Below are 133,231 nucleotides of genomic sequence, written 5' to 3'. Positions count from 1 at the left end.
TACTGTAGGGTCAGGGTGATTTAACCAAGGTTGCCCAGCCTGGCTTACCAGCCCTTGGCATCGCCCATCCTGGATCCTTAGGGAGCCCAGGTTGTTTTTATTTATTTATTTTTTTCTGAGGGCGCAGGACTGGGGTTTCTTATGTCTAGACCCAGGCTAGGGCCAGCCAGCAGAGCGTAAAAGTCAAGGGGTCTGTTAAGTAGAAGCTTCAGGCTCAGATGGGGACAAGACTTCGACTTGAGACCCCTTGTTAACAGTGTTTAAACCAAGTGAGACACAGGGGTAAGAGGAGGGTGTGTGTGTGTGTGTGTGTGTGTATGTGTGTGTGTGTGAAGAAGAGGTTATTCATGGAGTCAGTTGCTTTATATGTAGTATACAAACATGCTTCTGCTGGTGGTGGCAGTCTATATGTTTTTCAGACTTTGGAAAGGTAAACGTGGCATTTTAAGATGTCAGTTCTTTTTCAAAATGTATGCATTGTATTGTGCACACGCATGAATGTCCTCATATGTGTGCACAGGTGTGTAGAGGTCAGAACTGCTTACAGAGATTGATTCTTTCCTCCAAGTTATCATGTAGTCATGCGGGTACCTGGGATTGATCACATGTGGGTCAGACTTGGCAGCAGGTGCCTCTACCTGCTGAGCCATCTACAGGGTCCACGTCAGAGGTCTATCTTTCTATCCTCTCTCTCTCTCTCTCTCTCTCTCTCTCTCTCTCTCTCTCTCTCTCTCTCCCTTCCTCCCTCCCTCCTCATCTCCTTCCTTCCTTCCTTGCTTCCTTCCTCCCTCCCTCTCTTCCTCCCTTCCCTTGCTCCTTCCTCTCTCCCTCCCTCCTTTCTCTTTCTCCCTTCCTTTCTTTCCTTTCTTTCTCCTTCCCTCCCTCCCTCTTTTCTCTCATTCTCTCCTTTCTCTTCCTTCCTTCCTTCCTTGCTTCCTTCCTTCCTCCCTTCCTCCCTCCCTCCTTTCTCTCTCACTCTCTTCCTTCCTTCTTTTTTAATCAAAGCTAATTATTTTGAGTCGATGCGCAGGCGAGCAGTTACTTGATTCAGGCTAAATCAGCCCTTACCCTAAAAATGAAAGTTCTACTCTTGCGGGTCTGGCTTCATTTTCTGATCCTCATTCCCCAGCTCCCAGGACTTTGGCTCTGGCCTTTGGGAAGGGTGAAAACTGAAGGCTTTGAGGAAAGCATGGCCATGATAGATGGGGAGAGGGTTGGATTTGGGTGAGGCCACAGATAGCCGGAGCTAAGAGTAAGTGGGGAGCTGGGTTAGAATGCACTGCTTAATTAAAATTAAGAGCCACATGGTGGCGTTTGAGGGATGCCTGAATGAGAAGGTTCTTTGGTAGATTGCAAAACATCACAGCTTTTTAAAAGTAAGGTTGACATTTTTGAATGTCGTGGTAATGAATCTTCATTGTGAACTTGACGACATTTGGGACACCTGAATACCCAGACACACCTCTGGGTTTGTGGTGGTGTTTTCAGAGCTGGAAGGGGGACATGCTTTGAATGTGGCTGGCATCACCCCATGGGGAAAGGCCCCCGGGATGACAAAACAGGACAAAGGAGAGAGTGACAGAGCACCAGTGCCCACCCTTCTCTGCTTCCTGGCTGTGGGTGTCATGTGGCCACCCTTTCCTGCTGCCAGCACCACGATTGCCCTGCTGTAGTGGACTGTATCTAAACTCTTCACACGTTGGAAGATTCCAAAGGCAGAGGCGACGTTCTAGTTTTGCTCGGGATGTCTTTGTGCAGCTATGGCCTATCTCCCTCAGACTACCCAAGGGGACAGGATTTTCATAGGGAGCAAGGATAACCTGGCTATACTGTTTTCTTGATTTGGTATCTGGTCAGTGAGCCCACCCCATCCTTCCCCACCCTAAATGAACATCTCTTCTACATGGAAAAAATTAAACCTCATACTGTTCCAGCTGTGGCGCGTGAGAGGGACCGTGCCACCAACCATGTAAAAGCAGATATGTATGCCTAAGCTGTGGAGATAACTTAGGGGGGAAGTGCTGCCATGCAAGCGTGAGGACCTGAGAGGGAGCCCCATTTCACAGAAAAGCTGGACAGTGTGGAGTGTGTCTATAATTCCAGAGCTGAGGAGGCAGAGACTGATGATCCCTGGTATACTTGATGATTCTCAGCTACCTACCTATCTTAAAACAAACAAATAAACATCATCATCAACAACAAAAAACGTGGTCAATACCTGAAGAACAGCACTCAAAGTAATTTCTGACCTATGCATACACATGTGCGCGCACACACACATGTGCACACACATGTAAAAGAGGACATGATCACAGCCAATGACATCAAGTACTCTGCAGACGTAACATTACATGACAGCCACCCTCTAACTGCTCCTTTAGACTTTCCCAAATGTCTGTAGCACTGGTTAATCTATTTTTATTGGAAAACAGGGTTGGACCCTCACCCTCTTTAGGTTTAACACTAAACTAGCAATTAGTACCAGTACTTTCCATTTGGGAAAATGATGATTTCCCAGCTAATATTCTGTTACAAATTTTGTTTTCTATATTTTTGATAAGTAAAATTTGCATCCAGCAAAACCTTCTAGGTTGGTACGTGAGAAGAAAAAAAGAGAAAGTGTGGTACTGGCACCTGAAGTGTGAGAACTAAGGTGGGCTCCAGTCCCCTTCCAAACCTACCGTCTAGTCCTTGTGTCCTGTGCTAGGAACCCAAGACTCTGAGCGTTAACTTCCTGGACCAAGAAGATGATTCTTTTTAAAGAACTCACTTTTAGACCTTCCCCGGGCAGAAACTATGGCTTCCTAAAAAGGCAGCTGCTTTAAATTGCCCACAAGCTCAGCACTGACAAAGGTCTGTATTGTGCCCGCTTCTTTGCTGCTTCTTCCACTGCCGTAATGAAAAGGCTCTGTGAATGGCTGAACAGCCTGTCCAGACCTCAAAGGACAAGCTGCCCACTGTCAGAAGAGAACCATGGGAACCTGGGCTGGCTCAGGTCTACAGTGATGCAGACTCTGGGGACAGGATTAGACCTGCAAGGCTCTTCACAGGGCAGAAGCCTGTGGGAGAGTCAGGAGGGAACCAGGTTCAAGTGAGTGTGGTCAGACCCACGAGTGATCCACTGAAGGAGAAAGGGAGGGGATAGGCTGTTGGTTTGTCCCAGACTACGAGTCCCAGGAAGATCCCCCAAGGCCACAGGACAGTTCTGGGGCTTTCAACTGTCAGAGGAGTTTTTGGAATGTGCTCCGTCATTGGTGTGCACCTCGGGGAGCCCCGCCTCTGTGCAAACACAGAGGGCAAGGCCTTCAAGCCCCGGGGTGGTTCTACCCACTGTTAGCAGATCGCTAGGAGGCTTGTTCCAGAAAGACAGAAGATAAATAAAAATAACTTGGCTCAAAGCAGGGTTATATGCCATATTCAGAGCTGCCAAAACTACAACCAAAACTTTTACAAGGACTCCGAGAAGACCCTGTTTCCGACTCTTCTAGATAATGTCTTATACTGTAGCTTATGCAGGCCTGAAACTCAGGAGACCCCCTGCCTCAGCTTGTCTTGGGATGATAGGCCTGAGCTGCCACACCCAGCCCTTACACTGTCCCTCACTTCTTCTGCTCCTTCCAGCAGTGCAGGGGGGCAGTTTCTGCCCTTCTCCCCACTTTAGGAATGAGGGTACTGAGGCTTAGGTGTTCAGGTTTGTTCAAGATCACTTCATAACTTCACTGCAGAGATTTTACATCCCTGAGCATAGGTTCTGGCCTGAAGCACCTTTTGGATAGTAGGAAACCAGAGTTCTGTCTGCACCTCAGCTAACCCGTGTCCTCTGTTCCCCTGGGCTGCTCTGTGCTCTTGATTGGCCTTTTGACCTGCTTTGAATCTGTCCAGAAGCCCAGAGAAGTGGCCCAAAGTGGCCCCACATACAGGTCACATGGCTAGTAGAGAAGGACAACGTCACGTCAGAGCTGCGCTTTGCTCAGTGAGCAGAAGTTAGAACATTGTTAATCCATGTATCTAATACATGACTCTGACAGCCATCGCTCCTACTCAGACCCTGCTGTCTTAAACATTTAGAATGGCAACTGAGAGCCTGGGTTTTTCTAGACTACAGAATACCTTGCGGGCACACAGGTGGCTGCCTGAATCACCTTCTTTTAATTGGCTGTAGCTGTTAAACTCCAGTGCATCTGCTCGTCTTGGAGCAAGCCCACTTTCTGACATTTCCATTTCCTGTCATATTTGATTAGCTTGCTTGTACAGTAGCCGGGCTTGTTGGGCGTGGCTCAGTGGAAGTTCCCGAAAAGCTGGAGAGATATAAACCCTCAAATCATGGGTGGCTTTTTAACATGTCAGTACAAAATCTGGTGAGCTCAGAGAAACAGGGTTCCAGCATCCAATGATGCAAAATTGGGAAATGCTCTGGCTTTCTCGTTTTTCAGGACAACTTAGTTTGAAAAAGAGAAGGGTGGCCAAGTGCCAGGAAATGCTAAAGCATTACTGAGGTGTAAACTTGCCCTTTGGAACACGAAATAGTGTTCATTTTCTCCCAATAGTTTGCTTTTTCCGCTTCCCTTGAGGAGCTATGCTGGTAGGGTGGGGCTTGGCGGGGGCGGGGCAGGGGGGCGTGTTTACTGTCTGTGAGAAGGCGTGAGTGTCCCAGGTTGGAAATGCAAGCTAATCTGTGTGGCCGAGCACGGAGTGAGATGACATTGAGCTGTGGAGGGAGGAGCTGGGTCACCGTTTTGAAGTGAAGAGCCTGGAGCCTGCTTAATGCAAAATCACCAGGTAGCCTGAGCATATCGGAGACTCCAGGGACTGAACACGGCATCCTGGGAAGAGCCTGAGTAGAACCCCAGGCAGGAAATGGTTTCTTGGAGGGCTTCGGGAATCTGGTCTTAGATGTGTTTACAAGGTATGGGGCAGTCATCAGGTGAAAATTACTTCAGCGGGTCTCCACAGGGAGAGGTACAAGGCTCGAGGCTTCCCAGTCACTCCCAGCCTTCAGTACTTACTTGGCTCTAGGGAACCTTGCGGAAGGGTCTGCAGTTGAGTGGACTGATTATGTTTTTCTCTATTGGAGGGCGCGCACACGCACTCACAAACACACACGCACCCCTCATGGCTTATCATGCACAGCTGAATTACAGGCTTGGTTTGGCTTTATGGACTGCTTCCGTATGAATGCAACAAGATTTGGGCTTCAGAAAAACAAAACAAACACACAAAACGACCCCGCCCAAAAAACTCACTTAATCGTGTAAGGGGGGTGAATGGGAAGATTGATTCTGGAAAAATTTACCAAGAGACATGACCAAATCCTGGCTAGGGAAGGGGGTGAAAAATGTGGCAAGCACAGGGTTTCCACAGGCCCCTGTGATGCAACACGGTCAAGGGCTGACCTTCCTGTTCCGTTGTCTCAGGACCTTTGGGAAAGCAAAGTGCCGCTGGAAACCACATCTTGACTGGATCTTTGCTCTTGACTGATTGAGCACAGGAGACTCCCGGGGCCGGCAGTGGAGCACGTGCCTGGCTTGTGCAAGCCCTGCGATCTCCCCCAGCCCCCAAGGGAACAAATAAAACAACAGCAATTAAAACAAGAGGCAGAGAGACTCCTGTCTGACCCATGGAGGGAGCAAGTCTACTTTAAAAACTTCGGATTCATAAATGCCAAAATATTTTAATCCCTCTGATTTGCTTATCTTTAAAGCCTTAACAGTAAAATCCTTAGCTATGGAAGGGTAATCTTTCTTAGCTTAAAAAGCAAAAAAAAAAAAACCCAAAAAACAAAACAAAACAAAAAACCCGGACAGGAAATAGCTCCCTCTCGATCTCTATATTTTTAAGGATCAAGGCTAAGAATCTGAAGCCTCGTTCCCTGTACAAACCCAGGACTTCTGTGCCTTGTCTTATCTTAGATGGATTATTAGTTCTGGTACTTCTAGGTCTTCCTTATACTTCAGTGTAATGCATATACTAATGAAGACCACGCTCACTTTACAGTCTGATCTGGATCGGACTCCCCTGAGGTCATCTCCGGTCCGGATGAAGGAAGATCTGAAAGTATCCATCATATTGACAAAGCAGTCATTGAAGGAGCAAGCATTCACTGTCTCTGAGGTTCTGTGCTCACTGCTAGGCAACCAGAAAGGTCAGGTCCAGATCTCTATCAGGAGATTTAAAACTGTCTGAAGCTCCACATTCCCAAACAAATAGAAGCTAGGCCACCAGAAAATGCTGATGTAAACAAACAAAGAACAGACGAAAACAACGAGTAGTCCAGCCCTGAAGTCTGGTCCCAGGAAGGAAAGAGTACCTTGGATCTGCTTAGAAGGGAAATGATAACACATCTTTTATTTCCTCCTTCTTGAACGATACTCAGTACATTTCCAGCTTAAGATAAAAACATGAGGCTGCCCTCAATTCTGAATTTTCACCAGGTATTGTGTTTGGTGTTTGATGAAATGGTTGCCCAACCTTTTTGGGTGTGTGTGTGTGAGAGAGAGAGTTGCAGGGGTGGCCTGAGACCAGCAGGTGGAGGACTTTGTCCTTTGAACACACCACAAGCACGCTGGGCTTCAGCAGGATGTGGCTGTAATTTTAATCACTGCTTTCTTTCTTTGTTCCCCAAAAGACCCAGAGAAAATGACCCATAGCCAGAAAATGAGAAACAGACCTGTATTATTTTTACCACTCTACCCAGAGCATAAAGTGGATAGTTTCTCTCTTTCAAAATCTTAGATACAAATACATAGAAATCCAACGAAACAATTTATTCTAATGCAGAGCACCGGAGGCAAATTAAATAAATAAATAAAATAGGAATCCAGTCTTGTTGTGTTCGATTTAGGAAGTGCTCGCGTTTGTTGTCTTGGGCCCCCCCAGTCATCCATTTTGGCTGACAGGATTAGCTTAATGGAGCAAAGGGGGTTTCTGCTAGCTGTTAGCACAGGCGTCTAGCCTGTAGGGACGTATCTGGGAACTGGCCAGACGGGCCAGAGTGATGTCAGTGTGAACAGAGGAGTAGAATCCTGAGAACTCACCCCGAGGGCAGGAGTCTAATGATTAGCCAGTGCGGGAAGAAGTTTTAGTTGTCAGGGGACCCCTAATTCTGATTTTGGCGCTGCCTTGATTCTGTTCCCTGGCTCCACTGCCAAGAAGCCAGCGTGCCTCAGAGCTGTGGTTGGAAGCCAGCAAACACCGAGAGACCTTCCCACGGGGTTTTATAACAAATACTCGGATCCCACGAGCGTTGTTTTACCCTCTGTCGCGGGAACAGGGGAGTCGGCCTCTTATACCACCTTCCGCACAACTTAGAGTCCCCGGCATACTGGGGACGCCAAGATCTGGGCGTCGCGGCAGAGTGGGAGCTTATGGGGACACCTTCTGGAGACTCCTGGAAATGCAGAACATTGTACGCCAAGCTCGGAAGTTTGTCAGAAGCAGGAGCAAGAATTGGTAACATTTGTGCTGGACTGAACGGGGTGTCTTCAGCTTTACACTCATGGAGACTTAATATGTAATAACCATGTACCACACGTGTTAAATACCACATATGTTGACACTGCAGTTCTTGGTGTTTCGTTTACTAGCTGGGCTGAAGTAGTGATATTTCCCTTGATGTATGATTCTTTGAAGACCCTCCTTCGGGAGCTACCAGCAAAGCACCTCCCAGACAGATGCGAAGTCTTAAGATTGTGTCACAATAGGTGGATCACCCGCTAACCCCCAATTATTGTCCCCTTCTGGTCACGGTCTCTTTCACAGACAAATGCTACACTCATCTGTGCTGCAAATGACTTATTTCAGAAACAGGGTCTCCTACTCCAGGCTGGCCTCCAGCTCCCGGCAATCACGCTGCCTCTGCCCCTGAGCACTAGGACTGCAGGCGCAAGCCACCAAACCAAGCATAAATGATTTTTTTTAATGCTTGTTTTTATTTTTGTATAAATGGAATCCCACAGCATGTCTCTGTTCCTCTGACTTAGTTTATTCAGTTTTACGTGTTTTCCCGTCAAATTCAAATGCTTCATTTTATCGTGCAGTTTTCCAGTACATAAATGTGGTACGGTGTTACCGTTCGTTTTAGTGAGGGTTTCTATCGCTGTGACAAGACACCATGACCTCGGCATTTTTTATAAAGGAAAACATTGAATTGGGGCTGGCCCACAGTTCAGAGGTTTAGGCCATTATCGTCACGGTGGAAAGTGGGATGGCACACAGGCAGACGTGGTGCTGGAGGAGGGTCTGAGAGTTCTATATCTGGATCTGCAGGCAGCAGGAATTGAGCCACTGGGCCCAGCTTGAGCTTCTGAGATCTCAGAGCCCACCCACTAGTGACACACTTCCTCCAACAACAAGGCCACACCTCCGAATAGTGCCACTCCCTATGAGCCTATGGGAGCCACTTTTAGTCAAACCACCACACTATTGTTAGACATCTGAGTTGTGTGATGGTTAGTTAAAGCCGTAGTTAGTTAGTTAATGGCTAGTTAGTGAATTTTAATCGTTGGCTTGATGCCAAAGAGGCAGGCTTCTGGGCACACCTGTGAGAAGTCGTCTAGGGCAGTGGTTCTCAACCTGCCGGTTACAATTCCCTTGGGGTCACATATCAGATACCCTGCATATCAGATATTTGCATTACAATTCCTAACAGCAGCAAAATTACAGTGATGAAGGAGCCATGAGATAATTTTATGGTTGGGGGTCACCGCAGAATGAGGAACATTAAGAAGGTGGAGAATTACTGGTCTGGATTAAGGTTAGCATCTGAAAATGTCTGTAAGAGATTGTCTTGACCAAGTTAACTGATGTGAGAAGACCCATCTTTGCTGCGGGCAGGACCTTTCCCTGAGCAGGGGACCCCGGGCTGGATAAAATGGAGAGGGCTGGCTGAGCAGTAACAGGCACTAAAGCAACCAGCCTGGCTGAAATGAAGTTGTTCGAGAGGGATGCGTTTCTCAATAACAGATCCCACCCCTAACCCCTGCCCAAAGAAATGGGAATTTCCTCCAGGAATCTCATTCCGGGAGAAGGAAAAGGCTCCAGCCAGATGAGGAGCTTGTTTCCCAGAACAAGGTTTGGCACCTTGTCCCATGACCTGAGACGGAAACCCAGACAGTGATGGGTCGGTGGTGGGTGGGCCCACGCTTTGACTGGGACTGCTTGGATGAGCATATCCTTGGCTCTCTGCTTACACTTTGGTCTCATTTCCAGACCCCAATACTGGACTTGAGGGGTTCAGTGGATCTCTTTGCTCCTCTTCCCAGTGTGGTCGTGTTGGATGAATCTCCTTTATTCGGCTTTCCACTTTTTACTAGGCCCTTTTCATCGGCTTATTGAGGACCGGTGGCCAGATGTGAGTTGGGGCACAGGTTATGATCCCCAAATCTGATATCATTAACTCATTGCTTTTTTCTCTTGACTGTGGATGTCATGTGACCATTTATCTCAAGCTCCTACGGCTGTGATTTCCCTACCTTGGACTGTAACCTGGGACTGAGAGCAAAAATAAACCATTGCCCCTTAAATTGCCATTTATGAGCAGAAAGAAACTGAGACGAGTTACATCCTCAGTGGGTTGTTAGCAATGTGGCCAGAAGTGCGTAGGTGCATGGTTTTTATTGCACACATGTATTTATTTCTTTTGGGACTGTAGTAGCTAGATCTAATTTATTTTAATGAAATTTCTCTATTTTATTTTTTAAATCTCTTGTGGGGGAAAACGCAGTTTTGTGTTATAATCTGGGTGTGGTTTGAATGTGTCCCTCAGAGGCTCATGTGCTGGAAAGCTTGGTCCTCAGCGTGGTGGTGTCTTTAAGAGGTGGGGGCCAATGGGTGGCGGCTAGGTTCTTAGGGATACAGCCTTTGGGAAGGATCAGGTCTCTCGGGGTACAGGTTAGTTCCTGGAAGGGTGAGCTCTTGTATAAGAAGGCAAGCCTGGTCTCTGAACTTCTCTTGCTTCTTTTCTTGACACATGACAGCCTTCTTTCTGCACATTCCCTTACTATGACATGAGACAGCCAGGGGGCCTTTCACAAGGGCTGAACACACGGGACTGCCTAATTTGGTGCATTAAAGCCTCCTAACCTGAGCAAATTAACTTTTAAAAATTTATAAGTATGTGGTCTTAGGTATTTTGTTAAAACACCAGAAACTCACTAAGACGTTTTGATTCAGATATGCAGTCTTTTGAAGGGTAGGAATTCAATAACGAAAAGAAGAAAGGGAACTTGACTAAGGAACTAGGAAGAAAGAGTGGGCGTTCTTTAAAATAGCTGCATAATAACAATTTCTGTATTTACCTTTATTGAATCCTCATCAGTCATTCTAAGTTATTCTAAGTGATAACAATTCAAATGCCTAGCTGCACATTTAAATTAAAGAAGAAAATTGGTAGGTTGTTTCAAGATATTTTCCAGTATATGACTGCTTACCTGTTTTGGGTGTAAGCTCTGTGTCTTGTCTATTTTATGTCACATCAAGATGGGGTGTGCATGTGTGTGTGCGCGCGCGCGTGCGCGTGCTGATCTTAGCTGCGTGTGTCTTCCTGTGTTGCTCTCTAACGTGTGTTTTGAGACGGAGCCTCTCACTGAACTTGCCTGTCTCTGGCTCCCATCCCCGCTCCTGGGGTCACAGGTGCACGCCACACACCTCGCTTTTTCTATGGTGGTGGACATCCAGACTCATCTCTGCTTACACAACAAACACTTTATCAGCAAGCTTTCTTCCTAGCTTCGTGAGTAGTGTTAGGAGGTGAATTTCCGTCACTAGGTACCAGTACAGATGACACACAGAAGTGACAGACTGATGGAATGGTACTTGGCAGCTTTGCTATTTTTGTAAATGCGCAGCTGGTAACAGCTGCCTCCAGGTGCGCGTCCCTCGCTCAGTCCTCACCTAGGGGGCCTTTTAGCAGTTTGTGCTGCTAAGAGCCATCAAGGAACCTGCAGAACCACAGAGCCTCAGACCGCACTGCATCTCAGAACCATTAAACTGGTGGTGTGACAAGTGTGCGTGCACGCGCGTGTCTCTGTGTGTGTATGTGTGTATATGTATGTGTGTGTTTGTGTGAATCCAGTTGTTCCTGCATGTGTGTGGAGGTGAGAGAACCACCTAGGGCATTGGTCTTCAGGACCCTTCTTTTTTGAGACAGGGTGTGTGGTTGACTTGGCGCTTGCTGATTAGGCTGGACCACTGTGCAGTGAACCCCAGGGACCACCCTGTCTCTCTAGCCCCAGATCTAGGATGACAAGTGTGGTGTTCTGGAGCTTGAACTTGCATTCTCTTGCCTATGTAGCATACTTCCCTTTCCAAGTGAGTACTCCCCAGCCCCAGCTCTAATCTCACAGTGATTTCAGGGGAGAGTAGAGTTGGAGAACCAGAGTTTTTGTTTTTCCTTTTTTTTGGGGGGGTGTTGATTGTGTAGCCCAGATTGGCCTTGCTGTTATGATCTCTCTGCCTCAGCCTTTCAAGTGCTGGAATTATGGCCATGGACCACACAGTCCAGTGAATAAAATGTGTCTTCATTGGAAAGATGCTAAATACAAAAAAAGATTGAAAAAGCAGGTGTCCTTTGCATCTGGGAAATAATGAAGTACGGGTGTCTGGAGGAAGTTTCAGATCATAGCAGTTGTGACACCGGTGTTGACAAGTTTTGCAGGAGAACCAGGATTCCTCAGTTTGCTATTTTATGGTGTCTTTGAAGGAAGGTTTTTCCTTGTAATATGGCCCAGTGACTAAGTTTCCTGTTGGTACCGTTGGAGACTTCTAGAAGCTTAGGGGAAAACAATAAGAGAGAGCTGTGCGGAAGGTGTTTGGATTTGTCAGCAGCTGCACTGCCGTCTCCTGCGTCCCGCGGCTGCTTCCGTGGGACCCCTGGTTTGACATCTTGATGCCTCCAGGGCAGGTCCTCAGGGCTTCATCTGATTCACTGGGAGTCCGTCCTCCAAAAACACCGAGTCAGTGCTCTGAACATCAAGGGAAGTGTCCTCTGAGCTGGAATGATGGACAGCAAGCCTACCAGAAGCACGTGTCTAAGGGGAAAACTGCACTGCCTTTTTGTTCTCTGTTCGCCTGTTTAGGGTTTCTCTGGGTGACCATGGCCATCCTGGAACCCGCTCTGTAGACCAGGCTGACCTCACACTGAGAGGTTCACCTGCCTCGCCTCCCGAGTGCCGGGGTTAGGAGTGTGTGCCATCACCGACCCAGCTGCATTTTCATTCTTGGTCTGAGTTGAAATCTCGATGTAGAATTTGAACATGGCATGGAGTTCGGCTCTCCCTCAGACAGGCTGAGGACTGATTGAGTTTAGATGATGATGTTTTCACATCTTTCTGCTATGCCCAGGTTAAACCTGCGTATACTAAAAAACCCATCACATCTGCCAAATGCTAATGCTGAAGCCAACTTCTTGAGAAGTCGTAATTAACCTTGACCTGCCCTTCCTCCTCAACCCAGAAGGCTGGAGTCTTCCTTCACATCAACAGCTGTGCTGCTCAGAGACATCTAGGACAATGTGCTGAGAGCCCGTGGGAAGCCGCACCACAGTGGGGATGATCTAAGACATCTAGGACAATGTGCTGAGAGCCCTGCACCACAGTGAGGACGAGTCATCCTTGGCTGCTGCTGAGCCACTGGTTACAAACTCATTAGTTACTCAGTTCAGAGCGCAGTCTATAAAGAGAATGCACAGCAGCTCACAGCAAACACCGCATCCCGAATTCAGTCTGTTAACGCTGGCATAGCAAAGCAGCGAAGTCAGTGAATCTGCGGCTAATTAAAGAATTAAAGGAGACAGAAGACTATGATTTATGAGCAGGAATATCAAAAGAGGGTTTAACATGTAAATCAGAGAAAAACTGGAGAGAACTTTTAGAAAATCAAGACATCTACTGAATGAAATGTTTGACAGAAGTTTAAGCTTCCTTGAGAAGGATCATGTAGATATTTAGATTTGCTTCATCTTTGTTACAATTTTCTCTTCTTTCTTCCTTCTTTTTTTCTTTTGCTTTTCTTTTTTTAATTTTTTTTGAGACAGGGTCTTTCTATGTTGTCCTGCCTGTCCTGGAACTAGCTCTGTAGACCAGGCTTGCCTTGAACTCATAGAAATCCACCTCCCTCTGCCTCCCAAGTGCTGGGACTAAAGGTGTGCACCACCACTACTGACTGGCTAAAGTTTTCAATATTTTGTATTTGAAACCTTAATATCGTGAATGTTCTATGGTGGAAAATATGGTTTTGTTTTCTTTATTTTTGTTTTGTTTTTTGAGACAGGGTTTCTTTGTGTAACTTTGGTGCCTGTCCTGGAACTAGCTCTGTAGACCAGGCTTGCCTTGAACTCATAGAAATCCACCTCCCTCTGCCTCCCAAGTGCTGGGACTAAAGGTGTGCACCACCACTACTGACTGGCTAAAGTTTTCAATATTTTGTATTTGAAACCTTAATATCGTGAATGTTCTATGGTGGAAAATATGGTTTTGTTTTCTTTATTTTTGTTTTGTTTTTTGAGACAGGGTTTCTCTGTGTAACTTTGGTGCCTGTCCTGGAACTAGCTTTTGTAGACCAGGCTGGCCTCGAACTCACAGAGATCTGCCTGCCTCTGCCTCCTGAGTGCTGGTATTAAAGATGTGCACCACCACTGCAAGCTATGGTTTTGCTTTCTAATTAACCAAGCTCTAAAAAATTTTTAAATATTTGTTTACTTAGAGAGTATGCACAAATGAGTGGGCACACCATAGTGCCAGTACTGATGTCAGAGAAGAGTTTGTGGGAGGTGCCTCTCTCCCTCCACTGTTTGTGTCCCAGGGAGCGAATTCAGGACATCAGACTTGGTGGAAAGACCCTTACCTGCTAAGCCATCTCCCGCATCCTAGTTGACAATTTCTGAATAATGTTTTTCACCATTTTCAAATAATGTTTATCATCTCCTTTGTAGTTCCCTGTTCAATATATATGAAAATTTCAATTAATTTTTTAAGTTATGCTGTAGCTGTTTTAGGAATTATTATACTCTTCTGATCACCATTGTAAAAACTCCACCGGGTACATATTTTGTCAGAACACGGTGGTAAAAGTCATTACAGACACACTCAATTGTGGTCTTGCTAATTGTTAGGAGCTCTGAAGCATTTCTTACAAGATGTCAGCGAACATCTATTCATCCCATATAAGGTGTGAGAGAAACAATTCCAACCAAGTCAAGCTTAGTTCTTTCTGCTAGTGAACTTCCCTGCTCTTGAGTTGTCTGAGGGTATAGAGAGTAGAGGCTACTCAAGAATTCATTTTTTTTTTTTTTTTTTTGGTTTTTCGAGACAGGGTTTCCCTGTAGTTTCTATAGCCTGTCCTGGAACTAGCTCTTGTAGACCAGGCTGGCCTCAAACTCAGAGATCCACCTGCCTCTCCCTCCCGAGTGCTGGGATTAAAGTGTGGTGTGCTCCACCACAGCCTGGACTCAAGAATTCATTTTTATGTTTGGCATGTCTTTCATCTTACCACGCAAAGCATTTTCTTATGCTTCTCCTCCCTGTGTGCCCCATTTGCTGTGCATCCCCTGGTGTGGGAAGTCCTTCTGTATATGTGTTGCTTTTTATCGGTCAATGAATAAAGAAACTGTTTTAGCCTGTGGTAGGGCAGACTAGAGCTAAGCAGGGAAAACTAAACTGAATGCTGGGAGAAAGAAGGCAGAGTCAGGGAGAAGCCATGTAGCCCCGCCAGAGACAGAAGCCACAGCCACATGGAGATACACAGAACAGAAATAATAATAATAGAAATGGGTTAATTTAAGAGTAAGCCAGAAATACACTTAAGCTATTGGCCAAACAGTATTGCAAATAATATAGTTTCTGTGTGATTATTTCGTGGTCTAGGCAGCCAGGAGGGAACAAGTGGTCTCTGCCTGCCATCTGCCTATTATTCTCAGCTTTATCAGCTATGGTTTTAGTCATTCACGACCAACCACAGTCTGACAATATCAAACAGAAGTTTCTGAAAAGAAATAGTTTTTAAGTTTAAGACTGTCTGGCCTGGGCATGGTGTGCATGCCTGAAAACCCAACACTCTAGAAGCAGAGGCAGGAGGATCTTTGCAAGTTTGAGGTCAGCCTGGTCTACAAAGTGAGTTTCAGACCAGCCAGGGAAATATAGTGAAACTCTATCTTAAAAGCCAAAGAGAATGAATAGCGTGCTAAAATCATGGGCCATCCTGACCCAACCTCCCCATAAACCATTCCTTTGTTCAGGATAGTCCACGCGGTATTTTATCTGCTCCATTTGCCCATTAGCCACCTAGCGGCTGCTGTAGATTGTTAGGCCCACTGTCTCAATGTACGGCAGGCCTTCTGTTCAAGTAGCTTTGATTTCCGTTCATGTTGGCAGGGTGAAGAGGTCACAGATCAAAAGGTCTGGACTGTTGCTTGGTTGGGTGCTCCAACTGTTCACTCATACCCAGCACCCCAAATTCTGTTTGTCCCCCAAAGCTGGTTCTTCAAAGAGATGAAAGATTTAGGTAGTCTCGGTTAAGGATGCTACATTGCAAGGTCTGTGTCTGTCTAAGTCCCAGGCTTGGTAGAAGTAGCTGCAATGTGTACAGTTGTCTCTTATAGGTCCATAAAGATTGGACCATGGTGGGACCCACCCAAGAACTTACTTGTTTAATTACTAGAGTCCCCTTTATCCCAATCAGAAATCTGCATCCAATAGCAACCCCTCTCTAGATCTGTGAGTAGAGTACACGGGTGAAAGATAAATGTATATTAGAGGCCGAAGAAAGGACACCATTTCCAGAAAATAGGGTGATTGCTGGCAAGTCATTATCATTCCTGTGAGAAAGCGTCGGGAAGAGAAAGTCCATTAACCTTAGCACCGGAGAAGAATAAAGAGTAGCTAATGGTTTCATTAAGCAGTGAGGAGAGGGAAACTTGGCAGGGAAGGAGGGGGACAAATAAAAGAAGCAGAAAAAAGTGCCCCACTAGGGGGCAAGGAGAAAAACCAGACAGAAACCAGCCAGACAGAGGACAGCAGCTCCTGGCAGTCTGCCTCTTGCTACTCTGTAAAACTGACTTTTATAGAATCTGTGTGTGAGTGTGTGTGTGTGCGCGCGTGCGCGCACGTGTGCACGTGCATGTGTACACACCTGTGTGGAGACCAGGTAACACCTTCAGGAATCATTTCTCAGGTGCCATCTACCATATATTTTATGTATGTATTTATGTATATATTTATTTAGTTGAGTTTTTTTTATTGTCTTAGAATTTGCAAAGCATGGTAAACTGGATGGTCAGCAAGTCCCAGGGCACCTCCTGTCTCCACCCTTCCCCTCCCTGACCCCATGCAGGGATTACAGAGGAGTAACTATGTCTGGCTGTTTTACTCGGCTTCTGGAGACTCAGGTCCAGCAAGCGCTTTACTGACTAAGAAATCTCTCCAGTCTCCAACTTTCCTTTTCATAAGAAACAAGTTGGTTCACTGAAAAGCGCTAATAAAAATCAAAGGTAGTGTTGCGAATGCATGGAAACAATTGTGTTATTTAGCTATTTTAAAGGCACAGGAGCCAGGGATGCTCGCTAATATTCTGTAGCACAGTTTGTGTCCATTTGAGAAGCAGCCCATTAGAGTAAAATCTCAGGGTGTGGAGGCACACAGTAACGTATTCCAAACGTGCACACTTCATAACAAGATAAGCTTAGGGGACGTGCAAAATCCAGAGGCACAGCCATGCTCTCATGGAAATATACGGAGAACATTCTTTCAAGATCTCTGGGGACTTTCTGGTCACACTTTGCTAGAGGAATACTACCCGGATAAAGGTGACGTGTGCCCCCAAATATGTACAAGCTTAGAAAGAACTGCTCCAGAGACGTTTTCCTCTCATAAAAACCCTTTATTGGCATACCAGGAATGACAGATATTTTTTTCTTTTTCTAGCACAGTAGCTGTGTGCATCTATAGTTGTAGTTAGTGTAAACTATTTGTTACAAGTCACTAGAACTCTAACCAGCAGGGTAGATTTAATAAAGAGAGTAACTAGCGGCCCAGCCATCGAGTCTCACGGGAGCATACATCAAAGACCAAGCTAGTGTTGTCCTGCAACAGTGTTCTGGAGCCACGAGAACCCAAGACAGACACAGACAGGATAGCACCCATTCAATAAATTAGGTTCTAACTAGAAAAACATCATAACGACAGATGACTTGGGAGAAGCACAAGAGTAGAGGATGAGCTATTTACAGAGATTGCTTTTTGCCGAAGCAACGCCAGCTCTCCCATCCCACCTCTGTCGTCCGACCCTTGTTCAAGTCGATTTCGTGGCTCAGTGGAAAGTATTTAGGCAACTCATCAGAAGTTTGTTTTTCAGGCCCTACACTCTCTAAAACGTCACGCCAAAAGAAAGCTTCTGAAGGGTACGTGTTAGGAGCAGGAAGCGTGGATATTCAGTCAATCCCAGGGATGACATCCACGCTCATGCTTTTCCAAACCCACTTCGAGCTTCCGTGGAAAGTCAGGCTGTGACAGCTGTGAGTGGATGGATTCTCGTTTGTAACAGGCACAGAGAGTAGACATGGAGCGTGTTTGTCCTGAGAATGTAAATGTTGTGGCCTGCAACGTAGGAGCCCCAGTACTGTGACTGGGTCCTGTGCCCTCTGGTCATTTTGTTTTTAGCATTCTTCTTTTTTTAAGGCTTATTATGACTGCAGCATTAATGAGTAACAATGCTGACATCATTTATGCCAAAGACGGGCTCTGTGATGAGTGGCAGCAAGGACCATAATTCAGATAGCGCGGTGGGAAAAGCACTGGGTTGGTACATGTCTGGTGTGATGGCCGGGGTGCGTGGGTTCAGCATCAATCTAAGGATTTGTCCACGACACCTTCTTTGATTCTTGACTTTTGTACTTAGAACAACTTGAAGTTATTTGCTTTGTCCTCCTTCCAGAGTATACATTCCAGGAAGATAGACTGGTCACCTTTCCCCTCGTCCCTACCAGTGTCTAGAATACAGAATTCTAGGGTCTGGAACAGTGCTGGGTCCATGGTATTCTTAATTAAAAACTTGTATTAACTAAACAAATCAAATCATTGAGTCTCCTGGCATGCCCAGTGTCTAGAACACATCAGGATTGTCCTCGCCCTGCCGTGACCTTGTATCGCTGATACATTTGTGCCTCAGGGTGTGGTTACGACTTGTGGGTGCCAGGTGCACTCTGCCCACCTCCTGAGAAATAGCCTTGAAGAGCTGACGTTGCTTGACAAGAAATAGGGTGAGAACATTCTAGGAGTCAAATGGCAAACTCTGAATTCGACTTCTTTCCTACCTGCTCTCCTATAACATCTTCGTGTGAACCAAAGCTTAAGAAAAAAGGGTTCTAGGAGAATTTTCTCTTGGCAGTGCCAGTTAGGTAGGTAAGTCAGCAAAGCATGATCAGAAAAGAAATGAACTCGATCTGCATTTAAAAACAGACAAACAAAAACAAACCCCAAATGAAAGAAAAGCAGCAAGTGAAAGTGGAAATGAAGGGAACGGTGGGCTGCCGAGGTCCTCTGTGGGTTAGAACGTCTGGATGAGGAAAGGAGCTCAGGTGAGTGATGCAGAGAGGCTCATGGGAAAGGGTGGAGCTGTAGGGGCGAAGATGGTAGAGGACCGGCTGTTCTCCTCCGCCTCTGTCTTCTACCAACTCTGCGTCTGCCGAGGCCGGTGGCTCCATGCTGTCCCTCAACAGCTAGTGCCTCCACAGCACACCCTAGGCTATGGAAGCTCTGCTGGAGTAGAAGTCGGGGACCGGAAGCCCAGTGTGGAGCGTGACCTGGGGAATGAGACTGTAAGCTTTGCGGGATGTGTGCTTACATTCATCCAGTCACAGTGCAGTTTGCGTGCCCTCAATTCGGTAAGGGCCCATTCATGTCTTTGAACTTATATCCTAGAAGATGCTAGAGGGACTCCTAGCAGGATTCTAGCTGCAGTAAGAGCCTGGCCACCATGGTGGGTTTCCCAACCCAGGAGACACAATCCCCACGTCCTTTAAAGTATTCTGGGGGACTGCATTTTCTTTTGGCTGAAGGTAAGGCCCTCATCTGCAGGCAGGGAAACCTTCTATACACAGTGACTACTGCCCAAGTCTATGGACAAAGATCATATTAGCTTGTTGGTGAGTTCCCGCTGCGGACAAGCCTTTCTTTCTGGGATTGAATGAAGGACTTTAGCAGGAAGAAACATGGGCATTTATGTTGCTGCACCAACTTCTAGTCAACCTCCAACTACGGTGAATAGCTATGGGGAACGACTGGAAGCATTTCATACACATGGCCCCTCTTCTCTTGCCTATACCATCCCTGCCAAGAGTCTGTCTAAAGACACGAGAACATCCTCGAAGGCCCGAAGCATGGCTAGTATGGTAGTCTTTGGAAGGGACATGGCTGAAAAGGTGGAAAACTTTGAGTGAGGTTTTCCTTAGAGTCACTTCTACGGCAGTTTAAGCTTTCTGTCTTCTGATGTGCAGGCTGGCCTCGGAAGAGTTTAACTCCAGCCCCCCAGACAGTCCCACCTACTGGCGGGAAGCCGAAGGCAAGTGTTGCTGGGTTGTAAGTGGTTTTTACTGCGTGTGAGTTCATAGCCAGTAATCCATATAAAAGAGCTTCAAGGCTGCGGCTGTAGGTGGGGCATAAATCCTCTGCAGGGTTTCGATATGATTTCCAAGTCCTATTTTAAGGCTAGTGAGGTTTATGTCGGGTAATGAGAGGACCAACTCCCACCTGGGGGGGGGAGGGGGGCTGTGAAGTCCTGGATTCTAGCAGTGATGGGTCACCACCTGCAGCCACTGTCAGCTCCGAAACACCCCCTTCACTGTTCCCTGCCTTTAGCCCACCAGCCTCTTTGCCTTTCTCTGCCCTTCCAGAGCCCCTCATGCTTTAGAAACTTCTAAGTTTGCGCTATGCCTTCTGTTTGGAAAACTCCACCTTTCTCCTTCAGGATTCGGATCAGCTGTGACCACAAAAAGGCCAGCCCACTGGCCACCATGCTTAGGGCTGTGACTGCTTAGCACATCTCCAGTGCTGTTGATCCCCTTACCTTACACTGACCTTCTGGTGTCTCTTATAAATAACTCCATTGTGGATATTGCTTAAGGTCTGTAACTGAAATATAAGCTTAGGGAGGGTAAGCTTTGTATCTGTTTCTTTTTTTCCCCACTGTTGGATATTTAATATTTACAGCAGATCCTGGCTTGTTTTTTTTTTGTTTGTTTGGTTTTTTTTGTTTTTTGTTTTTTGTTTTTTGTTTTTCGAGACAGGGTTTCTCTGTGGCTTTGGAGCCTGTCCTGGAACTAGCTCTTGTAGACCAGGCTGGTCTCGAACTCACAGAGATCCGCCTGCCTCTGCCTCCCGAGTGCTGGGATTAAAGGCGAGATCCTGGCTTGTTAAAGGGACCCTGTAGATATCTGCTAAGGAAAGGAGTGAGAAGAATCTGCTGTTTGGTATCTGCAGGAAACTGCAAGTAACTAACTCCTAGGCAACCCGTGCTTCCCAGTCAACAGCACAAGGCAGAGCAAACCAGCGCGAAGCTGCTCCCACTCTCTGATAAGGGTCTAAGGTTTGCTTTTCTTGGGCATTCCTGGTGCTCCCTAGAAACCATCACAGTGGCTTCCCTGCCAGTCTGTCCAAGTCACTCAATTCTATTTAGAGATGAATCCAGAGCAAAGCATGGATAGACAGGGTAGAGATGGCTTGTGTTTCCTATGGGTGGTTAGCTGGACCATGGCAAGGACACGGGGAGGGGCTGCTGGAATCTTAGGGTTGTGGGGATTTTACTGCCCCTGGGCAGACTTTGAAACAGCAACCCAAGCAAGCTGCCCTTAGTCCAGAGCCCTGGTGCTCACCTGCACATTCCTGTTCAGGCTGACAGCAGGAAAGAACAGGCCCTCCACGTTCTCAAAGGCGATGGGACCTTGCTGCTCATTGTTGATGAAAAATGTTAATGTCTTTCTGTTTAAGTCGAGGAGGACCCCGATGGTGGCGCCTTTTGTGATCCCCCCTTCGGTTCTGTGGGAAAAGGGGGGAAAATGGAGTCTCATCAGCTTGTTGCCATTCTTAAATCTCCCCGTTTTGGTTTATGGTACCCCTCTTTAGTTTTGCTTTTGATATTTGATACTGGGGATTGACCCTAGGGCCTCATGTACGGCAGGCAAGGGCTCTGCCACTGGTTTTATCCCCAGCTCTCTTTTTAATTTTTTAATTAATTTTTAATTGAGACAGGGTCTTACCAAATTCTCCAGGCTGGCCTTGAACTTTCACCACAGTCCAGGCAAGCCTTAAACTTGGAATCATCCTGCCACAACTTTCCAAGTAGAAGGAACTATAGACCCGTCCCATCAGGCCTAGCCAAAGCAGAATTTTGAAACCTGTTTAAGTTTTTCCCCCCAGCTCAGCTTTTTTTGCACATATTTTTGCTCTAAGAAACCCTTTTCACATAAAACTTTAAAGCCTCAGATAAACTGTATACTATTTATATTTGGTGTATTCATGCTTTACATATGAAAATATGATTTAGATTTTTTTTGTTCCCCCAAATTCCCACTTCCCTGTGGAGACAGCCACCCCTCATGACAACCCCTTGTTTACTGTGCCTTGCTGAGAGTGAACTGGTACACATGGAATCTCTACCACTGAGCTATAGCAGGAGAAAACTGAATACAGAAGCCCAGGCCAACGGAGCCTTTCGGCTGCTCCAGCACATCAGCTGTATGGCACACTCTGTATAAATGGTGTGAATTTAGCAGCATTTAATACAGAATGACATAAGCTGAAAGCCAAAACAAAGGAACACTTATTTAGGTGGAGCCCGGAACATGTGCATGAGCTACTGGACTCAGAGCCTTCCGTTTCCGTTAAGTAGTGAGACACACTCTGGAGAGATGATAATCTTTTGGCGTGTGGAATTAGAAAGAAGGCATTAGCGTGTCTCTGCAAACATGACAGCACTGAAGGAGATGCTTCCCCGAGACACAGTTATACTACAGGGAATGCAGTGATTTCCAGAAACCCAAGTACCAACGTACAAAGGTCTGTGTCTTCTGCTGCCACTGATGATTTCCCAGAAGGACATTTAGATAGGCATGGCCACACCTCTCTTCCCCCCTGAGTTTAAGACCTCACAGAACTGAACTTCATCTCAGCAGAGCACAGAAATGTATCAGCCTCACTTCTCTCTGGCATGCAGAAGACAGACCGGACACCGTCACTCACAGACAGGCTTACAGACTACATCTCTGCCAGTGACAAATTTGCCAGCAACAGCACAAGGGACATGCAGCTTGCATGCAAGCAGAGGCGTTCAGCTTCTGGAATGTGCTTTTCTGCAGTGTGTCATGGCGCTGTTCTTATGTTCTTATGTTCACTCCAAAATCAAGGGGCTAAATCCAAGTGCTTGGGTGATGGGATCAGAAATCTAGTGACAGAGCCCCTCCCAAATGTCAATCACTGAAGATACCAGCTGTCTATATCCTGTTGGATTTGATATCAAGATATATGTGCTTTGTGTGCTCACTTCAAGGGATAACCAGTAAGACATACATGAATAGAGCTGGACAGAGTGTATCCAGGGGCCAGGAGGCTCTGGGAGCTCACTGGCTATTGAAGGGTCAGTGGTGAGCTACAAGAGGAGCTGAAATAGCAAAGTCATTATTCTGCCCCTGCTGGGCCCTTTCTCCCTTTGATCTCACTGAACACAGGGGATATCTTTTTCAGAGATGCCAAAGAGAATGTATCCTGGGGGAATGTTTGAGAATAAGACAGACTAGTGTCCATGAAAAGACACCTTTGACCCAGAAGATAGGAGAAAAATATGTTTGAAGAAAACAGAAATAAATGGAAAAGGAAATTATTAAACATAGACAGTTGGAACTGTCTATATTTTGGTGATAGAGGACGTTTTTTTCAGGAGATACCATATCCTCTTTCTTCAGCAAACCCGATGCTGAAATACACACAGTAACAAGTAAGTTCAAGTTTAAAGCTATCCACGCGGCTATCCCCAACGCCAAGCTTAGTTAATGGCTTCTATTCTGAGGAGCAGTAGTGGAGATAATGACAATAAGAACACAGGCTTCCATTTCCAGGTGCTTCCGATGTGAGGCATTAGTGCATGCCTCATCTCATGTGGTCTTCAGACCACTCCTGCGTGGAAACATATTCTTATATGAATTTGGAGGATTGGCAAACTGAGATTCAGAAAAATTAAGTAATTGACCCTTTAAAACACTTTTCTGGTCAATTTTAAGTCTGGGTTTTCTTTTGTAGCCGTGGGTGGAATTTGACAATGAGGGGCCAAGGGGAAGGCACACGACTCTACCTCTCTGTGATGTGGAAGCCAGTTGAGTGGACCAACCTAGAGATTTCCTAGCATGGGAGCTCCTGTGCTGTCGATGAAGACCATCTGCCCTGCTTCCTAGTACTGTCCGTGTAGGCTGTTGAACTAGGGCTCTCCCTCCTGTCCCCAAGCCACCATGAAGAAGGCTTGGTGTGGGGCTGCAGGGTACCTGTTGGTGTGCGAGTTGTTGTGCATGAACCAGCTCCGGTTATTGTCCACATACATTGCCCACGCTTTGTCGTCCTTCCCCAACATCACATCCTTCATGACGTCGATGCGAGCCACGCCAAACGCTGGATCGGGGTGGTTGTCATAGCGATCTATGGTTAGCTCCCAGTAGTGGACACCCTTGGAGAAGCCCGTTTTCCCCAACACCACCCGGTCGTCGTAGCTACTGCACGTCACCGTCAGGTTGTCATTGGAGAAGATGATGTCCGAGTGTGCCGAGCCCGGGTCAAAAGCAAACCAAGCCACTGAGAAGAGAAAGGAGGTGAGTTATTGGAATGGCTTCACGTATCGTAGCAGGCATCTGGGCAGCGTGACAGACACATAGTGTCACATTTTCATGCTGCCATGCAGGAGGGAGGTTTCTGGGGCCTGAGTCACCATAAGTGAACAGTTGGGACACATCCTGGGGGTTGATACACTGCACCAGGGGAGCAGACGGAGGACACAGGACCCAGTCAGCAGGGGTTACCTGGCTTAGACTGCACTCCCAACCAGTTGATCTGGGAGTGAAGTGGCATCCAGCCCCTTCACCTGGTGACTGGCGGACCAGTGCACCAGGGACATAGAGGGTATGGGGGTGTGCTAGGATGCCTGTGTAGCCCTGAGGCAGGGAGGCTAGATCTATAATCCTGGATGGAGGAGGATGGAACACACTCAGTGAAATCAGGAAATATGCTTGGGCAGAAGTGCGGGAAAGCTCCCGCAGCTCTCATACCTGCCCACCCAAGTCGTGAAGCTGCAAAGCAACATAAACTAATTTTCATGTGGCTTGGTTGCAGGAGAGATTGCTTCCTTTACAACTTACAGATGATAAGTTATAAATAAGTGTTACTCCTAAGACTGGCATCTAATAGACATTGCAGAAGCAGTCTGGACGTTAGGTGCAGATAGGGTGAGGCGTTTATATACACAGCTGTGCCCAGTTTCTATATATCGCCTGAAAGAGTGGTCCTGAGAGGTCAGAGGCTGAGGTGCTGAGCCTGCAGGCCCTCGCGTGCACTTTGCCTCTGCTATGTGTAAGAGAATAATGTAAGTCCATACCTGCCAGCAGCTTTTTAATGTCAACTGTGGTCGTTCCAATGAAAGGCATGGGGGAGAGAAATAGGAGGCAAAATTGACATTGACAAGAAAGCACGTTTCTTTTGATAGACCAATACCAACAAGGGCTCCACTGAGAACATCACACACAGCAGCCGCTGACATTCAGTGCTCAGAAAGAAGAGTGTTTTGCAATTGATGTAGAAGAAAGCAGAGTGTGTGTGGGGGGGAGGGGGAGATTAAGGTATAATGTTAAAATAAAAGGCAGGCATTTTTCGAAGAAATTGAGAAACTGTTATAATGGAGTTAGAATGACATTTGGAAAATTTTATTGACGTGACAAAGCGACCACCATTTCTTTTGCAAAGGAATTGAGCGTAGCAGTCACACAGGCGAAAGTAACAATCACGGTGGGTATACTTGCCTAATTGAGAGTAAGAGGCAGACTGTGTCTCAAAATTGCATCCTATAAAAAGATACTGCACATCAAAGCTGTGAAGGGACAACCAGGTTCATAAAAGCCATTTGCATTCACTTAGCAAGCACAACCGAGAACAGTCCCCAGAGGCCTGATTCATAAAAAAAAAAAAAAAAAAAAAAAGACAGAAAACAAAAAAACCGAAGCCCTTTCGGTGTTCCTTTTCTTTGCTCGATATATATTGCTTTTGTGCTCTCTCCAAACGAAAAGTTCATCTTTTTACATCTTGGCAGATGCCTTGTCCAACTGGCTTTAAATGCTGCAGCTTAAGTGTTCGTTGTCTTTCTGGTTCAATTTTATACACTAGCATTTGCAAGCTGAGGAGCTCAACTGTCTTAAAGATGAGAAAAAGTTGCCCAATAGAAGTAGAAAAAAAAATCACCCAGTAGTGATAACTGTGCTCTGGGGCAATAGTCTACTGATTTCCTACTGGTTTATGGCAGGAAGCCTTTGTTTGCTGTGATGAGGTCAGGGCAAGCATTCCACATGTAAAGAAGTGTGGAATCTACATGTCTGCTATGAATGCCTCGTAATCAACAATGACGCGAATTGAATCCACTGCGCTGAAAACAAAGATTACTTTTCTTCTTAGCTGCTTTGCTACAGCGGCTCTTCTCACCTGAGGGAGGGGAGGAAGGCTGATGTGGGGTGGGACGTGGGCTCGGAGCTTACAGGAACCACTCGTGGGACTTCCGCTCTCAGCTTCCCTAACATCTAGTCTTCCTCCTCCTTCTCCTTCTTTTTTTTTTTTTTTTTTTTTTTTTTTTTAATTTATTTTTTTGGTTCCCTTCTGATGAGAACCCGTGTGAAGGAGGAGGAAAGTGACTCAGACTGAAAGAGTCCACAGGTGTGTGACCTACAATTTCCAGTGGTGTTGAGCCCTGGTCTAAGAAATGGGAATCTTTGGTGGAAAGAATCATGCAAACTTTTGCAATTTAGTATTGTCCTAATAAGCTAATTTCTAAAACAATTGGAAGATAAGGTGCTGACTTGAAAGAATTTTACAAGAATTACTTCCTACAACAGAGCTCCAGGTTAGCAATTTAAATGTTATAACCTTCTCTTGCTCAGCTTACTTTATTCTGGGATACATTCATCTTCTTCCGGCTCGGTTGATCTTTTTATGTTTAACTTTTTTTTTTGCCAGCTGCCTTTTCAATTCCTCATTATGAATTGGAACACAGTAAGTATGGGCTATAAAGAATTTCAAAACCACATTTCATATCCAGGTTTGGAAGTAAATTTGTGGAATCTGAATAAGGCTTTCAAAATTTTTAAATGAATCGTGCCTTTGGGGGTTCTTTTTTAAAAACAAATATTCTGAACTCTTTTTCTACCAATTTTAAGACAACATCATCCATTTACGATTCAATGATACAACCAGAACAAGGCTATTAAATACACCTGCCAAGTACCCGGACCCCACATTTCATTTCATTTTATTCTTGAGACAATGTACATTACAAAGACTGTAACAGTGTTTTGGTACATTAGAGACAAGCAGAGGGTTCCATAACAAAGCATGTGGGAAAGCCAGTAGTGCACAGAAAAACAAGAAACAGAAAAACACAAGAAAAACGTCACTGTTCAAGGGAGCTCGAGATCCCTGCATCCTTTTTCCCCCGTCATGCTGTGGCCTTCTTCATTCCAGGATGTGGGATGAGCCAAAGGGATAAAATAAAACCCCAAAGAAACCCTTGGGAATGTGAGATGTGCATCATGTATCCGTGATTACAATATAGCCCCGAAGAGATCAGCTAGGTCTGTGTTTTAGGAATTTGATTCTGCTTGCTAGACAGAGCTCACTGCAAAATAACCTGAATCTAGCTTCGCTGGCACCAACCATCAGCTCTGCTACATTTTGGCTGTGAGCTACTTCCTGAGGCCGCTTATTTTGATTATAGGATCTCTGGCCCTTGGCATCATGAGGAAGGGTTTCTAATTCAGCCAACAGTGGCTCCTACCCTTTGCTAGGGAAAGTGACCTGCTGTGGCCTAAAGTCCTATCAGGTGCACCGCGGCCTTTGCAGAAAATGTTTTAATTTTCTGCTCTCTGCTTCCCCTGCTTTGTAGGATGTATTCTGCTATCGGCATGTGTTTTTTTGTTTTTGTTTTGCTTTTCATTTTATTTTTGTCAGTAAAGATCTCTTGAGTCTATGTTTAATCAGACCACTCCAGGCTGGATGCACCGATCCAGTCTCCCAGACACATCTGGTTTCCTGGATCCAGAAGGTTGCAAACCTCCATACTACTGCCATGGCCTCTACTCAGCCAGTGCCTATGCCGTGCTATGGCGTTGCATGTGATGAATTGCAAGTTTTCCATGGTGGTACCCGCTGATGCACAAAGAACAACTTGGCGCATCCCGTTCCAATGCCATCACACATGGACCACAGCTCTGGGGTGGGTTGTTCCACCATACAAACAAGAATGTCAGAAAGCTCCCTCAGCCACACTGGAAGCCACAGACACAGACACAAGTCACCCCCCCACCACCACCGCCACTACCACCACGCACACAGATGGCAAGAACAACACACGTATTTCAGAGATGCCTCCAAGACACAGAGATGAAGGGAAAAGATCCAACAGCTCAGCTCACCCGGTGCATTGAGAGACTGCAAGGAAGAGTGCAAGCTCAGCTGATGGGGTGAGGATCGGAAATCAAAGTAGGATCTCCCGGGGAAGCTGGGTTGCAGATTAAGGGTGGAGGAGAAGGGACTCATTCTACGGAGCGGCAATCTTTCCGAAGGCACTGGAAAAGGGAGGGTCTGTTCTTCTGTATCTGTGTCTAAACGTAAGATCAATGCAAACCAGAGATCAGATATCTGCTGGCCGCAGGGGCCAGGTTCCCAAAGCCTGCCTAAGCCAGCGGTCACACAAACATTCATCAGCCCGGCAGGAGCCACCCACAGGTGTTAGCAAGGAGACTGGGAATTCTCCGTGGGTCGGGAACCCAGACCAGACAACCACTCCAGCACCACCGGCGAACATTTTAAGTTCTCTGACTTTTAGCAATAGAAAAGCATGTTACATCAGAAACATTGAGACTTTCAGGAACCTTTTACCCATTGAGGAGGAAATCCACACCTTTTTTTTTTTTTTTTTAATTCAACTACTCCTCAATTTACTGTGCTTTTAACAATGGTTTCTCAAAGAGCTTCTATTTAGGACATGATAACTTTTAGAAACTGTGGAACATTTTTCCTTTACTAACGCATTCCCTCAATTTCTAGAGATAATTTTAATCTTAGAGCACTCAAGACATGATCTTTGAATGGAGGAAGAAATACAGGCCCGACCACTGGGGGACGAGGACCCCCTCTTTCTGAATTAGTCTCATGTTCTATGGACACCACTTAACTCATCCCAGTTCTCTAATAATAGCAGAGTGGGCGGGAGGGGGGGTGCACAGGTGGGAGGTGTCTGCGGCTGCTCACAAAGGCCTGGTGTGACAGTCACTATTGGATTAAAGGGAGGTCTCCATCACCGCCTGGAGTCGTGCTAAGCTCAGTTCAATAGTGAAGATTCAGGAAGTACAGATGGCGTGTCAGGCTCCAGACCCTCAAGGAAACACTTTCTCATTGAAAAGGGAATTTTGTTTTGGTGACCAGTGGGTGTTACTGGGACTTGTCGTGTCTTGTTAGCGGCTTGTCTTTGTACACAGCTGTTTCTGATCAAAATACCACACTGTAGGTTCAAGCAACAGTGTGTGCTCGTGTGTGTGTGTGTGTGTGTGTGTGTGTGTGTGTGTGTGTAGAACACAATCCTTTCTGGAGACCTCATAAGTGGGGCAACCGCAGGTTTTAACACTGCAAAGCAGCAGCCTCGTTTTCATTTCCAATCTTGCAATATTAATGTTAGCTTTTCAGACCTTGGTCTTACCCCTGCGGTGAGATTTAATTTTTTTTCTATAAATCAAATATCAGAGAAAAGGATAGGAGGCTAAAGCTTTATAAACCCAAGAATAATAATAGTGAAGTTTCTACTTAAACTTTGTATAGTTGGGGTGACTTGGGATGTCTGATCATTTCTTTGTACAGATATAATACATTAAAAAGAAATTATTGTTTTTCCCATCTATTTATTTATTTATTTGTGTGTGTGTGTGTGTGTGTGTGTGTGTGTGCACGCACGTACACACTCAAGAGCCACAGCACATGTGCCGAGGTTAGGGGACAACCTGCTGGAGCTGGTTGTCTACTTCTGTCCTGCGGGTTCCAGGGCCTGAACTCAGATTGTCAGAATTGGCGGCAGGTGCCCAGATCTGCTGCGCTGTCTCACAGCACCCCCTACATTATTTACGTCACAATCAACTTAAAGGGAAACTAACTTCTTAGTTTCCTGAAAAGATCTGGAATGTGACCACCCAGAGCCGCCAGCAGCCACAGGCTCTTTTTAGCTAGAGAAGACATTTGCCGCTGTATTTGTGCCAGTGAGCTTTTCATTCACAAGAGTTTGCTTGAAAATGTGTGACAATCAATCCATTATACTGCAGATACTGTTTGCTTTCAAAATTAAGGTAAAATGATATTTGGAGCATATGGGATCTCCAAGCAGTGATCTGAACACCCATGGAGAGACATGTACTCTACCCATAATTTGGGGGTCAGATTCAAGCTCATCATGAGGAACACTCACCCTTCTTATTCTCTGTGCCAAGGACTTAGAGGTGGGGGTGCTCAGTGCAGTCATGGCTTCTCCTGGGATTGATAATGGCAGCAAGACAGCTTTTTCCCTATTCTTTTCTGTGGTTTGATTGATTGCCTATTGATAAGCCACATTTTCCTCCACTCATCCTACTCTCAGAGCTCGTCCTCCGCCCAGGTAGAGAGGGTCAACAACCACTCATTCTTTGTTTTTCCTTTGACATCTTTCATAACCAAACAGGCGGGATCATCTCCCATTTTTCTAGGCAAAATGAAACAAAACAAACCACACAAAATCAAACCTACCTTGCTAGGAGGACTTTCCAAACAAATTAGACGAAGAACAAAAATCATTTTCACCCAATTCCAGGCAGACTAATGGGTGACCCCCTCCCCCCTCCGTGCCTCTCCCAGGGGCCCATGGTGTGTTTAATCAGTTGTCTACAGGGCAGTTAGGCGACTTAGAAACAGCTGAGGAGGAACTGCCAAGCTTCCCATGAAGTCCCCTGAGGGATGGATCTCCAGTCAGCACTGTGTGTTTGGAGTTACTGATTTTATGGCTTGGATATGCTCGTTTCGTGGTTCCACTCACCAGATACTATCTAGGGCCAAATGGGACAGATCACTAATCAATCCTGCAAGCATCTCATCTGATGCCAGTCATCAATCAGTTTCTGAGCTAAGTAGACGTTGGTAACCACGTTTTAGCATACAGATTTTCTTTCCGGTCATGCTCCTCTAGACAAGTTCAGAGGTGTCCTAAGTACAACACGGCAAGATTGCGAACAGTATTACCCCTTCCTCAGTTAGCCAAAGCATGTTTAACTCACACTGAACATAAATAAATACAACTACCCCAGTGTGGATTCTGTGTTATACTGTGGGGTGCAGGAAGAAAGCGAACCCTACTTCCTCGCCTTCTCATGCAAACACAGCTATCGATCTCAATAGCCTTCAGAGAAGGCTCCTTGGCTGGCAACATTCCACTGAGAAAACAAAGAAGAATGCGGTTTTTAATTTTGTTTTCCAGAACACAGGCTGGGGTGCTAGTACTTGTGATCACAATCACTGTCCTTGTCTGACAATCACTAGAGAAAGATGAAGGGTGTCTTAGGACATTCTACTACCTCATCGCGTACAGCTGTAACCCTGCCTGGTTGAGCGTGGAGCCTGCACTCATATATTGTGTGTGTGTGCACACGCGTTTATGTGTGTGCAAGAGCAGAGGCTAGAGGACAGCTGTAGATGCCATTCCTCAGTCATCAGCCATCTTGTACTTTGGGACAAGGTCTCTCATTGGCTTGGAGTCTGCCCATTAGGTTGGTTTGGTCAGCCAGCAGGCATCAGTTATCCCGTCTGTCCTCTCTCCCCAGTGCTGGACTAACAAGCAATCACTACAGGGCAAGTGCTTTACCGACTGAGCCATCTCCCCAACCTCATATGGGTAACTCCAGGATGAGAACTGTCCATTCTTACTGCCGATCAGCTCTATCAAGGACTGGTGATTCCCTCTTCTTCCCTAGGGCTCTTTCCCTTCCCACAGGATCCTGGAGTGGAGACCCCGCTGATAGCAGAAGGCTCTGCTTGAACGGGACAATCGAGGTTTACCCAAACAAAGACTCAGTGGGGACCACACATACTCTTTATTGACTTATAGGATTGAGAAGAAAACATCTGTGTGGTGTACGCTGTTTGTAACGGGTTTCTTTTATTTGTTCGACACTTACTGAATAACTATCATGGGCTAGATAATGTGTTAGAATTTAGTAGTTAAAAAGTATGAAGCTGGCAGGAGCACTGACTATAAGAAAATTAACAGTAGAAAATGTGTCAATTATCTTTGATAAGTTTTATACTTCTGGGGGTGGCATTTTTTATTCTAATATGAACAGAGTACTAAAGAGTTCTAAATATTTGAAAACTTAAAAATTAAATATTAGAAGATGTAGAATAATTTGTATGTGTAAATTATTCCATTTTTAAAAATGTGCGTGTGTGTATGCCACATGTGAAAATGTCCACAGAGGCCAGGAGAGGACCTTGGATCTCATGAAGACAGAGTTACAGGGCTGTGAGTAGCCTAAAATGGGTTCTCAGAACTGAACTGGGATCCTCTGCAAAGACAGTAAGCACTCTTAAGCGCTAGGCCATGGCTCGGTCTGATAAATAGCAATCTTTAAAATGCTATTTGGGGGACTCAAAGGGAAAGAGCAAAGCAACTAAAGTTTCTTCTGCAGCATCCACTAATCCAGCTTCCCACGCATCCTGGTGGAAGCCCCGGGTGTCTTCCTGTCTGGCAGGCACAGCTTTGAAACTGAGCAGCCATTGGGCCACAGCCTCATATGGTTCAAAGCACAGCAAACAAGAGAAGCTACTGGGAGCCATACAGACAGCAGGAAAGATGAGTTCTGCTGCCACATACATCAGCTGCAAAATAACCTGCTCTTGTTGGGAGGACAAGGAACAAGGGACAAGGAAGTGCATGAGAAAGCAGGCTGTTTTCTCAAATGATCAAACAAGCAGCCAAAGTCACAACTGTGTCCAACGGGGGTGTAATTTATAACAAAAGGTGACATCTTCAGCGTTCTTAAGAGTGGCAGTAATTGCTGCTGAGTACTGAGAAACAAATTTGCTTTGAAAACCTCCTTTTAAAAGAATGAACCAGCTCTTGGCACCCGAGGATGGCAGCATATTTTCTTGTCCAGTCCTGCACTCCAATTCAGAGCCCTGTGGAATTATTTATAAGCAACATCTCTCCCCAGGAAGCCCGAGAATCCTCACACTCTAATTAGATCATGCTTCAGAAGAGCACATTCTCTACATCCAAAGAGGGGGTGGGAGATCCAAGTCAGTCTTATGAAAAACCTTAGGAAATTTCTTGGGATGCTACATGTTGTCAAAATGAAAAGGACAAAATAATTCTCTCTTCTGGGCTCTGAAATTTATCATTATCTGTCTTTCTCCATGATAAAATTTACCCCAAATTGATCAACAACTTACCTACTTTGAGGACTTTGTTCTGGGAATGAATGTTCTAATTAAGTTAGTTTTTGGAGAAGCCCAGATGTTTTGAGCCAGGCAAAACAAAGCAGAGGCATAGGGGAAAACATATTTAGGATACATGTGTTTTTTCATATAGAATAATTTCTCAAATATTTAATTTAGTGCTGAATATTCAATATTATAAACATAACTTTTAGACCCACAAAGACCTTGGAGGAGGCAGTGATACCTGGCATCTGACCTACATTCAATGTATAGTAACAGTATACAGCATTCAATGTATAGTAACAGTATGCAGCATTCAATGTATAGTAACAGTATGCAGCATTCATTGTATAGTAACAGTGTTTGATTGACAGCCACACTGAAGAGCGGGAACAGGGAAGCACTAACTGCAGGAACTCAGGGTTCCATGGTTTCACATATGAGAGGAATGAAGCCTCCAAAGGCTAAGGAACACATCCTCAACTGTGGTGGGGTTGGAGATAGGCTGGGCAAGATCAGTTCCTGGTGATAAAATTGGAATATATAAAAAGGCAAAGTGTATGCCGAGGACCACAGAGTGTCTTCTAATGGCATAAGAGGTCACTTAGGACTGAGGGTATGATTTAATGCCATCTACAAACCCTGTACTGCATTGAGGAGAAATCTTTAATTCTCTAAATAGGGTCACTCACGAGCCCCTGGGAGGGGACTGTGGGGCCCCTTTGGCGGTCACTGTTTTCCTGAAGGGTTCTCTTCCTCATGAGGTTACAGCTTCTATGGGATGGGGGAATCTCAGCACACTATGGTTGAAAATGAAATGCTTAGGCTGGCCTCGGATTATCAGTTATATCTACAAAGGGATTCAGGACACATATACCTGAGGTCATTTGATGTTGATGGTGTCGGATGGAGACAGGTTCTGCCTCTACTACTCAATGTTTCGGGGGAGGGTTCCTTTGATGTGTGGGAGAAAAGGACGTTACCATGGAAAGGACAGTGTGAGGCTGAACTTCTGATCAGGTAGATGTGGGGCGAGGGCCACTGTGGACATTCCGCCAAGGATTAACTTTCTTTTCTTCAGTGCCCAGGGCCCACAGTTGGTGGCAGTGCTGGATGGAGTATACAGCCTTATGTAAACACGGATCTCTCATATCTTTTATTTCCTTTTCTCTACTTCCCAGCTGAGATCTGGGGAGGGGAGTGGAGGGGGGGGGGAGGCTAGAAAGCTTTTATTAATCAATAGTTCTGTGATGGTTTAGGTCTAAGTTGGCTTCAAGCCCCAGGCCTCATCTGTAGTAGCTTTTGAGGATCTCATAGATCTCTGACATCCTTTCTCCTTGACAATCACTGACCATCACCTCCTGCCTGGAGTATCCATGGTAACACTTGTGGGAAAGGGACTCTTTAGGCTAATTGCCTGGGGTGGGGCGGGAGGATGTACAGAGACACCTGTATGCCGGCCTTAGACAGGCTGAAATGAAGTCCCTTCTACATCTTCTTAAAGCCAAGAGGCTATGTTCTTTCTTACACAAAAGCGTCCCGTGACTCTGGGAATATCACTGTCCTATTTCTGGCTAGTGGAAAAGACAAGGCAACTCAACAAGCAGCTTCACTTTGGGAGGGTATGCTTACACACCTGGTAGACTCAGGGTAGCTTTTGTTCTCTTTCTGGAGGAAAAAAAAAAAAAAAGGGACAGGTTTCCAACATCAGCCAGAGTGTGCCACAGTAGCTGTCTGAAAGAACTGGGTCTGAGGTGTCACTTTACACCTCAGGGGCTTAATTTCCCAGTACGGGGTGGGGTACCAGCTTCCTTGTATGGTGCAGTAGATGGATTAATGGCCCATCCAAAAACGCCCATACCAGGATCCCCAGAAACCTCCGATGGGTTACCTTTCAGAGGGAAAGGGACTTTGCAGCTACCCATTAAGGTTCTTGAGAGACTGGAGACTATCTTGGGCTGCCCACGTGGGACCACAGGAACCACAAGGGTCCTTACATAAGGGAGGCAGAGTCAGAAGGAGTCTGGAAGATGCTATGCTGCTAGGACTTAAGATAGAAGAAAGGGCCGCGGGCCAGGAAAGGCAGGTGGCTACTAGAAGCTGGAAACGACAAGGAAACAGATGTTTTCTAGAATGTCCTCAAAGAACCCGGTCCTGCTGACACCTTACCGATCTCAAGAAGACTAAGGGACACATGTGTGCTGTTTTATACCATTAGTTTTGTGGCAACTTATTGCAACAGTAGAAGTCTAATACATTAGGTGCATGCGTCCTGTTGCCTCAGGAGAGCAGGGTCAATGTTTAGATATTAGTGACGGGTAGTGTAGTGTAGGATATAGTCTGTTTAACTGCCTTGGGGTGAGTGATTCTTTTTCAATGTATGACTTTATAGTAAAACATAGAACAAACAGATGTGTGTGTGTGTGTGTGTGTGTACATGTATGCACATGCATGTGGAGGGCAGAGGTGGACATGTCATTTATATTTTTAGACAGAATCTCTCAATGAGCCTGGATCTCATTAACTGGTTTAGATCAGCTGGCCAGTGAGCTCGAGGGATCCTCATCTCTGCCTTCCTGTGTCATGCTTACAGGCCTGTTCCACTGGGCCCTGCTCTTCTGTGTGTTCTGAGAACCTGAATCTGGGTCTTCGTGTTTGTGCAACATGTTTACCAGCTGAGTCGCCTCCCAGCTCCACGAGGAATGGCTTCATATGATTTCTCTGTTATATTTCACTATCCCCCAAATATTTTCTGACTTTCATGTAATGGCCATTCTTCCTGGACCTTTTGGTTGGACAATGAGGGGAGTTCTTGGCAGCCTGGCACAAAATTAATAAGGTCTAACTAAGGTGGTGGTTCTTGGCGCGTTTGTTTGTGTTTACGTCGTGATGTGGCTACAAAGCCTGAAATATGCTTGGCATGCCCTGGGGGCTCTGGAGGACATGCCGACTTAGATGCTTTGGATGGAAACCTTTCCAAAATGTACTACTTACGTTTAAATTTCACAGAAGGCTCTCGGGATCTGGTGTCAGAGGGGGTATTCTTTTTTATCCCTTCTCATTATTTTCCTGCTTGCTCAATGCCCTCAACTTCTCTAACAATTCCCCACTTTTTTTCATATATATATATATATGTGTGTGTGTGTGTGTGTGTGTGTGTGTGTGTGTGTATAAACCTGTCTGTCTGTCTGTCTGTTTATTCAGGATTTCATGTAGCACAGGCTCACTTAACTCACTCTGTGGCCAAGGAAGATCCTTACCTCTTGACTCTCCCACCTTTCCATCCCACGTGTTGGGATTATAGGTCTGTGCCACCATATCTGACTCCCAGCCTTCACTTTAATATGCTGCTGGGGTCTTAGCAATGAGTCAATGAGTTCGCGACTCCCAGGTGCAAACTGGGCACCTAGAAATCAACGAGCCTGGACTTTGTGTCTTCCTCCGCCACTACCCCGCTAACCAGAGGCCATTCTTCTTACTTTGTCATCAGTTCAAGATGACACTCTAGACTGTGGGGCAGGCAGTTTAAAGAGGCGTGGCACCACGTGCCGCTATCTGAGCAAGCTGCCAGGGAGTGTGCCAAACAACAGAGAGGCCCAGATTCCTAGGAGCGGGCTGGACTTTGTGCCATCTCTGGGAACAAGGGGCTAAGCTGGTTTCCTGGCGTAACTGAGACATTCTGCTAGTTAGAGCTTTGGAGCGATCAGGTTTACTGTTGGTGTTAGTTCAGGTAGATTTCGGGAGTTTTTGCCTCATACATCACAGTTCTAAAAATCTGCTTGGATTTCTCTCCCTCTACATCTTTTCTGGGAAGTCCTCCCCCGCCCCTTTAGAGCTCACTACCCATCCCTCAATGTGTTGTAACTTATTTCACATGGCTATTAGTATGACCCAATCATGATAGTAATCTGTGAACAAATAAGGTCAAATTCTTTTAGAAACATTTTTATTTTTAGAAGCAACTGTCTGTTATTTTAAACCTTAAGGTGATAGAATCTACTCTGGAATGATTGACATGCTCCTGGTATACAGTCTATCTGGAAGTGATTTGGAAACGCAGGCCAAGGACCTTAAGGCCCAGAAGTAGTTCTATACCCAAGAACCTGCCCAGATGAACCTCTACAGAGACCAGGGTTGCAGAAACTGGAGTTAAAGGGTCGGTTCTGTAGAGGTCTCAATCCTATCCTTTCTTCTGAAGGGGCCAGTGAGGGACAGCTCCTGCTCCCCCAGGAGACTGCCAGACGTGAGCACTATAAAGCCCCCAGGTCTTGAGACGCTCAGCAGAGCGGAGTCCCAGGAAATGTTTCTTTCCACGTCGCCCCCGGCCTCATGAATGTCACCTGTGCTCCACTCCAGATTATGGCAAACAAACAGAAGGTAACCATTGGTGCAGGCAGGCAGAGGGAAATTACGGGAAAACAAGCGGAAGTTCCTCACCAGCTCTCGGCCCTGCCTGATTGTTTTTGGTGGGGGTGCAGTCTGTCACACAGAACGAGCCTCAGAACAGTGCGTGAAGGCGGCCTTGGTACATAATGGTTTCTACACTGTTTTACAGATGACCTTAAAGGCAGGGTATGGTCAGGATGGCCATTCAATGAGTTAATTAAAATAAATACAACCACGTTTATGGGCCTTATTTTAAAATCTCACTAAAATTCTTCAAAATTTTTAGCTTGCTTATTTATTTATTTATTACTTGTATATGGTGTGAGGAAGGCACTGACATGCCTGTGTGGACAGAGAACAACTTTCCTGTGTTGGCTCTCCCCTGCTACATAGGGGTCCTGAGGACGGAATTCCTGTACACAGGCTGGAGGGCAGGTGCCCTTCCCTGCTGAGTCACTCTGTTAGCCCCATTTCATTAATATTAGCAGCTGCTAACATTTACATTTCTTCCTTAGCCAGGTTAATTTGGTTTTGATTGGGACTGGTCTCATCCGTGTGTCAGTCCTGGATCCATCCCCAGAAAACTGCTTTCAGGGACCTGACCTAACTTGAACTCAGGTGACATTGCTTTGTCCATTAGCTTCAATTATGGTGTGTTGTTTTTGGATCAATTTTCTTAATTTTGTTGTCTTTCTTCCCTTTGTGGATATGTATATGTTTCTTTAAGATCCATCCCCTCACTAGCCAGGAAGCTCCACCCAGCAAAGGAGCAGGGCCTCCTCCAGTTTCTACCCACTGTGTAGTAACGTGGGCGCTTATCAGACACTCTGAAAGACAGACAGACAGAAACATTTGACTTTGAGGGGGGAAATGACCAGAATTCACAACAAAGCACACATCTGATTCCCCTGTATAAGGTCACCTCTAGGCCGCAGAAGGTTTTGTGACCGAGTATTAGTGACAAATGACTTAAACCACATCATACATATGTGTTGTTAACTTGGACTTGCTGTCACATATGAAATCCACCCTTCTTAATTACAGACCTTAGCTCTGAAGTTTGGGAAGAAGCTGCTTCTTGCTAAGAAGGATGTAAAGGACTCTATCACAGCCAAAAGCTAGAACAAATCACCCCCCCTCCACCCCAAACCAGCAAAATAAACAATAACAACAGGATAAAGTATAAGCGCAGCAGATTCTCAGATATCTAGGATGTCATTTTCTCTCTGCCTTTCAGACAACCAAAACCGATGTAGCGAGGTGGGCTTTCTCTATTGTAATGGATTAGTTGAGTCTCCTTTGAGAATGACAATTCGCTACATTTCCCCTAAATTCCTAAGTCTTGTGTCACTACGTAGAGGAGGGAGAACAAACAGAACAAACCCGAGGATGGAGAAAGTATGTGTGCGAACTTTATTTCATCATGAGCGAGTCCCTTCTGGGCAGGAACAGAGACTGGGGAAATCTACATGGTGGCCGGGTTGGCTCATCATCACATACATACCTTATATTTGCACATAATATATATAAAATTCATGGAGGAATGGATTTCTACAACACAGTTTCTTTGTTTGTAGAGAACGTGTTCCGTTAGTTTCACTTAGAAAATGACCCCCAAGTCTGTGACTGTGGTATCGGGGGGGTCGCAGGTCCACATCCTGTAACTAATAATAGACACCAGGATCTCATGAACATTGAAAGGGACTAAGAAGTGACACCTTCCTGCAGGATGAAAGGACAGACAGAAGTACTCAGGGGGCTGGGTTAGTAACTGGTTTGAGCATAATAATGTGAGTTCTATAATCTAGTTTGAAGGGAAACAGTTTCATACAGTTCTGTTTACAGACAGTAGAACACGGCCACCGTTTCTCCCTGCTCTGCATCCATGCAAACCCCCATGTCATCACGCCACCTTCAGGGCCCTGGGGAAACGTGGCCAGCACCATGAAGGCCTTCTGCATTGCTTCTAGAAAGACCTCTTGGAGGCCCTTAGCATTTGGCGTGGTATTTTGGGAAAAGAGGCAAGGGCTCTTAAGCTGGTAGATCATCCCAGGAGGAAGGAAGTTGCTAACATGTTAAGTCTGCGCAGAGAGCTAGATGTGATGTCACTGCCATCTCTGTGGGTACAGGCCGTGAGAGTATTTGGTCCTTTACAGATCCTCTTTGTTGAATAGCTTCACCCAGACCTTCCACCCCTCCCCAAAGCATTGCTTTCACAGCTCTGGGGCTTTCACCCTTGCTCTGGGATTCAGAGTTGTGCTTGTTTTGAACCATGTGGGCCTTTTTAGGGGTGACTGACACATGGCGAGGCGTGTGGAAGGTAGGAGAAACCAGCACAGTATTTTTAGCTAACGAAGTCAACATCTTGAACAAAGTCAACACCAGAGATGAGTTGCGGAGAATGCCTAGGGGGTAGGAGGTAACTTCCACGATTAAAACAACACCCCAAAGTCGCAAAATGCTTTGGCACCAGCCAGACATACCCTTCATAGGTTTAGTCTCATGTGCTCCCGCTGCTTGTAAAAATACAAAAAAAAACAAAAAAAAACAACCATTAAAGCCTCAGAGGTTACGCCAGGCCATCAAATGCAAGCCTCTTCTAGACAGATTGTCTCTGATGACCAGAATATCTAAAGTACAGACAAGAATCAAATGTCCTCTAGAGAAACAATGTCGTACAGTGGCCCCGGGCAGCCTAACCACCCCTAGAGGGACTGGCAATGACCCACATGACGAGGTAAAGCAGAGTTGCCGGTCTCTTCCTGTTTGGTGCCCACAGGAAATCTCAGTCCTGGTGCCGATGGCCTGGGCTTTGGGTAGGAAAGGAAGTAGTCCGGGCTGGTTAAGCCGGAAGTGCTCAACAGGCTCTAGCACCCGTACCCACCGCCAAGATGTTCCAATCCTATGGATCTAAAGTTGGAAAGAATCTACATCCCAGCCCTGTTAGGAGCAAGCAAGAGCTACAAAGACATGGAGAATCATCTGGGCAAAAGTGGCCACTGAGGTGGCTTCATGGAGAACGGGAGCCTGCTCTAGGGCTTAGTCTCCATCTTAGACACCAGGGCACATTCAGGCTTTCACGTTCTGCTTCTTCCACTGTAGCTTAGAGCGTTAGCAAAGGAAGCCATGGGAACTGCTGATGTGGGGTCTCTGGTTTGCTCACATCCACATCTCATGGGCCTTCTAAAGGCGGGAGAGGGACAGCGGCTCTGGAGCCGGAGAACAGTGCAAGTCATGGAAAACCTTGAGGGATGTGGCTCTGATGGGGTTACCTCCAGGCTGCCAGCCACGTTAGACGCCGCGTAGTTCCCGCTCTGAGGGATACTGCTGAAGGGCCTTACCCTCAGACGTCTGGAGGACCAGAGTCTTGCTGTAGGGGCTGACTCCTGTTTTGTTGAAGGCCTTGACGCGAGCATTGTATGTGCTGTTGAAGTGAAGGCCGTCCACGGTGCACATGGTTTCTTTTCCAACATACACTTCCTGTCAACAGAAAATGGGACCCTACTGAATGTGAATCCCAAGAGGGATGGATTCTGCTCAGTGGTCGGGAGCACAACTTCAGTATCTGCCAGATCCAGACTTGAATTCTATTAGCTATTGGGCTGTTCAATTTATTGCTTAAGGCCTCACTTACCTAATCTGTAAAATGGGGACATTGGTACCTTCTTTTCAAGATGGGTGTGAGGGCAATCTAACTTTAGATATGTAGTGGGCTCTGTTGCCTAATAGTGATCCACAGCTAGTATTTAAAAAACTATAATTGGGAATCTTTGGCTAAGATTATGCTTATGCTTGGTGTTTCTAGAGAACGTCACCTTTATCTATCAGTATGGTTTGTGAAAAGCGTTTTTTCAAAACATGAAAACGTGAGGGTAGTCTGTAGGCTGTGTTCCTAATTTCAGGAACTATCACAAGGATTATACTTAAAGCCATTGGAATGGAGTTTTTCACCACAGTACGGAGGGAAGGGGCGGTGTGGAGGGGGGAATGACATTTCAAAGGCTTAAAATAAAGCCTAGCATAATGCGTTTTCAGCATAGGTTAGGCATTGGCTTCCCTCCTCAGCTGTACACTTTGCAAAGTTAGGCTGACGTCATAGTGAGAACAATTTACATTCAAGGCACTAGTTAAAGTGGCAGCCCCCTGCTCCAGTTTTTGAACTCAGAGAGGGATGGGGAGTGCTCAGAGAGGGATGGAGAGTGAGTGCTCAGAGAGGGGCGGGGAGTGCTCAGCACACATGCATGCAAGGTAGCGGGAGGAACATAAGACCTTGGGATGGCAGTAGCCTTCAATGATATTTAGATATGATGCTGTTTCCATGCCTGTCAACACAAATATAAATAAAGGGTTCCCTACCAAAGGAGAGAACTTGAGAATTGTAGAAGACTGGGGTGGAGTAGGTAGAAGGCAAGCTGTATGTGTGTGTGTGTGTGTGTGTGTGTGTGTGTGTGTGTGTGTGTGTGTGTGTGCACATGTGTGATGGCTATTTTGGTTGTTGGCTTCACTACATCTGGAATAAACTAAAACCCCAAAATGGCTGGGCACACCTGTGAGGGATTTTTTTTCTTAATTAAATCATTGGAAGTGGGAAGACCCATTTCTAATCTGGGCCACACCTTTGCTGGCAGCCTACATAGAAGTGGAAGAAGAAAGCCTTTCTCTTTGCCTGCTTGCTTTTGCCCTCACTAAGTCCATTCATCATGTGCATCAGAGTCTACTTCTTCAGGATTCCAGCGTGTACTGAAGACCAGCTGAGACATCCAGCCTCGTGCACTGAACAACTACTAGATTCTTAGACTGTCCGTTCATAGCCAGCCATTATCGGATTAGCTGTACACAGCCTGTAAGTCATTCTAATAAATCTCCTCTATATATTAACAGTAGCCTGAGAGTCCAGCTCTTCAGGGCCACCTCCAGGGTTGAGGACGAGGTCCACTGTGAAGTGAAACTGAGTTTGAAGGTTGTCTATCCGAGAGATACGACAGAATGAACTCACACACATGCTGTTCTAGCCACTCTCTTTATTCTGTTAGTGCCGAGCCTACCTCCATAGTTTCTAGTTCTCCTTTGTTTCAATTCTCTGCTCTAATTCTTTCTAGCTCCAATTCTCTCTTGCTTCTTTGTTCATCTGGCTTAAATATATTTTTTTTACAAGGGGCTTGAAGCAAAGAGAAAAAAAGTTATAAGAAAAAAGTTATAAGAAAAAGTTACATCTCATTGATTGTAGCACACTCCTTGGTAAGAAGCCGAGCGCCATTTACTATGGCAATTCAAAGTTTCAAGGTTCCAGGTGTAAGACTGTGACCAGAGGCCAGAGTGCCTGATGAGACAAGCTGCAGGGAGGTCTGTGCAGAGAGACAGGTCTTCTCAGCCAGGCTTGGCAAGCAAAGAACTGGCCTAACTTTTTAGGTTGCTTTGTGTTAATAACCTTGGTTAGACATCTGCCACGTTGATCTTGTGCATATCTGTAAAGTTTTTAACTTATGATCCATTTACAGAAACATTCAGCCTACTTTGAACTTTCTCTGAGGTGAAAATGAGCTAATTGTGTTTAGTTTGAGTCAAAGAAACAAAGCAGGCTTTTAAGTGTCTTACAGTCCTTGTGGGACAATAGATCTAGTTATGAAGCAAATCTTAGTATATATCCTACACATCAAAATTATACAGCTTAATGAGAAATCATCTTCCTGACCATCCACAAATATATGTGCTCATAAGATTAAGTGAGATGCAATCATGAGATTATATATACACATTGCATGAGATTACACACTGCAGTGTAGTTATTGGAGAGACACCACAGCTGCTTTAGCACATGTAAAATTACTGACAGGAGCAACAGTTTTCTGAGTCAGTGGTCCCACAGGCCTTGCCTGGACGGGATTCTCCTCCATCAGGGAATCATTTCTTTGGTGGGTTGACATCTAAACACTAGTTGTCACCTGCTATGTACTTCCACGGCCCTTGACACTATATGTATATATAGAGAGAATATCATTCTATAAGTTCTGTCCTCTAAAGAACTCTGACTAACATGGTGTGTTTGAGACAGAAGTAGGCACACATAGATAGGCAGCCACTAGAGATCATCAATCTATGGGCACCACAGTCATGTTTTGCCAAAAGGCAGCTGTCTCATATCCAGAGGGAATCATGAACTTCCCAGTGTGGTTAGCACCCCTTTGCCTTGTGGACATAATAATTTTGGGGCACCAGTTTCTGCCTGATGAAAGACTCGGGGGGGGGGGAAGAACTGGAGAAAGATTTACCAGCTAAACTTTCACAGAAGGAGGCTGTAATAGAAGAGCCTGCCAGGTAAGAAAAGTGTTGGTACAATATATTAGAATCTGTCATAGCAGAAACAGAGCTTAAGCAGTGGTTCATGGTGTCGTTAGCAATAAGTCATGATGGTGATAGTAATGGCCAGTGTTGCAGACTCATCATGGATGCGGCAGCACGCTGATCTTGCACAGACTATCTGATGGACTCTGATGCACCATAAGTATGTTGTGGTGGTTTGCAAGAAAATGGCCCCCAAAGGGAGTGACACTATTAGGAGATGTGGCTTTGTTGGAGTAGGTGTGACCTTGTTGGAGAAAGTGTGTCCCTGTCAGGGTGGGCTTTGAGGTCTCCTATGCTCAAGGTATGCTCACTGACACAGTTGCTTCTGCTGCCTGCCGATCAAGATGTGAAACTCTCAGTTCCTTCTCTAGCACATGCCTGCATGCACATGGCTGTGAAGATAGTGGACTAAACCTCTGAAACTGTAAGCCAGCTCCAATTAAATGTTTCCTCTCTAAGAATTACTGTGGTCTCTTTTGCAATAGAAACAGTAAGTAAGACACATGCCATTGTCTTTGGCCCCTCACGGGCAGATGCAGACCCAAAGGCTCAGAGACACAAGAAATTCTGTCACGCAGCTAAACTGTCTTTTTGAAAGGTCAGGTTGATTTGACAGAGCCATCCATCTTTGATGATACATTACAAGAAATCCCTGCTGGGGTGGTCCACCCTCAAGAGAGATGGGAAGACCATGCCTCTACGGCACTGCAGGTCTTCTGAGGGACTCCCTGGCATTGCTTTATAAGTAGATTGTCTGCTTACCCGGAACTGACCACCACTGCCATCATCCAGCTCCAGAATGTATCCTTCGGCGGCCACAGTGGACAGCGGGGGCTGTTTCCAGGACAGTGTAGCACTATTGTTGTGGGTGCAACACTCCTCCAGCTGTAGGATGGGGGTTGCTGGGACTGGAGAGGAAGCTAAAGAGAAATTAGTGCAGCTCTAGCTTCTGTTGAGTTACAACTGTTTTATTAGCTCGCAATGAGAAGCTTCCCACTGGCAAGGAAGAAGTCTGGAAACATGCACACAGCCCTGTCTGTCCATCCATCCATCCATCCATCCATCCATCCATCCATCCATCCATCCACCCACCCACCCATCCATCCACTCACCCAGCCACTCACTAATGGTCTTCCAGATCTTTTGCCCATAAATAACAGCTGTGAATCTTTGAAACTTGGTTCTAAGGGACACAAGTGTCACTTGATTTGAAACTCGTGAAGAACCTGACATCATATTCTCATGGCAGCGAGACATATTCTCTTGGGACAGTGAGAGGTCAGGTACCCTGCTTTTCAGGTATGGAACAAGTTAGCTGGGAGCCCAAGTGCCCAGGAGCAGATCTCAGTGTGACAGGGACTCTTGATGTTTCCAAGTCTTATGAGAACCAACTGAGTTAACAATCCTCTATAATTTAGACTGATTCTTTTATATTATTTAAGACTATTAAGTAGCTGAATCTACAGACACATGCTAGTTGACAATCCCAGTTCCTAATATAGGAACTCAATATATGTAGCTGAAGGCAATGTTTTCAAAAATATTTTTTTAATTAAGTATTTATTTTATTTACATGTATGAGTATTTTGCCTGTGTGTATGCATGTGCACCCCTTGCATGCCTGGTGCCTGTGGAGCTCAGAAGAAGGTGTCAGATACCCTGGAATAGTGCTATAGACAGTTGTGAGGGCATGAATTGGTTCTGGGAACTGAACTCAAGTCCTGTGCAAGAGCTTTTAATCACTGAACCCTTTCTCCATCCCTTTAGCAACATTTTTTAAAATTAGCCCCAGAACATTTCCCCTGGCCCTATACTTTAATAACAGGAGAAAACAGGTTGGAATTTATGTTCAGGGGCATTTAGATGAACACATGTTAATTATGGAACACTTGGTGTGCTGCACCACCATTGGGCATGGCGTCTTATGCACTGAATTAAATGTTTCTGCCAGTCATTCCAACCAGGACCATGTTGATTTAAAAGCAGTTCAGGTGGGTGGGCAACCTAGGAGACAAAAGCAGCTACAACATACATGATGTGAAGGACAAGACTGTCAATGAAACCAAATATGAGCTGCTAAATCACAGAGTAGTTAATTGGAAGAGACCATTTTAGAATGGGAAGTCTCAAATTTCAATGTCTTATAAAACATGGGTCATTCAAAAGACTCATGGCTTTTGCAGCCATAGGGGGCACAGAACATCTGAATTTGGAGGAAAGGAGAGAAACTCATTGCCTAGTTTAACAGCAAACTACAGGACTAGATGAGAAAAGGAGACAGAAGACATAACTCCCAAAGGCTGTAATGAGCATCCACACAGGCATCACTTGGGTGTTGCTGCTGCGGGGGAGGGGGAGGGCACGGTTTGAAGTCTATTAGTGTGTGAAGGTTTCATTATTAAAAATATGTTTCCTCATCATTATTGAGTGAGGTAACCCAGACCTAGAAAGACAATTATCATATGTACTCACTCATAAGTGGCTTTTAGACATAAAGCAAAGAAAACCAGCCTACAATTCACAATCCCAGAGAACCTAGACAACAATGAGGACCCAAAGAGAGACATACCTGGATCTAATCTACATGGGAAGTAGAAAAAGACAAGATTTTCTGAATAAGTTGGGAACATGGGGACCATGGTAGAGGGTGGAAGGGAAGGGGAGAGGAAGGGAAGAGAGTAGAGAAAAATGATAAATAAAATAAAATCAATTAAAAAGTAAAAAAATATTTCCCTTATAAAAGGAATACATATTTTATATTTATGTTGGAATTTAGCCAAACTGTTGCTCAGAGAGCTTCTGGAAACATGGATAAGTTTCTCTGGGATGTTTATTCCATTAGGTCTATCATAAATCCATTCCTTGGACTGTCTGTCTCATTAGCTGCTTATCAATCTTTCATTTTCCTTCATTCATGCTGCAGGCAAGTGTACACTTCTTCAATTACAAAATCAATTAATAAGATAACAAAATGATTTCAACCTACATCATACAAATGCCTGCAATGTCTGAGCAGAAACAAGAATCTCCATTAGACAAAGGCATCATTAAATGATTAATTGAAATACACAATGCCAGCTATAATTAGAATACTGGAACTTCATTTTGAGTGCCCAGTAGGAAGACTGTGAAATAGAAATAAAGCTGTCACTAAGGTTCAGATCTCGATATTGTCTCAGATTTAAATGGCAGGAAAGTGAGCTAAGCAGGCAGGGGTAGAGCAGCACACAGGGACACCAGCGTAGCTACACTGGAATCTGTTGCTTGTCTGATTCTGGTTCCCCACGTGCTAAGAACTTTTTTTTTTCATTTTTATCTATTCTGTATTTACCCCCAAAATGATGTAATATATAAAAAGCAAGCATGTCAAAGTTATAGCCACATTAGCTAAAACTCAGGACTGACATTTAGAAAAATAGATTTTTATGGTAGGTGGTATGTCACCTTATTTCATCTTATTAGGTATGAAATAAATGTGTGGTCTACAAGAAATGCAAAGTATTTTCAATCATTCTGTATTTTATGGATTAGCCATCTAGCACAAAAGCAGCTTCAGGGCTGAGGTCCAAGAATGCTTTACTTTATTGTGTGTGAGGCTTCCCTAACTGTTTTGGTCTTTGTATCTTGTGTTCATTCTGGGACATCTTTGGCTTTCCCTTTGCAATTGGTCTTTCTTGGTCTGATCACGATTGTAGCATTTGATATTCTCTTGACTATAAGCACAAACTACAGACTCTAAGTTCTCTTGGATACAAGGTGCTGTTCCTTGTGCTTCTGTGGAAACTGGTGGAGGTGAGGCTCGGGGCTCTGTTCTCGAACAGTTCCCCCTGCAACTGTTTTCAAATCTCATCACTTGAAGGCAGCTCGCTCCTTATCAAAGTTCTCCCTCTTCTTCAGGTCATGAGCACTAACAATCCTCCCGACTTCCTCTATGAAACCAACAGCAACGTGATGAGGACAAGGGAGAAAGGAAGCCAACTTCCCACTCCCACCGGGACCACAAACTTATGCTTTATGAATACTTGGCTGGTAAGAGGCTTCCATGCATCTATCTATGGGACAGCCACCCTCTTCGTATATCTGTTTCCTAGACAAAGCAACTGAAACCCAGAGGTTTCATAGCTACCAAGTGATGGGATTGGGACCTGAAGTCTATCAGGCTGGCTCTGAGGCTGTGGGCGTGGCATAGCATCAGCTGCTCCTGCAGCTGGGTCATGGGAATTCTGTACTAGAGCAAAGTCTCCACATCTCATTCCAGATGTTTCTGTTTCTTACACCAGGGGTGGCAAAGGCCCCTAAGCATTACTTCTGTCATGGTTGAAGTAGCTTCCATTCAGAGCTACAGTGGTCAGCAAATGAAAAGAGAGATAAAAAGGAAAGGAACAAGGCTGCTCCCAGGTTTCAGCACCAAATGAATGGAAAAAACAAATAAAAAGGAAAAGGAGCGTGAGGAGGTTTGTTGTAGATATTTGAGATATGGGAGAGCATAGCTAGAGACAGGGACGTCTGGGAGGGTTCAGAGTGGACATGACCCTGAGCCGAGAGAGGGGAAACAGGTATAGCAGCCAGGAGGTCCAAAGGTACTAAGAGGGTGGTAACCAACATGACTGGATTATATAGGGAAGAGCCTCTGGGGGAAGCCCTGGTCTGGAGAAGTTTAGGGTAAGGGGTTGGGTATGCCAGCCAGGAGGGTCCTATAACAGGTAGGGACTGAGGGATGCAGGGAGAACCTGGCAGCCAGAGTCCACTTTGATATGTTAAATAGGCACCTCAGATGTTTATTCCTGGTCTGGAACCAGGAATGCCATGGCACAGCATGGCCTTCTGTTGGCCACTGGTTCTCCTCTGTGGGGACTGAACAATATGAATGGCATTTAAGCTTAGCACTTCTCAACCTGTGGGTCATGACCCCCTCAGGGTCGCATATCAGATATCTTACATATCAAATATTTACATTATAGTTCATAACTAGCAAAATTGCAGTTATGAAGTAGAATGAAATAATTTCACGGCCAGGGTCACCATGGCATGAAGAACTGTATGAAATGGTCATAGCATCAGAAAGAATCACTGCTTTAGGTTAAATGTAGGGCATCCACGAGGGAGGATGAACCACGCGTGTTCTGAGGACATTCATTTCAGTCCCCAAACCTCTGCATGTGAACAGATTGTCTGTGCATATGTGCGTGCTAACCCATCTCTGCCAGCCCTCTTCTGGAGCTCTTTCTCTGCGACCCAAAAGGGCGTCTGTTCAGATCACTCTGTCCTTGACTGTGACCTTGGAACATAACAAGGGCTATTGCATTCAAGGGGAGTTAATGAAGATTAATTTGTCCTCATGAGAGGAGAGGCACTTAAAGAAATTAACAACCATTTGGTCTTATGTGCTAAAAGGCTGGTAGGGTTTTATAGGTCACAGCTTTGTTCTGGTATGGATTTAACATGCAGACAATCGATTTTAGCGACATGCCTTTAATGGTCTATGTGCTCACATAATTTTAGGGTAATATTCTTCAGAAAAAGTGCACGACTGAAACCTGGTTTTACCTATACAGCAGACCCTTGAAAGACTACAAATGGACTCTGAAAACTCTATTCCCATGACCCAGGAGAGAGTGAGCAATACCAACTGAGAACTTGGAAAAATATTCATAAGACGATCTCTCATAAAAGCAGGAGACAAAACTTGGCATGTCATTTTTATACAATTAAAGACAAGGTGCTCAAGCATCACTCCCAATGGTTTGGAAAGAAGGTGAAGTGATCTTCTAATCAGGCAGCTGCACAACAGAAGCCAAGTAAGTGTTCTCTAGATGGACTTCACCTGCTCAGGGTGGCAGGGTCCTTAGCTACTGAGGCAGTGACCCCAGAAGATGAATTCTTGCTAAGCAGCAGCTGCCTGAGTAGAAACCTGTGGGCACTCACAGAAGACCTGTTTTCTTCCACAGCAACAAAAGGAACATCTTGGACAAGATTTCAAAACCAGGAAGATTCAAATTCCTTTGTGTCAAGAAGCAAGCAGATACTTTCTGCATAAAAATGCCAGAAGTTTAAATGCGTACTTTAAGTTACTTAAAAATATTTTGAGTTTCTACTGTGCTCATGTAACATCGTTAGAAATATATATCTAATGATAGTGTTATTTCATAACGGTCAGATTATGGTAATATTATTCCAAACACTATTTAATTTGCATCTTTTGTACTTGGACTTAAGTTTTGGGTGAATATTTTTCCTGACAAGTTGTCAAAGTTGTTAGGTGGCCTAAGAATTCCTGTAGAAAATGAATGAGCTAACAGTCCACTAGGAGCAACTGTCCCTATGCTAACAAACATTCCAAGTGGCGCGGGGAGGTGGGTGTTCGACCGCAGCCAGTCAACTGAGCCTGCATCACAACCGTCACAACCTTGGCCTTTTCTTTGCGTCACAATTATCTGACAGGTAAAAATTATTCAGACTGAACAGGACCAGACTCTCACTGAATTGGTTAAACTTAATGAGCACAAAGCAAGACACATAAATTAACAAGGCAGAGAGGAAATAATCAAAAATGAATGAAATTAAGGGGAGGTGTTAAACAGAAATTCTGCTCTCGCACCAAATGGTCTTGTCTCATAATGTCATAAGGAATTGTTCTGGATGTAAGGCATGTCAGGTCAGTGACTGCACATAGGGGTGTTCTACATTTTAGCCCTTAGTGTGGTTGGCATTCTCTGCTGCCTGTGCACAGACTGAACAGCTTTCTCCACTTTCAAATCTGTGTGTACTAAGAGAAAATGTGACTCTTCTTGGAAATGTGGTCCCTGATGCCCAGCACACAGACCTCAGCTCTCATACCTGCCCAGGTGCTGCTCACTCTAGGTTCATCCTGCCACCTGGCCTGGGCTCCATTGGGGGCAGATGGGTGGACCAGACACAAAGAGCAGCAAGCATCGGAGCAGACTGCCCTGCCGCTGATCAAAACATTCAAAAGGCTTCTTCTACCTTTGAACTTCCCCTTGCTCCTGCCCTAGGACCAAGATGAATTGGGTTGGTACATTTTTCCCCTCTTTGCTCTGCCCTTTTATGATATATCTCCTCCTCTATGTTACATGAGACATAAATCTTATTTTGTTAAAAGGATTGGGGATAGCCAGAAGCTGGCTGGGGGCAATTAACCTGAGGTTCTATATTCTGCAAGAGATGGTTTACTGACTTTGCCATGTAGGTGTCAGAGAAGATTTTAAACAGCAATAAAAGATTGTTGTAATTCACATATATGTGCGCGCACACACACACACACACACACACACACACACACACACGACTAAAAATGTACGAAAGAAACTGAGATATTTCTCCAAGAAGCTACTCAGGGATACACTAGTTTTGTAGAACAGATTGGGAAGGACACTAGTGTGTCCTGAAGCTACTTCCTGATGGGGAGGGGTGAACCCTAGCCCCACCACTTTCTGTAACGTATGTTTCCTGTGCCCCCAATTTCCTCAGCTGACCTGTAAGACTGTGAGAATAAATGGAAGTGAAAAAAATCAGCTGCACTTGGGATAATGTCTGGTTTGGTCAACATCCCGTAAATGCCCTCATTTTTTTTTTTATTACACCAGGCATTTTAACTTACAATCTTATAATACTTGTTGACCTGGAATGTGCTGTGTTGACCTGGCTAACCTGGAACTCACAGGCCTCTGCCCCCTGGATGCTAGGAGGAGGCAGTGTGCCACCATGCATGGCCCAATTTCTTCCGTTTTCACAAAAGGTCAGAAAGTGCTAAAAGTGGCAGAGCTGGAGGACAGAGAAGTAGCTGTCACGGGTGTGAGTGAGGATGGGGGCGGGTTGGTGTGTGATGGAGGGTTGCCTTGCTGCTTAGTTCTTGAGACAGAATCTTAGGATGTAGTTCACTCTGGTCTGAAAGCATGAGCCTCCTGCCTCTGCCTCCTCATTGCTGGGGTCAGAGACCTCCACCTTTTCACCTGGCTTTGGAATAGTTCTTTATCTCGATTGTGATGGTAGTTGTATGACTCTACATATGTCAAAAACACGAAGTTAAAAAAAAATCAGAAATAGTCTTCAGGTGGATCAGTGACACTGTCATAAAATACCATTGCACAGCTGGCTTGTATTTTTTTTTTTTAAGATTCACTTATTTATTATAGATACAGTGTTCTGCCTGCATGTATGCCTGCACACCAGAAGGGGGCACCACATCTCATTATAGATGGTTGTGAGCCACTACGTAGTAGCTGAGTAACCCCCGAGCCATCTTTCCAGCCCCCCTGACTTGTGTTTTTAAACATAAGTACATATACTTCCTCTTGGTGCCCAACTTAAAAAACAATCCCCCCCCCCAAATCTTCAACCAGACCGTGCCATATCCTTTAGCTCTATAAGCTAATCATAAGTCTGTTGTCTCATTGCCATTTCTCTCCCAGCTCCCAGCATGCCTCCCCAGCTCTCTCTCATTTGCTCTCTCCCTCCAAGAGGAGGCTTTCATTTCAACCCGGTTTTCCGTGGCATTCAGCACTATGCGGGGGTCACTGTGGGAATGTCTTAGCTGTGTACAGTGACCTCCCCTTCTGACTGTCTCTGTGTTGTCAGTGGCTCTGCTGCTGACATGTGAATTCTCCAGGTCTGAGTGTATCTGAGTTTATCAGACTTGCTCAGCTTACACAGCTAAAATGGAGGTGTTTTCATTCCCCTGCATAAGTAAGAGTCACTCTAGATTTTAAAGAGATTTTATTCAAGTGTATGTGTGCCGTATGTGTGTGCCAGGGACCTCAGACGCCAGAGTGGGTACAGGTAAACTACCTGGAGTGGGGCTGGGGACTGAACATGGATCCTCTGCAAGAGCAGACGATGCTCCTTTTCTTTTCTTTCTCTTCATCCCCCTTCCCATCTTCCTCTTCTGATTCTTCTTTTTTACTCTAATTTTGATTTATCTGGAGCTCAGTACAACATCAAGCTGGCCTTGAACTCACAGATGTGCCTGTCTCCGCCTGCTGAGTGCTGGGATTATGGGGGTGCACCACCACGCCCAGCAGCATGTGCTTGTAATTTCTGAGCCCCTTTCTCCAGGCCCACTCTGGATGCTATAACCTTCATCATAGGATCACCCACACTGCTTCAAGCAGCAGTATCTGCTCAGGACAGCGCGACTCTGGGGACACGAGACTCACCTTTCACTTGCACAAAGTCCAGCTGGTGAATGGATTGCAGCAGGGGGCTGTTGTCCAGGCTCAAGTCAAAGTCCGTGGTCATCCTGGGGGTGAGTGTGCCTTTCCCCCACTGGTCCTCAGTCAAGTGGACTCGCCTGATGAGGGCGTCTGAAATCTAATCACATCAAAGACCATAGTCTAAGAAACACAACTTTATATTCAAACCACCGAAGGACCTTAAGCTTCTTCCTATCTCAGGCGCTCCGTGAGAAAGACTGTGTCCTGACTAGGGTGGCCCACAGTTTCTGAAGCAAATCTGAACATTTTTGTTGAGTTGGAAGGAGGCCACTGTAAATAATTAGGACCTTCAACCGATGAGTAGGTGCGCCTGGAATACACCCATGCATTTATTACTGAGCTTCCAAATGCAGACAGCGCTGAAGAAAATGATACACTGCAAATCAGTTTGTTCTATAGGCTCAAAGGCTCCATCCACCCTTCCATACCAAGGTGTGGGCAGCCAGACAAGATTCGGGAATGAGGTTCGCCAGCCAGAGAGGCCGCTACACATCCTCTTCCATCCTAAGTGCGTCATCTTCATGGGACTCCCACTTGACTCCTTGGAAGAGACCTCTTCCCTTTCTTTCACTCAGCCCCATCTGTCCCTCTTGACTGTCTGCAGAACACGAACTGGAGGAGATCTAGAAGCCCTAGCTTAGTTAGGAAGCTCCTTGTCATTGGTACCAAAAATGTAAGTAAACCCTAGCTTACACCATAGCGCTTTATGATTGATAATGAACAAAAGCAAAAACCACAACAACCCGTTTAGTACCATTGGAAAAAATAATACGTTTACTGAGTAGGAGTAGGGAGAAGGAACCATGCACACAAGGACTTCTGCTGGCACAACTGTTAGGGAGAAGGCCCGATTCTCAGGCAAGGCTATGCTCTCTTCTTTGGAAGAAATGACAGGGTTAAGCACAGGAACTAAAGCACACATCAGCCTGTGCACTTCTCAGTCTTGTAGCAAAGGATGCCAGAGACTTCCAGGAAGTCAGCGTTCTCCAACAGGCTCTCCTACACTTACTGAGTGAGTATACAGGGAGGTTCTGCTATTGATGGACACTGAAGCCAGGCTGCCGGATGTCCCATCTGTGTGTCCTCCACTCAGCGCCAGAGCGCATCTGAACCAGGAGGAAGAACTAGTAAACACTGACCTGCAGAAAGCCGCTGGGATCGTTCTCCTTAATCACTTCCAAGCAGTACTCCATGAGGCCCGTGGTCTGGCGCAGCTTCACCGTGCAGTGTGAGATCTGGTCCCGAACCACCTGAGGTTGGTGAGGAAACAGAGAGGCAGGTGCAAAATGGCTGAGGGTAGCAGGGAGGCACCCTGGGACTTCGGGAAACTCCCTCAAAGCAGAATCCAAGAGCATCACGGAAGTGTATCTAAATGGACGACAATTCTTTGTGCTACTCCGCATGGACAATGGCCCCGGAGGATAGCCGGGTAGGGTTTTTATAGAAACGGCTAACAACAGGACCCTTCAGGAAAGATTATGGAAGTCAGAATACTGACGAAGAACCTTGATGACTCTGCTGCATTAAGTCTTGCACAGGGCCCTGCAGACATTCTTCTCTGTGGAAGCTGACCCTCCCAAGAGCTTTGCTTTGGGTGAAGGCATGAGCTGTCTGCAAGAGAGCGATGGCTTCCCCATGGGCAGCTGCATGGCTACTGGCTGCGCTCTCCCTCTTCCCTGGTCTGCTAACTCTTCTACGGGGTTTCAACACCTGAACCCTATGGGCATTCACCAGAGCCTTTTCTTGAGTGGGTGGGAGAGCGGCAGACGGCGGAGGTGGAGCCTGGACAGCAGAGGTGATGGCAACAAGTGAGTTAGAGAAAAACCACGCATGCAGATAAGCGTCCAGGTGTCATTTGGAGAGCACTTTTCAGGTCGGCCCTGATGGCTGCCCTGTGAGTCTGCTTTAGCCTGCGTGAACTTTTCTCCAGCGTGCATGCTGCCTCCAGGGTGTTCTTTACCCAGACACAAGGCACGAGGCTTCTCCTGTTAGAGGTGTTCCCCTTTTCACAGTGACCTGAATCCCGAGAGGCATTTGGAAAAGGGAATAAAAGCTCAGATTTCCCACGAACCTCAGACATTTGCTTCTTTGATATTTAGACAACTTTGCCAAAGCCCCAAAATGTCAGCATTTTGGATTTTCTGTATAATATGGAAAATGTTAATAGTTATTACAGACTTTTCCTTACTTCTTTTCATTATTGGTTACCAGCTCACTTTTCACTAAGAATTATTACTCCTATTTCCCAAGAGTCGGGAAAAAGATGAAAACCATCTCAGTTACCTGATGTAGAAATCTAATATTTGATATTAGATTGATATTTCCTTTTAGCTTTCCTCTGGAACCAGACTTATTTAGAATTGCGATCTCAGCATTTGACATTTGACATTGTGCCCCCCCCCCCCCCAACTCAATACAACATCCCAGGAACTGCCTGTGCTGTTTCCACCGGTAAATGCTATTGGATGTGTAAATAGCCCAGTTAGTGGCGAATAGCAGTTATTCCTATTCCTGTCACAGGGCATTAATGTCGTTATGCTGTTTTATCAGCCCGTTTGCTCACTCCTGGCTTTCGTTCTTGTACTGTGATGATTTTGTCACATGCATGTACCGAAATAAGGACACCAGCCAATGCTTTTACAATTCTCTGTCTGCTTTCAAACTTCCCTTCTTGGGGAGGTTGATTTGGGGCTCATAGCTGTCTGAGGGTGGGACTCTGCCCACTCCCAAGAAGCCCATTTTTCTGCCAAAGAGCTGGTTATTCTACAGGCATGCAGAACAGGGATGGGCTCCTCAGCTGCCTCTCCCTAGGACTGAATGGGCTCATCTTGTGACTGAATGGGCTCATCTTGTGACATTTCATCAGCCATCCCGCCAGTCAGATCAGTAATAAAAATCACTGCCCAAAATAAAGTCACAGTGTTCTCAGGACAGTGTTTCTTGGGTGTACTGTTACTGACTTCTAGTTTCTGATCTGAGATAGTCTACCTTAAGGAGATCAGCAAATGATTAGATCTTTTAAGAGTCATAAGATCTTTGTGAGATCTTCTTAATTTTTTATTAAAATCTTTGCACATATCTGCATACGTTCATGTGAGCACCTGTGCATATGGAGACCACAGGTTGAGGTCAGATGTCCCGTGACTACCCTCTACCTTATATATCGAGGCAGGATCTCTCAGAGATCACCAACTCAGATAGTCTAGCTAGCTTGCTCTAGGGAATCCCACTATCTGCCTCCCAAGTTGAAGCCAACCACATACCCAGCCAGCAATTTTGTGGGTGTTAGGGACCTGAACTCTGGTCTTCACACTTGCACATCGAAGTAGTTTACCCATTAAGTCACTTCCTCAGCCCCAGTGATGAGTGTAGTTTTCCTCGCTGGCCAAGTCTTTTCTGGGATCTTTTACTTATTAGCTTTCTGCCCAGGCTGTTCTTCCCACTTCTTACTGTTCTGTATTTTTGTTCTGGTGATTTTGTTGAAGCTGGTTCCTAGGAAGCAAGGCTAGTCTTTTTTTCTTCTTCTTCTTTGAGTTACACATTTTTGGACTTCGGTGCTGGTGCCCCAGAGAAGCATTTGGCACTGTGTGTTGCGCTGGCAGGAGTCAAGTCCCTTTGGGTAATGTGCTAGTCACAGGAGTGGCACAAAAGGTCCTGGGTGAACGTCCTTCCCCCCCACACCCTGCTTTTCATCTGCACTGGAGCCTAACCCAGTTCCCACGGGACAGCGGATTGGTCTGGAGTCCATGATTCCAGGGAACGCTTTGAGAATTTATCAGAAGGGCGGTGGTCTCTGCAGGATAACGGGTACCTATTGATCATCTGGACAGTTTTATTTGGATAAGTGGCAAAAGTAGTGAGGGTTATGCCTTGGGTCAGGACATGACACCAGGCTCTGTTTGGAAAAGGGCCTGTTGTTTCCTGAACCCTAGGGCTTTTTCAGTAAGAGAGAGCCACCCAGGAGAGCATGTATACACACAGGTGGAAGTTGCTCTGATGGCTCCAACCCTATTAACATAGGCCAACTGCTTCCTTCCTCCAGCCCATGTGGCATAGCCCACAGCGAGGTTTGGTGCTATTGAAAAGGACTTCACTCTTTTGCCAACTTTGAACAAGATTAAGTCCCCACTCCTGACTTCCATACCTCTCCATTTTCCACGTGTCTTTAATTTTTTTCTCTTTATTCTTCCGAATAGCTTTAAATCACACTCCCCTCATGGAGGCCTAAGTGCTGTCACCTACAGATCACCAGTCTGAGTAAATGATAATATTCTTTGCCCTCTTTTACTTTTTAAATGTAATCTATTATTTTCTATTACAGTTTAACGCCCCCCCCCACCGCATACCGTAATCCCTTAACGGTTCTTACTTGTTCTGTTCCGTCTAAGGCCCATAAACTTTCAAGATTCAAACCTGCAGCATTTGCTTGCCATTGTTTTCTGTGTGTGATGGGGAATTTTCTGTGTGCATCCAGAAACTGATGACGTTCTGAATGGCCTCCCTGGGAGTTACAGGTGATGAGCTCTGGCTTCATTTCTTTAATTAAACAGAGAATTCTCCTCCTCCCACCCCAGCAGAATATCATTTACCATTTTATTCTTTAAAGAATAATGCATCCTCCAAAACCTGGAGAAACTTAATTAAGGACAAATGCTGTATACCATTTTTCTCCCACAGAGTTTCAGGCAAATGTTTTCTCCCTAGCGCCAATCCTACACTCTATAGGAAAGTTTGGATTTACCTGACAGCGGTTTTTACAAAGACAAGTCTGTGGCTCTGAGTTTTTACTTAAGAGAAGAATCATTTAGTTCAATTAAGGAAGTAAAACACTCACCTGTTTTAAGGGGAGCATGGTATTTTAACAGCAGAGCTGCGAGTTTTCTGTTCTAAAGCGTGAATTCCACCAGCGTTCTTATTGATAAACACTGAGTGGAACATGTATAACTTGTGTTGGTGTGTAGAAGATTGTGTCCTAGCACAGAGAGGTTAATAAAGGAAGAAGCCCTAGCCCTGGGAAGAGAAGAATCTGATGGCATTATGTCCATGCAGGAGAACACATACCATGGGTGGTAGCTGCATCAGACAGCTACAACATGGAGCTTTGGTGCAGAGCTGCAGAGGGTGAGTCTGTCATCTCCATGGAGAGAGCCAGGTGCCTTCTAGAGGAGGAGGCTCACTCCTATCTGGGCAAAGGGCATCAAAGGCAACCCAAGATTGCCCCTCACCGGCATTTGCCAGAGTGGGCTGGGGTATTCAAAAATGTGTTCCATGTTTGTGGAGGGGCCCTGGCTGTGTGGGCTTCCTCATGATTCTGTGGCGACCCTGGGAACTCCATCTACATAGACCTTTTCAGCGTTATTCATCTATGGTGGGAAGGAGAGGACCAACGAACTTGCCCAGTGACACTCTGGAAGGAATTCTGCATTAGCGGCGGGTTTACGTCAATGACACTTGTGATAGCATTATTCGCGTTGACCCCTCTCGACTTAAGCATATCACACCTTTGAATTGTCCCAGGTGCTTAGTTTTTACACAGACCTCATCCTGGCGTCTGGTCTAAATTCCCTGCATTCCCTTTATTGCATGGCCACACTGGGCTGGTGCTTGGCTGTGATGCATCGCCTAGCCTTGCTGACAGTGCCTGTACCTAATTACTTAAGCACTTCCTTGTGAGTGTGATTGCATTTCTCTTCCTTCTCCCAATTCCTTAATCAAAGCATCCTCTGCCTGCTGGGAAACAATGGGCAGACAGCCTGATTTAGCAGTTTTATAAGCCAATGGTACACGTGGTGGAGGCTTTCCTGCATAGGGGCGTGGCCATATAATAAATCCTTTTTTAAAAAAAATAATGGGAACAAACAAATACCATGATGGAAATACTGGAATTTCTCCAGAAGGAAACATGCTACATATAGCCATGGTGGGCATATGGAGGCCCTTCAGGGATACTGAGTTCTATAACCCAGTAAGCTTTCTCTTTACAGCCTCACTGCGTAGTGCTTTGGTGTGTCAGGTTCACCAACTACACAAGCACATTAAAGATTAGCTCTCCCCCCCAAATAACTGTGAACAACCATGTTGATTTCTTCCAAGAGATCTTACTGTTGGAAGGTAACAAGAAGATATATATCATCATGTACTATTGAACTTGGATCATTCTAAAATGCCAGGGAGAGAGAGAGAGAACATATTTAAGTTGCTTTTTAGAATGAATTCAAGTTTTGAAAGTATTTTAGTATAATTAACTCCCAGGTAGTACTTTAAACTTCTCAAAAAAGGGAAAATATTTCATTTTTTGTAAAATAAAAATATATAGATCTCATTAATGGCATATTTTAATGTTGTCACAGATTCTCTGTGAGGGTGTCAGGAACAGTGGGGACAGTTTGGGAGCCTTACTGAGAAGGGCAGGACCTGGGAAGGATGGCCACTTAGCATCTGGCTTCCTCTGTTGGTCATCAGGACATTGCCTAACCAAGTCCACACACAAACTAGAAATATTTCTTGGAGTGCACAGATAGTTCTCGCTCATGTTTCTCTGCATGTGTTTCAGTTGACCACTTCCTGAAAACAAATAAAAGCTCCTTACACTTTTCCAAACCACAGGATGGCGCTAACTTCAGTTCACATTTTAAATGGGCCCCAGGTAAGGCTGCACCTGCCCATCTCTCACCCAAGCCTTTCTGCTTTTCGATTTTAAATAGCTCAGTGAAATTGGTAAAATATCTCATAGAATGATCAGTTATGACCATGGGCCACTAAAAAAAAAATCCCATGTGTTCAACGAGAATAACAGTGTGTGGTTAATTTTGTCTGTGAACAGTGTGTACATAAAATAGTTCTTAGGAACACTTCTTCAGTATGATGAATGAGATCATAATTCCATTTATTTTTTCAGTAACAGAGGCGAAAGCTGAAACTTGGGCACTGAGCTAAATCCTTTCCGGTGCTCCATACTGAACACAGCCTTAAGCGCTTCAGTATCTCATACCGAGTACTTACGGAGTACTCAGACTTCTCTTAGTGAGTACTGTAATACATGATGTACCATAGCCCGTGAGGGGAGAACATACACTTTCTAGCTGTACTCTAGCTCACGCACAGAGAAAAGAAACTGTGCCACAGAATTCCCCAAAGTTAGGGACACGGTGTGTGACCTCCCACCCAATCCGGTCTCCATAACAACAGAATCTAGGCTTTTCCCCACCCAACTCCATCTTGTCTCACTAGAACCCTTTCATCTCTTCAGGCTGGCAGTGCTCTCAGAGAAGGGCATGAGCAGAGTGCTAAGACCCAGAAATATACACTGGCTTCCCAGCATCCTATGCCTTTTGAATTGCACACACGCTCACACACGCTCACACACACAGTGCACGCATGTACATACACACATGCAGGCATGCACACACACATGTATGCACGCACATATGCGCACACACATCACCTCTTTGTCTGCCCAGAACAGGCCTTGGAAACGGATGAACATGAGATTACTGCCACACAAACAACAAAGAAGGAAGTGCTGTGCTCGGTGAGGTTGTCCTTACGTGGCCAGTCTTTCCTCATGAGTCTCAGCATCGACAAACACAACAAGAAAGGGAACGGGCAAGGACAAAAGAAGAGCTGTGGAGGCTGGTGTCAGTAGCTATGGCAGCAATGGCACTGGTGGCCCTCTTTAGAAGTGGCAACAGATACAATTGGCTGAAAATGACAGAGATGAATTATAGAGACAGCAGACAGAACAGCTTTGCTGCCGAGGGCAACAATCGGCCACCTGTCCCTTTTCATCGTCCTCCAAAGTCTGAGCAGGGTAAAATGAGGGCATCGGTGTCCTCTGCCCAGTAGCCCCGTGGCATCTGTGTGGCCTGCAGCACAGCCCTCCTTGACATGTGCTGTCATGGGGAAGATGAGGACAGCAGGCAGCAGGAGGGCATGGAGGCCCCGGGGTGTGGTAGGCACCATTCCTGGGCATCTACACAACCTAAGCATCAACTCACTGCACAGGCCGTGAGTGATATTCTCATCCCATCCTGCAGAGACGGCACCAGGTAAGGGGCATGAGAGCCTGTGATGTCCTCTGCTATTTGCCCTTGTGACGTGGATCAATGACATTGTCCCAATCCTTGATTCCCTCTTCCATAGAGGTTGCTGGCCTCTGTTTCTCCCACATAGCATGGCCATTGTCACCTCTGCAGTGACTACACAGCATCACACATGACTCACTGTGATTGCAGCTATGGTGCCAGTGTTTGCAATGTTTGATAAAAAGAGACTCCACTGAGGAAAAGTTGAACTTTTACAGCGAGGTGCTGAACCACTGGCCCTGGTTCTCAGCAGGGCAACTCAGCTGTCCAGCTCATACTCCAAAGGCAGCCATGGCTTTGGTCTACTCATCTCTATGTGGGTTGGGATGGCATTTTGAAGCAAGGTCTAGAGACAGATGCAGGCTTTGAGCACAGCTATTGTAACAGGAAGGTTGCTTGTTTGTTCCAATTGCCCAGAACTGAAATAATTACACAGAAACTGTATTGATTAAATCTCTGCTTGGCCCATTAGCTCTAGCTTCTTATTGGTTAATTTTACATCTTAATTTAACCCGTTTCTATTAATCTGCGCATCACCATGAGGTTATGGCTTACCAACTAAAGTTCCAGCACATCTGACTCTGGCGGCTCCATGGTGTCTAGCTCTCTGACTCCATCCTTCTTCCTCCCAGCATTCAGTTCTTGTCTTCCCTGCCTACCTAAGCTTTGCCTTATCAACAGGCCAAGGCAGTTCCTTTATTAATCAATGAAAGCAACACATAGACAGAAGGACCTCCTACACCAAGCCATTCTACAAGCTGAGGCAGAAGGGTCACATGTTCAAAGCCTGCTTACGCTAGAGTGTGTTCAAAGCCAGCCCAGGCAATTCAACAAGACTCCATCTCAAAATTTTAAAAGGAGGGAGTATGGGCAGTGTAGATCAGAGGTAGAATGCTTGCTTAGTGTATGAGGGCTTAAATTCAGTCCTTAATAACACACACACACACACACACACACACACACACACACACACACACAAATACCCAAAAATGCACAGGATATTCTGAGGATTGCTATGAAAATAAATTTCTGCATTCTATAAAAGGCTATGGTGACAGTCATTTAGTGATATTAGAGCAGGAATGGCAACAGAAATTCTCCATCAGTCTTGAGGACTGGCAAGATCACCATCGTCTTTCCCTGGCAACTCTCCTCCTACAGGCAGGAATGCAGTGATCGTTACCACACACCTCCTACAGAGTGGGCAGCTATGATGCCAGCTCTCCCACAAGGTGCTCTGTGACCGTTAGAGCTGTCAGTGTTCTTATCCTTACAGTGTCTATGGTACTGACCAGTTCTTTCCCAGAAGCCTGCTGTTCTGTTGATGGAAGTTTCTTTCCTTCTCAGTCCCACAGCCATTCAGAACCAAATCAACACACAGAGGCTTACACTGATTATAAACTGCTTGGCCTATTGTTCAGGCTTATTACTAACTAGCTCTTACAACTTAAATTAACCCATAATTCTTATCTATGTTTAGCCATGTGACTTGGTACCTTTTCTCAGTAAGGCATTCTCATCTTGCTTCCTCTGCATCTGGATGATGACTGCGTCTCTGCCTTTCCTCTTCCCAGAATTCTTCTGCTCTGGTCACCCCACCTATACTTCCTGCCTGGCTACTGGTCAATCAGCATTTTATTAAACCAATACGAGTGACAAATCTTTACAGTAGACAAAAGCATTCTCCCACAGCACTGTTTACTTCCATGATTAACACTCACTGCATCCATAAGGTCAAGGCTCATCCTGAGTCACTGCTGTGTCCCTCCCTCCTGTATACTCCTGTTCTGCATTCTAACCCTCACACACACACATTAGCTACTGACTGGCTGGGGAGAAAAGCCTGGTCTCTGGATGGAACTCTACCAGGAGCAGTGGGGAGCGTTTGTTCAGATTCTGGGCTCCGTGGTTCCGTGGCTTCTTGGAGCCGGTTCTTAATTAATGTTGTTATCATTCCTTCCTTTCTAGAGTATGAATAGCAGTGATAGTGACCTCATAGAGCTGCTGTGGAAATTACCGAGGTGATCCCTGTCATATAGCTTCTATACTGTCACTATAAAGAAAGCTTCTCCAGACTTTCATTATTGCTAGGATCAAAGGCAGGGTCTGCTCACCAAGGATGCTCATCTATGCTGCCATGGGGGTAGTTGCAGAATCCACAGCAGGCTGAGATTTTTACTGCAGACAAAAGTGATTCTTTAAAAAAAAAATTATTCAGCTCTAACCTGACTCTGAGAGAAATGTTTATCAAGTCAAGCCGTTTTCCAACTGTTAGGTGAGCCTGTGAGACAGATGCTCACACAATGACACTTGCAGAACAGTTGGGAGAAAGCACAGCGTGTCTATGACTCCCTCAGGTTCTTCTCACATTTAAGGAGTTGGTACACATGCTGCCATGAGTCACAGCTCAGTGTCCCTTTAAGGAATTCATGGGCTAATAACTAGACACCGGAAGAGTAGATGATGCTCAGCACTGGAGAGGGGCATGCAGGAGGTACTCCATCATCTAGGACTTGGTAGACTGCCATGCATGGGCCATAGAAGATGCACCCCTGGGCAAACCAAGCCTTGTTCCCTTCAGCTTCTGTTAGAAGGTTCCTTGTGGAAGGGGTTTTCTCTGGCATCCTTAGGAGTTTGATCCCATCCTGAGAAGAACATGGGGAGGCGTCTCCCTTGACCAACCATCAAGGGTGTGTATGGCTGCTCTCAAATGAACAGCAGGATTGCCAGACTTGGTTTGCTACCCAAACCCACAGGCCTCTTAACACCAGCACCCTGGGGACTCCTCCCATTCCTCATCCCAAACCTGGGTTTTATATGCTGATTTCAAGATCTGCAACTCTTTTTACCTAGGAATCTGGCTCCTTGATTACATGGTGATGTTGCTACCTGCAAAAGTATGGTATCGGTGAGCATAAGCTGGTCAGGCACTCACGAGCCCTTCCTGTTTGGATGGACCTTATCACAGCACAGCCTGCTGGTTGCCCCAGGTATCTCTACAGTGTCCCCTGAGTGACGAGCCAAGTCAGAAGGCAGGGGAGAAAGGTTCTCATTTTTACCACACTGCTGCTGACCTTGGCTAGGGAAGGATCATCTATGGGTCTCTGAAGGCACTTTGAGGAGCTTCAGATGGCAAGAGGGGGAGGGGGCCTTGGAGAAGCAGGCTACTATTGGGGGTCTTGACACTGTGTTCATCACTTCTTCATGCTGAAACTTCCGTGGCTCACTTTCAGGAATCTGATTTTAGAAATGCAATTTCTCTTGTTCTTAAAGGTGTGGTTAGGTAACTGACCCACGGGGTGATATTTGTCATTGGGCCACTGACCCGCCACTAGGTCCCCTAAAGTGGCCCATGTTTCTCCTGACACTAACCCTAACAGGCAGCCTTGACTGGAGCCTGCTTCTACTTTAACCCCAGGCTGTCACTGGACACACTTCCCCTCACCACCAGGCCTGAGGTGTGTTGGTCACGTGTGTGGTCCTCATCTGACTGCTCAACACTAGACTTCTTTCTGCTCCCTCTCCCCATCTTGTTGCCCATGGATGACAAGCAGGCTATCACACATATCTAAGATCAGAATGGCAATGGGACCCCAGGCTCATAATGCATTGATTTTACTATGCGGTGGCCAAAGTCTACATTGAAAAGTTTATAAACAATTCATTTTATAAATTACATATTCTGTTTACCTACTCAAGAACACATTTTTGCCTCTGTGTGGCCACTCTTATCTAAGCTTCCAATCCTGTTCCTAGGATTCACTCTCCCCTCTTCTGCCTTTAGAAGAACTAGCCTATGATACATTTTCCTTGGATGCCCTGCTTAGCATTCTCCCCTCCTAAGAGAGTAGAATGAATGCAGAGATTTTTATTTATCTTGTTATTTCCATGCCCAGAGCAGTTCCTGGCCCAGAGAACTTTTAGTTAAGAAACAGGAAGAATGAATGGATACTGAAGGGACATGCCTGCTCCTGTCTGGCCAGACCACACAGGTGAGGCATGGCATCCTCCTGTGCCCGCCCACCATTGCCCTGGGAGGTTGGACTGCTGCTTCCCACTGCCCCAAGGCACCACTCACCTTCAGCTTGTGCTCATGCTCCTTGTTGACCCGGGCCAACAGCTGAGCCTTCCTTCGGTTTAGGGCATCAATGAGAGCATCACACTGGGCCACCAGGCAGGCCTCAAACTCCACACTGTTTTCCTGAACAAGAAAGCACCATTCTCAAGTGCATGTTTGGGGAGCTTGGGTAGTCATAAAAACCAGAGCACCCCAGTCCTTCCTACTGAAGAGATGGGAAGGAACTCTGTCCATAGAGCACACTGAGTATTTCCAAAGTACTGGTAAACTCTTCTGTAGTGTGAGTGTTTTGCTTTAAGTTTGCGTGGAAAGGGGTAGGTATTTATTACTTTCATCCTTATAAAAAGAAATCATCTCTCCAGCTTGAATTATAGTAAGTACAGAAAAGCATTGGCTGTAGGGTCGTGTACAAGACCTTTGACGGGTACATGTGCTCAGCTCTGCAGGCTGAAAAGTGGTTTCTCGGAGGAAGAGGGTAGAGTCAGGGCAGGAGAGAAAGGGTTACTAAATCTCACGGAAGAAAGAAGAGGGGATGACAAAGGTCCCCCATATTAAACAGTGATTCAACAATTCATCAATGGCAGCATAAGGTCTAATGACAATGGACATGAAAGTTGTCCCTGCATGAAGAAAGGCAACAGCGGAGAAAAACTCATATTGGTAACAGCATTTTCTTGATCCAAACTCAGACAGGACACAGTAGCTTGCTGAGGACAGGGAGCTACATAGAAAATGAAGGAAGGGTGGGCCCATGGTATTCAAGTTAAATGCTGGCTATAACTTTTTTCCCTTGACTTTAACCATGTAGTTCTTTCAATTAGCAATTCTGAATTATGGGTATATATTAAAGGCCTCTGATACTTAATTCAGCAACTTTCTTCAAAGACGGTCTTTTGAGGCCACATTAGGTGGAGCAGCAGTTCCTATGGACACAATTTCGGCTCTGCTGGCAATGGTCTTTGAATTCTCAGAGAAAGTCCTTGAAGACTCATTTAAGGACTTGCTGTGCCCTGGGTAGAGTGACGGTGGGGGTGGGGGTGGGAGGGAGCCTTCCCTTGAAGACTCTGCTACTGTTTTCTTACGGAAAGAACACTCTGCTCCGACAGAAAGGCAAGGCGGGGGCAAGCCTGGGGCTGCACCATTTGTGCCAGCGACGGCAAAGAAAGGGCTGATTGATAAACACGGCCGCTTTGGAAAACAGAAGGAAGTGTACAAAACTGCTAGGAACCAACAGTTTTAACACTGGCACGCATACAAAAAAAAAAGGCGATGAAACCAGTGTGCCGAGCTTTGAGAGCTGGCTCACATTAAAAATCCATCTCTGCTCTGACACAGGTTAAAGAGTCGCTCAGTAGCCCATTTCCTGGAGGACGGAATAAAGGTTATTTCCAGGAGGCAAACCTCAAAACATGTAAGAATGGTGAACAGTGCAGAAGGTCATTGTTTTGGCATCTCATATGGTCTATGGTTTCTCCCGTTCGGCTCTAGCGAAAAACGTATGCGTCCTCAAATGCTGGCTGACCTGCTGGTGACCACGTCCTGATAAGGCAATCTGAACCTGTAGTCAGGCACCAGGGAACAGAGGCTAGAAAATGTCCAAGTGTCTGAGACGAAAGAAACATTAAGATGGAACAGGGAGAAAGGAAAGAAGATAGAGGGAGAAGGGAGGGAGAAAGAAGGAAGAAGACAAGAACAGACTAGTTAATGTTAAGTAAAATGGGCCTTGGGGACCGATAGGATTTTAGGAACTCGGGAATAATGGGGTTCATAAAGAAATAGGCCTCTGTCTACACGCAACATGGTAGCGGACTCAAGGCATCAGAGTGGAAGGCAGGAAATGCCTGAGACAGACAATCCTGGCTTGTGGACAAAAGAGCTGCTGCCTCAAGAAGGCGCACGCGTGAGGGCCGCCTCTCTGTGTGTCTGCCTGTGTGGAGGAGACAGGGCGGAAAGAAAGAGAGGTTTCCTTGGAACACATCAAGTCAGAGGGTCTCAACCCACTTTGGTTGCTGTCAGCCCGCGCTGCACCTCCTCCCCTCCGCCGCACCCCAGACCCCACTCTTCACCCCGGTACCCCCACTCGGTACCTGTATCTGTTGCACCATGGTGCGCAGTTGCACCAGGAACTCCTTGGCTTCTTTAGCCCTGTCTGACAATCCGTTCAGCGCCTGGGAGAGCTGGCTCTGTGGAGAGAAGGAAGGAAGGCCTGAGATGCCGTCACACAGGGCCACATGGAGTTACTTCAAAACCATGGGGCCCCAAACCCAGGAGCCCTTGAACCCGCCCTGAGTTCTCTTGTGTGGGCCTTTGAAGTAACGTGGGTGCGTGGGTTCTGGTACCCAGGCAGGCAGCCCTTTCCCGGGCTCCTAAGCACGTTATTCTCTGAAGCAGCAAATGTTTCTGACCACAGAAGTCAAAGGCCTCATTTGTTGATACCCACCTCGTGTGCCCTCATCTCATTAGTTAATTAATCTTTTATTTCATTTGTGAGGGATTAAAAAAAACAAACAAACGAGCGAGTCAATTGAGCTGATTCCTTCTGACGGTACTTAGCCTAAAGGTTCATTGGTCTGGGGTAGGGATGGTGGGCAGAAATAATGAAGACGATCAAGTGAGGGATGAAGAAGGAAGGGTTGAGCGCTGGTGTGATGCACTGGGTTGCAAAACTGTTAACGATGAATATAAAGGCCAGAAGAGAATTCTACCCCATCAAGTACTCCTCCTTCTCCCAGGTGCACTGACTCTAGGTTCCCGGTCCCCACCCCGCATCCTGACCAAGGTCAAAGCCTACTCTCTTCCTAACTTCCCGCACCACCAAACCTCCTGCAGCTCTGCAGGGGCAAAGTTGAGTCCAGGCAAGCACAGTTTTCTAGTCTTGGCGACTGCTGAGGTGGCCAATGCCCAAACTGCTCATCAGTGGGAGCTAGGTGAGGGTCTACAGGGAAGGAAAGGTCTAAGAAAGCTGATGTGGGACCAGTGTGGCTGGGTTAGTTTCTCCTCTTTGGTTTCTGCCTTTGAAGCAGATCAGTATCTTCTAGAGAGGAGGTCACTACAGTAAGGATGGAGGGGAAAGGACATGGGGTTCAGAGTCAGTCTTCCTGTTGGGAAGAATGAGCTGCTAGGAGCCCTCTGCTAGGTTTTCCATTCCCTGAAGACCTTAGCAATATATGGGATACAAGATTCTTTGTCCTAGCAGACTGAACAAACCCACTGTTCCTCAGGCAATGGCAGACCTTTCTCATTGCTCCTCTTTCCTGTGCTTTCTTGAAAGTCCAAAACCCATTCTTCTCCTCAACCAGCACAATGCCTTTCTTATCCTTTCAATAAAAAGACAAAAACCTCAAAATTTTCTTGGTCCTGTGATTTTTTTTCTCTTATATTTGTCTTAATAAATATGTAGGGGGCACTGCATTCTTTTTTAAAATATGCAGGCCAAATGCTGGGTGGGAACAACATAGGATGGTAGAAAGAAAGCAGAATTTGAGGGATTAAATTCTGGCCCTGCTCTTTACTATGTGACCCTAAGAAAGTAACCTGTGTTTGAATTACACCAACAGGAAAAACAAGCTTTGAAATAATATTTTGTCATTGGGCTCTGAATGAATGCAGGGCAGTGCTTAAGGGAGCTATCCCATCTCGTCGATGCTGCCAGCTACCGACTGTTTACACATTTATACATAGTTTGACCTCTTGCATAAAATGAGAATTTTACTAACTTGGATGGTGTGGACATTGCATGAGATACTGTATTTGAAGGCCAGGGCCCTTTAATGTGGTGTTTTCTTAATAAATGTTTGATGCTTTTAACTCATGCTTGCTTTCTTCATTTCTAGGCACCTAAACACCCAATGATGAGGGATTTAATGGGTGGATTCCTTAATAATATCTGCTGGAAAACATCTTCGTTAACTTGTAGTTTGCTGCGTATTCCAGCCCCAGAAACGACCGAGAGAAGGTGCATAGTGACCCTATGTTGCAAAGGGACCATTCATATCTTTATTACTGTGTCTTAGTGATGCCATCATTTGGGGGTAAATTTTATCCTTAAGAACTGTTTCCAGGGACTAGAGAGATGGCCCAACCATAAAGATTAGGCTCACAAACAAAAATATAAGAACTGTTTCCAGGATCTCAGGAAATGAAAGAAGAAAGGGCTCTCACTGGAGACCAAAGCAGTAAAATGAGAGACAGTTCTAAAGGGGGGAGTCTGGTTTTCACAGTTATCTTTACAACTCGTGCTTCTCCATTTTTCCCAAATGGATGAAAGTCTACTGGTCTACAAAGATTTTCCTCTCTGTAGTAAACGTTCTTAGAGATTTGGGAGCAGGAGTCAAATTCACCTGGCTACACACACATGAAACTACCTGATTTCTCACATTCCACCCTCAAAATTGATCATGTCTGTGCAATGTATGCTTAGAAAAAGCTATGCTGAATTCTAGCAACAACTCTGTGGGCAAAGGTCCTTGCTGCACCAGCATGCACTCAACACCTACAGCAAAAGCCAGAATCAGTGGCACGTGCCTGTAATCCCAGTACAAGGAGCCAGAGATAAGTGGATTCCTGGGGCTTGCTGGCCAGCTAGCCTCACTTAATTGATGAGCTCTAGGTTCAGTAAGAGACCCTGTCTCAAAAATAAGATGGGAAGCGATTGAGGAAGAAGTCAGTCAGCACCAGTGTCTGGCCTCTGTATGCTTTTATATGTGCACACCCACCTGCACAAGTGTACCCACACAGCACACACATGCACAAAATACCCTACCCCCCCCCCACACACACATTTTTAAAATGTTATTTAGTCATAGACAAAGAGTTCTGTCTTCATTCAGGGTTTTATACGTCAGAGCAAGAAGTGAGCTGCAAAAATCAATTCTCCTCCAGACTCAGTCTCTTTGTGTCTGTGTTGGAGGCTGGTGCCTGCCAACTGGCTGACAATTGTTTGGTATTTGATAAACAGCTATTTTGTGAGATAGAGATCTATAAGCCTTTCCCCTAAGCTTTGTCCACTTGCAGAATTCAGCCGCAGACAGAGAAAAATGCCAGGTAGCTATTTATCAGCAGCAAGTTCCGCATTAAAAGGATTTATATTTGTTGCTTTTGTAGAATAACCTCCTGAGCACGTTTATAAGCCATGTCTGATTAAACAGTATTACTTATTGATCTGGTTTGCTTGAAACATTTGAATTCAAGCCTCGGCTGGCAGAGGTGCTCTGTATTCAGGAGGACAGAGCGGGGCTGAGAATTCTCTGCTTGTACACTGAGGGTGCAAATCCATGGGTGTGCATTCTCCTCTGGGCATCCTTGGAGGGAGAAAGGTACAGTTTCTATGGGCTGTTTATAATGCCTAAGTCGAGGCGCTTGGGTTTCCTGGATATTTGTTTTCTAATTCGAGACGGTTTCTGAAAGAGGAGGGGAGTGTTACAAAGAGGCAACTACAGGCATCTGATGGATGTCTTGGCTCAGGGCATGCTTGGAATAAACAAGCTCTCCCTGGAAGGAGACACATCGTTTGAGTCTGAAGTAGAGAAAAAGAGCCCTTCCTCCTCCTTCCTTCATTGCTTGCCTATATGGGATGTTTGTATGTGAGTGTTTAATGTTTGCATAAGTGTAATAGCCCATCAGAAAGGTTGGTAGGCTCTAAGCTTTGGGTGAAGCTGCTGTCACGGAGGTTATGGGGCTGAGACACAAAGCCAACAAATCTTACCATGTTTATTGTGAATCTGATTCTAAGCTGTGTGCAGATCCAGGGAGGACTTTTAATCTGACAAGGTCATATACAAACTTCTCCCATTGCCTTAGATACTTTTCTCGTTTCTGTGATTAAAAGACAAACAAACCAACAAAAACTTCTAATGCAAGGGACCTCTTAAAGGAGAAACACTTTATTTTGGCTCTCAGTTTGAAAGTACAGTCCATCGTGGTGGGGAGGTCAAGATGGTAAGAGTTTAAAGCAGCTGGTCACACTGCTTCCAAAATAAGGACGTAGAGAGCAATAACTACCTCTACTCAGTAGCTTTCTCTTTAAATTAATATATATACACATACATTTATTTATTGTTGTGAGTGCATTCAAGTGTGTGTGTGTATACATGTACACTTGCACATATAGGCACGTGTGCCACATGGCACATATGGAGGTGACAGGACAACTTTGTGGAGTCTTTTCTCCCTTTCCTTCTTTCTGTGGGCTCTGGGGCTTGAACTTGGGTTGCCAGACTTGCAAAGTGAGCACCTTTACCCACTAAGCCTTCTTTCCCACCCATCTTCTCCTTTTTATACAGTCTAGGACCCAACCCAGGGACACTGTGCAGGCCACTATTAGGTGGGTTCTCCTCACTATGATTAACCTGATTAAGTTAAGATTCCTCTAGGATAGTCCTGAGGCTGGTCTACTAGGTAATTGCAGATTCTGTCCTGATGGAGGAGGGTCATCTGTCTATGTCTTACTTTCATTGGTTAATAAAGAAATTGCCTTGGCCCTTTAATAGGACAGAAAATTAGGTAGGCAGAGTAGAAGAACAGAATTGTGGGAGAGAGAAAGCAGAGTCAGGCAGACACCTCAGGCAGACGCCATGCCTCTCCTCTCTGAGACAGACACAGGTTAAGATCTCTCCTGGTAAGCCACCCCTCGTAGTGCTACACAGATTACTAAATATGGGTTAAAGCAAGATGTGATAATTAGTCAATAAGAGGCTAAAACTAATGGGCCAGGCAGTGTTTAAAAGAATACAGTTTCTGTGTAATTATTTCAGGTGTAAAGCCAGCCAGGCGGCCCCGGAGTCGGGCAGGAACGCAGCCTGCTGCTCCTTCTACACTGTCCAGTTCACAATCAACACTGAATCATACCCATCTTCATTGCAAAGATTTTTTTCTTGCCCCAGCTCTGCTAAGACTCTCTGGAACCCCTTTTCCATTAGGCCTTAGCCTTGGTTTGGAGGACTCGGACTAAAACAGTTGCATCATATTCCAATGATGAACCCCTCCGCCCACTTAAGCACTTGCTCGAGGAAACCCAAGGTCACGGAAAAGTTTATTGTTATCCAATACCTGAACATAGAGCCCTGTCCCCCAGTTTGTGTGGCAGGAGAGAGGCTGACTTTAATAAGTGTCAGTAAGCAAACTTAAATGGGTTTCATGTAGGCAAAGTGTCTCCTAACCCCATTTTACAGATTTTTGCTTCCTTGACTATATTAATCTCCTGCTCACCCCCTCCACCCCCACAGTCTCCCCTAATCACCATCCTGCAGTCACCCAGGTACAAAGGGAAGTTGGGTTTTATTCTTGCTAGGCTGTTTTCTCTGTTGCAAGGGCAGATTGCCTACTGAGATTCTGTCGCATCTTATCTAGGTTCTGGCTTTGTTTATTGGTGGCAGTTGCTAACCCTGGCTGTGACCCAGGAAGATCCTGCATCCTTGGGTGATGAGCTTCTCTTATGAAAACATGTGAAAGACCCCTACAAAGGGATACCAGTTTCCCAAGCCCTAACATTTCTCACACATTACAAAAGCTCACCATGTTTAATCTGACTCTGACTTGTGCATGGGGTAGAGAGAGGGAAGGCTTTCAACCTGGTATACGCTGACACAGAATCTCCTATCTTTATCACCCAGTCTGCGCACATAAGCACACAGCAATAGCTAGTGGATGCATAATCCTATTTTCTTCCCTTTCTATAACAATTCAAATCTGTGCCAACTTTTACTCATTTTTAAACCATAAAGATACATCAGAAAGTTATTATTCTATCAGATAGCAGCAACAGAATCAGATAGATAGGGCACCAGAGGCCATCATAACACCAGAGTTAAAAAGACAGACTTTAAAGTCAGACAGACCAGAGTTTGAATTCTAGCATTTTTCTAGCTGTGTGATCATGGGTACATTTCTAACAATAGCAGACACTGAGATGCTCTATGCATCCTCGGAGCTGCTGAAAGTACTGGATGCTGACAGATTACTCTTGTGTGGAGGGAACTCTTGTGATAAAGATTGTGCTCCCATCCAATGCCAAAAGACTACCCTACCTGTGGAATTCTTGTAGACCAGCTGAGGTCACTACAAGTCAACTCCCAACTCTGCTCAAATGGTTTCTTCAGTTCCTTGGATATGGAGATACCAAGAGTTCTAAACCATTATCCACCCCTAAGCAACTCTCAGAGTGTGTGTCCACTCTGAGAATCGAATCTAAGCTTCAGACTCATCTTCAACCCAAGGACAATAACAGTGAGTGTATCAAAACAGTGTGACCAGGATGGTAGGTAGGCAGGCACAGAAGGTGCTTCTAACAATGCTGGGCACATCAGAGTGCTCACTACACCATGCTCTGTTTATAAAAATAATATGAAACACATACAGAAATCACTGGACACTTTACTGCATGTCCCTCTCTGGGTTTTGGTCAGTTACTGTTCTTCAAATACGGAGGTATGTTGTAGGACTTTTGTCACATGACCTGGAATACCTCTGATGTGGGATTCCCCTCTGTGTGCTGTGATTAGCATTAATGAATAAAGAAACTGCCTTGGCCTGTTGATAGGGCAGAACTTAGGTAGGTGGGCAAGACAGAACTGAATGCTGGGAGAAAGAAGGGCAGAGTCACCACCAGAGTCAGATGCAGAACCTTGCCGGTAAGCCACAACCATATGGCGATACACAGATTAGTAGAAATGGGTTAAATTAAGATGTAAGGGTTAGCCAATAAGAAGGTAGAGCTAATGGTCCAAGCAGTGATTTAATGAATACAGTTTCCATGTGACTATTTCGGTTCTGGGCAGCTGGGACAAACCAGCAGCCTTCTTGTTACATACCTCCTGAAGGGTACTGCCCCGTTGTTATCTTTGGTTGTGACTTTTGTTAGCCTAAAGAGACCTTGTGGTTTTTATGCAGCTCTTTTGTTTGTTCATCTTTGACATACAAATCAGTGGTATATTGATAAATCAGCTCTCAAAAATTATTTTGAGTAGTAGCATTTGCCAGTTATTATATGATATGAATAGAGTTTACTTTACAACATGACACCACTGGGGTCCACAAGAGATATTTTTGAGGTTTAAGTTGGAATAGGCCAGTTTAGCCTACCATTGGGTTTATCTCAGAGAGTGGCGGAGAGCTTCAGAATGAAGAGATGTGTGAGACCCTCAGAATGTCTGCCACACAGTATGAGCAAGAACTAAACTTTGTTTGCTAGGACACTGACATGTTGGACATTGTTTGTGACTGAAGCAGAACTAATACAGAAAGCAATTATAGTTTTGCTTTTTATGATTTATTAACTTAGCCAATGTCTGTGGAATAAATACAGCAGATAGCAACCTGTGCTAGGAAAAAAATAATTAAATATTTTGCCTTGATGGCATAAGACTGTAAATCCTAGCTACTCAAGTTCAAGGGCAGCTGAGATAGAGAGTAAATAGGGAGAGCCTGGGCCAATCAGAGAGCCTTTCTCAAAAGGGTAAGTGAAAAGAGGCCTGGAGTGAGGGGGAGAGTGGGAGGGGGGAGGAGTGGGAAGGAGGAGGAGAACATGAGGAATCGAGATAGTTGAGTTGGGGGAAGGACAGAAAGGGAGAACAATGAAAGAGATATCTTGATAGAGGGAGCCATTATGGGGTTAGTGAGAAACTTGGCACTAGGGAAATTCCCAGGAATCCACAAGGATGACCCCAGCTAAGAATCTAAGCAATAATGGAGAGGGTGGCCTGAACTGGCCTTACCCTGTAATCAGATTGATGACCACCTTAATTGTCACCATAGAACCACCATCCAGGAACTGATGGAAGCAGATGCAGAGATCCACAGCTAAGCACTGGCCCAAGCTCCCAGAATCCAGCTGAAGAGAAGGAAGAGCCATAATAAGAGAAGAGGGGTCAAGACCATAATGGTGATACCCACAGAAACGGTTGACCTGAGCTAGTGGGAGCTCACTGACTCTGGGCTGACAGCTGGGGAACCTGCATAGAACCGAACTAGGCCCTCTGAATGTGGGTGACAGTCATGTGGCTTGGGCAGTTTGTGGGGTCACTGGCAGTGGGACCACTATTTACCCCTAGTGCATGAATTAGTTTTTTTGGAGCCTATTCCCTGTGGAGGGATACCTTGCTCAGCCTAGAAACGGGGGGAGGGCCTTGGTCCTGCCTCAGTGTGATATGACAGACTTTGTGACTCCCCATGGGAGGCCTCACCTTCTCTGAGGAGTGGATGGGGTGTAGGGTGGGGGAGAAGGTATGGAGAAGGAGAAGGGTAGGAAGAGGGAACCGGGATTGGTATGTAAAATAAAAAAGAGGTTGTTTAATTTTAAAAAAGAAAAGAAAATGGAATCTCAGTTCTCAAATTTACACATAGATATTGCCAGTGTGATATTTAATATTTAGTTGGGGCAAGGAACATGCTTCTCTCCAGGCTTCTTTAATGAGCTTTTTCTGGCTAAGGGGAAAATTCTCATTCACGGTATTTGCAGAGCATTTGGAAGACGTCCTGGCATTCAGAGAACTGCCTAAGCACTTGTTAAACAAGCTCTTTCCTCCACTGCCACTGCTGTTGAGAAGGCTTTGTAGCCAAGAAGGCCTGAGCCCTGCCTTGGAAGAGGTAGCTTCTGTTGGAGAGGAAGTGAAGTCCAGGCCTACTTGTTCTAGTAGGTCATATTCTAAGTCTCTGGTCCACAGAATCCCATCATGTTGTGGATGGATTCATGCTTATGAACACTTCCAGTAAACAGTCAATAGACACCTAAGAAAACGTTCTCCTCTTATAGATGAACATACACAGGATAAAAACACATGACACATGCTTCGGAAACGTTATTGAACTGAGTAGTTGGTTATTTGGGTAACTTAGGTTTTCCGGTTTGATCTCTGAATTTTAATAGATATCCACAAAACCCTCAAGTCAATAGAAAGCCAATAGAAAGACCCCCTCCATTTCTTCAGAACAGGGAATGGGGAGCATGTCAACTTGACATGACCCAGAGTTGCCTGAGGGACTCTCAGTTAGGGGATTGCTCGGATCAGACTGGCCTGTGGCCATGCCTGTGCAGAACTGTCTTGATTAAGGGTTGCTGAGGAGAGCTCAGCACACTGCGGATGGTAACATCCCAGTGCAGCGGGCCTGGCTGTAATGAAAGGCTGGCTGATTGTGAGCCTGAGAGCAAGGCAGCAAGCAGCATTCCTCCTTGGTTTCTGCTTCAGGACACTGTGCTTGGACTTCCCTCAGTGATAGATTGTGACGTGGAAGTAGAAGCCAAATAAACCATTGCTCCACAAGTTGGTTCTGGTCAGTACGGCATCACAAAAGCAGAGAGCAAACAAGGACCAAGCCGTCCATGTGGAGAACATTGCTGCCATTGGGCATTGCCATGTGGGCATTGCCAGTTCTCAGGCTCTTTTACTGGGGGTAGGCAGAGAATTAGGGTACTGGGGAAAGAGGCAGGTTCTCGAAGAGACAACCTGAAGCTTTCAAATGCTCAGGTTTCGTCAGTCCTCAAACTGCTTGTCACTGCTGAGTTAAAAATGAAGCAGAAGAGAAGGTGGGGGCCCTCGACTAGCCACAGAGCTAAAGGGTCCACTGATGATGGTAAACACAGTATTACGTTCCTGGTTCAAGGCTAACCAAGAATAAAAGTAAACTCAGCTAGCGCTCTCCTGTCTCAAGTGCTCATCCTAAAGTCAAGGCCATCCTTCAACTGACAGAAAAGTTAAAACCAAAAGAAATGGAATGTAATTAATTGTTTCTTTCCTGGTTGGCCCATCATCCTGGGTAGACTCGGTTGTCATAGCTACATCAGTAAAAATCTCCAAAAAATTGGACAGACTGAAGCACCATCATCCTGACGTGGCCACCTTGGCCCTACAAGCTTACCCTTCTAGCTCTACCCTATTTAAAGCTCCTGTCTTTCCCTCTGGTTTCTATTTTTTGGGACTGTGTTCTGGGAGAGGCATCCTACCCTTAGATAACCTCACTGAAAACCAAGGGAATGCTCCAATTTCTGGGTTGCACTTCCTCACACCAAGCCGGCTTTTCTCTGCAATGGAGACCCAGAAATGTTCAAAACCTAGTCACATGGCAATGCTCTGTCTGCCAGGCTGAGTCTCTGCCACAAACAAGTCATTTTATACATCCCTTTTTGGAAAAGTGGCTGTGATCCTTAATCTTGACTGTCACCTTGATGAGATTTCAGATTACCATGAATACAAATCTCTGGGTATGACTTTGAGAGATTATTCAGCTTAAATTAGCTCAGGAAGATTATACTAAATATGGGTGGTCCCATGATAGACTGAGCTCCCTGATTGAATATAAGTGGGGGGGGTGAGGGCCATCACTCATCTTTATCTGCTTCCTGTCTGCAGACACAATGTGCCCACCCACCTCCTGCTCCTGCCTGCATGTGTTTCCTGCCATCTGGACTGGATCCCCTGGATCTGCAAGTCACACAGACCCTCCCTTCCTTGAGTTGTGCTTATCACACCAAAGAGAAATGTAAGCAAGGCAGAGGCAGTTCTTCAGGACAGCAGGAGAGTCCAGACCCCAGAGTGAGGAGCGCCATAACTTACCGTCTCAACCCACATCTTCACCAACCCTGAAGAGGCCTCTGCTTTTCAGGGTGGTACAAACACGATAGAGCCTGTGACACACAGGAGTCCCTTCTAGCCAAGTCACCCCGCCACTAGGGTAAGGAGAGCATGTGGGCACATGTGGTTCATTCCTTTCTTTGACTGTGAGTTTGAGACATTTGTTCCTTTCATATCAATAACAAAATCTACAGACATCCCTAATAATCTCCATATTACATTTATAAAGCTCCAGTATGAAGAAAGCCCATTGTCCTTAACTCAATATTCCCTGTTACCACCGTTTCACCGGCAAATTAAAATACAACCTTTCTGTTGTTGTTGTTCTTGTTTTTTGAGACAGGACTTCTCTGCCTACAAGCCCTGGCTGTCATGGAATTCCCTCCGTAGACCAGGCTGGCCTTGAACGCACAGAGATCCACCTGCCTCCGCCCCCAAGTACTGGGATTAAAGGCATGCACCACCACCACCCAGCTAAAACACAATCTTATTCTAATGGCCGATAAACTTTGGGGTATCTTAGATTGTGTCTGCTTCACGAGGACTGATAGCTTTGCTTGGATCCAGTATTTACGGGCTGACTCCCACCTACAACACTAAGAGGGGTCATCAGTACTACCCAGGAAAATGGATTTAACTGAGTCTGACTTTTTTTCACCCTTCTGCTCAATATCAACCTCTTTCCATGCAGCTCCATCCTGGCGAAACAGGAATGGTTTCCATGGCAACAGTTTTCTCCCAGGGAGGTAGGCGCTAAGGTTTGACTCCCACAGAAATGCATCTTGCCATGGAATCTGATTTATCTCATAAGCGACTAAATAACTGTGTGATGATTTCCAAAGAAGAGCCTGCGACAGGGTGGTGCACAAGCTGGGGCCGGTGGTGCGAGGTGATGGCTGGACCTACTGCTGACACCACACAGGGAAAGAAGCCCAGTGTGCAGCAGTTTCGGAGCCTCCCTCCCGGGACCCGGATGAATATCTGGAGCTCTCCAGCATGGCCGTGGTGGCTCAGCCGGAGACAGAGAGAAGGGGTTTGATCTAACGACACACTACCCACCACCTGCCTTTCCTCATATTTTCTTGAAAAGATACGCTCTTCCGAAGGCAACCAGGAGCCAAGAATTTCTAATTATCTGCTGCTCCGTTAAGGTTATAAGTTACTATGATGCATTCACCTCCATTTCCCTTTCTTAGCAACCCCTGTTACTTTATGCTATTACTTTAAAATTATATCAAATAATCTCCAATGCATTAATTACATTAAAAATCTAAAAAACGATGATAAGTGTTACGCAAAGCTCTCACTCTAGTGTACTAGAATTCACCAGCTGGATTCCATGTGACTCCACGTCCCTGAGAGCGCTGAGCCCAGGGGTTTCTTCTGAACGGTGGCCTTCCCCGCTGACCCAGCCGGCTCTGCTGAGGGCAGGTGATGTCCTCAGCACAGACTGGAGGAGGAATCACGACAGCCTCAGGTCCTGAGACTGCTTCTCGCACCTCTGCGGAGGGCAGAGAGAGGCCGCATCAGCCCCGCATGACGGCACACAGGCTAAGAGAACCGCTTCGAAGCCATGGTGAGCAGGTCCCTCAGCACCTATCCTGGGCTGCCTCCCACTCAGCAGAAGATAATGGCTGTCGTGTGCTCTAAGTTCTGGCCTCTCCACCGGCATCTTGCTCTTGTCCTCAGCCCATCCCTTGGGGCCATCCCTACTCTGTCAGAAACCCATTATCCTTTCACGGAAATTCGTTCCCATAAATTTTTTTTATCAAAGCCAATGGTTTCTCTTTTAAATCTTTCATTTCTGATTGTCCAACAAGACTCTGTGGTTCAAAGAGCTTCTGATAATACTGGCCAGGGTGGGAACAATGCTCGTGAGGAAAGGAGGCCTTAAAGTTGCTCTATCGTCACTGTTGGATAAAAAGCAAACCTGACGTGGTTTTGTAGGATGAAATATTTTTTTTTCCTCCTCTGGGCTTCTTCCTCTTTGAAATATCCCTCAGAGGCCATTGACAACCTGGTTCTACCAGCAATGGTGGCAGACCTGAAGTCTGCACACCATGACCCTTCCCAGGATGCTGAATATGACCTGCTTCATTGTAGATTTGCTGCTGGCTTCTTCTCCTACTCCAGACCTGGTCCCTGTTTGCTGCCCTGGACACAGGGCTGGCCTTCTCATCTGCTGCTTTTAACCTTGACTTCTCTAGGATCCGTGTGTGTGTGTGTGTGTGTTCATGCATCTCCCCCCGGCCCCACCCCCACCAAGCCACTATCACAGGCATAAATCATTAAGGGTATAGGTGTACATCATTCAATGATAGAACACTTGCCTAGCATGTGTTTAATCTCTCACACTGAAAAACTAAACACAGCACAGTATCCAAGCTGGCAGTTAACACCGCTCACAATACCTTGCTTAAGTGCGGCCCTAAAATACATATATTTTATCTGTGTATATAGCATCCTCCTTCCTCTGAATGCTTTCACTGGAGTACATCATGTTTGCTTGTTTCTCCTTTTTGTTTCTGTTTTTGACAAGTGTCTTCTTGATTGGTATGGTTGTTGGAATAGGAAATGTCCCCCATGCCTCAGGCATCTGAATCTTAGGCCCTGGTTGATGGGAAGGTTGTTGAACCCTCAGAAGGCAGAGTCTTGTAAGCAGAAGTTACAGCCTTGAAGCTTTAGTCTGGTCCCACTTCCTGTTCACTCTCTGCTTCCTGACTACAGATCCGCTGTGACCAGCTGCTTTCGGTTCCTGTTGCTGTGTCTTCCCTGACATGATGGCGTGAGCTCCTCGTTGGAAGCCAGAAAGAACCCTTCCTCCTTTAAACTGCTTCTCTTTGAGGTGTCTGGTCACAGCAGAAAGAACAGTAACTAGCACAGTTGTCTTCCCTTTAGAACAATCTCCTCTGCCCACTTCCAGCTGTGTATTTAGCGTAAACTCAGGTTAACTAGTGGCCAGTTGATTGGAGCTAAGTGTGAAGAAGCAAAGGGTAAGGGGAGGTGGAAGTAGATAAAAAGTGAGAATATGTGTTATTTTGAGTCAAGAGAGCCCAAAGGAGAAAGACAGGGGTGCAGGAACAATAGAGAGGAGAGGGTGGGAGAAGTGGGGAAAGAATCAGGCTTGGAATCCAGAGGTAGCACCGTGGTGTTAGTGACCCCAAAAGACCAGTTATGAGGCCTGGCATGTTTGCAGCCCAGAAAGCTGGGGAATGTTAATGCAAAACAAAGAAACAAACAAAACAAAACCCCACAGGTCTCATCTTATGGGAACACGAGATAGTTTGTTTAGGAGCCATTTTGTGCTTGTGGCTCAGGAACACAGGTGTGGGTTACCCCAAATTCCATGTTACATGGAAGTAGTTTCATAGTTTCGCAGAACAATAAGAGTCACTGGTAAGTATATCAGAGTAAGTATATCATTGCAACAAGATGGGGAAGCTCTTCTATAGGCCTAAGATGCTTGCTGTCTGCTGATAATTTTAGCTTTGGGGTTGGTGGAAGCCAGTGGGTCTGCTAAGTTGATTCCAGTTTTTTAATTTATTTATTTATTTACTATGTATACAGTATTCTCAGTATTCTGTCTGCATGTATGCCTGCAGGTCAGAAGAGGGCACCCAATCTCATTACAGATGGTTGTGAGCCACCATGTGGTTGCTGGGAATTGAACTCAGGACCTTTGGAAGAACAAGCAGTGCTCTTAACCACTGAGCCATCTCAATATATTAGTGACAGGATTAGTTCTGACACAGAGGTGGGCAAGCAATGGCTGTCGGGAGCGGGCTGAAAGTAGCCCAGGATAAGGTAGATTTCAGGCCTGTAACCTTCTAGTCTTTCCACAGCACCGCAGTCAGCCACCTACCCTGGGGACAGCAGGACCACATGTAGGGACAATGGCAATTGAGAGACTGTAAACAGTTCCTCTCGCGGTGGCATAAAGTAAACCCTCCTAATCCCATCAACCTCCACCCTCCTCCATCCTTCCAGCCTTCCGTTTATCCTATCTTTTGGTGGTTTCAATTCTTTGGTTGAACCCTACCCAGCACAGAGGATAGGATGGTGTGGAATGATCCAGTAGATGGTACCACACCCAGGAGGATGTAGGTAGCACAAATAGACACAAGGGGTTATTTTTTAAAAAGGTAAAAGAAGACATGGTGTCGGGGAAGATAGAATGGTGGGGTGGATCTGGAAGGAATAGGGGGAAGGCTAGTGTACATTCACTATGATCAAAATACATTGCATGGAATTCTCAAGGAATTAGTAACAATACAATGTGCTTTCTAAAAGGGTGTAAAAACCATCTAATTCTAGAATAGGCAAATTAGGTCTCCTTTTATGACAAAGAACATCGTGTATATAAATAGTCAAAACCCCAGACTCACTGAGAGGCCACTTCACCCCCACTAGGATGAACATGGCAAAGGAGGCAGAGGGACCAGGGTACCTGCCTAAGTGCACTCCTGCCTCCCCAGCCCCACCACATGTTTATCCCAGTGCTGCTAAGATGCTTGGAGCAACTTGGAAATGCCCTTAGAAAGATCAATCCCCATTGCTTATTCATTTATTAAAACCAAGCATGTGAGCATGATAATATAATATTAACACAGACATTTCAATTTTTATTTATAATAAAAAAGAGAGGCTGGCTGGAAGAGACTATGGGTGAAAAGTCTCCATCAGGAGACTGATAAGATCTGAGTTGACAGACCGCAGGAAACCTGCCCAACAGAAGACTGTGTCTTCTAATGCTTGCACCTGTGTATTAACCCTTTTCTTCCAATAATGTGACCATCATCATCAGGAGGGTCTGTGCTCCCACTCCTTGAATCTGAATCTGTTCCACACAAGAGATGTGACAGAAATGACCCTACGTGTCTTCTAAACTTGGTTACAAATCCCCCCTCTCTCTTTCTCCCTCCCTCCTACCTCCCTCCCTCATCCCTCCCTCCCTCTCTCCTCCCTCCCTCCTTCCTCCCTCTCTCTCTCCTCCCTCCCTCCCTCCCTTCCCCCCTCTCCTCCCTCCTCCCTCCCTCCCTCCCTTCCCCCTCTCTCCTCCCTCCTCCCTTCCTCCTCTTCTCTTTCTCCTCCATCCACCCCACCCCTCCCTGCCTTCTCTCCTTTTCTTTCGTCACCATCTGTTTTTCTTTTCTTCTCCCCCCCCCCCCGTGGATGCTCTCACCATGAATTGAGCTGGATCCTAACAACCTGCCAGCCACATGAGTGACGAGCCCTTTGGAAATGGCTTCTCCAACCCTCCTCATGCTCTCAGCTGACTGTAATTCAGGCTAGCTAGTATCTGACTGCTTTTGTTCTCTATAATAAAACCCCTTTCTAAAAACTAGCCTTTCTCTTCATTCCTCACACTTTCATGATGAAAGGGCTCAAGAGCCCCTGTCTGGGGTGGCTTTGGCATCTGTGGATTGCTGGAACCCCTAATTCATCCTGTGATGCTCACCCAAGACAAACAAGCCTCTACTGTATTTAGGGGCCCTGGCTGTTCCCCTCTGATACCAAAGGACCTGTGGTGCTCTTAGCTAAAACTATGGCAGTAGAGACAAATTGAGCAGAGGAGTTTAGGTTGGGTGGGGTAGGAAGGAGCTAGCAGGCTTTGCCTGGAATGCCTCCACTACATACTGAAGGTGGAGGAATTTTTATACAAAGCTCTCTAGAAGACATGCATTTATATAACTCACCAGTGTGGGTGTAATTAGCAGAGGAACATAATACAAATAGCTCAATTTTCCTAAACCGCCATTGTTAATGAGCTATAAATATGGACTCTCTAAAGAAAAAGATGGGACAGGCAAGCCATCCACATCCAAGGCCTTTGGTATAATAGTTGCAGTGATCCAGCTATTGAGTTCCACTAAAACTCCTATCTGGTTTGGTGTCAAATTAATTCTCTCAACATGTATTTTTCCAAAATCACCAGTATGGTTTAAAAAAGAGAAATATGTTTGCTTGTAAACAGGGCAGAGCAAACTAACGGACTCCTTAAACAGTAGAAGAAACCCCTGACAGGGGCGGGATCCAACTTCTGTGCTTACAGTTAGCAACTAACTTTTGGAACTAATAAAATGTGTTCAAAACCTTTTTTATGCCTGTCATGTGCCTGATAGAATTTCTCTTCTCCTGGGAATTAAATTTGATGATCAATAGCTCCAGCTCTTAGAGTTGTTTCTGGTTACTGTTGCTATTAGCAACATAAACTTATCTTTAATCCCTATAGATTAAATTTTGAAAAGGAAGGAGGAGATGATTGCTATGGTCTGAAGCTGTGCATCTGTCCAGCCTATCAACACATCAGCAATTAGTTCTTGATTTCAAAGTAAGAACTTGGATTTGACACAGAGGCCACCCAGACCCAGAGAGTCCATCTCAGGGGCTGCCATGATGCACCCAGACTTCATCACCTCAGCGTGTCTCTATCCAGCCCTATTTTTATTCCATATGTGGACAAACTTAGCTAGGAATCACTGAGAGTTGAGAGCTGGGGGTCAGCAGTCATATGATTTCATCTGTATGATCTCATGGCTGGTAGTCATGGAGTGAATTGCCATTTTGATGTGGGATATCCTGTATATGTGTTGCTTTTATTGGTTGATGAATTAAACTGTTTAGACCAATGGCTTAGCAGAGTAAAGTCAGGTGGGAAATCGGAACAGAGATATATAGAGAGAGTAGGCAGAGTCAAGCAGGCGCCAACCAGCTGCTGAGGAAACAAGACATGTAGAAAATGAGGTAAGACCACGACCATGTGGCAATACATAGACTAATAGAAATGAGTTAATTTAAGATGTAAGGGCTAGCTAGAAATACACCTGAGCCATTGGCCAAAAGTGGTGTAATTAATATAGTTTTGTGTGATTATTCAGGTCTGGGTGGCCAGGAAATGAAAGCGAAGTCTCCATTTACAAATTTCACTATCCATAAAGAAGCAACCAATAAAGATCACAAAGAATGTTGACAGATGACTTGCAGAGAGCATTTGAAAAAAACGTTTATGTGTATATGCATGTCTCTGTATATATATATATATATATATATATATATATATATATATATGTAGTATGTATGTATGCATGCTTGTGTGTGTATGCCACGTGTATGCAGGAACCCACAGAGCCAGAAAAGGGTGTTGGATTCCCTGGAACTGGAGTTACAGGTGGCTGTGAGCTGTCTAACATGGGTGCTGTGAACTTAACTCAGGTCCTCTGGAAGAACATCAACTGCTTCTAACCACTGAGCCATCCCTGCAGCCCCAACATTTTATTCATATTTGTGAGATGTTTTATTAGTAACAACAGAGTGAGCTTCATTTTCCGCTCTCCTAGTACCTACCAGAGCCTCAAGAGCTCTGACAAACTAGCGTTTCAAACACTCACTCGCTCCCCAGGTCCTAAAGGAAGTGCCTGGTCTCTTCCTGGCTCTACATCATTTCATGACTTCATGCTAGGGAGGATGTTGAGAACTGCGCCATAAGGTCATCCACCATTTGCATCAATGTCATGTCCAAGTTAAACAATAGAATCTTATGGGACAACCCTCACACATACACACACACACACACTCCACTGTTGACTGCAACGCCTCTCTATGACATACAGCTGTCTCTGCCAACCCTCACACATGATCCACTGGTGACTGCAACGCCTCTCTATGACATACAGCTGTCTCTGCCAACCCTCACACATGATCCACTGGTGACTGCAACGCCTCTCTATGACATACAGCTGTCTCTGCCAACCCTCACACATGATCCACTGTTAAATACAACACCATTCTGTGACATACGGATGTTTCCTTTAGAGTTTTCTGGAGATCTGGTCTCTGAAGGTCAGGGACGCAATGGGCAGTGCACACTGACCATTAGGATGCTGCCATTCAAATGCAGGAAAGTTCACTCAGCACTCCGTAAGAATCTCTTAAATATGCAAGTCCAATGGAAGATTTATCACAATAGGTGTTCTTGCAGATGAGAAATTATCATCAAAGGGCAAAGCTTGGCTAAAATTGAAAAAAGGGAGATAACTCAGTCAAGAGCTTGTGCAAGGATAGGGCCCCAAGTTTGATTCCCTAGCACTCAGCTCTGGAGAAGTGACTCCCTTGGACTCTGCATGGCATGTAAAAACAAAAACAAGCCACCTCCTAAACATGCACAACAACAACAAAAAAAAATAAAAGAAATATTACAAACAAGAGTAGGTTTACAAGGGGCCTAATGCTGTAAGTCTTTTATAATGTACATTATCAGTTTAATCAACTACCATCTCTAAGGAAAACTGAGCAGCCATATGAGATTTTAAAATGATTGCTTTAAAATTTAGTAAGTGAAGTCCAGGAACTGATCACAGAATTAACTAATCTTTCTGTGGAAATAATTTTGACACTTTAAGAGCATGATTTATGATTCAAAGAAGAGAAGGGGTTAGTTCTCTGTGTACTCATTTGACTTATTACTTTAAAGTTAATATCTCAGTGAAGGTAAGGGCCCTGGGTTGAGAGATTCGGCCTTGACTTTATGTTCCAATAAGAACATTGCCGATAAACTACAACACAGCATCTTAACACATTGATTGTAAAGCATGTATTTTTAAAGATTTATTATTTTTCATTATGCATATGTGTGTTTTTGGGTTATACACTTGAGTGAAGGGTCCTTTGGAGTTTAGCAAAGAATGTCACATCTCCTGGAGTTGGAGATACGGGCAGTTGTGATACAGTTGATGTGGATGCTGGGACCCTAACTCTGGTCCATGCTAAAGCAGTACCTATTGTTAACCACTGAGCCATCTCTCGAACCCCTGTCAAACACATCTTGACCCGTGAGATTATACAATAGGGGAAAACGTGCAGTTGGTAGAATAATGGTGCCCAAAACATGTCTGGATCCTCATCCCGGAGCCTGTGAATGTGTTGGGTTATAAGGCAAAAGGGAATTGAAGTTGCAGGTGAGATTAGGTTTCCTAATAAGCAATCAGGGAGCCCGCGCCAGGGATTTCAATCACAGTGTTCACCTGAGAGAAGGTGAGAGAGGCCAGAGGGTCGGTCATAAGGAGAATGGCTTAAGACACGCTCTGGCTGGCACCCCCTTCCAATAATAGACAAGCAATAGGAGTGGCTGCTAGGAGCTGGGTGGGGGAGAAAGTAGGCTGTGTCCTAGGTCTCCAGGAAGGAAGACAAGCCTGCCAAGCTGCGTGTTAACCTTCTACCCTACAGGATGGTGAGAGAGAATAAATCCATGTTTGTTCCAGCCACCCTTTATTCAGAGACATGGAAACCAAGATAAGGTGAACCCTAGAATGCATGGATACAAGGCCCGCAGATTGGAAGCTACAGTATTTATACTTCATTTGATGATTACAGTCATGAGCTTTACTCAATTATTATTCAGCAAATGTTTTAGACGACCATGAAAAGCTTCCTAATGCACTCTATAGGGGACGTCACAGACATCACAGCCTCTGAGAAGGTCTATAACCCGGATGAGCCTGCCCTGATACTAACCTATGGCCCGACAGACCACTCACATCTCTGGTGTTTAGTTCACTTTATTACAGGTATGGAAGAGCAGTCTTTACAAGAGAGCACAGCTATGCCTGTGGATTAATCATTTTTGATCCAGATACATTTTTTAAAAAAGCATCTGCTTCTCTAGGTAGATCAGAAATTAATTAGTAATTAGGGAATGAAAATATTGATATTTATTTGCTTTCCAAATTAGAAAAAAAATTAATCAAATTCCTGTTAAATTAGCCTTGGGTCCCAGTACATTAAACATTAATTCTGTTCGAATATGCCATTCTCAAAGACACGAAACCCAACGCTGAGTGCCTGAAGACAGGACAGAATAAGGGAATTTAATAATAATCCCTCCTGGGAGACACGTTACGCCAGATCCTAGCTCTGATGATCTCACATGTAAAACCTGACATTCAGCAGAGGAGGCCAGCATTTCCTAGCAGTCTGGAAATGTCATTTCACACGTGCAGAGCAAGTTGTCCGTCACAGGATCCCGACTCAGAAATGAAGCCACTGACCCAGGCACTTGGCTTGCATCCGCAGCAGGTAGATGAAATAAGGAAACCTGACTTCGCTCTTCGCTGCCTATTCCTGCTTCCCAGTTCAGAGTCTCACTGTCTTCACTGCGTCTGGCCAGCGATCTTGATTTTCCATCAGCTTCCTGCCTCCCTTCCTTTCTTTGTGCCTTTAGTCGCTACTGTTTTGTCCAGCTTCATATAGAGCCTTCTCATATTTCTTCAAATGAAAAGCATTTTTTTATGCTTTAGAATGAGGAAGCAGATGTTTGTTAAGCAAAATCAAGATCTGAGGCCGTGTCTTAAACCTGTTAAGATTCTTCCTGCCTTGATCTCGCTTCTGTCATCAAATGAAAGAGCAGATAAACAAGCCCTTCTCTCGTACATCAACGAAAACTACTCTGGAGCCTTCTTCTGTGGAGCGAACATCACTAAGGCTCTTGGGGCAGCCAGCAGAAGACCTGAGTGCTAGCCACGTGACCGCTGATGCTGTACGCAAGCCTCCTGGCAGTTCTTACCTGCATCAACATGAGATCTGACAGAGACACTTAGGGTGTGTCTCTATCACACTAATTCAAAATGACAGCCAAGATCTGCTGTGGAACGCTGCCCCTGCTTTCACTGGGAAACAAACGGCTCAAGTGGCTGACAGGCAGTCAATTGTTCTGCTGCTGCTGCTGCTGACATAAGAATTATAGGCGCTGCTCCTTTTCTTTACAGAATTGGAAAGTGTTCATCTTCTAGAACAATGCAGAGAAATTTAAGGCATTCCCTGAATTGTTCATATCACTTTCTATGGAAGAAGGGATTTGCTTCCTAGCGTCACCATTATTGGTATTATTAGGATTTGGATTTCCTATGTTTTGTAGTAATATTCTACTCACTAAAATAGAACACGCTAATCTTAAAATACTGATCTGTCATACTTGAAATTTTTCTTAAATTTAAAAACTGGATTGCCAACTATTAACATATGACCCACTCAAGCTATGAGAAACAGAGGGAGACACAGCACTGTGTTTGAAAATGCCTCAGAAGGCATGAAAAGCCCATCTACTTCCCCCATTTTTATTGCAAAATTTAAAAAAATGGACTTTTAATCTGAATTTATTTACATTTCTCCTAGTAATGTAGACTGTTGACTAAAACTTCAGCCACACTTCTAAAATCCACATGCTTTAAACATTTTGACAAGAAACCATATGTCTAAAAGGCTAGAGCTGAAAGAGAAAGATATCTCCAGAGCCAAGAGGACACACACAGTTATCCATGAAGATCAACTAAAGACAGTTTACTCAAAAAGAAATCTCTGGGCCCCAAGCGAAAACCAATTTTATAATATAGATTTAACTTAAATTTCAACAACCAAGATTAATTAGCCTTTAAACCCACAACTAACTAGAAAGAGAGCGTCTCAAAATAGATTACAACAAGAAGTGTCACCCAGTAAGTTATCAGTAAAGAAGCTGAAAAAAAAAAGGGAGTGGAGAACTGAGAAAAGTGGCTCGGGAATCTGGGACTGTAGGCTCGTCCATGCCAGCCCCCACCATCCCGTCTGGAACTCCGGGCCAACGCCCAAAACAACCCAAACCCTGGCACTTCTACTTCACGCCCTTGAACTAGGTTCCAGGTGCTTTAACGTCACACCCACACGGGGAAAAGGTTATTCCCTCTGACCGGCAGTGCTTCTGCTTGTAGAAGCCAAATGAAATCATGTCTATGAGTGATCTTTCTACCCAGAATGAAGATTGCACTTCTTAGCCTGCCTTCAGCTGGGTGTGTCCCTGGGACTAACTTCCGACCAATGTGGTTAGAGACAAGAGTGGCACATGCCACCTGTGGGACCTACCCTCTTCCCCTTCGCCTAATGTGGAGGTAAGGGGCAGATCTCAGCGTGAACCATCCTGGACCCTGGCAGGTGACAGATACAGACCAAAGATGCTAGACCCCAAAGAAGGCTTTAACAGGACATTCAGCTGACTGCTGAAGGAAAGAAGCAATGTTTCGTCTAAGCTCCTTCAGTTTAGACACTTAAGGTCTGTCTCTATCACATTAACTCAAAATGACAAATGTCTCGAAGATCATGGCAGGGACTAACTAGGGGATGTTTGAAGAATAGGAAAAATGTCACTGGTTTTAAGTTTAGTGAGTCTTATTCCTAGCTCTCCATTGGAAAGGGAAAATGTTCATGTGCTGTCTAGGCTGGGTTGGTAAAGGAAGTGAGCTAGGCCCACTGCACAGGCCCCCCTCCCCTGCACCCAGCTCCCACCCATGCTCCAGTATCCTGGGAAATCGACTCTCCCCTCTGGGAGGGAAGGAACAGAGTACAGAATCAGAGCACAGGAAAAGGAAAGATTTTTCATCTCTCCTAAACACGACTTCTGCAACTTGCCCTCACGTTACTATGGTTACCACATGACTTCTGAATTAGTTTCTACAGAAACAGCAATTGTGGGAGCCGATAAGCCTCAAATTTGCCCAGGTGTCTTCATTAATAATAAGAAACGCTGGCCGTCTGTTAAAAATACACCCACTCGAGGGAGGCTTTTCTTTCCACATTATTTTTTTCTATGTGCTCATGAACATTCAAATTGGGGGCATGGAACAGGAGTGCAATGGAGAACGACTAGACTCTTGTCCACTCCTCTCCTGAGGATGTCTAACCCTCAGGGAACCTTCCTCAGGCTCCAGGGTTGGGGTGTGGCTCAGAGGTAGCATACTTGTCTAGTTTCTATCAGGCCCCAGGTTCCACCCCCAGCAAAGCAAAACCAAAGAACTAAATAACAATAAACAACAACAAGAAGAGACTTCCAAATAATGCATTATAAAGAAATTGTGGAGTAAATTCTGCATAAGAAGTATATCCTAATTTTAAGGCTTTTGGGGGTTTTTCCTTCACAGATGAACCAACTTCTGTCTGGACCATGTCGGCATTAGAATGTGCTTCCCGCTCTGTCTCCCTTCTCCACTCAGACTGTACTTGCTGCCTAGGGTGATGTTGGAGAGATACTATTTCCACCGTATTACTTACCTGCTGAGATTCTATTATTATTTTTTATTTGTTCAGTTCTTTCCACTATAGCTTAGTCTTCAAAGTCATATGTCAGCTCATCTTCTCGTTGTCATTCTTAGGGCAGTGTCCTAGCAAGTCTCTGCATGTACTGTACTAAAGAACCACCCTGCCTCCATCTTAGACTTGAAAGCCATCTTATAGTAGAGACAACCTGGGTTCATTCCTGTTTATGATGGAACCTCGGTTTCTTGGGGGATTGGGCTATGCCCCACCTGTAACCTCAACTACAAACGTGCTGCCTGCTCCAGGAATGGCGATCATGTCTTTGTTCTAAAAAGTTGTTTATAACCAACTTACTACCCTACCTTTGTTTCAAAAGGTTGTAGGGCCACCTATGACTGCCTGTTGTCATGACTACCTTGTTATGCCCACCTTGCAACCGTGTTATTGTGTTATTGTTTCAGGTGGCCATCAGGACTAATTTGCTATGCTTACGTTCTGCTCCTGTAACCCCGCCTATTTTGCCTACAAATCCCCCATTTGGAAACCCCCTACCCTGAGCTATAGAAGCCTTGTCTTCCTCACATCCAATGCTGACCCCTCAAACTCTGACTTAGGGAAGGCAGCCCGTGTATATGGATAAAAAAGCTTGCTTTAATTAATTTGGTCAGGATGATTTGGGTCCGTGGTCTTTCTCCTCATGTCCTTGGGAGTAACAACACCATCCTCGTTTGTACAGAGCCAGGCAGATGGTTCACACACCTTGTAACACGTATTGTACTGTAAGCTCATCCCTTACACTGCTGAGAGCCATGCCATTACATGGCTGTTCCACATTGATTTTTTTTTTTTGTGGTGATCTTTCTCTTTTATTAGATAAGTCTTTTGACCTTGAACTTTCATAATCCTTCTTCTTCCAGAGGGCCGGGATTACAGGTGCACAGGTGCACCGCCATGCTTGGCTTCTTCCACTATCTTTACCCATGCTCCCCACAGACACTTGGGTTTCTCTGGTGCTAGATCCTACTGTTAATACAGCTGTGAACGCTCTTGCAGGTCTCTTGTGAATACATTTTTTCATCTTCCTTGAGTAAATTCCTAACTGTGGTTTTATTGATTTGTTATGTAAGAATTCAACTGTTTTCCAAGACTCGTTTCATTCTCTAAAAATGGCGGAGGCTTCCTTGTTCCACGTTCTTTCTATTATTCATACTTTCTCGGTGATATTCCTACATATTTTTATAAAGCATCTGTTTGTGTCAGCTTTAAAAAACAGATTGTTGTTTATTAGAGGAATGTATATATATATATATGTACATATATATATATACTCATACACACACACTTGTATGACCCCTTGATATATGTCATATTTTTCTTTGTCTATATCTTTATACCTTCTTATTTATAGAAGAATTGGGATTTTGATAATGTATATATTCTTTTTTTTAGAGTTAACAGTTCCTGTGTCCTCTCTAGAATATTTTTGCTCATCCCAAATTGCAGTTATATTCTGTATTTTTCTTAAGGCCCGCGGTGGTTCTACAGACATTTTTGATGCTTTGATCTAATTAAAATTAATGCATGTGTATATTAATAGAGCAATTGGCACCCCTGTTCTATCTGGTTATTTTACCCTCATTTATCTTATTTGGGGTTCTGTTCCTCTTTTTTGGATCTGATGGTTAAAGTAATTTCCTAATTTTGGAAAAATTAATAGTTACCAGTTTTTAAAGTATTTCTTCATTGTCCTCCCCTTCTACCATTATGGCATCTAACAATATTTTGTGATGCTCAATATGTGATATAAAATATGTGCTATGAAATATTGATGACACTAAACACACATTCTATATGGTAGGCTACACACAACACTACCCTCCTTCTATTCTGTGTCTTTGCTCCTTTTCCTTCTTGGCTCCCCAGCTGGTTATTCCTTCTCCTTGTTCACTGCCTTTCTCTTCCATACCTCATCTGTTCCAAAGCCCAGTGAGCTGGTCATGCCTTATGACGTCATGCTTTTAGCCTCCCCTCAAATCTTTAGCTCATCCCTGAACTGTGAATGCAAAGAGAGGTTTCAAGGATCCTCTTGATGAGTGTTAAAACATGCCCAGTATAATAATATATTAATTCTTTCTGTATTTTCTCTCCGATGAAATCATGCACCTGTTTGTGCATGCTAACTAACTTCCCCCACTGAACTTGTTACTGTGTGCAATTTTGTATCTGTATAACATCAACATCAGGATCACCTTTGGGTCTATGCTGACTTCTTCCCATCTTTACCAGGGATTCTTCAAACTTCTCATAGTTGCAGGCTGTATGTCAAGCCCTGCATTGTAAAGAACAACAGACATGCCCATTGGAAAGCTAGTTTTTATGTGAATAACACCTGCATGGATTTCAATCACAAACCCTATGCAAAGCACATATTTAAAAATCTGTTTGGAGCTTCTGGAGGGCAGCTGAAACAAGATGGGAAGAAAGTACATTTTTCGAGGCTGTTTTCCTCTGAGGTGATATCAGCTAGAACAACAGGTCTCATAGCCAGTGCTGTGGGAAGACAGGGTTCATGTCTACCCAAATGTGGGTAAGGCATACTATCCCATGAAAAAGAGTGCCACAGAGGAGGGAATCCCTCAAATATGCATTTGACCTCCATCCAAATCTTGGGGTAACTCCGAAACTGTGGGTACAGGAGGGAGTCTGAGGGGTCTAGAAGAAAGTAATGTGGCAACGGTGAAGTGATCAAGCAGAGAGATCTACATCTGCCCCGTGAAGAGGCAGAGAGTTCGACCCCTGAAAGGATAGAGTTTTGATAATCACCCTGGGACGTTCAGAACACTAAGACTGACCAGGCCAAAGGGATGGCCTGGCCATCTACGTGGGTAACGGGAACAGTTAGACTTCCCAGGAAACAGATGCTGGAGTTATTAATGAATTGTCCACAAGGTTCAGTAAATAATAAACCATTATTGAAACATGTATGGAAACAGAAAATGAGAGCCACAGCTGAGAAGAAGAAAGGCTGAAAAGAGGCAATGAAAAGCGACTCTTCCCCAGGCCCTGTGGCGCACACTTTAATCCCTGCCTGACAAGGCAGGCAGATCCCTGAGTTTGGAGCCAGGATGGTCTACAGAGCAAGTTCTAGGACAGCCAGGGCTACACGGAGAAACCCTGTCTCAAACCCATAAACAAACAAACAAACAAAAGTGGCTCTGAGATGGCTCGGGTGTTGGAATTAACAAAGTTTCCAAACAGCTATAATAACTATGTCCAAAGAGCGATCACGAATGAACACACAGGGAATGTCAAAGAAGAAACTGGAGCTATAAAACATGTAGTTTAAAAACCATATGGGAATACTAAAAGAGCAGAGCAGGTGTGTAGTAAATATCAGCTTACTGGGCTTAATGGCATAGAGCATAGAGCGGGCAGATCAGGCGTCTGAAAGAGGTCAAGAGCAACACAGACTGAAAGAGAAAGGGCGTGAAAGTGAACAGGGTCACCGGCTCCACCGCATCAAGAAGAAGGAAATGACGTCATTTCCAGGGAAGGAGACAGAACCAGTGGTCACCGTGTTAAGCAGAATTAGCCAAACCCAGGAAGACAAATATCATATGCTTTTTTTTAATGCATTGAACACAGACATCTGGGTGTGTGTGTGTGTGTGTGTGTGTGTGTGTGTGTGTGTCATGAAAGATGTACAGAGATGGAGACTGAACAGAGGGGAGAAGAAAAAGACAAATGTTTTCTCCCACATGCAGAATCTAGACTTAGTTATATAGTATATATGCACATGTGTGTATATACATGATATATGTGCATACATGATATATAGGCACGGGGCAGAGTCCTAAAATCAAAGAGAAACAGAAAATGATGACATTTTCCAGAAAAGACACATTGCATGAGGGGGAGTGACGAGCGGCAGCTGACATCCCATCAGGAACAGGAACGATGGACTGGAACTAAACCTCCAAACGCTAAAGAGAAAAAAATTCCAAATTGTTATGTCCAAAAGAAAATAACTTTCAAAAATAAGGATAAAATATATTTTGAAAATTTATATTTATTTTAGTGCATGTGTGAGTGTGTGTCTGTGTGTGTGTGTGTGTGTGTGTGTGTGTTCATGTCACATCACCTGTGTGGAGGTCAGAGAACACTGCTCAGGAGTCGGTCCTCTCTTGTCCCCTCACAGGATCTGGGAATTGAACTTAGGTTGTGAGGCCTGGATGCTGAGCCATCTCTGACCCAAAATAAAGACATTTTTAAATAAACAGAAGCTAAAAGAATTTGTCTCCAGTAGACTTGCATTGCAGAAAATGTAAGATTTTTTTTTAGGGTGCAGAGGAATGATAGATGATTGCAATTTTAATCTGCTGGAAGGAATTAAGTACTAAAATGGACATAAATATGCATAGATAGCAAAAAAACTACATATTTCCCCACTAATTTACTTAAAAGGTATGTGATTGCTAAAGGCAAAAATTGAAGACTGTACCTTGAGGTTTACAACATACGCATGTATAATATACACGAGAGCCACGGTAATAAGCGAATGGTGGGAGAAGCCATCTAAACTGTTGCAAGGCCCTGATGCTTTATGTAGGTGTTGGCTCCAAGCCACTGGGGTCAGTTAGCAACTACAGCAGTCCCTGCTCCGTGACTCCACACTAACCTGTCTGCTGTTAACAGTATACAACCTCAGAGGAAGCCACTAAAAATAAACTAAGACATTTAGACACGTTAGACAATTACCAGAACTCTCACAATTATTTCTAATTTCTAATACCCACTTATATATAACAAACATGAAGACCAGCAAAGTTAAGAAACGTAGAAGAATTCTGACTACATTTTGCTATCTCACAGCTAGCTATGACTACTTTAGCTAGACTTCGTTTGGCCACCGTGAGAGGTCAGGAAGATTTTTAAAAGGAAGCATGGTGTCACTAGTCTATGACATGACGCAGAACTTTTTTTTTTCTGAGACAGGGTTTCCCTGTAGTTTCTAGAGCCTGTCCTGGAACTAGCTCTTGTAGACCAGGCTGGTCTCGAACTCAGAGATCCACCTGCCTCTGCCTCCCGAGTGCTGGGATTAAAAGCGTGCGCCACCACCGCCCGGCCGACACAGAACTTTTTATCGAGCACACCTGACTCTCCAGGGCGCGAGAGCTCTATCCATCCCACTGTCTCTTCTGACGAGCAACTCGAAGGGTACTCAGGAAAGAGTCCTGTTAAATGGAGCATCCGTAAACGTTTTCAAGTGAGGGTTGGCAACGAATGAGATCTGAGTGGCTTCAATGCTGGCACCGTAGAACACCAGGTTGGCAGTGACGATCTGATAGAGCACAGTATGGGGTACAGAAGGCAGACTGTGGGTGCTGAGGGAGGAGACCTACCACAGCACAGGAGAGAGGACACAGGCAAGTGCAGAAGAATTGACCAAGGAACTAGAAACAGGACACTAATGAACACAACGGGGTGTGGTTGAAGTCCACACTGCCCTCAGGTAGAGTGCTCTACCCTTTGATTTGCCTAGAAAGTTGTTGCTCTTACCATAGAACTAGTTAGAGATTCATAGATTGCAACCAAGTGTTTAAATATGGGTCCTTAAAAAGCAAGGCACCACACAACACCCAGGAACAATTAACCTTTTAATGGATAGTTGAAGACTTTTATTAGCATATATTAATTATAAATAATGGGTTTCATTATGACATTTTCATACATATATACAATATATTTATCTTTCATTAACCTCTTTGTCTCTCTTCTACTCCCACGGATCCCTATTTTCTCCCCAACTTGTCGTCCTCCCACTTAAATATCTTTATTTGTATTTTCTGGTGACTCAAAGGGTTTCATTAGGGTTGCTTACCGGAGCGTGGGTGAGAGGCTATTTGCTGCTGCACAGTCTACACCATAGCTGCAAAGGTTTCTCCCTCCCCCAACAACCATTAGCGGCTGATAAAGGCCCCAGGGATGGGCGGGGTCTCCTGAGCCTCTCTCAGTTCTGCTGGAGGAAAAGTGATAGTTTTGTTCCTGTTGGTTTTTAAAAGAACTGCAGATAGAGGAACAAGGGTTTTTGTTTGTTGCCCCCCCCCCCCCCCGCAGGTAAAAGAAAGGGAAAACCAGACTCCTGCTTGGACATTTCCCCAAATTCATATTCATAAAAAGTCAGAAATATAAATATTAGAGTTAAATGTATTGCTTTTTCCTTGAAAACTGACTAGTTCTGACTTTTATTTAAGAAAGACTTGTTCCTGTGAAAACATTTGCTCTTAAGAACACTTCTCCCTGGGTTGTTTTCTAGTAAGTCTAGGGGAGCCACAGCGTGTAAAGACCGGAAAGTGTGCGCTACGGGAGGGGCCCTACAGGGATGGTAGACTCTCTCTGGCTCACAAGACCAGATGGCAACGAAAACTTCAACATGGCTTGGAATTCAACTTTGTTTTGTTCTGATTTCTAAAGTATTTATGGATTTTAAAAAGTAATTCAAGAGGCAGGTAAGAAAAAGGCAGACTGTCCAATAGAGTCCAACTGACAGCAGACCAAGAGACCACTCAAAGGACCTGAGGATATATGGAAAGCCTTAATACCACTGGTCACTGCAGCATCCTGATAGCACCATGCATCCACCAAGAAAGTTAACATGAAAGACAATTAACAGCAAGTGTTGGCGAGGGTGAGGACTCTGGCAAGGATGTACCACCAGCTAGAACATCATTTTGCAGGATGGTGCTCTGCTGATCACATGGGCGTCCTGTTGACGATCAATCCGTCTCCTTGAGATACGCCCAACAGAAAGCTTTACCTTGGCACACAAAGGACAAGTGCTAGTATAATGCTCCTAACTATGCAGCTCATGACAGCCACCTGAAACCTGCCCAAAAGCCAAGCCCCGCTGCCACGGATGAGCTGGAGAATGTTCATATAACAGAATACTATACAACGGTGAGACAGAACGATTGGCCTAAAACTATGTGCAACAATCTGAATGAGCCTGGCAAATGTAAAATTGAGCAAAAGAAGCCATTGGTGACTATGTGCTGTGTAGTGACATTGAAAGATGCGTGGGGCTGTGAATGAAACCCCGGAAAGGACTCTGTGTTTGCAGAGACGAGAGGCTCATTAGAACTTCAGTGCTGTGGAGAGATGGGAACGGTGCAGGTCCAATTTAGCTTGGGCTAAATTCTGGTCCTCTAAACAGCTATTCCTCGCCCGCCCGACCCCGACCTCCCCCATGTCAGAACTACTAACGTCTTGTGACAATAGATTTAGAATCTATTAACTTAGCAGACAACTAGCTTCTACCAACCCAAAAGCCAAGAATGCCTCAGACAGCATCTTAAGCCTACGACAAAGCTTCCCCCATCTCGCAGTAACTGCCTCTCTTGTGGACCCACCCATGGATTTAAACTTGCCTTGATTTATGACGTTCTTTGGTTTGTAAAGCTATAGAAGCTTTGTGGAACAACTTCCACACTGGAACACAGAACCTGGGGCATGCTAAATCCATGTTCCCGGGCCATGGTCCCTGAAAATGGATCCAGAATAAATCATCTCCTGTTGCCTTAGGATGAGAGTTATGGTGTCTGCGCCAACAAGAACGGGCAAAAGTATTGGGCTATTAGAAGTGGAGGTGCTGGCTGCCTTTGGCAGGTGTGGTGGGGGTGGAGGAGCTGATGACTGGAGGGAACTTGAGGAGGTAGTTCTCAGCTGATTTGGTTTTCCTTTCGGCACTGATTACAAAGGTGTGACAACTGGCTCTAGCAGGCTGGACCCAGGCAAGCTCTGGAAGGCCTTGCTCGTCCCCCATTCCCTTTGCCTTGCTAAACTGTTAGATTACATTCCTAAAGCTTGCCACCAAGATTTGTTCCCTTATTTGGCCACTTCCTCTTCCTGAGGCTGACCGCCAAGGCCCACTATCAAAGTACTGAAGTCCAGCAATCAAAAGCCGCCTTTGGCTCACGTAATTACAAGCCCAATCAAAACAAACCAACTCATCAGACACAGTGAAGGAGAGTATATCTTTCTCCCTTTATAAAGTGCCATTTGCCTATGGGCTATGTCTGTCTCCTCTCTATGCAGAGGCAGGTCTTTGTCCCTTTGGGGCAAATAAATCTCCTTAGTGTTGAGAACTGGGTCCTGGGTGTGTCCTCTGCCTTTTCTGTCCTTTCCTTCCTCAAAATATACATTCACTAATTCATGACTTCTACTCTGTCACTTTTTTTTTTTTGCAGCTGCAGTCTTAAATAATTTTAGAAATCATTTTAGAAAACTTGCAATCTTGCATTTCCTTCTTTCTGATGTAAGCTAAAAAGCCACAAGCCATGCTGGAGTTGGCTTATATCAGTTCTTCTCAACTCCAGAGATCTCAGGCAGGTAGGTTGTCTGAGGTCAGCCAAGGCACCTGCCAGGAGCCAAGGTGTTTTGGCTCTGAATATCACCAACAGGCAAGGAAGAGGACGGTGAACATAAAGACTGAAGATAACGACCAAACATATTGGACCTCCACAATGGATATAGCTTTACTCCCGTTAGAAGTTTAGCACTGAACTGTGGTTCTTGCCCTGAGGTGGAGAACTCCAGGCCACACCGCAGCTCAGTCCTGACAGCCCCTGCCCTGAGTGAGAAGGCAGACACATTTTTACCCATTTTGCTTTTACTCTCAATTTCTCAGTCAAATAGTACTTCTTATTTTAGAGAGCGAGTCATCAAAAACAGCTTTTCAATTCCTGAGCACCCCTCTTTCCTTGTGAGGAATGACAAAGGGTATGGCCTACAGAACAGGGCTACTAGGGTCATTACTGATCAGCCTGCGGATTGTAGCCCTGTGAGGAATGGGAAAGAGTTCAAAGCCAGTCAGCATGGGACCTCCTCCCTCCACTGGGCATCCTTTCTGCCCCCTCTCTTCCCTTCCCTCTAACAAGGGTCCAGCAGGACGATAAAGCCCTCAGGAGACTTCCAAGGCCCAGGTAAAAAAAGAGGGGGGGATGGAAGAAGCTGCCCCACCTCACCTGCCATCCTTTGATCCCCCAGAGCAGAAGCCCCATGTTGAGAAACTTGAAATACCGGAGATGTGAAGCATCTTCAAAAAGACACCGCAGCCAGCAGTAGGCAGCTTAACCTGACAGACTCTGAGAAACATCAATACACCTGGATGCTAATAACACTGGCTGCTGACTGAGACCTCCTTCTCCCCATTTGCTTTTTCTTCCTAGGGGGGAGTTTTATAAATCTTGCTAATTTGTTGGTGCCGTGGGCTCAAGGTAATGCATTTACATATGTGTTCATATATGAAGACACACAGCAGACATGTCTTCACACTGAAGTGTCACTCATGAGTTTAAAACCTACTCCAGTTTCCACAAACGGTTTGGGAACCCAGCCTCACTTAGGATTACCTTCCAGAAGTACCCTGTCAGCAGCTTACACCTGCCTAACTTCTTCCCCCTGTTTCTGCTGCGCTTCCTGAAGTCATGGGAGGAGCTTTTAGCAAACCCATTGGCATGTGTGAATCAGAGATCTTGAACAGAATTAAGGAAAGAAGTGGGGGAAAATGTCTGGCTGAGTTGTCTAAACTCTCCAAGATTCTGGAACCAGCTGGCTAGTCTGGGTTTTTTCCTTGTTACTGGCCAACTTCTGAGTAATGCGTCTACCTGCATTTAGTATAGAATATACCAACTACAAAATCTATCATGGGCTCTTTTGCCAAATGAAAGCTAAAAAGATATTCTAACATGTGGTTATTAAATAGTCTTTACTTGGTCGGCAGGGACTTCAGACATTTCTGTTGTCTGTTGCTACAGTCAGGATACAGTCAGGATACTGAAATACCAGCGCCCCCGCATAAGCAGCTGAATGGCTTTTGAATAAAAAGGGCTGTTATTTATTGAGAACACGCTAATGCCTGGGACTTCTCGGTGACAAGCTCTGGGGTCTGCTCTAGCGGGTGCAGTGTCATTGTTGCCTGGTCTCCAAGCGAGGAACTCACCCGAGGTGTAGAGCAGTTCAGTCTCTTACCAAAGGCAGGCAAGTAAATACAGTGAGGATTCCTGGCCCCAATGCCCAGGTTTCTCCTTGGAATTCATTGGCCTCCTCTCTTCAAAAGAGCGGTAGCCCTCAAGGTCACGGGTGACTTTTTGTCTCCTGGATCCTTCCTTTTCTGTTTCTTCACCTTGTGTGTGCTCTGTGAAAGAGGCCCGGTGCCTGGCTGCTTGAATTTCCCTCATTCCCAGAGAAGGAGCTCAGATGCTCAGGAAACCAGTATGAACAGTGTTGCCCTTCTCTCCGGGCTTTTATAGACACAGTGTAGCTATGTCACAGTGAAAACTTGTGTTTACTTCTACCATTCCCGCATTAGTTACAATCACATTGCAGTGGCAGACATCGAATGAGAACATCTCAGGGAGGGCTGTTTTATTTTAGCTCACAGCTCCAGAGTTCAGTCCACAGTAACCTGGTCTCATGCACTTGGGCGGAATACATGGCATTGGGAATATGGTGGAGGAGACTGTTAGTCCTCTGGTGGGCTAGAAGCAGAGAACAAGGAAGGGACTGGGAGCTAGCTATAACTTTCAAAGGCGTGTCCCTGCAATCTGCTTCCTGAAGACTCCACCTCCTGAAGTTTCCATGACACCTCCAAATAGCGCCACCTGCTGGTAACCTAAGCTTTAACACAGCCTATCAGCCTATGGAAGACAATAAACATTCAAATCATTACTCCATTCTTAAGTCATGGCAATCCTTGCCGGTGGGATCTGATACAATTTTCATTTCAGAGATGAGAAATGCAAAGAAACCCAAGTTCAAATGTAGCTAGTCACCATATATTCTTCACCCTCCATAGTGCTTCCCGGATTGCATTAGACCCAGTTAGCAAACCGGGCCTTCTTATCCCGTTAGCTGTCTAAGATACTGGAGGTCTCCCTCTGGTTTTATCATGATGACTTTCTTCATGGAGCTCTAGTCCTTTGGTTCTAACTCTGATTTATACACTTGCCATAAAATGACTTAGCCAGAGATTAATTTTTGCATCTGCCATGTCCATTCTCTTCCCTGTTTCTCCTATTTTCTTGTATGTTAACCTGAATTCCTGAAGGATATCTCATACTCTCCTAGCCATGTACCGTGTAAATATGCTGGCTGTGATTGGTACTAAGTAAGGAAATGATGTCTAAGATGCTCTATAACTTTAGGTGAGGCACCTGTGACCTGTCAAACTAAAGCACTGGCCCTCATCAGCCTCTACCCCAACACACATGAAGCCCTCCTAAGCCATTTCTAGTAAGCTGTCCTGCCAAATCTTAGGGAAGTCTGCAGCGATATAACCACCAAATGAGATCATGTCCAATGACAAAGTTCACTCACAAAACCCTGTTCCTGATCGCAGTCTCAGTATTAAAAGAGCCAGTTGTCAGAGGCATCTGGGCTCGAAACAGCCGTACGCTATCATCTACGCAAGCGTTCTCTATAAGGAGACACATGGAGTATGTCTGGGCATATAGAAAAGTGCTTGATTGTGTGATCAACAAGACATCTCACACTGCACAAACTTCTCATCAGCTGGTCCACCTGGGGAGCAATACCTGCCAGATAGTCTTTTCTCCTGCACCTGAACTTGAATTAACAAGAACTTTGCTTAGCCTGCGAGAGCCTCAGGTAGTTACAGTATGGATGGGCTCTGAATAGGAGCCATCTAAATTCCTTACTTACCTGGGAACAAAAGAGCAGTGGGACGCAAAGGAACACAGGGAATAGAGCGTCCCACTGACCAATGTGATTCGAGCTCTGAAGAAAATCGTGAGCTATAAGCCAACACTAAAGGAAACCGAGTTCAAATCCAATGTCTGTAGATTTTATGTCAATCTTTTCAGGTATGCTAGTCCAATAATTTCTTCAAAAAAAAGCCTCTGGTGTTCACATTCACAATAACCAAGGTATGGGGACCAGCTAAGTGTCCACTAGTGGATAAATAGATAAGAGAAAAGTGATGTATTCAAAAAGTCAAGTATATAAAACATAGAAGTTATAAAGTAAGGGGAGTTGGGACATGTAGGTCAATTGATAAAATATAGTAGATGTACAGAATAATTGAGTCTCGGGATGTAGTCTACAGCATGAGAACTACAGCAAAGAAACTGCGTTATAGGACCTTTGAGTAAAGGAGAATTTGCTGCTCTTGTCGTAAAAAGTAACAATTTTTTGTGAGATGACAGGTATACCAACCTGGTTCACTCCACTAGTTACTGAACTACAGACGGGTGTCTCGGAACAATGTGAGATGACAGTTCATCAACCTGATCCACTTCACTGAGCTACCTATAGGTGTCTCAGAACATTATGCTGTGAGCCTTAAACACACAAGGTATATCTGAAAAGCAGAATGAAATTTCCAATGAATATTTTACAATATAAGCTTTAGTACTTGCTGAGTTTTATAAAACTTAATAACCAACAATCCCAAGCTAAAACATGCAATTTAAATGATTAAATAAAGATGAGGTTGTGGTGCATGCTTATAATACCAGCACATATGAGGCTAGGGCAAGAGGATTATGTGAGTTTGAGGTCAGCCTGGACTATATAGAGAGATCACGGCTCAAAATAAAAAGACATTTATAAATAAATTGATAACTTTGTTATAATAAAATCTATAATTTAATGGAATGAAAATATAATTGGACTCTGGACACACTCAGGAAAGAATAATTAATTGGCCAGTCTTTGTCAGCCTTCAATTTAGATAATAATGTTCTAATAGCTAATTCAATCATCTCCCATTTGCAGATGGAATTTATAAACTGTTTTTCATGTCCAGCGCTCAGTGTAAGCAGAGCATGCAGGTTCTACTCAGTGTCTGTTCTAAGAAGGATCATGTGGAGATGTCTGTACTCTCAGCTACGCGGGAGGCTGAGGCAGGAAGAATGGAGTTAGTGGATGGTAAGAGCAACTTAGCCAGGCTCTGTCTCCAAATAAAAGAAAAATGATTAGGGGTGGAGCTTGGTGGTCAGAGTGCTTGCCTGGACCTCATGAGCCCCTGGGTTTAATCCCTAGGACCACCACCAACAGCGACAGACACTATCATATTTCTTATCAGTAGTGGCTGCATGCCAACAGATTCTGTGTTGCATTTGATTAAATCACTTAGGACACCATCCAAACTCAGATGAGTGTGAGCACATCTCAACTGACCCTGGTGTGTATGCTGTAATCTTATTTTATCATTACATGTTGTTGGCCAAGTCCATTACAATGATATACTGTTGGGATCAGTGCCAGCCCTAAGGCACACACTGGATATGATTTGGGGAGCTGCCATCACTTGGACCTTCAGTGGGAATGAAGCCAGGGCTGAGAAAGCCAGTGGTTAGGGGAGGGCAGAGGAGGCACAAGCCTTATGGGGTGGCGAGGGAGACTCCCCAATATAAGCTCCTGGGTAAAGGATCAGAAGCTGGCTGAGCCTACTGGACACTCTCCAATGAGAGCAAGCCTCTGAGAGGACTAAGCAGTCGGGCTGGGGCTGGGGCTTGGGCTCAGAAGCACAGGGCTTGCCTAGCATGCGGCGGCTCTGCTTTAGTCCCAGCACTGGGAAACAACAGCCTCAGAGAGCATGAAGGGAGGTGCTTGCAGACAGGCTGTCAGAAACCAGGGGGTTCACAGAGGCCCACGGGGGAATGGGGAGGGATGGTGGTCTCAGGCTGATCCGTTTCACCAAGGTTCTAACTTACTGAAAGTTAGGTGTTTATAGAAATAGAGGACACTGTGATCAAGAAGAGACACCAGTTTAATAGCATAAACAATTCCCCCCTTAAAGAACAACAACGACAAAACAAAATTAATAAACTTTAGTGGTTATAGACATAGACTATAGAAAACCAACACTCAAAAAGACAAAAAAACCCAACAAAACAAAACATAAAATAAATTGTGGGTATCTGGGATCATGGGAGAGTCTTCCAAAAGGAAAAATCCTATTTTAATTGAGCTTCATTGAATAAACGTGTGTGCACACATGCACCCACACACTCGGGATAAGGAGGAAGACCATCATGCTCAGGGAAGGAAGCGTCATCTGCTGCGCTGAAATGTTCCCACACTTTGTAATTGGCAGAGCCTGCTGGACAGAGATCACCCAAGCTCTGGAACCAGCCCTTCAGGGTTGAAAAAGTAGAAAAAGAAGGGGACAAAAGCAAAAGCATCTGAAGGGATTTCCAATGACATCTCTAGTCATTGGGGAAATGCAAATCAGAACCACAAAGAGACCCCACTTCATACCCTCTAGGATGTCTGTAATCAAAGTCAGATGATAACACGCGTTGACAAGGACGGAGAAAATGGAATGGCATACACTACTCATGGGAAAGCAAGAAGGTATGGTGTCTTGGAATACAAGTTGGCAGTCTCCGAGTGTCAAGCACCAAACTCCAAAACTCACCTGGACTCGCCTTGTCAACACATGCTGTTCTGTCATTTAGGATATTAGAGGCATGATGAGCTAGGACTCAAGGATAAGACCCAAATATGCCTGTTCTACCACACTCAAGATAATTGAGAACACATCCACACAAAAGCCAGGGCACAGAGATGCAAGCAGCATTTTGTATAATCTCTGCGATGTGGGAGCAAACGTACTCACCATGTGTGCATACAAAAACAAGCATGATATATCTAACGCTGTAAATTAGTAACCCATCGCAAGACAGGACAAAGTACCGATGCATGCTGCAGAGGAGGAACCTTGAACCACGCTGAGTGGGAGAAGCCGGACACAAAAGGGAGCACATCCTATGACTACGTTTGCCAAACCCACAGAAACATGCTCTAGAATGCTCCAGGTGCTGGGCACCGAGTGGAGTGCGGAGGCTAGAAATGGGGGCGGGAACCCTTTCTGGGTGATGAAGATGTGGGATCTCACTGTGGCGCTGGCTGCACATCTCTGTGAATGGATAGACGGAAAGCTACTAAATTAAACTGTAGAAGAACATGTGCTATGAAGAGCTGCTTATATAGAGAGGACCTGCTGTCTCCATAGGAGAGTTAGCATCCTTACAGGGCTGAGGATGGGCATGAATAGAGCGGAGATGGAGGCCTGCACATCACTGGCCATTGCAGTTGTGAACGCACAGAGCCAGCATCCTGACTCAGTCGCCTGTTAGAGCTGACTTTGGGCTTCTCGGCTTCTTGGCTTCATTTGTGCATTTGGAATGAGGATGGCAATGGTATCTGCCTCATCATGTGGAGAGAAGTCCACCCGTGACTTTGGGGAATGGCCTTGTTCCAGCACCGAGAACACCGTGCGCTTGGGATGTAAGCAGTCAAAGTTATGCAAGCCTTGTCCGGGATTCCCTCTTAACCTCGTTTCCTCATCTGATGATTACAGAACCTGACGCTTTTCTCTACCGCGTGAGTCATTGCTTAGCTTTCCAATGCTGTGGTTCTGAAGAGTGTGCAGGTTTGAAGTGCTTAATCTGGCACCTTGAGCTTTGAAATCAATATTCCTCACTTTGATGCCAGCAGATCTGCGGGTTTGGTGGGAACGTCTTGAGGGATTACCAGGTTCTTGTGTCCCAGAACTGAGGCAGCGACACACAGCATGCAGATAGTAACAAGCGAGAACTTACTAAGGATGAACACACTTCCAGGGCAGGAAGCGGGCATAACAAAGGCCTCAGTGGCTCAGATGGGAGTGTGGGACACAAGGGAGCTTTCATGGCACAAAGCACAACCTGAGCTTAGCATGAGCTCTTCGGCACATGCCCTGTTACATGTAGTTCTACATACAACGCCATGGCTCATATGGCTCAGCATCTGAATTCTCCATGTAGAGGTGTGCATTTTAGTGTTAAAACAACCATAGGCCTCTCCATCTGGGCCAGCACCCCAGTTAGTTTTGGTTGGCATACAGCTGGGTGAGGTTAGGGGACCCAGCCCTCCTTTTTGCCAACTTGTTTTTTTTTATATGCTAATTTTATAAGGCTTTGAGTAAGGCACTCTGGACCTCATTCCGCCTGCCCCATTCTCTTGTCTCAATATGACTCTGCTGTAGACTTGCACCCTTCAGATCTTATTCAGAATAAAAAGAGGCAATCCATGGTTACCGATAGGAAAGAGTCGAGGAGTTCTGCCCTAGGCATGCTAAGTGTGAGGCAGCCACATCCATCCAAATGGTGGACAGCATCCAGTAGGCTGCAGATGCTAGAGTCGATGCAGATGCTGGGTTAGCAGCTAAACACAGGCTCAGCTATAAAAACTGTGGAGTCTTAATAATTTGAAAAACATTTAGATAAAAATAGTAATTCCAGTTTCTGGAGGATTGCAAGGCCAACCTATGCAACTTAGTGATACTCAGTCTCAAAATAAAAAAAAAAGGAGAGAAAGAAAGAAGAAAGGAAGGAAGGAAGGAAGGAAGGAAGGAAGGAAGAAAGAAAGAAAGAAAGAAAGAAAGAAAGAAAGAAAGAAAGAAAGAAAGGCTAAGGACAGAGTTCAAGAGCAGAGTAATTGCCAAGCATGTAAGGGGCCATAGGTTCCATTCCCAGAAGCAGCTTTCAAAGAGTCCATGTTCTATGCTAAGTACACACGTGCAGGTGCATCTGGGCTCTACCAAGAATGGTCAAATACAGCACCCTTGAAAAGTAAACTTGTTGGAGCTAGCCTGGAAATTCCACGTTCATACAAACTTCAACATTCTATTTTTCTTGATCCTCAAAGTGGAAAGTGGAGACTATTGTATTTAACACCGCTCCATGTTTTAGCTCCACCAATGGTTAGACTGACTTCCATAATGGCAGAAGATGGGCAGATACCATAGGCAGCTTGAAACATCATACTTTTCCCCATTGATCACACGCTGAAAGCTCTTTATCGTATTTCCTTGCTAAATCTTGGCTAGATGATTGATGGTCAATAAAATCAGTAAGAGCTGCTTGTTGGAAGCCCCGTTGGATTAATCTCTGCCATAGAAGATTTATTAGATTGGATGTAAGTCTGATTTTACATTTGACTTTATGTGATGAATGCTTTGGGGATAGCATTTCACAGGTGTGAGAGGGAGGATGGTCCAGCATAAGCAATGTGGCTTTATAGGCTTCATGAGTCATGCAGTCCTGGAAATGGTGTAAATACCAGTGAGCAACAAACGATGTAGGTGTGTAGTTCAGTCAGCTGGTGGTCATTTGCTCTGATGAGAAAAAGCTACAGACCATCAAGAAAGGGAGATTACAGTAAAGTATGTTCTGGAGTCTCGTCAGCTTTGCACTTGAGCTTGCTCTTTAGTGTACACACACACACACACACACACACACGCACGCGCACGCACGCACACACGCACACACACACACACACACACACACACACACATATATGTATTTGATGGTCCATGGTCTGAAGTCACCGAGCCTGATCTAGGTTACCTGTTTTAGGTAACCACCTTCTGCCAGCTGCTTTGTCCAGAGGACAGATGATATCTTGGAATAACATACAGGGCAGCTCAAAATGCCTCCCTCGGATGTTTCCTGGAGCATGGAACCCAGTGATAAGTATGTATTGTCAGTTGTTCCTCAGAATACAAGCTTCAAGCAAAGTAAGAACAAAGAAGAGGAACAAATATTTCAATAAAGCCAAACTGCAGCCATCAGGGTAGAAAGTCAGCTTCCCATGAATGCATCAGCGGCAGAAGAGAATTAAACATCTACGAAGCTCACAAAAGATGGCTGATCCCACACCAAAGAGCAACATTCAGCAAAACTTTCCAAAGCAAAGTCCTTACAGAACAGCTTCTCCTTTGGTCAGAGCTGCTAGCAGAAACATGCAGCTTTGATTTTATGCAAGAGTCCTTATCCATTTGTGCACAAAACAGCACAGACAGGGTAATAATGAACAGAAATGTACCTGGCTCCCTGGTTTAAGAGCTCCAGAGACTGCATCTGTTGAGGGCCATCTGCTGTACCATGACACAGCATCTCACAAGTGAAAGAAAGTGGGAACGAGACCAAAAGCATCCTCTTATCGGGAGCCCACCTTCTTGGTGACTAGTCCAGCCAGATGCCATGGACCCATTCCTGAAGGCACAGTTCGCTGACTACACTCTCCACAGCTCTGCTCTGAGGAATACGCTTCTACATGGCCCCCTTCAAACCACAGCAGCAAGTCACAATTTTGTTTGGCAGAGTTTCAGTCTGTTTCTAAACCATGACTGTTCATGAATGGGACTACCCATGGCTCCTTCAGCTATGAGTTGCTACTTCATGTGGTATTGGATGTAGTGGTCACAGAGAATCTGGAACCAGTACGAGGCTGGAAACATAGGATATTGCTGAGGTGTGGCTTCCCCAGCAGCTCAGTTCTCAATACAGATCAGTTGTTCTCTGTCCTGCAGGAGTGGTCAAGCCAAGCAATGCCAGCAGATGCTACCTAAGACAGTTCACCCAGATTTGAGGCTCCCATGTTAGGAATTGGAGTTTTTGTTGTGGTCCCACAAAGTTTTCTGCTCTTGTCGAAACATACTATTTTAATCGCCAAAATACAAAGACTTTGAAAATATTTTCCTACTGACATTCATGAGTATGTACGTATCAAATTAGTACACTTTCAGATTAAAGTGTTTCATGTTTAAAACTGACATTTGTGTTTCATTAAAAACGTGCTGAGTTGGGTAGTTGTGGCGCACACCTTTAATCCCAGACTAGGGAGGCAGAAGCAGGCGGATCTCTGAGTTCTGAGCTGGAGGTCAACCTGGTCTAAGAAGCAAGTTCCAGGACAGTCAGGGTTGCATAGAGAAACCCTGTCTTTAAAAAAATATATATATTGAATGAATGGCTTGGAGTAGGACAGAATTTCAGCTTCTGCCATTCATTGCTTATTTATGTGTTTTCAACATTGACAGTTATTAAAATATTGATCAACTCTGAAATATACTGAAGGCAATTTGCAAACTCTCAGCCAAGATTTAATTTCTTATGCAAAAAACAGAACACCCATTTCACAAATGTGCTTTTGTCCCTAATAAATAGTATAAATATATGTATACCAAAGGATTATTCTATAATAGCTCTCTTTACAGTTTATTATCAGCAGGCATTTAATTGACACATGTTCAGTATCTGTGTATCCAAGGATGTCTAAAATCCACCTGGGCAAAAAGAGATCCCAGGAAAGAATATTTAAGAAGCTCTATTGAGTTCCACAGGCAAAGGTGCAAGAAGAAATTGACAGTAAACACAGACCAGATTCCCGAGTGTGGTTTTAAACATCTATTTGTGTTTTCAAAAATACATTCAAAAATTAACAAAGTACTCATGTGCCCCCATTCGTTTAAAAAGCTCTTTATTCTTTTATGCTATCTTCATGTTTTAAGATGTGTTGTTTTGTTAAGAGGACTGTGGCTGAGCTGGCAGGTCCTTGTCTGTCACCTAGCTCTGGCAGGAAGGCAGGCTGGACCTCAGATAATCTTGTTTATGGGATGCTCAACAAATGTGTCTCCTTCCTCCTTGCTGTGAATTTTCCTCTTGTAATGGATTTTGTCGCAAGGAAACTTAGGACAAAAACAACTTTTAATTTCTCAGCAATTTCTACAGATGAGAAACAAAGGACCTCAGCTACTCATTAAGAACCTGGGATTTACAAGACAGCACTGTGCTTTAACAGGTCATGCATTTCCTTCTTATCAGAAAGTACAACTGGATAGCAGTCAATGCGTGGACTCTGGTTCAAATTCTGGCTCTGCCACTTACAAGTTGGTGTGATTTTATGACATTCCTGTATTCCTTTCCATAGGAAGATAAGCAGATTATAAAAGTTTTTTTAAAAAAATAAAACTTGCCACAAATGACTTCTAGCGGCGTCTTGCATATAGTCAGTACTCAGAGCATTTTAACAGAAAGCGTTCAAGATGTTTAAAATTTGATGATCCCTGACAGGCTAATTTATAAACATAAAATACTGGTATTTTGCTGGTAGTAATTAATCCTCCTTTCACTGATTCTTCCCTTCGTTAAGCAGATCTTTATCTAACATCCACTAAGTACAAGATGTAGGTGAGGCAAAGGTAAATCAGAATGTATGGCGCAGGGTTATTGGGTTACAGTGCAAAACACGCAAATAAGCAGTTATTGATGGAGGATGTTCATTTTTAGAACACAGAGCAGGGGACACTGAGGAACAGGGTGAACTGAAGACAGGGATGGGGAGATGCTTGGGGTCAGACCAGAAAAGTTTAAGGACATTGACAGGACTCGGTTTGTTTCAAACACTCAGGAGGGAAAGAAGTGGTGTAGAAGAGTCGCTGAAGTCAAGCGCTTTCGGGAGGAGTGGGTAGAGATCCATCATGTTTGTTTACGTATTCCAGACCAGAAACACAGAGCTGTTGTCTCTTTCAGCTTAGCATTACTCGGGTCAAAATGAAGACGATCCGCGGCCTATTGTTTCCTTTGTTTATTTGTTTTTAAAGTTCTGCAGTTAAGCCGGGCGGTGGTGGCGCACGCCTTTAATCCTAGCACTCCGGAGGCAGAGGCAAGCGGATCTCTGTGAGTTTGAGACCAGCCTGGTCTACAAGAGCTAGTTCCAGGACAGGCTCCAAAGCTACAGAGAAACCCTGTCTCGAAAAACCAAAAAAATAAAAATTAAATAAATAAATAAAATAAAAAAAAATAAAGTTCTGCAGTTTAAGGCTACGTTTAGTTACAGAGACTGAAATTCCAGGGTCCCCTTGCGGGGATGGAGGAAGCATCAGATCCTGGGTGAGAAGGTGGATTGGGGTAAGGCCGTGGAGCCCCGAGCACTAACTAGGAAGGCTTGGTTGGGGGACGTCAAAGTCTGGTCTAAGAAGGGGCCGAAGGTGAGCCCAGAGGCTGGGAAGATACCTGGGAGATCAGAGGTCAGATGGGACAGAGGAGGGAAAAGCTAAGTAGTGGACAGGACTAGTCCCAGGCCGACACACTGCACTTTCAACCAGAAGAATGAAAGATGGCAAACCCAGAACCAAACGAAAAGACCACGCTCATGTCCCCGTTGCTGCTGCAGGAGAAAGCAAGACAAGATGGCCGCCAGCAACTAGCATTGACTTGAGCCGCTGGGATAAATCCTTGCTGGGAGCCACCGCCCCAACCCCGCACACCCCTATTCAGGAGTGGTGGGCTTTGGGATGAATTAGGCAAACCTGACCAGCCTCTGATTATCTTGATAAACTGCTTGTTACCATTTCATTGTAACTCTAAATTTAAGAACTGACCTCAATGTCTATATGAAAATATTAATGAAGCTGCCCCTCAGAAATGCTGCTCACATAGCTTTTATAAACTGTTTTACTAGAATGGCATAGGAACCCTAGGCTTTTGACTTTTAAAAATATTTTGTTTTTATTTTGAATTGTTTGTGCACGCATGCTTCTGTTTATGTGCATACAGAGAGACTTGGAAGCCAGAAGAGGGCATCAGGACCTCTAGAACAGTGGTTCTCACCCTTTCTAATACAGTTCCTCGTGTTGTGGTGACCCACATCATAAAATTATATTGTTGCTATCTTGCAACTGTAATTTTGCTACTGTTATATATGGTAATGTAAATATCTGATATGCAGGATATCTGATACGTGACCCCTGTGGCTGCGAGTCACTGCCCTAGAGCCAAGCAGTTATGAGTTGCTGGGTTGGGTGCTGGAAATTGAACTCGAGCTTGGGTTCTCTGGAAGAGCAGTATGTGCTCTCTTAACCACGGAGTTATCTCTGTGGCTATTTATTTATTTGTTTATTTGTTTATTTATTTATTTATTGAGACAGGGTTTCTCTGTATAGCTCTGACTGTCCTGGAACTCAGTCTGTAGACCAGGCTGGCCTCAGACTCACAGAGAACTGCCTAACTCTGTCTCCTGCATGCTGGAATTAAAGGCATGAGCCACCACTGCCCAGCTGCCCTTTCACTTTTTAATACTGCCTTTTTAATCAAAAGCATATTTACAACAATCTACTTTTACCTAATATAGTTTAGTGAGAAACTCAGTTAAACTTGCCCTTGGCATTTTGTGTACAGAGCCTAAAAGTAGTCAAGGAAGATCAGCTGCTATTTCATATAGTGCATCAGACTTCTGATGCCTAAAATCATTGTAAAGAATCATAGTATTTACAGGAGTAAAGAAGACAATATGCATCCATATACACACACACACACATTACAAAATTAGGTAGTTCTTTCCCTTCAACTTGTAGCATTTAAAGAGTAATAAATTTAATTCAACATTTACTTAAGAATTAATTTAACTCAACATTTACTCAAGAACTAACATAAGAGTTAAGGAGGGGCTCCCTAGGAACATTCTTCCTCAGGTTGGGGTTTTGATATTCTATTCTGCACAGATGAAAAAAATAAATTACAATTACCCCTATCAAAGTTTTTGATAAATCATTGACCTGACAATGTTTCCCAAACATTTGAGCCACTCAAAATTATTTCCAAAGTTGAATAAGTTTGAAAAATGTTGGTTTGCAACATGTAGCCAGTTTGCTATTGACACACAGAATTCCTCTCCTCTTTGGGGGGTGGAGTCAAGACTCTCAGTAGGTGTCCCAAGCTGTGTGCAGTGCTGAACTCTGCATACATAGTGTGTTTTTATACATACGCACAGCTATGGTAAGATTTAGCTTGTAAGTTAGATGGAGATCAATAGCAATCATAAAAGATAATAGTTGTAACTATATAATAAAATGTATGTGTATGGGGTCTCTCTCTCTCAATATATATTGTTTTTATGGTACTTTAGATGATGCGTGATATACCTACCTGATGAGGTGAACTGAGGTGAATGGTGTAGGCACTGTGACATAATGTGTGGATACGACATAAGGGTGCTTAAACTCAAACACTGCCATCCTACAGGAGTGCATCAGATAATGGGCCAAGCTACCAACTGAGGCTCTGCAGTGGATACTCTAGAGAAAGGAGTGGACCACATCCTGAGTGGACAGACCAGAATGGGACAAGAGTTCATCATGCCACCCAGAATGGCAAGCAATTTAAGACTTAGACATTGTTACCAATAGAAGTTTTCATCTAATACTTTTGAACTCTGGTTGACTCCAATAACCAAAACCACAGGAGGTGACACTGTGGACAGAGGATGACCACCATATGGCATTATGATGATATGAGATTGTACAATGGGAACTGTCAGAAGTAATTTTAGAATGGAGAGTTCCAAACTAATTTAACTATGGAAAATTACTGCAAACATAGCTTAAGAACTTCTGACCTCGAGTATAGATCAGAGAGCGAGAGAGACAACTTGAGTCAAGAGTGCTTACTGCTCTTGCATAGATCCATTCCCAGCAGCCACATTTGGTGGCTCATGACTACCTATATATTCAGTGCCAGGAGATCCATCACCCTCTTCTGGCCTCCATGGGGCATTTTCATGCATGTATCATAACACACGCATGCATGCACACATGAATACACACACACAAATAAAATAAAAACATAATGGATTCTGGATTTTTATACATAACCAGAGGTTTCTTGCCTTTGAAAACAAACAAAATTTACAACTGGCAGAGATTTGTTTAGTGATCCAGTATGTGTAGGAGACGGCCCTGTAAAAACGTGCATCCGGGCATACACTGGGTATTTAGACCTCTTTTGAATAAAGCTTCCCTTGGACTTCTTTGCAAACAACTTCACAATAAAACCAGCCAAAGAAGCCAGTCAATAAAAGTGACCAGGTAGATTTCATGGCACCTTTCTTTGCTTCACTGAACCAACACTGCCTCTGTGTTTGGATCTAACGCATCAGAATGCGGCCTTGTAAGTATGATGTTTCAGAGATGATATCTGGAATTAAAAAGAATTAGAATCCTCAATGGAGATGGCCAAGTGTTTTTTAAACCATGTATTTTTGTAACTCGGGATTTCTCAATTGAGAGTGGCAGGTAAAACATTATGAACTAGCTAAAGAGAACAAAGGGACCAGGACATTGAGATGAATGAGAAATCAAAAGCTCACTGAGGTTAGCACTGCTTTGTTTGGTCCAAGCTGACCGACATAGTGAACTCTGGCATGCCAGCGTCAATCTCCCTGGAAGGCAGATTTTGTTACACTTCCCATGAAATCTTCCCACATCCCTAAGCTGTTCCTTTACAGCTATCAGACTCTGATAAAGTTTATTTTAAAATAATATTATTTACAACTATTGTGCTATTTCACTTTTTTTCCATATAAAAGGTTCTTCTCCTAGCCTGGATGCCAAGGTTACAGGTTGAGTGCCTCTAATTTGTAAATCTAAAAACTGAAAATGCCTCCAAACACAAACTGGTGTTTAGCGTGTGCAAATTCCTGCCTAACCTCAGGTGAGCCTCCATCACTGGCTGGTACTTAAAACAAATCTGTATAAGATGACCCCCAAGCTCTTTAAATAAAATGTATATGAAATAACTTATGGGTTTAAATTTGGATCCCATCCTAAGATATCTTACTATGCATATGTAAGTATTTCAAAATCCCCCTCAAGAAAAATCTAAAATACTCTGAGTATTTCAGAGGAAGGCAATTGTAAGTCCTGCCCAGTGTCATACGCACTGCAAGGTCCTTCAGCTTATGCAGGTGGGAAATGCGCATTAATTTTTCTGCTGACCATGTAATTTGTGTGTGGACATTATTTCTGATTACCAAACAACAGATGATGGGGACTACCTCTTACTTTATGCAAACAGAAATTAATCATTTGTAAACATTTTACACTATTTTTTTTAAATACTTTTGAGAACACCATTGAAGTTCTTTGCATCCTTGTGGGTGGCAGGGAGAGGCGTGAGACTTGTGTAGTCTTGGGAGTAAGTAGCCCTGCCAGTTTTGGAGCCTCCTGTCCTCTAGCTACTTCTCTGTGATTCAATTTATTCTTAAAATTTTCTAAACTTTATTGAGCAAAACTTACAAATAAATAAAAGTACAACACACACACACACACACATTTGGAAAAAATCGGGTGTGATAGCCGGGCGGTGGTGGCGCACGCCTTTAATCCCAGCACTCGGGAGGCAGAGGCAGGCGGATCTCTGTGAGTTCGAGACCAGCCTGGTCTACAAAAGCTAGTTCCAGGACAGGCTCCAAAGCCACAGAGAAACCCTGTCTCGAAAAACCAAAAAAAAAAAAAAAAAAAAAAAATCGGGTGTGATAGTGTATATCTTTCATCCCAGTGCCTGGGAGGGAGAAGCAGGAAGATCTCTGTGAGTTTGAGGCCAACCTGGCCTACAAAGTGAGTTCCAGGACAGATGGAACTACACAGTGAAATCCTGACTCTAAATAAATAAATAAATAAATAAATAAATAAATGGTGCAGGAGAATTGTTTGTATTCTGTCAATCATGTTTTAAATAAATGCTGATTGGCTAGGCAGGAAGGATAGGCGGGTCAACCAGACAGGAAGTAGAGGAGGGGCAATGAGAACAGGAGAATTCTGGGAAGCAGGAAGCTCCCTTTTCTCAGTCCTGCTCAGATCACCCTTTGAAGAAGCAGGATGTGACCTACCCCACTGAGAAAGGTACTGAGCCATGTGGCTAACATAGATAAGAATAATGGGTTATTATAAGCTACAAGAGCTAATAAGAAGCCTGAGATAATGGGCCAATAAGTTTATAATGTAATGCAGACTCTCTGTGTGATTTTTCTCTGGGACTAAATGGCTGGGAGACAGGGCAGGACAGAAAACCCCAACAAACAGGCCCACATGTTACAAATAAATAAGTAGTAAAAGTACAACACATCAAAATTAACCCTCAAAAAGAGCCCCCTAAGTCTTTATAATTCAAGGACCTTCTTTACAGCTCCAATGGACACTGGAGCAGAAGCCGTGATACTCCACATTAAGGTTTGCACTGCAGTTTTGAATATATTGTGTGCACTTATCTACCACCAAAGCTAAAACGACTCACGACACTATTAGAAGGAGGAAAATTGAATGCAGGCAAAGGACACGAGTCATGAAAGTGGATCCAAAGCTCTTCGTGTTTCACTGTGCCCCAGTTCACGGGGCACCATCTTCTCCTCAGAACCATTGTCCAGAGACCTCTAGGAATGTTTATATGGCACACACAGTGCTCTATGTCTGCCTTAAGTAAACTAATTGGAAGAAAAGGGCACACATGCAGGCTGCCGGGTGACCATGGAGACATATGTTGTAACACGCTGCAATGTGTCGTTAACAGAATGTTTTTTTGGAGGTATCATATAAGACATTTTTATACAAATACTACAGCTAAGCAAATACTTTTCCCATGTAGTTTACAAGTGAAAATGTAGTCAACTGAAGGCTTATTTTAAAATGATTCACTTGTAAATCTTCACTTTAGAAAAGAAGGGACTTGATTGGAGGTTAGGCAGGAGGATCAGAGGTTCAAAGTCATCTTTGGCTACATGGCAAGTTAGAGGGCAGCCTGGGCTACATAAGACTCTATCTCAAACCCCAAAGTTAACTCATTTAAAAGTAATTTTAAGGACCCTTTGAGACAATATCAGGATGTACATGTGTAGGGTAAAAAAGAAAAGAAAATCTTTGTTTGGTAGACACGCATGGGAGAAAGCTTATGAAACTGATCGGTGATTCACAGAATCAAGAGTTTGAGACTCTTGAAGCTCTTGGGAACTGCTGAAAATAACAAAGCAATTATAACAGTAGTTCCAAATGTCTTTTTCCAAACGTCTATACACCTCTTCTATGTTGCAAGTTCTTCTGTCAGCCTGGCTTGAATAAAGGAATAGAGCAAGTACTGATATCAGATATTTGGCTTGGACTATTATTTCTTTATTCATGGATTTTGGAGGTCACGAATATCTAAAAAGCTAATTTGGTAAACTGACAATAAGTTTTAGCCAGCTGTTAAAACTATTTGCTCTTGAGGGTGTAAGCTCATAACTTGTGCCTAAGGGATATTTATTTATGGGGTTTTCTTCATCAGTAGAAATGGTTACTATAATAGAATATGAAAGGAAACATTCATAACTGAATGCCCAACTCTGGGAGGAGGAGGTTTAGTCCTTTGCTCTCTTGTGTTTTGGAGGTCATAGCAATTCTGGCCCAGGAGAATTTACAGATATAGTAGATGAAGAAGTAACATATTAACTTATCTTGTTAAAGAAAAACAAAGCTAAGGAATAATAATTAGTGTTCTTCTATCAGATGACAACTGAATATTAAGATCTACCATTCTTCTGCTCAACTTTTCTAGGCCATTTGCTTGCCTGGCTATTGACTGGACAAAATGATACTGATTCATTATTCTGGAAGAATTATGCCAAAAATCAGACAGAACATGGTCGTCCAGCCATTTTATTCTATTTCTTATAGTTTTTTGGTAATTTTCTTTTAAGCAGATATAAAAATTTCATCCATAATGTCTACTCACAATTTCCATTGTCCGGCTTAGCAAACAGACTTGCCATTTCAACTGCACGTGGGGCTTGGCATAGATCTGAGGTTCTTTTTGGTCTTCATGGATAGTGCATGTGCTTTTCCTCATGGACAACTAAGGCTGTGTGACATCCACATATAGCATTAAGCTCCTTGCCCAGGCAGGCTGGCTAATTTCTCAAATACTTTGTGGAAAAATTTGGCTACAGGTCAACTATGTCCAGCCTACAGTTATGAGTTTGAATACAGAATGGGTATATAAGGGGAAAAATGGCTGAGAACTACAGTTTTTTAAACTTTCAAAATTGAATGTCATTTTTTAAAGTATAACTGGAGAGCTTGGCATGGTAGCACATGCCATAAATCCGTTGTCAGTTGGGAGGCTGAGACAGGGAAAGAATTGAGAAATGACTGCTGAAAATGGTGGCGTTTGTCTTTTTATGTCCCCAGTCATTATTGCTGTTCTGATCTTAACTACAGAGTAGGCACCTCCCAGAGTCAGTTTTCCAGTCCCCACAGAATGCTGGGAAACTAGGGGGACCCAACTGAGGCCTTGTCCTTGGGCAGACAACCCTGGGGTGTAAAGACAACTTTTCCTGACAATACCGGGCATCTGTCACGTTCCTCCAACTACGTGGGAGACTTGGAAAAGAAAGCTTACTTACAGCACATCTCCGCGAGTGGGCTCCTTCCTGCTAAGCAATGGGGGCACGATATTATAAAGAGCCCTCTCCTCACAAGCTTATCTTCCCGCTTTGTGTGTGTGTTGGGGGAGGGGGCAATAGATACACACAAACCCAACATAATTAATCCACGTGGCATGCTATCATGCCAGAGGGTGCTAATTACTACTGAGAAAAATAATAAAGGAAAGGGTTGTCTGAGGCAAGCAGCTTCCTTTGGTCTGCAAAGCCTCACGTCTGAGTAAAGTCAAGGAAGCAAGGGAGGGAGTCGCCAATCTAGGCCTTGGGGAAGAGAATTTCAGGAAAGAACGCCCACTGTAAAGGCTTAGTCAGAGGGCAGGCCCCGTGTTGGTTGAAGAACAGCAGGAAACAGAGCAGAGAGTGAGGAGTCAAGGAGCAGAAGAGGCCACGAGGAAGGTGTTAAGAGGAAGATGTCAGGAGGATTTTGCTAGATGTTCTAAGGATGGTCTGAGAACCACAGGAAGTCATGGGAGTAGGGGAGTCACATGACATGTTAAAAGCGTTCTTTTTCAGTAGCCCTGGGAGAGGCTCCATCAAAGGGGGCCTGAAAGACAACTCGGCTAACAGGTGTCTCAAAGTTTGCACAAGCAGCTACTGAAAGGAGAAAGATTTGAACTCTGGTGGAATGAGGGTTTGGGGGAAAAAGATGGGTTAGGACGCGGCCGCTTAAAATACTCTGGTCCTTAGGCTCCGGCCTTAGGTCTCCCTCCCCCGAGAGTAAGGACCTGACAGACTGTTCGCCTTGGGACCGCAGGACCTCTCCACCTGCTACAGTTGTTGGCACTGGGATCTGCTTCCCTCCCAACTGGAGCCTCATGTCCAGCTCAGAGCCTACTCATCAGTATTCCGCCCGCGGAGTCTCTCCCCGCCTCCTCCGTGCATCCGGCTTCTGCCTTCCTCCCTGAGACATTTCCCTGAGGTCCCAGCAATCCCATCGCCCCGCCTGCCCCTTGTCCCGGGTCCTCAATTCACCCTGCACTGGCTCTTGCCCAGAGGCCTTTGCCACCCGCGCGCCTCTGCCAAGCCACGTAGGCTTTGACCTAAGGTGGTGGCGGCCATAGTCTGCAGACTGAAGAGGGGGTGCCTTGCGCCCCGCTTACAGGCACAGTGCCTGGGGTGGGAAACCCACGCTAAGACATCCCTGCAACAGCTCCCTGGAGACATTCAACTTCCGTGCATCACATTAAATGTCCCCCGAGCCGCCTGCAATGCACCAGATCGCAAGGCAGACTCCAAAGGCACCTGCACTGCGCCCCCACTGGGATGCGCTGTGACCCAAAGAGGGACCGAGTACTGCAAACCTGGAGAACCCAGGGCGCGGGAATTCAGGGGTGGGATGCATAGGACTCACCTTGTGCAATTTCCACATGGCCCCCAAAGCCTTGACTTCGTGGCTGGAGTGTTTGCCCTCCTCCAGGCACTGGTAGCACACGGGCATCTTGCACTGCACGCAGTACATGCTGTGATTCTCCAGCTCATGGTCTGTGCAGGTGGAGACCTTGCGCGGGCTCAGGCGCCGGCTTACCCGGCCTTGGGCTGGGGGCACCAAACGGTGTTTGGCTAGGGGCCCCCGCGGCGGGTGGCAGCGCAGGCGGCAAGGGTCGCAGTAGAAGACATCGCACTGTTCGCACATGACCGTGGCTTCCTTGGGCGCCTTCTCGCATAGCTGGCACTTGAGGGCCGCGGCTTTGCTCTGTTGGTAGCGGTCAATGACCCCTTCCAGGACGCGGTTCTTGGGGAAGCCACGGAGCCCCCGGTCATCCAAGATGAGGCTGCGGTGGCACTGGGGACAGGTGATGCAGGAGTTGCGGGGCACCGGGGCCAAAGCCGGTGACAGGTGGGTGGGCGGTGGCGGCATAGCAGGGGGAAAAACGCGGACGCCGTTGGGTGACTTCTGGCACGGGGTAGTGGGGGCGCTGGCGAAACCTCCGTAGGAGCCATAGCCGCTGTCCGCCTCGCTGTACAGGCTCATCTTGTCCAGGTCCAGATAGTCATAGTCGGAGACCCCAGAGCCCGAGGCCCGACGGCTCTGGGGGGACTCGGACTCCGGGGTCTGCACCAGGATGTTGCGGGCGCACGCCTGACATAAATTGTGAGAGCAAGGCAGGATGATGGGCTCCCGATAGAAGGAGCCGCACACAGGGCATTTTAACTCTTCTTCCATCTCTTCCATGGGGACCTGGCTGGAAGCGAGGCAGCAGCGGCTGCAGCAGAAGGGGCCTGACCCGGCGAAGCGGCCGATGGGCCTACGGTGTCCAGAACCTTGGCCAGCGGCGGCGGTGGGGGCGCCTTCCCGCGTCGCCTTGGCGCCGACTCCCCGCGACGCGCTCTCTCTGCGAGCCGCTGAGCCTCCGAGCTGCGCGCCAGCCCGGGCCCGCCCCCTCCGCGGCTAGCCCCGCCCCGCCAGGGAGCCGAGGCTCAGCGGAGGGCGCCCGTGAGAGCGCCGTTCTCATTGGCCTCCCGCCCTGTCTGTCTCCTCTCTACTGCAGGCCACAGGGGGCTCAGTGGAGTCTGAGCTGGAGCCCCGGCTTCGCCTGCTGGCTGCTGTGGGATCTCGGAAGGGGGTTGGCGCGCGAGCCGAGAGGGAGGAGTGGGGCGGGATGATTCATCCCTCGCCCCGTTTCCTTCCGAACTCGGGTGCCATCACCCCGGAGCAGGGGGCGTGAGAACCCCTCCCGGTCGCGAGTGGGTTGCTGCTGCCTGTCGCCTGCGCTTGGCGTTTGCCTTCCAGCTCTGGTCTGTGCGCCCACCCACCCTCCGCTAGCGCAGAGCACCGCGGAGGATGCTCCTTCTCCTTCCGCTGCTGGCAGCGAGCAGGCACCTCCCCCGGGCCTTCCTGGAGGCATTTGGGCTTTTCTCCAGCTTCCAGAAGCAGCTGGAGCGCCCGCATCCATGGAGTTTGGGGGAGCTGGTTGTGTGCCATGGCTACAGTACCCCCTCCATACCCCTCCCCCGTTGCTTTTTCCCCTCTCCGAGGCTAAGACTCAGCATTCCTCCAAAGCTGTGCCACCATCGTTGCATGATTTAAATAAGCAGAGAGGCCCATTCGTCGTCGTGGAGTAAAGGTCCCTCGGTTCCTCTGACCCTCCCAGCTTCCCAAACTCATCCTTCAACACCTGGCTGGGGTTTGCAAGGGGTCCCAGGAATGCTAGTTGTGTTGAGGCAGGGATGGTTTGTGTATTTCTGAGCGTCTATCATTTGGTAACTAGCTAGCTGTGTGAACGAATCACTGTGAGACTGCAGATTCCCAGTGTTTGATTCCAAACAACATCATCCAATGTCACATGCCCTGAGCATCTACCATAAATTCCAGAAAGGGGGGTGGTGCCTTTTTTTCCGATTCTGTGTGGTGATGTGGGATTTAGTGATAGCCCTTCTGTACTGGCAGGTTTCTCCTTCCCCCCAAACCTTGCTGGACATAATGGGTCGTGCCCTTTGCCTTCATACTCCTTTATGTGACAATGATAGAATCTTTGAATCAAGATATCAACCTGTTAATCAATGGTAGAATCTTAAAATCAAGTGACATTCTAAGGAAGTAATTTATCAACATAGTTGATTTTCTGAGTGATTCATGAAGCAAATGACAATTTTTTTTCAAGTTCCGTGGGATCTTCCAAATTTTCAACTTCCAGAAGATAGGCTGATTCTTCATAACTACATTTATAACTGAAAAGCACTTTTGCCTAGGAAAAAGAATTAACTTCTATAATCTCACCTTTGGAGTAATGGTACAAATAAACAGGATTATCTTGCAAATGTATTTTTAATACCATGACAACAGTAGTTGGTCACTGGTTGTGTGGGAGGAAAATTTACATTGTTTTTTAAAACTCGTTAGTCACAAATCCTATGGGGTTGATTTCTAACCCAGATTTTTAGTTAAGACCAGAGCTGCTAAAGGCAGATGCAGTCTGTTTATAGGCACAGAATTTCTTTAGGTGTCATTGGGTCATTATCTCCATTTTACAGGAGACATATGCTCTATTAGTCCAAAGATACTCTGCTCAGATCAAGTAGTTAGCTCCTAAGGCACTGGTAGAAAGGCGCATCAATGTCCTTGGAAACAGCAGTCCTTTCATGGATTTTGCATTCTGTGCATTCCCCTGCACAGAAACCTTGGCTAGCAAAGCGAGGGCTGTCATTCTTCCTGAGCCTCGGCTTTGCTCACCACGGTACACCGTGTGGGGTGTGGTGAGCGGCATGCAGGTTGTTCTTGGTTCACAGGAAGGGTGGGCTGAGGGAATGTCCAATGGTATGACCCAGTGTCTAGTACAGAGAGCCTCAATACGATGTGGTTTTATAGTACAGCCAATGCATAGTTGATCTATTAGGAAATACCTCGAGATGAATTAGCTGTTAGATCTGTTTGGTCAGGAACTAGCTCATCAGTCATTCCTAGGAAGTTCTTACAATAACTGTCTTTTGTTGAGAAGTCCCCTCTCCCAGGCACCATGACTAGATTCATCCCTGTAATAAGAACCCCTAGGCACAACTATCCCCATCCCAGACTAGTGAACTCAAGCTAAGAAAACATGCTAGAGTAACCTTTCAAGACCTAATGCTGATGAGGCTACGGTTTGAAGCCAAGAGCAGGAAAGGTTGTAGTTCCTTTTGTGCATTCACCAAAGAAATACTGAGTTGTATTCTGCCAGGTTCTGTGTGGAAAAACCAACAACAACCTGAAATGGTCATTGTTAAAACTTTTGCTATCCTGCTTGCCTTCTCTGTGAGTTTACCATTTCTCTTGAATTCATTTCTCTATTTTTATGGGCTGTGGAAGATGCTCCCTCATGCCAGTCAACCAGGAGAGTAATTTTCTGTTCCAGCTGGTGGTCCAGCCAGCCCTGGGGTGTGGGGCTGCCGGTCCTGTAGTTTCAGCCCTCCTGGGGTAGTGACTACAGATGTTCTCTTTGTGTAAAGTGCCGGATGTGGTCCCTTCAGCGATGAGCTGCACACATCACAAGTGCACTGGCAGCTTTTCCACTTTCTAAGAAAGGATGAACATTTTCTAGGGAAAAACAGGATTGCTCTTGTATTTTTGTTTAACTATAATGCTTGATGAGTAATTCTTCATTCTTGAGTCTTAAAGAGTGAACCCAAGGAAGAAAAGATTTTCTGATATCTCTCCACATTCTCCTTTAGAGCTGTTTCTCTAGAGATGAACAAGTGTGAGGGTATCAATGTGAGGAGCTGGTCATGGCTTTGATTCTTAAGATTTGCACATGCAAAAGCATTTAGTACTCACTGAGTACTACGAGTGTTTGCTGAGTGTGGTTTCAGATGCTGGCATGATGCTTCTTTTTCCACAGGAAATTTCTTCCTATGGTGTAATTCATCCCATTAATATTGAATTTTGTGCTAATAATGTTTTGGACCACCCTCAAAGAGCTTCCATGTTTACTTGTGGTTGGTTTTTGTATTTTTAATACCATGGTAACTGGAGCAGATTAAGAGTCTCCACCATTTGATATAGTGAAAGATGACCTTATGCAAAGTTTCTGACATTTCTACGGTAAATAATATTTTACTAATGCTTTGGGAAGAGAGGACCAAAGAATCTAAGCCAATAGAGCCTTCCTGAATTAAATCAGTGAATCCAACATGTAACTAGAATCCTAGGATGGGGCAGGGGGCAGTGATAATTGAGGAAAAAACACCATTGAAAATTTGAAAATAATTCCCCTGATCCACAGAAAGACCTGGGATTACAGACAGAATGAATTTTGGACTTACATATGACAAGACCACAACCACACAGATAGAATTCTTCCAATCTGAAGGAAAAAAAAATAAAAGAGAGAACATGGTACAAATTCCTTAAACAAAAATAAAATCTAATTAACAATAAAGCAAGAAGAGTGGAACTGAAACCAACTGTGACGGGCTTGAGTCTGAATGCAAAGCCCAGAGCAAGCTTGATCAAAGAATGGAGGAGAGCATCGCCCGCCCGGGGCAGGCGAGGAGAGTGTGGGGATCCTTTCCCAGACAACGCCTCACGGAAAGGAAGTGTGGGGATTTTATTTGGGAAAATACATATTCACGTGGGCAAGCACTTAAGAAGCAGACCCATTCCTGGGCCTGCTCTGTTAAAGTCGTACACTCCTGAATGTACTCAGTTAAAGAACGTCGTACAAGAATGATGGGGAACACAGTTGTTTAGCTTAAGGTCATGAAGCGCATGTTAAAAAAGTTTATGTTATGTTTTAAAAAGTTGGACATACAGGAAACCTTTTGAGCATACTCAGCTTGCACCATGAAGATGTTGAATGCTTCCTGACATTCTTCCAGAGGTTGGCTGGTTTTAAGATTTATTCTCTCTCTCTCTCTCTCTCTCTCTCTCTCTCTCTCTCTCTCTCTCTCTCTCTCTCTCTCTCTCTCTCAGTTGTTCTCTTTCTCTCTCTCTCTCATTGACACAGCTCAGTCCGGTCATATCCACTGTACACTCTCCCAGATGCCTCTGTCTCTGGCTGTGCTCTCCTTCATATCTACAATAAACTTCCTCCTCCGCTAGACCTAGCAGCAGTCATGTCTTTCCCTTTTTCATTTCCGGTTTTCATTCAATACCCTCGATGGCCCACCAGAGACTTGTTTCCTCCAGGTAGGTCCCACTTCTGAAGTGTCCACAACTGTACAAAATAGCACTAACAATGGGTCCCCCCCCGTTTTAATAAAAGCAAAACAAAAACATGAATTCGATATTTCATATTCAAACCATAATGGAAATATACAGACGATACCAAAGGATTTGGGTAGACTTGACAATGTCCCATTTTAGAATATCCATATGTGCATATATCTTTTTATGGTTATGTAACCCTGTAGGAGCTTATTAAAACATTCACACCAAGTTGTAAACCGTGATGACCTAAAGATCCCAGCTGGAGCTGGAGCTGGAGCTGGAGGAGAGGGTGGAAACCATTCAAACACCCTTTTCCGCTTGTCTAGAAATTAATTACCCTGAGATAACCAGACAAATGAGGCGTGCATGTTCCTGTAACATCACACAGCTTAGCAGGGCTCATACAGTAGGAAATGGCCAGGAAAAAGCTAGGAGTGTGGATCTTGAAAGAGACAGGTAGCCACAGTTTCTTATGGCTTGTAGTTCCAGCCTCTGTTAGGTGTGACATTAATTTGGTTTCGCTATTACATGCTTATGAGCCTCTTGATATTGCTATAATTAACTTTTTCAATTAGCTTAAATTTGCCTCTCTTCTTTGTAATCAAAAGTCCAAAATAAAGTTAGTCAGAGATATTTTATCTGTTTATGTCTTTACATCTCCATTGAGACAGATGATATAGATACCCTGCCCAGTTTTTGTTAGCAAGTACTTTTTCATAAGACTATCACAAATTTCTGTGATCCTTTGAGAATGTTTTCTAGCCCAGAGAAGCAGACTCGGTCCATATACCAGGCAAGCTGAGGCTTCAGGGAGTGAATGCCCTTAGAAACAGCACGTGGGGCTGAGGAGAGAGCTCCGTTGACAGCATGCTTGCCTTGTTAGGGTGGGGCATGAGTTTGGGTTCCCAGGATTGTCATAAAAGACAAGTGCATTGGTGTGTGTCTATAAATACAAGGAAAGGCAGAGACAGGTAGCCTTGCTCAACCTATGAGCTTCAGGCTCAGTGAGAGACCCTGCCTTGAAAATTAAGGTGGAGAGTGTCTAAGGAAGACATCACAAGCATGCTCACACATACACAAGTGCACCCACATATATGTATACCCATAAATGCACACATATACTACAAATACACACACACACACACACACAGAGAGAGAGAGAGAGAGAGAGAGAGAGAGAGACAGAGAGAGAGACAGAGAGAGAGAGAGACAGAGAGAGAGGAATAGTCCAAATAAGGTTGCTAATTTGGTGAGTGTATTCTGCATAGGGCCCCCAAGCTTTGCAGTGGAATAACCTCAAGCTACCCAGAGTGGTTTGATAGTTCACCCTTCATACCTTCTAAACTTTTCATACTTCATTTACTTAATGGTGCTCTTTCAGAGTAGCCCTGAATAAAATCCTTGCATTTAAATTTGTTTCTCAGGCCATGCTTCTTGGAAAAAAACCTAATCAAGATAACCATTGAGAGAGTGGGGAGGGAGCAGGTGCATGTTGAAAAGGGAATTTTGAGTCATCTGAGGATGTGGAGCAAAAGGAAGTCTCATTTATTGCTGATGGGAATGCAAAAAAAGACCATCATTTTGCAGAATTTAGCAGTTTTCTACAAAGTAAGACAAAGTTTTACTACGCAATCCAGCAATTCTGACTCTTGGGGTTTACTCAGATGGGCTGAAACCTTTTGCCCATACAAACTGCATACAGACTGTTTTCACCCCTTTGGGCTGCTGTAATAAAATCCCATGAGCTGAGCAGCCTAGAAGCACCAGAAATGTATTTCACACAGTTGTGAAAGCATGGAAGTCCAGGTTAGGGGTCAGTGCTTTGCTTTTTGTACCGTAAACGACAGCTAGCAGTGTTCAGTGGTAAAAGGGCCGAATAGACTCATGGGGGTCTCCTATGAGATTTCAGAGTCCATTCATGAGGGCAGAGCCTCTCAAGGTCTCCCATTCTTAATACCATAACTGTGGGGTTTAGGGCGTCAGCGTATGAAGTTTGGAGGATACAAATGTTGAACCACTGGGCATTTACAGATCCTTTATTTAAAATTTCCAACCCGCATACCCTCCAAAAAGTAAGAGGACAGCCATTCTATGATACACTCAGAAGAAGATAGTGCTCATTGGTACAAAGATGCGAACCATCAAGCCCCAAGAGAAGCCTTAAGCGCATGCTGCTAAGAGAAAGCAGCCAAGCCAGAAGACTTTATAACTACCAGATCACAGCCATATACTATTTTTGGTCATAAATCTTCTGTGGGAAATAATGCATTGTTCACAGCAGAGGCTTTTCTGTCAGACGAAGCAGCCTTAGTCCTTCCCTTTACGAGTTCCATGATCCCCTTTAGACTCAGTTTGCCCTTCTACAAGCTGAAGCTATGCGTGTAGGTTATGGTTGGGATCTGAAATGTCCTCAAAAGCTCATGTGTTCAGCCTTGGGCCCCAGAGCAACCATGCTCAGAGGTGACTGGATCATGAAGGCTCTTAACCTCATCCAAGGGTTAATCTACCAACAGACTCAGGGCTGAATGGACCATGGAGAGGCAATGGGAATGTAGGAGGTGGGGCCCCCTTGAAGGTCAATGGAGCTGTGCTCTCTGGATATGGCTTATCCCCAGTCTTTCTCCCTCCTCCTCCCTTCTTCCTTCCTTTCCTTCCTTCCCCCTCTGCTTCTTGTCTGCCCTGAGATAGGCTGTGTTTCTCTACTCCATTCCCCCTGCCTTGACAATCAGTCCAGAAACTATGGAGTCAGTGGGCTGAAGCATCCGAAGCTAATGAGCCTTTTCTCTTTGAAGTTGATTTTTTTTTTTTAGCAACTTGTCAAAGCAATGTAAAATTAACCAACATGATAATTTGGTTTCTGGTTCTTAGACTCATTAGGAAAGGGGGTAAGGGTAATAGTCGGGGTTCTCCAGAGGAAAAGAACCAATAGGATGTACACATAGACATATAGACACACAGACAGACACACATGCACACACACACATTTTAAATTTTAATTTTAAGAATGAATTTTGTTTCTATTAAAATAGGAAAAGATGTCTCACACCTAGAAGCTGACCATCCAGTAGCTGCTCAGTCCTTCAGGTTGGGTGCTTCAGCAGTTCAGTCTGGTGCTGAAGACCTGGACGGCTCCCAGAGACCCATTGGTCCTCAGTCAAGGATGAAGTCTAGAAATGCTGATTCAGATATCATTAAAGGAGTCAGCAGCAACAATCAGCTCAGAGATAAGATTGAAGGCCCAGTGTGCAAAAGTCAAACAGTCTTCCCTTTGCTGCGCTTTAAAACAAAAATATGGGCTCTTGCCAGGAGGTACTTGGGGTGTGTCTTCCCACATCAGTTAAGGCCACCAGGACAATTCTGCAGGTGACACTCCCCATTCAGGTGATTCTAATTTGTGGCAAGTGGCATTAAAACATAACAGTACGGTGTATAAAATTTAGTCTGGCTTCAGTCGAAACAAAAGACAAAAAAACAAAATTTTTTGCCAGTATTGCCAAGATGCTGAAGATGGACTTGTGGGGTGTCTTAGTTAGGGTTTCTATTGCTGTGAAGAGATGCCATGACCACAACAACCCTTATCAAGGAAAACATTTAGTTGGGACTGGCTCACAGTTCAGAGGTCCAGTCCATCGTCATGGCAGCCCACAGACAGCTGTGGTGCTGGAGAAGTAGCTGAGAGTTCTACATCTGGATCAATAGATAGCAGGAAAAAACTACTACACTGGATCTGGTTTGAGCATCTGAAACCTCAAAAGCACCTCCAGGGACACACTTCCTCCAACAAGGCCAAATCTAGTCCAACAAGGTCACACCTCCTAATAGTGCCACTCCTTATGGGCCTAAGGGGCCACTTTGATTCAGTCTACCATAGGGGGCACCACGGGACCTCTATTGTTTTCCCCTCTCCCCAGTGTGGTCATATCCTTTCTCCACTTTTCACTATTACTTGTCTGTTTAATTGGCCTACTGAGAGTGAATAGCTGAGCCTGGGTTCTTAGGTCTGCTGGGTTCAGGCTTTGACCCTAACAATCCCTGTAACAGTGTAGGGCCCATGGCTAGGACCGAGGGATGCTGAGACAGTTCCTTGAACTCCATAGTTTCTGCCAGTCTCTCACTTTAGGATATATTTTGGGGAGGAAGAGGAGGATCTTCCTGGGGTTTGGGGGGAGAACATGTTTCAAGTTATTCTTCCCCTGCCTGCTGAGACTGAGGGGAGATGTGGGGATGTACTCGGTCCTGAAAGCAGCCCACACACGCACCTGCAATCAATGTTGGGTCAGAAACACTTGTTAGGTGACATTTAAACAGGATAAAATAGAGCAAAGGCTCATCCGGGCAAGGAGAATTGGCAAGACAAGGCTGTTGTAATACTAGATGTTTTATTCTGTTCTTTGTTATAAAATGTATCCTACTTGTCATGCAGAAAATATCTGCTTCGGTCTTAACACCAAATGTCAGGTGATGACATACGAAGTTTGATCATTGAAGCAGAGAAGGAACGTATTCTCATGTGGTACCTCATTTTTCACTAATGCATTTGTTTATAGAGATCACATGTGGCTCTCATAGTCCAGATGAGTAAGCAATTTTAGGGAAATGGAGGCTCCTAGATGTGCTACAAAGGCTGAAGAGACACTGGATTTAGATCATCCACGGGGGCAACCAAATCAATTTTGCAAGGCAATATTTTGTTATCCCATGTTTTAGAAGTATTTTTCTTTTATGCAACATTTCCTCCATTTCATCAATATTTGTGGGGTGGATAAATAGTAAACAGATTGCCATATTTTCTTTCCTTGGTGTCATTAGCTGACATTTTGTGACCATGTTTTTTTTTCTTAGACGCTTGGATAGTTTTATTTTACTTCTAGGTTTTGAGTCTTGTTTGGCTTCTTTGATTTTGCTGACTTGATTTTACTTCTGATGAAAGTCTGAAAGAGTATACTTGTGTTTCTTTCCCCAAATCCATACTTTATATCTCTGTGAGATTTCTACCATCACATTTTAGATTGCGTAATTAATTATTTTTGCATTTTACATATTCAGTTACACAATCCAATTAAATTACCTGCTGCTTTCTTTACTGACTGTGAGATACTTGAGGAAGACACTTTTGCCTTTAGGATTAACATGTGATTTGTGAGGCTAAAACAGAAGCTGAGCATAGTCAGAGGATAAGACCATGCACTCCAGGAGAGGACTCTAGAACATTGCCATGGTCAGAGGATAAGACCATGAACTTCAAAAGAAGAATCTGGAACACCATCATGGTCAGAGGATAAGACCATAAACTCCAGGAGAGGACTCTAGAACACAGACCTCCTTGGTCAGAGGATAAGACTCCAGGAGAGGAATCTAGAATACTGCCATGGTCAGAGAATAGAACCATGAACTCCAAGAGAAGAATCTAGAACACTGCCATTGTCAGAAATTAAGACCATGCACTATAGGAGAGGAATCTAGAACACCACCATGGTCAGAGGATAAGACCATGAACTCCAAAAGAGGAATCTAGAATACTGCCATGGTCAGAGAATAAGACCATGAACTCAAAGAGAATAATCTAGAACACCGTCAATGTCAGTGGTTAAGATCATGCACTCTAGAAGAGGAATCTGGAACACTGCCATGGTCAAAGGATAAGACCATGAGCTCCAGGAGAGGAATCTAGAACACCGCCATGGTCAAAGGATAAGACCATGAGCTCAAGGAGAGGAATCTAGAACACTGCCGTGGTCGGAGGAACAGCACACCTGAATGAAAGGACAAAGACTTTAAAAAGCTGGTGCAAGAAAATATGGTAAGTGGTACGGTGAGCAGAGACAGTGGGGTTCAAGGCTATTTGTAGCAAAGGGGAACCAGGCCCTCCTCCATGCTCCCACCTCCACTGCTATTAAAAGATTATTAGAAGTGAGTATTCTCTTCCCTTCTCCAGAAACTGATAAGAAAATGCTCACCCCCTACAAGAGTGAGTTCACATATGTCATGCTTTTGCTCTGGCCTGAACACTCCAGAGAGTTCATGGCCCCCTCCCTGGAGTCTAAAATACTCAGGTTTTTTTGTTTTTGCTGTTGTTGTTTTTGTTTTGGTTTGGTTTGGTTAAGTATTGCAATAAATGACACTTTTCAAAGATAGCAAAGTCTAGGAATACACTTAGTTTAAACTTTCTTTTATTGTAGCAAACCCATCACCCTTACCAAACAGAACAGGACCCATCTCACTTGGAAGTATGTCTATTCTAGAGAAAGCTGTCTAGGGAGTTTTTCAACAAACAATGCATGAGCATTTGCTTAATCAGGCAATTTTTTTTTACCAACAAAAGTGGTCTTTTTTAAATTGATGTTATTACTGCTAGAAAAAAAGTGCTATTTTCTTCTAAGACTAAGTGATACTTCCCAATCATCTCCATTATCCCACTCAAACATTCCCACTCCCCACCCAAGAGCCTCCATTCCCCCACTCAGGAACCCCCATTCTCCATCATCAGCTGCAGGGAGTGACAAGCACCCCATCTTGGGTACTGTGGTTCTCCAGTGACTAGTGTCTGACGGTGGATCTCCTCAGTCACAGCGAGGCAGCTTCCTAATCTCAAGGTCTGCAAATGTGTGTTGTCAACCTGGTGCTTCTGAGGAGCATTGCATTGCATTTGCTGCTTTTCGTTACATTTTAGCTTCTGGTTTACTCCTTTACTATCCTTAGGGAAACTTGTGGTTAGGCTAGTCGTAACTGTAGCCTCTGGAATGTTTGTGCTTGATATCCGTATACAGATAGCTTGTGAGAACATACGATTTCATCATGCCCTACACAACAGATAACACAAGTCACAGAATTAACCTGTGGTGTTAATTCAAATTCCTCCACAAACCTAGAAAACAATTGAGAAATCACATCAAATCTTGGCTTCCTGGTTAGTCTGGAACCCGTGGCGTTGTGGGAAAGGTTCTAGGGGCAAAAGGGTTTGCTGTACAAGCATGAGGACCTAAGCTCGAATTGCTATCACCCTCTATAACACCAGGCGTGGCCACAAGCCAGTAACCTCAGGGCTCTGTGGGGTGGAGACAGGAAGACAGGTGAAGTTTACTGGCTATGAGCCTACCTCCTAATCCAGTGAGAGACCCGTCTCTAGACAGACAGTGCCAGAGCAGGATACCCGCCATCCTCTGTAGCTGTGTGTGTGTGTGTTTGTTTTTTCTACTCTTCCACTCTTTGGGTGCCAGTCACCCAGCTCCCAGATAAGTACATAGAGATTTATTATCACAAATGCCCGGCCTTAGCTTGGCTGTTTCTAACCAGCTTTTCTTAAATTATTCTGTCTACTTTTTAACCTCTTGGCTTTTATCTTTCTTTATTCTATATACCTTTCTTTATGTCTTACTCCATGGCTTGCTGTGTAGGTGGGAAGCTGGCCCCTGATGTCCTCCTCTCCTTCTCCTTTTCCCATTTCCCTCCTCTCTTTTTCTCCTCCTATTTATTCTCTCTGCCTGGAAGCCCCACCTATCACTCTCCTGTCTAGCTATTGGCCATTCAGTTCTTTATTAAACCAACCAGGTATTTTAGGCAGGCAAAGTAACTCAGCTTCACAGAGTTAAAGAAATGCAACAGAAGAGAATGCAAAAATTCTTTGCATCATTAGACAAATATTCCACAGTATAAACAAACATAACGCATCTTAAACTAATATTCTACAACAATCCTCCTCTTGTTTCTACACACAAGTGCATGGAGGTACACACCCATTAAAAACATATGTTCCTATAAAGCACACACATTCAACACAATATCACAAATTTGAAAAATAAACATTTTAAAACTAAGTAATAATAATAAAATTTAACTCACAACAGTCATTAAACATAAATGCCTATGCATTATATATTGCATTACAAATAAGAAGAAACATTTGGCCTCCTGTGCATTTCCCTCCTCGTATGAATTAGTTTTTCTTCCAAGTAATTTCTTGATGGTGAACCCGATGGAGAAAGTTAGAGGCTTTGCTTCCTTCAGAGATGGAGTGCAGGTTCCAGGAGACCAGCATCTCCTTATTTG

At 44.9% G+C, this 133,231-nt stretch overlaps 1 protein-coding gene across 23 annotated transcripts; it reads right to left on the bottom strand.

The window, feature by feature from the left end:
- Nucleotides 1-18,727: 18,727 nt before the first annotated feature.
- Nucleotides 18,728-120,736, bottom strand: Trim9 (tripartite motif containing 9). Of its 23 annotated transcripts, none has more exons than XM_038336894.1 (14): nt 119,915-120,736; nt 66,934-67,029; nt 64,847-64,969; nt 53,824-53,934; nt 52,628-52,781; nt 44,217-44,374; nt 40,454-40,592; nt 39,596-39,628; nt 27,692-27,880; nt 25,037-25,078; nt 24,616-24,639; nt 23,516-23,819; nt 20,858-21,020; nt 18,728-18,790 (listed from the first exon to the last, which is right to left on the bottom strand). In XM_038336894.1, the coding sequence occupies exons 1-14, from the start codon at nt 120,734-120,736 to the stop codon at nt 18,728-18,730; spliced, it is 2,421 nt and encodes an 806-aa protein (XP_038192822.1). The 23 variants fall into 23 exon arrangements, with proteins under 23 accessions (XP_038192822.1, XP_038192831.1, XP_038192832.1 ...); XM_038336903.1 differs by having other exon boundaries at nt 23,570-23,819; XM_038336904.1 differs by having other exon boundaries at nt 23,570-23,819; nt 39,596-39,625.
- Between the last annotated feature and the right edge of the window lie 12,495 nt (nt 120,737-133,231).

Source organism: Arvicola amphibius, chromosome 7 (assembly GCF_903992535.2).
Source record: "Arvicola amphibius chromosome 7, mArvAmp1.2, whole genome shotgun sequence".
NCBI classification, from domain to species: domain Eukaryota; kingdom Metazoa; phylum Chordata; class Mammalia; order Rodentia; family Cricetidae; genus Arvicola; species Arvicola amphibius.
Note: the sequence above shows the minus strand (reverse complement) of the source record. Positions and strands in the feature narration are given on the sequence as shown.

Coding starts and splice junctions, on each gene's coding strand:
- Trim9 (XM_038336894.1), bottom strand. CDS start 120,736: ATGGAAGAGATGGAAGAAGAGTTAAAATGCCCTGTGTGCGGCTCCTTC. Junction 67,030..119,914: donor CCATGTGGAAATTGCACAAG/GTGAGTCCTATG, acceptor TTCTCTCCACAG/AGCCAGCTCTCCCAGGCGCT. Junction 21,021..23,515: donor AACAACTCGCACACCAACAG/GTACCCTGCAGC, acceptor CTTTTCCCACAG/AACCGAAGGGGGGATCACAA.